This window comes from Heterodontus francisci, chromosome 6, assembly GCF_036365525.1.
Source record: "Heterodontus francisci isolate sHetFra1 chromosome 6, sHetFra1.hap1, whole genome shotgun sequence".
In the NCBI taxonomy this organism is placed as follows: domain Eukaryota; kingdom Metazoa; phylum Chordata; class Chondrichthyes; order Heterodontiformes; family Heterodontidae; genus Heterodontus; species Heterodontus francisci.
This window is the reverse complement of record NC_090376.1, coordinates 8,905,367-9,037,855: the sequence shown is the minus strand read 5'-3', so window position 1 is coordinate 9,037,855 and position 132,489 is coordinate 8,905,367. Positions and strand designations below refer to the sequence as shown.

The 132,489-nt window shown below is 44.5% G+C and overlaps 2 protein-coding genes across 4 annotated transcripts in view; both read left to right on the top strand.

Annotated features, from left to right (window-relative positions):
* Positions 1-28,837: 28,837 nt before the first annotated feature.
* On the top strand, positions 28,838-83,826 carry mogat2 (monoacylglycerol O-acyltransferase 2). The gene is made up of 6 exons (XM_068033080.1): positions 28,838-29,013; positions 34,808-34,986; positions 69,257-69,461; positions 75,570-75,744; positions 78,053-78,252; positions 82,054-83,826. The coding sequence occupies exons 1-6, from the start codon at positions 28,920-28,922 to the stop codon at positions 82,206-82,208; spliced, it is 1,008 nt and encodes a 335-aa protein (XP_067889181.1). The 5' UTR covers positions 28,838-28,919; the 3' UTR covers positions 82,209-83,826.
* Positions 83,827-107,682: 23,856 nt separating this feature from the next.
* Positions 107,683-132,489, top strand: part of dgat2 (diacylglycerol O-acyltransferase 2) — a 71,113-nt gene continuing 46,306 nt past the window's right edge. Inside the window, exons 1-4 of one of the 3 annotated variants that reach the window (XM_068033077.1) lie at positions 107,689-107,925; positions 118,399-118,610; positions 129,943-130,071; positions 131,195-131,302. In XM_068033077.1, the coding sequence (XP_067889178.1) occupies positions 118,517-118,610; positions 129,943-130,071; positions 131,195-131,302 (331 nt within the window). In that variant the 5' untranslated portion in view covers positions 107,689-107,925; positions 118,399-118,516. Of the gene's footprint in view, positions 107,926-118,398; positions 118,611-129,942; positions 130,072-131,194; positions 131,303-132,489 lie in introns of all 3 variants that reach the window. The other 2 variants (XM_068033079.1, XM_068033078.1) reach the window with 2 other exon arrangements.

Here is a 132,489-nt window from a genome sequence, read left to right as displayed (position 1 = left end):
TCCGACCCCAATTGAAGGGTATTTTTGTACTTTAACTGTTGAGCTGACTGAGGTTCACTAAGTCATTACCCAAACAGGAATCAAAACTACCTTAAGGGTGAGCCATGGCTTAGCGGGTAGCATGTTCACCTCTGAGTCAGAAGGTTGTGGGTTTGAGTTCCATTTTAGGAACTTGAGCACAAAATCTAGGCTGACACTCCAGTGCAGTATTGAGGGGGTGTTGCACTGCTGGAGGTGCCATCTTTTGGAGGAGATGTTAAACTGAGGCCCTCGCTGCTTTCTCAGGTGGATGTAAAAGATCCCGTGGCACTATTTCGAAGAAGAGCAGGGGAGTTATCCCTGATGATCTGGCCAATATTTATCCCTCAATCAACATCACAGTAACAGGGAATTTGCTGTGCACAAATTGGCTGCATTACAACAGTGAGTAGACTTCAAAAGTACTTTATTGGCAGGAAAGCACTTTGGAACGTCCTGACATTGTGAAAGGCGCTATAGAAATGCAAGACTTTCTCTTATTCTTTCTTTGTATGGCTTAGTGGGTGGTACTTTTTGTTATTGACCATCGGGGGGAGATGGGATTTAAAGAAGTAATACCCGAGAAAAAGACATTAAGAGTTAATGAGATATGTCTAAATTGAATTTGTTGACAGAGGGGCTGTTTGATTCTCAGTAAGGCACAATGAATTCAGCTCATGTTTGCTCAGTGGAAATGACTGTTTCTGAGGAAAAATGCTACATGAATGAAACATCACAGAAGTAATCAATTATTCAGACAGATTGATCCCTAGTTACAGCTATTCTTAAAGGGGCAGTGCACTGATTTTTTTTCTAAATCATTCAGACATCTCAGCACCTGCATGCATTTCTAAGATTATAAGAGCTGATTTTCTGGGTGTGAGGGCCTAGCCCACCACCAGTGCACAGCAGAAAATTGTGGAGAACAAGCACGCAATTTGCCAAAATGAACAGCTGTGGATTAGGCTCCGACATTGGGTGCGAAAATTAAGAAAATTACTGAAATATTTTTAGCTGTAATGAAGTCTCCAGTTTCCATAGATTTCCCCCTTGAAGAAGAAGAACTACAATAACAACTGACATTCATATAGCACCTTTAATGTAGTAAAACCTCCCAAGGCACGCCACAGGAGTGTTATCAAACAAAATTTGACACTAAGCCACGTAAGGAGAGATTAAGATAGGTAACCAAAAGCTTGTTCAAAGAGGCAGGTTTTAAGCAGCATCTTAAAGGAGGAGAGATAAAGGAACTGAAGACTAGGCAGCTGGAAACACAGCCTTATATAAACTACCATTTATACAATCTCTTTCACAGCCTCAGAACATCCCAAAGGATTTGCAACCAATGAATTACTTTTGAACTTCAGTCACTGATGTCAATTGTGCAAAGCAAGCTCCCACAAACAGAAAATGAGATAAATGATGATTGAGGGCTGAATGTTTTCCAGGACACCAGTAGAATTCACTGACCTGAAATGTTAACTCTACTTCTCTCTCCACAGATGCAGCCAGACCTGCTGAGTTTATCCAGCACTTTCTGTTTTTATTTCAGATTTCCAGCATCTGCAGTATTTTGCTTTTATTATAGTAGAATTCCTCTGCTATTCTTCGAATAATGCCACAAGATCATCTACGTTTGCCTGAAGAGGCAGACGGAGCTTGATTTAATGGCTCGTCCAAAAGACGGCAGTTTTGATGGTGCAACACCCCCTCAGTACTTTGCCCTTGTGTTTGCAGCACTGATTAACTTTTTCTTTATTTGTTCATGGGATGCGGGCATCGCTGGCTAGGCCAGCATTTGTTGCCCATCCTTAATAGCCCTTGAGAAGGTGGTGGTGAGCTGCCTTTTTGAACCACTACAGTCCTTGGGGTGTAGGTAGTCCCACAGTGCTGTTAGGAAGGGAGTTCTAGGATTTTGACCCAGCGATAGTGAAGGAATGGTGATATAGTTCCAAGTCAAGATGCTGTGTGGCTTGGAGGGGAGCTTGCAGGTGGTGGTGTTCCCATGCATCTTGTCCTTCTAGGTAGTGAAGGTCGTGGGTTTGGAAGGTGCTGTCATAGGACCCTTGGTGAGTTGCTGCAGTGCATCTTGTAGATCGAACACACTGCTGCCACTGTGGTGAAGGGAGTGAATATTGAAGGTGGTGGATATGGTGCCAATCAAGTGGGCTGCTTTGTCCTGGACAGTGTCAAGCTTCTCGAGTGTTGTTGGAGCTGCACCTATCCAGGCAAGTGGAGAGTATTCCATCACACGTGCTTTGTAAATGGTGGATAGGCATTGGGGAGTCAGGGGTGAGTTACTCGCTGCAGAATTCCCAGCCTCTGACCTGCTCTTGTAGCCACAGTATTTATGTGGCTGGTCCAGTTCAGTTTCTGGTCAATGGTAAGCCCCCAGGATGTTGATAGTGGGGGATTCAGCGATGGTAATGCCATTGAATATCAAGGGGAGATGATTAGATTCTCTCTTGTTTGAGATGGTCATTGCCTAGCAATGAATGTTACTTGCCACTTATCAACCCAAACTTAAATGTTGTCCAGGTCTTGCTGCATATGGACAATGACTTTTTCAGTATCTGAGGAGTTGTGAATTGTACTGAGCATTTTTCAATCATCAGTGAACATCCCCACTTCTGACCTTATGATGGAGGGAAGGTTATTAGCCATAGGCGTAGCTCAAGGTTTGATGCTGTCAGTGCACAACTCTTGGATCCTTATGGAAAAGCATTCTGTGGGAAAATGTGACTGTCTTCAAAAACAAAGAAAAAAGAAAGTATTCCCCAATTGGCTTAGTTCATCCTTAGAGCAGGCAACTTGGCCAGTGGCGTGGAGATGAAGTCCAGGAGTTAAGATACACCGCCCCTCCCCAGGCATCGAACGTAAGCCAGTGAGTCAGTTTTGTTGTTATTTCGCCCACCCACCCAAAATCAACTTGGGGTTTAAATTGACCCCTTACCTGAGTGTCAGCATCAAGCACTTTCAGGTCATGTTTATTACGATTAGGCACAGAGGTAAGTTCTCCCTACTTGGACCAATATTGCACGTGTGCTCTAAATAATACCCCCTACAGTTTCTGTGCCAAAGTTCAGAATATATTTTTTAATATATGTTTACTTTCAGGATATGGACATCACTGGCAAGGCCGCATTCATTGCCCAGCACAGGTTGTCCTGGATGTAACCGAGTGCTCTCACTCCAGAGACAAGTATACACTGGTGAGAGAATGGAGTCACATATAAACCAGACCACGGTAAGGACAGCAGGTTTTATTCCCTAAAGGATATTAGTGGACCAGTAGAGTTTTACAACAATCCAACAGTTTCAAGGTCACTTTTACTGATAGCAGTTTTAATTTCCAAACGGTGGGATGTGAATTCACATTCTTTCTTGGATTACTAATCCAGTAACATAACCACGACACTACTAGTCAATATGAACATAGGAAATAGAAGCAAGATTTGCCATTTGGCCCTTCAAACCTGCTTTGCCATTCAACAAGATCATGGTTGATCTTCTACCTCAACTCTACCTCTTCCCACACTATCCCTATATCCCTTAATTTCCTTAGTAGCCAAAGTCTATCTGTACTCAAGGACTGAGCATTGTTCCGACTGAAGTAGGAGGAGTGCACTGTTTTTTCTAGTTCCACTTCTCCACAGGTCACAAAATATATTTAAATGTTCACCCAGTTACCGATACGGTGAATCATAGACTCTACTCTTTATCCCAGAATAACCAGGTTTCTTTAATAAACAACAAAATTATCAGTTTATTATAAAACAAAACTTAACCAGTAACAAAGCAAAGCATTAACACACAGAGTGAAATATGAAAGTTCCCTTTTACCAAAACCCCTCACAAACAAACAAACACACACACACATGCACACATGCGCACACGCGCACACGCACACGCGCACACACACGTTAATCGGAAAAATAGAGATTTTCTCTTTAGAGCTCCGTTACAAAAAAAAGACAAAAAAGAATACTTTGGCCAAATATTTGCTAATTATTGAAGAAAAAAAGAGAAGATATGGAAATATGTCTGTTGTCCCTTTTTGGTTTGGCATCCCAAATATGCATAGACGGCTGTTACTGGGATATTTCTAGAACAGTTCTTTTCAGGCGACATTGAAGATCAGTTTGGCAGGCTTTCCAGGAGAAATGTGGCAACAGGAGTTTCTGGCAGGCCTTTCAAGAGGAGCATCATTTTCTCTATTTCTTACACTCACTTCTAAGAGCTTTTCAAAGAGATGGGAAAAGTCTGAGCTGGGGTTTTGTCCTTGGCAGGTTGATTGAAAACTCTTTCCAAAACACTCCACACCCCTACTTCTGTCCAAAGCAAAACCAAAACAATATCTCAAGAGTCAAGCCTCCTGACCCCTATAAATCTTGACCTGTCACTTCTTTGTAAACATCTCCCCCAAGTCAAAAAGTCCCCGCTGGGTATTTATCCGAAGACAGGTGACTTCCAATAAATGTTGTTTTCAAACAAGACTTCTCAGTGTCCTTTCAATGACCCCAGGTGAAAAAAAATCCATGGAATCCTTTTCAGTTTTCCCAAATAAAACAATGTCCATAATTCTAAAATACGAGTCCTCAAAAAAAATACTTAACAAAAAAATATAGAAGTACTGTCATATAACCGCATTCACAGCTCTGTGGGTTAGAGAATTCCAAAGTCACGACCCTCTGAGTAAAGAAATTTCTCCTCATCTCAGTCATAAATGGCCGACCCCTTATTCAGATCCTGTGACCCTGTGTTCTAGATTTCCCAGCCAGGGGAAGCATTTTTTCAGCACCTACCCTGTCAAGCCCCTTAAGGATTTTTTATGTTTCAATTCGATCACCTCTCATTCTCCTAAACTCCACAGAATATAGTCCTAGTCTACTCAATCTTTCCTCATAGGACAATCCCTTCATCCCAAGGACCAGTCCAGTGAAACTTTGTTGCAATCTCTCTACAGCAGGTATATCCTTCCTTACCACTAGTATTGACCAGGTAAAGGTGCTGTACAAATGGATCTTTTTTGGGGACTGAAGAGCAAATTGCCAAAACTCAAGTCACTGATACAGTGGAAACATAAATCAGGGGAGGTGTGTAATCTGGTGACCCAGATATCATGTGTTTTAGATTATCATCTAAAACCAAAATTGGTGACTGTAATGTAAATCTCACCTACAACCTTAGCAGTTCAAAAAGGGGGCTCAACACTGCCTTCTCAAGGGCCATAAGAGATGGTCAACAAATGCTGTCCTTGCCAACAATGCTCACATCCCATGAAAGAATAAAAAAAATTAAACAAGCTCCAACAAGGTGGCAGCTTAAAGGAGTGCCAGGTGTGTTTTTAAAAAAAAATAAATTTGGATGCATTTATTTCACAGTTTGCTCTCAGCTGGTAAGATGGTAAGGAGCTCAGCTATGTGCTTGGGAACATTTATCATTTAGTTTTAGTTCTCCTGTAAAGATCAAATATTGATCAGGTTAGCAAAAGAACAGACTGCAACAAATAAGTAATATGAGATTAATGTTAAATGAAAAGTTAGCCTGTCAGAGCTGTAGCAAGATCTGTTTAGGCAATGAGCAATGGCCAAACAGCTCTCCTCCCAAAAAATTACTAAGGAAGAATTACGTTTATAAAACACATTTTACAACCTTAGGATATCCCAAAATGCTTAACAGCCAATTAAGTATTTTTGATATATGGCTACTGTTGAAATATAGGAAACATTGTAGCCATTAATACAAGCACTACACCTGGGGAAAACCTGGGGAGGCGGTGGTGTAGTGGTATTGTCACTGGACTAGTAACTCAGAGACCCAGGGTATTGCTCTGGGGACATGGGTTTGAATCCCACCACAGCAAAAAGTGGAATTTGAATTCAGTTAATAAAAAAAGTCCGGGATTAAAAGCTGGTCTAAAAATGGCCATGAAATCATTGTTGATTGTTAAAAAATTCATCTGGCTCACTAATGTCCTTTAGTAGAAGGAAATCATCAGGCCTACGTGTGACTCCAGACCCACAGCAATATGGTTGACTCTGAAATGGCCCAGCAAGTCAGCCATGCAGTTATATCTAACTGCTACGAAGTCAATAAAGAATGAAATCGGACAGACCACCCAGCATTGACCTAGGCACCAGAAACAACAATGGCAAACCCAACCCTGTCAACCCTGCAAAGTCCTCCTTACTACTGGGGGCTTGTACCAAAGTTGGGAGAGCTGTCCCACAGACTAGTCAAGCAACAGCCTGACATAGTCATATTCACTGAATCATACCTTACAGACAATGTCCCAGACACTGCCATCACTATCCCTGGGTATGTCCTGTCCCACTGGCAGGACAGACCCAGCAGAGGTGGTGGCACAGTGGTATACAGTCGAGGGGGAGTTGCCCTGAGAGTCCTCAACATCAACTCCACACCCTGTGAAGTCTTATGGCATCAGGTCAAACATGGACAAGGATACCTCCTGCTGATTACCATCTACTGCCCCACTCAACCACCCCCCCTCCCCTTTCAGTTGATGAATCAGTACTCCTCCATGTTGAGAAGCACTGAGGGTGTCAAAGGTGCAGAATATATTCTGGGTGGGAGACTTCAATGTCCATCACCAACAGTGGCTCGATAGCACCATTGCTAGACTGGGTCTGCAGCAGGTGGTGAGAGGGAACAAGAGGGAAAAATATACTTGACCTTGTCCTCACCAATCTGCCCACTGCAGATACATCTGTCCATGACAGCATTGGTAGGAGTGACCACTGCACAGTTCTTGCAGAGACAAAGTCCCGTCTTCACATTGAGGATACCCTCCATCATGTTGTGTGGAACAGATCTAGCAATGCAAAACTGAGCAGTCATGAGGTGCTGTGGGCCATCAGCAGCAACAGAATTGAACTTAACCATAATCTGTAACCTCATGGCCTGGCAAATCCCCCACTCTACCATTATCATCAAGCTGGGAGACCAACCCTGGTTTAATGAAGAGTGCAGGAGAGCATGCCAGGAGCAGCACCAGGTAGACCTCAAAATGAGGTGTCAACCTGGTGAAGCTACAACCCAGGACTGCTTGCGTGCCAAGCAGCATGCAATAGACAGCGCTAAGCGATCCCACAATCAATGGATCAGATCTAAGCTCTGCAGTCCTGCCACATCTAGTCGTGAATGGTGGTGGACAAATAAACAACTAACTGGAAGAAGTAGCTACACAAATATCCCCATCCTCAATGATGGGGGAGCCCAGCACATCAGTGCAAAAGATAAGGCAGAAGCATTTGCAACAATCTTCAGCCAGAAGTGTCGAGTGGATGATCCATCTCGGCCTCCTCCTGAAGTCCCTAGCATCACAGATGCCAGTCTTCAGCCAATTCGATTCACTCCGTGTGACAGCAAGAAGTGACTGAAGGCACTGGATACTGCAGAAGCTATGGGCCCTAACAACATTCTGGCAATAGTACTGAAGACTTGTGCTCTGGAACTAGCGGCAGCCCTAACCAAGCTGTTACAGTACAACTACAACACTGGTATCTCCCCGCCAATGTGGAAAATTGCCCAGGAATGCCCTGTACAATAAAGCAGGACAAGTCAAACCTGGCCAATTACTGCCCCATCAGTCTACTCTCAATCATCAGTAAAGTGATTGAAGGTGTCGTCAACAGTGCTATCAAGCAGTAAAATAAAAGCAAAATACTGCGGATGCTGGAAATCTGAAATAAAAACAAGAAATGCTGGAACCACTCAGCAGGTCTGGCAGCATCTGTGAAAAGAGAAGCAGAGTTAACGTTTTGGGTCAGTGACCCTTCTTCGGAACTGACAAATATTAGAAAAGTCACAGGTTATAAGCAAGTGAGGTGGGGGTGGGGCAAGAGATAACAAAGCAGGTCTAGATTGGACCAGGCCACATAGCTGACCAAAAGGTCACGGAGCAGAGGCAAACAATATGTTAATGGTGTGTTGAAAGACAAAGCATTAGTACAGATTAGGTGTTAATACACTGAATATTGAACAGCAGCAAGTGCAAACCTGAAAAAAAAACAGTGGGTAAGCAAACTGAACAAACTAAGATGAAATGAAATAAATGCAAAAAAAAGATAGATAAAAAAAAGCAGCACTTGCTTAGCAATAACCTGCACAGTTTGGGTTCTGCCAGGGCCACTCAGCCCCTGACCTCATTACAGCCTTGGTTCAAACATGGATAGAAGAGCTGAACTCAAGAGGTGAGGTGAGAGTGACTGCCCTTGACATTAAGGCAGCATTTCACCAAGTATGGCATCAAACAGCCCTAGCAAAACTGAGGTCAATGGGAATCAGGGGGGAAACTCTCTGCTGGTTGGAGTCGTACCTATGGCAAAGGAAGATGGTTGTGGTTGTTGGAGGTCAATCATCTCAGCTTCAGGATATCACTGCAGGAGTTCCTCAGGGTAGTGTCCTAGGTCCAACCATCTTCAGCTGCTTCATCAATGACCTTCCCTCCATCATAAGGTCAGAAGTGGGGATGTTCTCTGATGATTGCACAATTGTTCAGCACCATTCTAGACGTCTGAGATACTGAAGTAGTCCATGTAGAAATGCAGCAAGACCTGGACAATATCCAGGTTGATGTCAGGAAGCACTTCTTCACACAAAGGGAACCAAGGCAGGTAAATGGAGTAATGGTACAGATCAGCCATGATCTAACTGAATAGTGGAACAGGCTCGAGGGGCTGAATGGCCTACTCATTTCCCTATGTCCCTATCTCCCTACATTCCTAAGCACTGATGTCCATGTATCATATGTCTGTTGTGGCTCAGCGGTCACACAATTGTTCAAATCCCACACCAGAGACTTGAGCACACAATCATGGCACTCTTCAAAGAAGAACAGGGAAGTTCTCCTAAGTGTTCTGGTCAAGATTTATTCTTCAACCAACAGCTAAAACAGATTATCTGAGTCATTATCACATTGCTGTTTGTGGGAGCTTGCTGTGCACAAATTGTCTGCCTTGTTTCCCACATTACAACAGTAACTACACTTCAAAAAGTACTTTATGGGCTGTCAAGCACTTTGGACTTCCTGGGGCTGTGAAAGGAGCCATACAATGTAATACATAGAGGGGTCTGTGCAGGTGGGGCAGGGTGGGGTGGGGTAGTGGGGGGGGGGGGGGGGTGGTTGGAGTTTAACCAGCAGTCTGAGCTAGTAAATTGTGCATTGAACTCAGTGTCTGTATATTCTGGGAGTGGGGGAAGGGGGTCTCCATTGTCTTGTCTCATGTTAAATAGCTTTTTAAATTCCCAAGCTCTCAAGGTAAATGGGATGCATATCTACAGGGAGACTGTGCACTGCATATCAGGCAAGCATAAAGCCTACTTAAGTGGATTTCTCAGTTCTTTGGTTTGGGGGCTCTTAAGCTCGTGTTTAGTCAGACTGCACTCGGGAGAATTCCAATGACCCTCATCACTCACACTGAACAGTCACCCCTAGCAACGTGTAGCAACCATTAGCTCCAAAAAAATCGCAGTTAATTATTTGTTTTCCATCTGGTATAGACTAGAATGGGGGAGGGGAGAAAAGGGGGGGGGGGTCAGGGAGGTTGCTTTTAGTTTCCCAAAACAGCTGTTTCTCATTCTTTACCTTTCTCTCTGCCTCTGTGCCCCCATGTGTATCTCTGCCTGCCTGCCTGTCTGTGTGTTTGTGTTGACTATGGTTGTCTATTTGAGTATCCACCTCTTTCTGTGCTTTTGTCTTTTTTGCTCTTTCTCTTTATTGTGTCTCATTTTTCTCTTCATCTCCCTCTCTCTTTCTCACTATTTTGTGTGTCTTCCTTACTATTTCATGTCCCCCTCTGACTGGCTTTCTCTGTTTTCTCTCCTTCCCCGTTTCACTCGTCGTTTGTGCCTCTATTTTCTTTGTATGTGCCTGTAGCATCTCTCTATCCACCTCTCCCTCTGTATGTCTCTTTGTCCACCTCTCCCTCTGTAAGTCTCTCTGTCCACCTCTCCCTCTGTAAGTCTCTCTGTCCACCTCTCCTTCTGTAAGTCTCTCTGTCCACCTCTCCCTCTGTATGTCTCTCTGTCCACCTCTCCCTCTGTATATATCTCTGTCCATCTCTCTCTGCTATCAGACAAAATTTGACCCCGAGCCACGCAAGGAGATATTAGGACAGGTGACCAAAAGTTTGCTCAAAGAGGTAGGTTTTAAGGTGCATCTTAAAGGAGGAGAGAGAGGTGGAGAGGAGGAAAGGTTTAGGTAGGGATTTCCAGAAGGTAGGACCTGGACAGCAGAAGGTACAGCTGCTATTGGTGGAGCAATTAAAATCAGGGATACGCAAAAGATCAAAATTGGAGGAATACAGAGATCTCGGAGGATCATGGGACTGGAGGAGATTACAGAGATAGGGAGAGGTGAGGCCATGATGAGCATTTTAAGATGTAGGCAACACTGGACTGCGAACAAATATTGGTTGGCAAGCACAGCGAACACTTTATCTTCTACAGGCTCTGTTTGTGTGTTTGTTTGTGTATATGGTTCGATTTTTCTTCATAATTTGTCAAACTGAAACAATAGTCTCCTGGGTCCTGAAAACTCCAATCAAATCCAATGCAGAAAATGGGGCTTCTTGTGACAGGGGCCCAACACTTCTTTCTTCTTTCTTTTGGGCCTCCTTACGGAGAATTGAAGAGACCAGTGATCCCTGGGTTACAGGAATCCACTTGAATCCTGTTCTCCCAACCTACAAATAAGAACACTCAGACACAGAACCTGTGGTTAGATTAGATTAGATTAGAGATACAGCACTGAAACAGGCCCTTCGGCCCACCGAGTCTGTGCCGAACATCAACCACCCATTTTTTATACTTTTATTTCTTTTGGGCCTCCTTATCTCGAGAGACAATGGATACGCGCCTGGAGGTGGTCAGTGGTTTGTGAAGCAGCGCCTGGAGTGGCTATAAAGGCCAATTCTGGAGTGACAGGCTCTTCCACAGGTGCTGCAGAGAAATTTGTTTGTTGGGGCTGTTGCACAGTTGGCTCTCCCCTTGCGCCTCTGTCTTTTTTCCTGCCAACTACTAAGTCTCTTCGACTCGCCACAATTTAGCCCTGTCTTTATGGCTGCCCGCCAGCTCTGGCGAATGCTGGCAACTGACTCCCACGACTTGTGATCAATGTCACACGATTTCATGTCGCGTTTGCAGACGTCTTTATAACGGAGACATGGACGGCCGGTGGGTCTGATACCAGTGGCGAGCTCGCTGTACAATGTGTCTTTGGGGATCCTGCCATCTTCCATGCGGCTCACATGGCCAAGCCATCTCAAGCGCCGCTGACTCAGTAGTGTGTATAAGCTGGGGGTGTTGGCCGCTTCAAGGACTTCTGTGTTGGAGATATAGTCCTGCCACCTGATGCCAAGTATTCTCCGAAGGCAGCGAAGATGGAATGAATTGAGACGTCGCTCTTGGCTGGCATACGTTGTCCAGGCCTCGCTGCCGTAGAGCAAGGTACTGAGGACACAGGCCTGGTACACTCGGACTTTTGTGTTCCGTGTCAGTGCGCCATTTTCCCACACTCTCTTGGCCAGTCTGGACATAGCAGTGGAAGCCTTACCCATGCGCTTGTTGATTTCTGCATCTAGAGACAGGTTACTGGTGATAGTTGAGCCTAGGTAGGTGAACTCTTGAACCACTTCCAGAGCGTGGTCGCCAATATTGATGGATGGAGCATTTCTGACATCCTGCCCCATGATGTTCGTTTTCTTGAGGCTGATGGTTAGGCCAAATTCATTGCAGGCAGACGCAAACCTGTCGATGAGACTCTGCAGGCATTCTTCAGTGTGAGATGTTAAAGCAGCATCGTCAGCAAAGAGGAGTTCTCTGATGAGGACTTTCCGTACTTTGGACTTCGCTCTTAGACGGGCAAGGTTGAACAACCTGCCCCCTGATCTTGTGTGGAGGAAAATTCCTTCTTCAGAGGATTTGAACGCATGTGAAAGCAGCAGGGAGAAGAAAATCCCAAAAAGTGTGGGTGCGAGAACACAGCCCTGTTTCACACCACTCAGGATAGGAAAGGGCTCTGATGAGGAGCCACCATGTTGAATTGTGCCTTTCATATTGTCATGGAATGAGGTGATGATACTTAGTAGCTTTGGTGGACATCCGATCTTTTCTAGTAGTCTGAAGAGACCACGTCTGCTGACGAGGTCAAAGGCTTTGGTGAGATCAATGAAAGCAATGTAGAGGGGCATCTGTTGTTCACGGCATTTCTCCTGTATCTGACGAAGGGAGAACAGCATGTCAATAGTCGATCTCTCTGCACGAAAGCCACACTGTGCCTCAGGGTAGACGCGCTCGGCCAGCTTCTGGAGCCTGTTCAGAGCGACTCGAGCAAAGACTTTCCCCACTATGCTGAGCAGGAAGATTCCACGGTAGTTGTTGCAGTCACCGCGGTCACCTTTGTTTTTATAGAGGGTGATGATGTTGGCATCGCGCATGTCCTGGGGTACTGCTCCCTCGTCCCAGCACAGGCATAGCAGTTCATGTAGTGCTGAGAGTATAGCAGGCTTGGCACTCTTGATTATTTCAGGGGTAATGCTGTCCTTCCCAGGGGCTTTTCCGCTGGCTAGGGAATCAATGGCATCACTGAGTTCCGATTTGGTTGGCTGTATGTCCAGCTCATCCATGACTGGTAGAGGCTGGGCTGCATTGAGGGCAGTCTCAGTGACAGCATTCTCCCTGGAGTACAGTTCTAGGTAGTGCTCAACCCAGCGGTCCATCTGTTTGCGTTGGTCAGTGATTATGTCCCCCGATTTAGATTTGAGGGGGGTGATCTTCTTGATGGTTGGCCCAAGAGCTCTCTTCATGCCATCATACATTCCTCTGATGTTTCCGGTGTCTGAGGCCAGCTGAATATGACTGCATAGGTGTTGCCAGTAGTCGTTTGCGCAACGCCTAGCTGTTCTTTGTGCAGTACTTCTGGCTGCTTTAAGTGCTGCGGATGTTAAATCGCTGGGGGCTTTCTTGGGGGCTAATCCTACACTAATCCCATATTCCCAACAAACATCCCCACCTGTCCCTATATTTCCCTACCACCGACCTATACTAGTGACAATTTATAATGGCCAATTTACCTATCAACCTGCAAGTCTTTTTGGCTTGTGGGAGGAAACCGGAGCACCCGGAGAAAACCCACGCAGACACAGGGAGAACTTGCAAACTCCACACAGGCAGTACCCGGAATCGAACCCGGGTCCCTGGAGCTGTGAGCCTGCGGTGCTAACCACTGCGCCACTGTGCCGCCCTTACTTGAGTTCACAGCGTTCCTGAATTAACATTCCACTCTATCATTATCCCTTCAGCATTTTGTTATCGTAAGACCATAAGGACATAGGAAACAGGAGCAGGAGAAGGCCACTGGCTCCTTGAACCTGCTCCCCATTAAATAAGATAATAGCTGATCTTTTACATCAACTCCACCTTCCAGTCCACTTCCCATATCCCTTGACTCCATTAGAATCTATCGATCTCTGACTTGAATATATTCAGTGACTGAGCATCCACAGCCCACTGCGGTAAAGTCATAGTCATGGAGTCATTTATGGCACAGAAAGAGGCCATTTGGTCCATTGAATCCATGCCAGCTCTCCCTGGAGCAATCCAGTCAGTCCCACTCCCCCACTTGATTCCCGTATCCTTACAAGTTTATTTCCTTCAAGTGCCCATCCAATTTCTTCTTGAAATTATTGATTGTCTCCGCATCCACCATTCTTGTGAAGAATTCCAAAGGTTTATAGTCCTTTGAGTGTTGGCATTTCTCTTCATATCAGTCCTAATTGGTCAACTCCTTATCCTGAGTGTGTTTATTGATTGTGTTTATTCTAATCTATGGCTTAAAATTGTACCCCCTGAATTATACAGTGGGTGGGCGGGGAGCGGGGGGGGGGTGGGGGGGGGGTCCTCTCTTGGTCTCCTGATGTTGCACTCTACTGGGAGATTAGCGGAGCCTCAGAATACTCCAGTAGGACATATTCCTGGAGATTTCATCACATGACCTCCAACCACCCCACCTTCAAAGTCCTGCCATTGGTCGACTGGCATGTCCATCGTCCCAGGGCTCCACCTTCCTAAGCCAATCGGAGATTCTTAGAGTCATAGAGTTCTACAGCACAGAAACAAGCCCTTCGGCCCATCATGTCTGTGCAGGCTATCAAGCACCTAACTATTCTAATCCCATTTTCCAGCTTGGACCGAAGCCTTGTATGCTATGGTGTTTCAAGTGCTCTTCATTAACCAATTGGATGATTCTTTACTGTGAATCAAACAGTCTTTCCCACAGCCAATACTTTTATAATGAGTAAACAAAAGTTTTCAAAGAAAATGTTTTGAAAAACATAGTTTATTTAATAGCCTCTTGGGAACCTCCTCTCAGCGAAGACAGAGATAAACGACAAGGTTCATCATCACCTCCAATGCGCCAGCTCAGCCTTTGGGTGACTGAGGGAAAGGGCATTGAGGATCAGGATCTCAAACCCAAGACTAAGATTATGGTTTACCAGGCAGCAGTGATCCCTGTGATCCTCTCTGCTTCGGAGACTTGGACAATCTACAGCAGGCACCTCAAAGCACTCGAGAAGTACCACCAGAGGTGCCTCTGCAAGATCCTCCAAACCCTGTGGCAAGAAAGGCAGTCCAACAGCGGCATACTCTCCCGAGCCAACATGCCCAGCATCGGGGCACTAATCACCCAAAACCAGCTCTGTTGGGCTGGACATGTTCACATGCCTGACACCAGATTCCCGAAGCAGCTGTTATACTCAGAACTTGGTCATGGGAGGAGACTCCCAGGAGGACAGCGAAATTGCTTTAGAGATATCTTCAACGCATCCGTGACGAGATCAAACATCCCGATCGACTCATTCGGGAAGGCATCGTGCACCTCGAGGGACTTTGTCAGGAACATGCGGAGGTGAAGTCGAGGCATCGGAGGGAGCTCACAAACCTCCAAACTACTCGTCTACCTGACTCTTCAAGCACCACCTGCCCCTCATGTGGCAGAGTCTGCAGATCACGCATTGCACTTATCAGCCATCTCAGAACCCATCGAACCAGAGTGGAAACAAGTCATCCCCAATCCCGAGGGACTGCCTAAGTAAGTAAGTAATGGTTTTTCCCTGGGTTTTGGTCCCAGCAGTGCCCTGTCACTCATCTGGAGACTCTGGGGAAATCCTGGAGGGTTGGCAATCCTAACCTCTGGGAAATGGTAGAGACATGCTGTAACTCGGCTGGCACCAGGTTTCTGTTGGCTCCCAACGGATTCTGCTGATCTCTCAGCTGTAACTCCAGCAGGAGACCAGGAAAATGTCAATGGATTGTTCCTGAAATTACATCATGTGATACCGTCACATGAATGCATAATACATTGGTCTGAAATTTAACTCCGCTGTTCTATTGAAGGCTATCTATCCTGTTTAATTTAACAAAATACGTGTTGACACTGCAGTGTCAGCCAATGATTTGGAGGTGGAGCCAACAAAGTCTATTTACACGGCAAACATTAAACGGATATAAAAGCAAAATACTGCAGATGCTGGAAATCTGAAATCTGAATATTAAACAGAGTCTATTTAAACAGCACACTGCAGCAAACGGTCCATTTACTCAGCAAACAGAGTCTATTTAAAAAGAGTCGCTACAAGCTATAGCAAACATCCTTGCATTTTATTCTCGGTGGCTAAACAGTGTCATTAGAAAAACTTGTCGGGCTGTGGACAAAAGTGTCGGGGAAGGGGACTAATTGGCAAGTTCTTTCAAAGGGCTAGCCCAAGAACAATGGGCCAAATGTCTCTTTCTAGTACAGTGGGGGTTCAACCATGGAGGTCAGTGTTCGCGTACGGCACAATTTCATGTCATTAAAATAAGACGTGAGCTGGCCTAGGCTCCTGAACACCAGCGATCCATGAAGCCAGAGTTTTCAGTCATTATACCAACCCCAGAATCTCCACTAAACGTAAGAATCCAACAAGCAGAATCTATGCTGTGGGAAATCCACAGAAGAATGAATATGGTAAGCAATTTATACCATAGGAGTTGGAAGAGGATTAAGAATGTATAGCATGGTGGGATTACCAGTGCCTTTTCAAATCCCTCCATGGTCTCGCCCCTCCCTATCTCTGTAATCTCCTCCAGCCCCACAAATCTCCGAGATATCTCTGCTCCTCTAATTCTGGCCTCTTGAACATCCCCCAATTTTAATTGCTCCACCATTGGTGTCTGTGCATTTAGCTGCCAAGGCTCTAAACTGCAGATTTCCCTCTCCATCTCTCTACCTTGCTTTCCTCCTTAAAATCTATATCTTTGACCAAGCTTTTGGACACCTTCTCTAATATCTCCTTATGTGGCTCGGCATAACATTTTGCTTTATAGTGCTCCTGTGAGGTTCCTTGGGACGTTTTATTACATTAAAGACGCTATACAAATGCAAGTTGCTGTTTTTATTATGGTCTCCTTCTGGTGCTACTTTGGATGTCCCGATGCCATGGAAGTTTCTATACAAATATAAATTCTTTCTTTATTAGGGAACGCACAACATTCATTTATTATCCCTCTCAAGCTTTTCCAAAACATATCAAGCATTTTTCAGCTTCTCGAGCTTTGTGGGTTGGCTCTTCATGCTTCCAATCCGCCCCTGACATCTCATTGTTGAATTATTCAATCTCATCTGTCCCTGCCAGTCAGCATTTGGCCTCTGGTTTTGTAGTATGGTATTTGTTTTGCAGTTTTTGTTAAACAGGATTCCCTGCTTTCCCCCATACAGCATGTTCTACATGTGCATTAGTAACACTTTAAAAGGCGTGAGACTGAGTTAAAATTCGCAGCTCCTTGCTTCAAGTAAGATGTCAAAATGATAATTCTGAAGGATGTTCTGAAGTGTGTTCCTGATACAATGCATTGCAATATTAAGGAAATAATTAATTCCCGAACTTCAGTCACAAAAGAACAAGTGACATTTCTACAGTGACAAGAAATCCTGGATATGCACATATCAGGTTAGTCAATGTATGCAAAGAAAAATGATGAATTATTCATACTTTAAAGGCTGGATTTTACTGGGCCCCCGATGTTGGGGGTTGTGGCGGGAATTGGAGGGGGAGGTGGGGCATGCCCGGAAAATGCCTCTGGGAGAGACCCGCCACAGGCCTTGATGCTGGGAAGGCCCGGCCCCCATGTTGCCAGCGGCGGTGAGGCCTCGTGGTGGGACCCCGCCGCTCGACGATGGGAGCAGGTTTTAAATGTGTTAATTAATTAAAATTACTGAATTAATGACTTAACTGCTCCCGCCGGCCGACCCGCTGGGATATTGAGGTAGGTTGCTGGGACTCCCGCACCTTCGGATCTCCGTTCGGAGATCCGAGGTGGAACACTGGTTGGGAGGGGGGAGCAGGTAAGTTTTCAGGGCGGGGGGGGGGGTGGTGGGTGGGTGCAGGGAGTGGGGTTAAACATTTTTGATGGTCTAGGGGGTAGTGGGAAGGGTTAAAGTTCATAGTTTATAAACTTTGAGGGGGGAGAAGGTCGGAATCACAAGGTACGTTTTTTTGGGGGGGCAGAGGCAATTAATAAATTGCTTGGTCATGGGGCGGGGGGAGAGAGGGGCTTATATCTTTTATTAAAGTTTTTACATTAAATTTATACTGCCTATAACTTTACAAATTCAAAGGAAGGGCTTGAAGCCCTTCATGTCATCGGTGTTGGGGGCAGGGGGGGTGGGGGGAGGGCGCGGTGCGCTCCAGCCATGTAGGTGAGCTCCCGTGTATAATATCCTGGCAGCTCTGCGGAATTAAACCCACATGTGCAGGCCGCCATCTTTTACAGCGGCGGCAAAATAAAATCCAGGCCTAGGTGTGCCATATTCACCAAAGTTTGAGGAATTTGCATTTATATAGCGCCTTTCATGACCACAGCACTTTACAGCCAGTGTCGTATTTTTGAAATGTAGTTACTGCTGTAACCAATGGCAGCTGTGCCTCCAGCTGCCTAGGCTCTAAACTCTGGAATTCCTTCACTAAACATCTCCATGTCTCTCCCCTCCTTTAAGCTGCCTCTTAAAATTTACCTCATTGACCAAGCCATTGGTCACCTACCCTAATATCTCTTTATATAGCTTGGTGTCAAATTCTGTTTGATAATCGCTCCTGTGAAGCTCCTTGAGGTATTTTGCTAGGTTAAAGGCTTTATCTCTGTCTTCACAAAGGAGAGGGTTGAGGCAGACATTGCAGTTAAAGAGGAGGAGTGTGAAATATTAGATACGATAAGCATAATGAGAGAGGAAGTATTAGAGGGTCTGCCATCCTTGAAAGTGGATAAGTCACCTGGGCCGGATGGATTGCATCCCAGGCTATAAAAGGAAGCTAGAGAGCAAATAACGGAAGCTCTGAGGAGAATCTTCAAATCCTTACTAGTTTCAGGCAAGGTAGTAGAGGATTGGAGGTCTGTGAACATTGTACCATTGTTTAAAAAGGGTGGGAGGGATAGGCTGAATAATTATAAGCCGGTCAGTCTGACCTCGGTAATGGGCAAATTATTAGAATCAATTCTGAGAGACAGGATAAAATGTCACTTAGAAAGGCACATATTAATCAGGGCTAATCAGCATGGATTTGTTAAGGGAAGGTTGTGGCTTACCAACTTAATTGAATTTTTTGAGGAAGTAACCAGGAGGATTGATGAGGGTAGTGTAGTGGATGTTGTCTACATGGATTTTAGTAAGGCATTTGACAAGGTCCCACATGGCAGACTGGTCAGAAAAGTAAAAGCCCATAGGATACAGGGGAATGTGGCAGATTGGATCCAAAACTGGCTCAGTGACAGGAAACAAAGAATAATGGTTGACAGATGATTTTGCAAATGGAAAGGGCTTTCCAGTGACGTTCCACAGGGCTCAGTGTTGGGTCCCCTTGCTGTTTGTGGTATATATTAATGATTTGGACTTAAATGTGGGAGGCATGACTGAGATATTTGCTGATGACACAAAAATTGGCCGTGTAGTTAATAGTGAAGAGGATAGCCATAGACTCCAAAAAGATATCAATGGTTTGGTTGAGTGGGCGGAAAAGTGGGAATTCAATCTGGAGAAGTGTGATTTTTTTTTTTGATTTTTGATTTAGAGATACAGCACTGAAACAGGCCCTTCGGCCCACTGAGTCTGTGCCGACCATTAACCACCCATTTATACTAATCCTACACTAATCCCATATTCCTACCACATCCTCACCTGTCCCTATATTCCCCTACCACCTACCTATACTAGGGGCAATTTATAATGGCCAGTTTACCTATTACCTGTGAGGTAACGCATTTGGGGAGGGCAAACAAAGCGAGGGAATACACAATAAATGGAAGGATATTGAGAGGGTAGAGGTCGTGAGAGACCTTGGAGTGCATGTCCACAGGTCCCTGAAGGTGGTAGGACAGGTAGACAGAGTGGTGAAGAAAGCATATGAAATGCTTTCCTTTATTGGCCAAGGTATAAAATAGAAAAGCAGGGATGTAATGCTGGGACTGTATAAAACACTGGTTAGGCCGCAGCTGGAGTATTGTGTACAGTTCTGGTCACCACATTACAGAAAGGACATAATTGCTCTAGAGAGAGTACAGAGGAGATTTACAAGAATGTTGCCAGGGCTGGAAAATTGCAGCTATGAAGAAAGATTGGATAGGCTAGGGTAGTTTTCCTTAGAACAGAGGAGGCTGAAGGGTGACTTAACTGATGTGTACAAAATTATAAGGCGCCTGCATAGAGTAGATAGGAAGGACCTATTTCCCCTAGCAGAGTGGTAAATTACTCGGGGGCACAGATTTAAGGTGATTGGTAGAAGGATTAGAGCGGACATGAGGAAAAACTTTTTCACCCAGAGGGTGGTGGGTGTCCGGTATTCACTGCCCAATCAGTGGTGGAGGCAGAAACCCTCAACTCATTTAAAAGGTAACTGGACCTGCACCTGATGTGCTGTAACCTGCAAGGCTACGGATCAGGTGCTGGAAGATGGGATTAGAATGGGCGGCTAGTCTTCATAGCCAGTGCAGACACGATGGGCTGAATGGCCTCTTTCTGTGTCGTAACTTTGCTATGGTTCTGTGATTCTAAAAATGGCCAGTGCCAAGAACTGACACACCAGCTGGTTTGCTACTCTTGGCTCATAGAGTTTGTTTAGTGTAGAGATACAGCACTGAAACAGGCCCTTCGGCCCACCGAGTCTGTGCCGACCATCAACCACCCATTTATATACTAATCCTACACTAATTCCATATTCCTACCACATCCCCACCACCTACCTATACTAGGGACAATTTATAATGGCCAATTTACCTATCAACCCGCAAGTCTTTGGCATGTGGGAGGAAACCCACGCAGACACAGGGAGAACTTGCAAACTCCACACAGGCAGTACCCAGAATTGAACCCGGGTTACTGGAGCTGTGAGGCTGCGGTGCTAACCACTGTGCCGCTGTGTCTTGTAAAGTGTTAAAGTAGCATTTCAGACATGTATATTCTAGTTTGCTTTCTAATTGCTTAAGGTACCCATTCTAATGCTGAAATGTGCAGAACCATTAAAAAGGTCTGTCTTCACTGTTTTTCTGAAGAAACTTCAAAATGTTGCTTTTTATTCTGCTGTAAGCATGCAAATGTAACCTTTCCAAATTTAAATTCATGTGTACAGCCACGTCTTTTTCTGGCCTGAAGTCAGGAGAAAAGAAAGCTTATTCCTATGACAGGGAAAGAAAGCTTTACATCATAAACATCAGGTTCTGGTGAAATTCTAAACAAGCATTCAAGCTGGCAGAAGGGAGGAAGAATGTCAGCATTACTGCTCGATTAATCCTTTTGCTGGCCTGTAAACAGCAAGGAATGCTATTTGAATGGTACCATTTGTGTCAGAAATGATCATCTTAAGATTTACATGAACAAAGAAACGTTGTACAGGTGGCTTGGATAGAAGAGGAGATGTAGGCAGAGTTTTTGACTACTTAAAAACAAAACGCAAGTTTGTTCGGATGGGGTGAACCCTTTAAATTACTTTCTGCTATTCCGCAGGGAGCTAGCTTAATCTCCATTAAAATGTATTCAGGATCTATAAAATCTCCAGAAACACATGGGCACTTTGTAAGTTGTAGAAATAAGAATACAAGCTGACTGACAGTGCTCTCCTTAACTGCAATTTCAATATTACAGGAATATACTTTATTCTAACATGTTAGCTGGAAATAAAAATAATGTTACTATTATTTGAATGTTACGCTAAGTCATAGGAACAAGAGTCGGGCATTCAGCCCATCGAGCCTGCCCCGCCATTCAATATGATCATGGCTGATCATCCACTTCAAAGTCAGATGATATCATACCAAAATAATTTAATCAGTCAAAATGTAAATGTTATACCAGGTCCGTATTGGATATTCAACCCTATGTGCCATTCATAAGTGATTCTGCGCTGATAGTAAATAGGGCAGGGTTGACAAAACGTTTGTATTAGATGGCGCATAGTTAAATAGCATGGAGCTTTAATTTAAGTCCATGTTTCTATTAATTTGCAGTGATTTCTTCTTTGCATGTGAAAATTTATGTTTGAACTTATTTCACCAACATCCTTGCATATTAGGCGCAGCATGTTTAAGAAACTACTACTGGGCAAGTTGTTCAATATTTAATGCGACTCGTACTAATGCCATAAAGATCCATTCAAAGAAACAGGGAATAAGGAGCAGGTCTCAGTGAGGATAGTGCTCCTTTTAAACATTCAATAAATTGCAATGAAAGAACAGAAGAATGGCTTTGTTTCCCACTGCATCTGAAAAATCAGATCGCAATGTCTATCTGGATATTTACCTGAAGAGAAAAAATTTGCATGTTATGGGGAAAAGGTGGGTGAGTGGGACGAGGTAAGATGCTATTGCAGAGAACCGGCATAGACATGACAGGCCGAATGGCCTCCTTCTGTGCTGTAACCATTCTCTTATTCTAAGGCGCTGGCTAAATGCGTATTTGTTGTTGTAGAAAAAGACGGCAGCCAAAGTGCGCACTGCAAGATCCCACAAACAACAATGTGATGATTAGATAATCTGTTTCTTGGTGAGGAATAAATATTAGGCAGGACACCAGGGGAGAACTCCCCTGCTCTTCTTTGGACTAGTACAGCACTCTCGCCATACTAGTACTGAAGTGGCAGCCGAGATTAACACAGGTCTCCATGTTCAAGTCTCTAGCGTGGGGCTTGGGAACCCATGACCTTTCAACTCCGTGATAAAAGTGCCACCCACTGAGCCTTGACTGACAGTCAACTGAAAAATAAACAGTCATTTTTGTAAGAATGGGGGAAAGAGAGATGGGGTGGGGGTGGGGGGAAGAGGCAGAGAATAGATACGCCAATTCCAGAGAGAGAAAGTCAATATGAACATACGAATTAGGAGCAGGAGTAGACCACTCGATCCTTCAAGCCTGCTCCGCCATTCAATAAGTTCCTGGCTGAACTGATTACTCCACATTTCCACCTACTCCCGATAACCTTCCACCCCCATGCTTATCAAGAATTTATCTACCTCTGCCTCAAAAATATTCAAAGACTCTGCTTCCACTGCCTTTTGAGGAAGAAAATTCCAAAGACTCACCACCCTCTGAGAAAAAATTTCTCCTCATTTCTGTCTTAAATGGGCGACCCCTTATTTTTAAACAGTGACCCCTCGTTCTAGATTCTCCCACAGTGAGAAACATCCTTTCCACATCCACCCTGTCAAGACCCCTCAGGATCTTATATGTTTCAATCAAGTTGCCTCTTACTCTTCTAAACTCCATGTTATGGGGATACAAGCCTAGCCTATTCAATCTTTCCTCATAAGACAGCCCGCCCATTCCAGGTATTAGTCTAGTAAATCTTCTCTGTACTGCCTCCAATGCATTTACATCCTTCCTTAAATAAGGAGACCAATACTGTACACAGTACTCCAGATGTGGTCTCACCAATGCCCTGTATAACTGAAGCATAACCTCTCTACTTTTGTATTCAATTCTCCTCTCAATAAATGATAACATTCTATTAGCTTTTCTAATTACGTGCTGTACCTGCATACTAACCTTTTGCGATTCATGCACTAGGACACCCAGATCCCTCTGTATCTCAGAGCTCCGCAATCTCTCACCATTTAGATAATATGATTCATTTTTATTCTTCCTGCCAAAGTGGACAATTTCACACTTTCCCACATTATACTCCATTTGCCGGGTCTTTGCCCACTCAACTTAATCTATCTATATCCCTTTGCAGCCCCCTTATGTCCTCTTCACAAGTTACTTTTCCTACCTTTCTTTGTGTCATCAGCAAATTTAATAACCATACCTTCAGTCCCTTCATTTAAGTCATTTCTATAAATTGTAAAAAGTTGAGGCCCCAGCACAGATCCCTGTGGCACACCACTTGTTACATCTTGCCAACCAGAAAATGACCCATTTATGCCTACTCTGTGTTTCCAGTTAATTAACCAATTTTCTATCCATGCCAATATGTTACCTCGTACACCATGAGCTTTTATTTTCTGCATTAACCTTTGATGTGGCACCTTATCAAATGCCTTCTGGAAATCTAAGTACAGTACATCCACCAGTTCCCCTTTTATCCACAGCACATGTAACTCCCTCAAATAACTACAATAAATTGGTTAAACATGATTTCCCTTTCACAAAACCATGTTGACTCTGCCTCATTACCTTGAATTTTTCTAAATGCTCTGCAATAACGTCTTTAGTACATTTTCCCTAAGATGGATGTTAAGCTAACTGGCCTGTAGTTTCTTGCTTTCTGTTTGCCTCCCTTTTTGTAGAAAGGAGTTACATTCGCTATTTTCCAATCTAACGGAACCTTCCCCAAATCTAGGGAATTTTGGAAAATTAAAATAACACATCAACTATCTCACTAGCCACTTCTTTTAAGACCCTAGGATGAAGTCCATCAGGACCCAAGGACTTGTCAGCCCACAGCTCCAACAATTTGTTCAGTACCACTTCCCTGGTGATTATAATTTTCTTGCGTTCATCCCTCCCTTCCATTTCCTGACTTACAGCTAATACTGGGATGTTATTTGTATCCTCAATAGTGAAGACTGATGCAAAATATTTGTTCAATTCACCTGCCATCTCCTTATTATCCATTATTAATTCCCCAGATTCACTTTCGATAGGACCAATGCTCACTTTGTTAACTTTTCTTTTTTAAATATCTATAGACACTCTTACTATCTGTCTTTATATTTCTAGCTAGCTTTCTCTCGTACTCTAATTTTACCTCCCTTATCAATCTTTTAGTCCTTCTTTGCTATTTTTTATATTCTGTCCAACCTACTGACCTGCCTTCCATCTTTGCGCAATTATAGGCTTTTTCTTTAAGTTTGATACTACCTTTAACTGTTTCAGTTCATACAGATGATGGGTCCCACTCTTGGAATTTTTCTTTCCTGTTGAAATGTATCTATTCTGTGTATTCTGAAATATCCCCTTAACTGTCTGCCACTGCATCCCTATTGTCCTATCCCTTAACCTGATTTGCCAGTTCACTTTAACTAGCTCTACTTTCATGCCCTCATAATTGCCCTTATTTCAGTTTAAAATACTAGTCTTGGACCCACTCTTCTGTCCCTCAAACTGAATATAAAATTCCATCATATTATGATCACTGCTACCTAGGGGCACCTTAACAAGAGGTCATTAATTAATCCTATCTTGTTGCACAATACCAGATCTAGTATAGCCTGCTCTCTGGTTGGCTCCAGAATATATTGTTCCAAGAAATTATCCCAAAAACATTCTATGTACTCCTCATCTAGGCTACCTCTGCCCATCTGATTTTTCCAGTTTATATGTAGGTTAAAATCCCCCATAATTGTCACTGTACTTTTCTTTCTTTATACCCCATCCTACAGTGTGGTTAATGTTAGGTGGCCTGTACACCGCTCCCACAAGTGACTTCTTGCCTTTATGATTTCTCATCTCTACCCAAACTGCTTCTACATCCTGGTCTCCTGAACGTAGGTCAACTTTCTCTATTGCACTAATACCATCATTAATTAACAGAGCTACCCCTCCACCTTTTCCTAGATTCCTGTCCTTCCTAAATGCCATGTATCCTTGAATATTCCCAATCTAAGTTGTCCTGCAGCCATGTCTCTGTAATGGCTATCAGATCATACTTATTTATTTCTATTTGCGCTCTCAGTTCATCTGTTTTGCTTCGAATACAGTACCTACCCTTTTGTAAGAGGTTATCTCCACCCCAGGAGAACAGGTCCCGCTCTCACTTGAAGGAATTCAGTGAATTGCCGTGCACCGCAAGAGCTGGCAGACTGTTCCAGAGGTTCACGATTCTCCAGGAAAAGAACCATCTCATGACATCTAACTTAAATCTGGTCTTACACAACATCAATTTTGACCTCTGATTTTTTTGCAGGAAATTGGTCTTTGTATTCACAAACCATCAATAGGGCGGCACAGTGGCACAGTGGTTAGCACCGCAGCCTCACAGCTCCAGGGACCCGGGTTCGATTCCTGGTACTGCCTGTGTGGAGTTTGCAAGTTCTCCCTGTGTCTGCGTGGGTTTTCTCCGGGTGCTCCGGTTTCCTCCCACAAGCCAAAAGACTTGCAGGTTGATGGGTAAATTGGCCATTATAAATTGTCACTAGTATAGGTAGGTGGTAGGGAAATATAGGAACAGGTGGGGATGTTTGGTAGGAATATGGGATTAGTGTAGGATTAGTATAAATGGGTGGTTGATGTTCGTCACAGACTCGGTGGGCCGAAGGGCCTGTTTCAGTGCTGTATCTCTAATCTAATCTAATCTAATCTAATCTAACCTAATATGGAATTCCCACTACATACAGACCATTATTAAAAAACATTTCAGTGGAATGAGTGTGTATGCAATCACTGCCATTTCATCTCATGGGTCAGGGACCAACTGCATTCCTGGGTGACTGAATGAATGTCTCTTTGCTAATCTAAATTGACGGCAACCCAAAATCCAGGCTGATACTTCAGTTCAGTACTGAGGGAGTGTTACCTTGTTGGAGGTGCCAGCTTTCAAGTTAAACGGTAAACCATGGTCCCATCTGCCACGACTCCCTCCCTTCAAATGACAATAATTTGCATTTGTATAGCGCCTTTAAGGTAGTAAAACATCCCAAGCTGCTTCACAGGAGCAATTATTCGACACTGAGTCACATAAGGAGATCAAAAGCTTGGCTAAAGAAGTAGGCTTTAAGGAGTGACTCAAAGGGAGGCGAGAGAGGTGGGAAGCTTTAGGGAGTCAAAGCATTGAACACAAGAACACAGGAACATGAGTCGGCCATTTAGTCCCTTGAGCCTGTTCCATCATCCAGGTGACCAGACAGTTAGTGGCTGTGGAATAACGTTTGTGGTGAGAATTCAAGATATTGGCTTTGGTCTTCCCAATATTTAATTGGAGGAAATTTCTGCTGATTCAGTACTGGATGTCAGACCAGCAGCGTGACAAATCAGAAACAGTGGCGCGATCGAGAGCAGTGATGGGTGAGGTAGAGCTGGGTGTTGTGTGGAACCTGGCGTTGTGTTTTTGGATGATGTCACTGAGGGATATAATGTTGATGAGAAACAGAAAGGGAACAAGGATCGATTGTTGGAAGACGTCAGAGGTAGCAGTGTCGGAGCCGGTGATTATGCCGGTGGTTATCCGTCTAGGAATGAAGAATGGAACCAGGCGAGGGCAGTCCTACTCAGCTGGACAACAGAGGAGAGGCATTAGAGGAGGATGTTCTGGTCAATCAGGTCAAGAAGGATAGTTTACTGTGATTACAGTCACTTGGGATGCCATTTGTGACTTTGATAGGGGCTGTTTCAATGCTAAGTAAAGAGCAGATACTTGATTGAAGGGATTCAAACTGGAGTTGTGGAAAAGGTGGGTACAGATTTGGGAAGCAACAACACGTTCAAGGACTTTGGAGAGGAAAGGGAGGTTGGAGATAGGGTGTTACTTTGCAAGGACAGAGGGGTCAAGATCAGGGTGTTGATGACAGAAGATTTGGAGATGGTGAGGACAGTACCCGAGGAGGAAAAACTGTAAACCAATATCCCCCACACGTTCTCCTTCTCCTTCCCGCTTTCTCCCCATTTCCCTCGTTAGAATCAAAGAATCATAGAATGGTTACAGCACGTGTCCATACTGACTTTCTGCAAGAGCAACTCAGTCCCACTCTCCCATTCTTTCCCCATAGCCCTGCAACTATTTTTCTTTCAGGTGCTTAACCAATTCCTTTTGGAAACCCATGATTGAATCTACCTCCACCACATTCCCAGGCAGTGCATTCCAGATCCTAACCACTCACTGCGTAAAAAAATTCTTCCTCATGTTGCCATTGCTTCTTTTGCCAATCACCTTAACTCGGTGTCCTCTGGTTCTTGACCCTTCCAACATGGGAGCAGTTTCTATCTACTCTGTCTAAACCCTTCATGATTTTGAACACCTCTATCAAATTCCTCTCAACCTTTCCACCTTCCATCCCTTTCTCTTTCCCCGCTTCCCCAGCCTTTGACATGCGAAATCACTTTAAATGGATTGTGCTGTGTGATAATCCAACATGTTTACTTTAAACTTTCTTACCTTTCTAACCTTTGTTAGAAATGTCATATATCAGGGGTATCTCAACTAGTGGTCCGCAGGGGTCTGCGAGAAGGTTTCAAGGGGCCAGCCAAAAATAACCAGCGCTAGTGTAGAATGGAGGCCTTGTGCAATCTGCCTACACTCCTCTCTCGCTAATGAGTTTTAAATCCAGGTTTGATCATCACGACCACTCAATTCAGCAACAGGAGCAACAAGGCTGCAACACATCACTGCACCCGTCACCTACTGTCCATTCCCCTTGCCCAAGCCTTGGTCTGGTGCCCAGCACCAAGATTCACATTAAGTAAATAAAGGTCTCCGTTATAAAGACGTCTGCAAACGCGACATGAAATCGTGTGACATTGATCACAAGTCGTGGGAGTCAGTTGCCAGCATTCGCCAGAGCTGGCAGGCAGCCATAAAGACAGGGCTAAATTGTGGCGAGTCGAAGAGACTTAGTAGTTGGCAGGAAAAAAGACAGAGGCGCAAGGGGAGAGCCAACTGTGCAACAGCCCCAACAAACAAATTTCTCTGCAGCACCTGTGGAAGAGCCTGTCACTCCAGAATTGGCCTTTATAGCCACTCCAGGCGCTGCTTCACAAAGCACTGACCACCTCCAGGCGCGTATCCATTGTCTCTCGAGACAAGGAGGCCCAAAAGAAAGAAGGAATAAAACAAAAAGAATCAATTTATATATTTAATTGTATAACTAATTTTTATAGATTAAAAAATACTGGTATTGTGTTACAGTGAGTCTGTGGAATTTTTATAACATTTGTGGGGGGGAAGGGGGGGGGGGGGGGACCTCAGAAGCAAAAAAGGTGAGAACTCCTGCTCTATATTATCACGATAGTCCAATATCACTCCCATAAGACTGCTCTTTACCTGAAGTAGATTGTATCAATCTTACAGGTCTGCATCTCTGCCTTGCAAACAGTCCCAACCATTACTTACAACTGTTGAAACAGCAACCAGAAAGTAACAGCTTAACGCACAAAACACCAACTGCCAAAATGACCATAAACCTTTCCAAGTGACACTTGATCTCTGTCGATGAGGGCAAGACAAACTCGATTAACCTTTGGCTCCTCTGTCTCTACATAACAATTAAAAACACATTATCTGTTATGGCTCTTTTGCAACACATAACAAGCCTTGTTTAAAGTGCACTGTGTGCGGGAAGACTTTGCACTCGGGTCTGACTCAATCTCACTGATTTCTCTCCTGGATCCCGTGCGTTGAAATAAACTTCTTGGGGGCGTCAGGATGCACATTGATTTTGCCCCTTTAAGGATCCCATTCCGTCGCCGTGTGCAGACAGCAGCTGTTTTACTGTGGGTCTTCTCCTTCCTTGCTCTTGGTAAGTGAGTCTTGACTTCTGCATCTCTCATCTTGCATTCAGCCTGGGGTTAACTGTGCACTCGGTGTTTGTAGCCTCTCATCTGGAAGCTGAAACTTTCTTTGGTGATTTCCTGAATTACAACTGCTGCTCATGTGTCGACAAACTCAAAAAGTAAAACCCGCTCCAGATCCACACAGAAGTGGAAGTGTGTCTACAGCCTTTAGACTGCGACATTCGTAAGGTTTGTAAATAAGCCAAACAAAACCCAGGCTTTCTGAAAGGCCACACCTCAGCAATAATGTACTTTAGTCACCTCCATACAATTAACAGCTGGCGGAAATCATGCTAAAAGGATCAGTCCCTGGTTTTGCCAATATTATATGGAAGTATGGCTATTTGCTAATAATCTACAATTTGAGAAAGACGTGCATTCCTATAGTGCCTTTCAAAGCGTCAGTGCGACCCAAAGCACTTTAAAGCCAATGAAGTGCTTTGTTGAAGTATCATCATGCCTCTAATGCAAGGAAACATGGCAACCAATTTATACACAGCAAGTGCCCACAAACAGCAATGATAACGGCCAGACTTATTAGGAGCATGCGACGCTAGTCACTGGGTTTCATGAACAGGAGTCAGAGGAGGCATTCTGGCCTCGAGCCTGCCCCAATATTATATTAGATCATGGCAGATCTGTGCCTTAAGTCCATTTACCCATCTTTGCTCCATAACCCTTGCTACAGTTTGATCCTTCAACCCAACAACAACTTGCAATTATCATAGAATGATAGAATGGTTACAGCACAGAAGGAGACCCCTGGAGAACCCCACTATAAACCTTCCTCCAGTCTGTAAAACAACCGTTTATCACTACTCTCTGTTTGCTGTCACTCAGCCAGTTTCATATCCTTGCTGCTACTGTCCCATTTATTCCATGGACTTTAACTTTCCTGACAAGCCTGTACTGTGGCACTTTATCAAACGCCATTAGGAAATCTGAAATAAAATAGAAAGTGCTGGAAATACTCAGCAGGTCTGGCAGCATCTGTGGAGAGAGAAACAGAGTTAACGTTACAGGTCTGTGAAAGGGTTCTGATGAAAGGTTATCGACCTGAAACGTTAACTCTGCTTCTCTCTCCACAGATGCTGCCAGACCTGCTGAGTATTTCCAGCGTTTTCTGTTTTTATTTCAGATTTCCAGCATCTGCAGCATTTTGCTTTTATATATGCCTTTTGGAAGTCCATGTACACCACATCAACTGCATTACCCTCATCAACCCTTTCTGTTACCTTGTCAAAAAAATCATACAAGTTAGTTAAACACAATTCGCCCTTCAGAAATCCATGCTGGCTTTCCTCAATTAATCCACATTTTGTCCCAAATTATCGTTTCTAAAAGCTTTCCCACCACCAAGGTTAAACTGACTGGTCTGTAGTTGCTGGGCTTGTCCTTACACCCTTTTTTGACCATTGGTGTAACACCTGCAATTCTCCAGTCCCAAGGCACTTTATAGGAGTGTTATCAAACTAAATTTGACACTGAGTCACATAAGCAGATATTAGGACAAATGATCAAAAGCTTGGTCAAACAGGTAGGCTTTAAGTATCATCTTAAAGGAGGGAAGAGAGGCAGAGAGGTTTAGGGAGGTAATTCCTGAGTTTAAGACCTAGACAACTGAAGGCACAGCCACCAGTGATGGAGGGAAGGAAACTGAGGGATGCTCAAGAGGGCAGAATTGGAGAGGTGCAGAAATCTCAGAGGGTTGTGGGGCTGGAGGAGGTTACAGAGATAGGGAGCGAGTGAGGTCATGGAAGGATTTGAAAACAAGGATGTGAGTTTTAAAATCGAAGTGTTGCTGGACCAGGAGCCAATTTAGGTCAGCGATCACAGGTCAACAGGACATAGTGTGAGTTAGGAGGCAGGCAGCAGAGTTTTAATTGAGTTGAAGTTTATGAAGAGTGGACAATGAGAGGCTGTCTAGGAGTGCATTGGAATAGTCAAGTCTAAAGGTAACAAAAGCATGCATGGGGGGTTCAGCTGAGACAGGGTTGTGGATGGGTGATGGAGCAGATATTTGGTCAGAAGCTCCGCTCAAAATTAAATGCACCAAGTTGCAAACTGTCTTGTTCAGCCTCAGGCAATGGATAACTTTGAATCCATGTTTAACCAATTTATTAACTTCTTTATTGGAGTTCTTTGAAGAAGTAACATGTGCTGTGGATAAAGGGAACTAGTGGATGTACTGTACTTAGATTTCCAGAAGGCAGTTGATAAGGTGCCACATCACAGGTTATTGCGGAAAATAAAAGCTTATGGTGTAGGGGTTAACATATTGGCATGGATAGGAGATTGGCTAGCTAACAGGAAACAGAGAGTAGGCATAAATGGGTCATTTTCTGGTTGGCAAGATGTAACGAGTGGTGTGCCACAGGGATCTTTGCTGGGGCCTCAACTTTTTACAATTTATATAAATGACTTAGATGAAGGAACCAAAGGTATGGTTGCTAAATTTGCTGGTGACACAAAAATAGGCAGTAAAATAAGTTGTGAAGAGAACATAAGAAGGCTGCAAAAGGATATAGATAGGTTAAGTGAGTGGGCAAAGACCTGGCAAATGGAGTATAATATGGGAAAGTGAGAAATTGTCCACTTTGGCAGGAAGAATAAAAAAGAAGCATATTATCTAAATGGTGAGAGATTGCGGCGCTCTGAGATGCAGAGGGATCTGGGTGTTCTAGTGTATGAATCACAAAAGGTTAGTATGCAGGCACAGCACGTTATTAGGAAAGCTAATAGAATGTTATCGTTTATTGAGAGGAGAATTGAAAACAAAAGTAGGGAGGTTGTGCTTCAGTTATACAGGGCATTGGTGAGACTACATCTGGAGTACTGTGTACAGTATTGGTCTCCTTATTTAAGGAAGGATGTAAATGCATTGGAGGCAGTTCAGAGAAGATTTACTAGACTAATACCTGGAATGGGTATTTTCTAAGGGTCTGTATCTCTTTACTTCCTGCCCATTCATGTATCTGTCTAGATACATCTTAAAAGACGCTATCGTCCCCGCGTCTACCACCTCTGCTGGCAACGCGTTCCAGGCACCCACCACCCTCTGCGTAAAGAACTTTCCACGCATATCCCCCCTAAACTTTTCCCCTCTCACTTTGAACTCGTGACCCCTAGTAATTGAAACCCCCACTCTGGGAAAAAGCCTCTTGCTATCCACCCTGTCTATACCTCTCATGATTTTGTACACCTCAATCAGGTCCCCCCTCAACCTCCGTCTTTCTAATGAAAATAATCCTAATCTACTCAACCTCTCTTCATAGCTAGCACCCTCCATACCAGGCAACATCCTGGTGAACCTCCTCTGCACCCTCTCCAAAGCATCCACATCCTTTTGGTAATGTGGCGACCAGAACTGCACGCAGTATTCCAAATGTGGCCGAACCAAAGTCCTATACAACTGTAACATGACCTGCCAACTCTTGTACTCAATACCCCGTCCGATGAAGGAAAGCATGCCGTATGCCTTCTTGACCACTCTATTGACCTGCGTTGCCACCTTCAGGGAACAATGGACCTGAACACCCAAATCTCTCTGTACATCAATTTTCCCCAGGACTTTTCCATTTACTGTATAGTTCACTCTTGAATTGGATCTTCCAAAATGCATCACCTCGCATTTGTCCTGATTGAACTCCATCTGCCATTTCTCTGCCCAACTCTCCAATCTATCTATATTCTGCTGTATTCTCTGACAATCCCCTTCACTATCTGCTACTCCACCAATCTTAGTGTCATCTGCAAACTTGCTAATCAGGCCACATATACTTTCCTCCAAATCATTTATGTATATCACAAACAACAGTGGTCCCAGCACGGATCCCTGTGGAACACCACTGGTCACACGTCTCCATTTTGAGAAACTCCCTTTCACTGCTACTCTCTGTCTCCTGTTGCCCAGCCAATTCTTTATCCATCTAGCTAGTGCACCCTGGACCCCATGCGCCTTCACTTTCTCCATCAGCCTACCATGGGGAACCTTATCAAACTCCTTACTGAAGTCCATGTACATGACATCTACAGCCCTTCCCTCATCAATCAACTTTGTCACTTCCTCAAAGAATTCTGTTAAGTTGGTAAGACATGAAACATATAAGATTCTGAGGGGTCTTGACAGGGTGGAAGTGGAAAGGATGTTTCCTCTTGTGGAAGAATCTAGAACTAGAAGTCACTAGGGGGCAGCACAGTGGCACAGTGGTTAGCATTGCAGCTTCACAGCTCCAGCAACCCAAGTTCAGTTCTGGGTACTGCCTGTGCGGAGTTTGCAAGTTCTCCCTGTGGCCTCATGGATTTCTGCCGGGTGCTCCGGTTTCCTCCCACAGCCAAAGACTTGCAGGTTGATCAGTAAATAGGCGATTGTAAATTGCCCCTAGTGTAGGTAGGTGGTAGGAGAATTGTGGGGATGTGGTAGGGAGTATGGGATTAATGTAGGATTAGTATAAATGGGTGGTTGATGGTTGGCACAGACTCAGTGGGCCAAAGGGCCTGTTTCAGTACTGTCTGACTCTATGACTATTTAAAAATAAGGGGTCACCCATTTAAGACAGAAATGAGCAGAAGTTTTTTTCTCTGATGGTCATGAATCTTTGGAATTCTCTTCCTCAAAAGGAGGTGGAAGCAGAGTCTTTGAATATTTTTAAAGCAGATGTAGATAGATTCTTGATAAGCAAGGGGGTGGAAAGTTATTGGGGGTAAGCAGGAATGTGGAGTTGAGGGATCCAATCAGATCAGGCACAATCTTATTGAATGGCACAGGAGGCTTGAGGGGCCGAGTAGCCTATTGTTCCTAATTCATATGTTTGTATTCCAGAGATGAAGGATATTGTTGATTTAAATACACACAGATTTTCTCTCAACGTAGAGTTCTGATACTTTGGTGATGATTTTGGAAGATGAGTCTCATATATCTTCAGGTTAAAACCCTGGAACCATTCAGCACTGTACTGAATAGTTGACTTGTTCGTACTTGTCTTGCCTCTTTTAGTAGGTTAGGGATTCAAGCCCCATTCTGGGTCTTGTGCACATCATCCAGGTGGACGCTTCCGTGCTGTGTTGGGGGAGTGCTGCATAGTTGGAGGTGTTAACTTTTGGATGAGATGCTAAAGCAAGATCCCTTCTTCCTGTTAAGGTAAATGTTAAAGATCCCATAGCACCATTGGAAGAAGAATCCTCCTCAAGTCCTGACTAACATTCCTCTCTCAACCAACAATATTAAAAGCGGATTAACTGGCCATTTGTGGGATCTTGCTGTGTGCAAATTAGTTCAGTAAATAACGGCAGTGAGTGCACTTTCAGAATAATTCTTTGGGAGTTTGATGTTTTGAGAGATTGTGAGGTCAAATTAAGCTGCTGAATAGTACAGCTTGTTACTTTTAATATAGTACATAGCATCAGTAACACACACGTGCTCACATGCATACACACAGTCATGTAAAAACACACGCTCACACGTACACTCATACGAGAGCACACACGCTCACACACTCACATGAACACACACATGCTCACATGCATACAAATGCTCACACACGTATGTATACACACACTCACAGATGCACACATGCCTTCCTGCAAGCAGTACTGTGGAGTGAGTTTCTGAAGGTTCTCTCCCAATACTGTTGCCATCTTATATATCAACAGTTTGCCACCCGAACATGAGCTGTGCCACAAAGATTTGCCGGTACGGGGGGTTAATTTCAGCGCCTATTTTGTAGATGTTACTGTCATGTTTCTTTCCTTACTCCACAGCTCAGTGCTGTGTCGTGCTCTCCATCATCCTCCTCTTCACTCGCTTCTGGTTCGTGCCCGTGCTGTACGTAACATGGTGGTACTGGGACCGCCACAAGCCCTACAGAGGAGGCCGCCGTTCTCGCTTCCTCCGCAGTTTAAGATTATGGAACCACTTTCGGGACTACTTTCCCATTCATGTGAGTATCAAGTGACCTCTTACTGGTATCTCAGGGGAAAACAGAGAGAGCATTGAATCTCAACTGTTCGGACTTGCAGTTGTGTTTTTGTTCTATTTCTCGTGGCTGTGAGACACCTTTTATTTATTGAGTTTGTTTTCTCCCAGCACGAGGTTACGTTAAAACTTTATAAATCACTTGCTAGGACTCAGCTGGAGTATTGTGTCCAATTCTGGGCACCACACTTGAAGAAAGATGTCAAGGCCTTGGAGAGGGTGCAGAGGAGATTTATTAGAATGGTACCAGAGTTGAGACTGGAAAAGTTGGGGATGTTCTCCTTAGAGCCAAGAAAGGGGAGATTTAATAGAGGTATTCAAAATTACAAAAGCTTTCAATAGAGTAAATAAGGAGAAACTGTTTCTGCTGGCAGGATGGTCAGTAACCAGAGGACACAGATTTAAAATAATTGGCCAAAGAACCAGAGAGGAGATGAGGAAAAATGACTTTTACGCAGTGAGTTGTTGTGATCTGGAACGCGCTGTCTGAAAGGGCAGTGGAAGCAGATTCAATAGTAACTTTCAAAAGGCAATTGGATAAATACTTGAAAAGAAAAACATTTGCAGGGCTATGGGGGATGAAGCAGGGGGAGTGGGAAAATTGGACAGCTCTGGATCGCAAGGGTGCGATTACAAGCAGGGATGGTGTCAGAGGAAAGGGAAAGGGTAGAAGGATCCGGGGTGGGGTGGGGACATTGGTTTTCAAGAGTTGTCGAAGCAATTTGGTGTTCTCTGCAAACTCAAATCGTTTGCATAAATAATGGACACAGTGGTCCCAGCATCAAACCCTGTGAAGCACCACTTCCCACCCTGTGCTGACACTAGCCTTTACATTAGCAGAATTTTAAAAACTGAATTCAAATTCTTAAACTGCAATGGGGGGATTTGAGCCACAGTTGTATTCATTAAAAGTCCAGCCCTCTGTAGTACTAGTCTGCAACATAAGAACCACCCCACAAAACCCACAGGTTGAGGGACCTTTAACCCTGTGTACAGCTTGACCCTGATCAGCACAAAAATCTCAATAAAAAAGCAACTGAAAAAAAAACTATTTTTTAAAAAACAATCAAAGAAACCGCAAGTAAAGATCAACAACTTTAGAGCAACTTTCAAAGCACGGGTAACTGTCAGCTTTAAATGGCTATAGCCTGGCCTCTGGTGGCAACACCTGCTCAATACAACTGGACTCTGTGGCATTTCTGATGATAAGAGAATCAGGGATGTTCCTCCCTGGTACTCCCTGAATTGAAGCATTAGAGACGGGCAGAATTAGTCAGGGAGACGTTCGTCTGGAAGATCTGCTGGTTGCGCCCCCCGCACCCCCCACTTCCTGATTTGGTGTCAGCTGTGGCTTGGTGGTGCTACTCTCAACTTTGAATCAAAGGGTTGTGAGTATGAAGCCCCACTCTGTATGAGCACAAAATCCAGGACCTGATGCACCCAGTGCCAGTACTGGGGGATGCTGCACTGCCAGAGGTGCCGTCTTTCAAATGAAACGTTAAATTGAGGCCTCGTCTTCCCTCTCAGGTGGCTGTAAAAGATCCCACGACATTGTTTTAAAGAAGAGCAGGGGAGTTCTCCCCGGTGTCTGGGCCAATATTTATGCCTCAATCAACATCACTAAAAACAGATTATCTGGTCATTATCAAATTGCTGTTTGTGGTAGCTTGCTGCGTGCAAATTGGCTGCCACCTTTCCTATGTTACATCAGTGACAGTACTTAATTGGCTGTAAAGCACTTTGAGATGTTCTGAAGTTGTGAAACGTGTTGCCGCTGCTTGTAGCTACTCCTACCAGGGGAGCTGCGGTCATGGTATGTCACGCTTGTCTATCTTGTGCCATCCTCACACATCCACTGTAGCTAGTCTGCATCTGCTCTGTGACGTCTGTCATCTAACTATGCCTAAGTCGACCCCTCTTTCTGCTGCCCTCCACTTTGCCCTCTAGAAGCGATCTCTGTAGCTTTTCAGCTGTGATCAAGTGGCTGAAATACTGACATTTTCTTTTCTGGATGTAACTTTTTAGAGTTCTTTTTGCTCTTGCAATTTCAAGGACCTCTTCTTTTGTCTTATGGTCCGTACAAGGAATTTTAAGCATACGTCTTAGCATCCACATTTCACAGGCCTCTATTTTCTTCTGCCGATCTTTACTTATTGTCCAGGTTTCTGAGGCTTACAAGAAAGTGGATAGAATGTAGCATCTCATGAGTTTTTTTCTTGTTAAAATCTTGAGCTTTCTTGTTGTTAACACATCTTCATCTTCACAAAATTACTTCTGGCTATCTCTAGCCTTCTTCTGACTTTGACATCTTATCTACCATCTTCTGTTATCATTTGTCCTAAATAGACAAACTTATCGTTTTTTTATTCGTTCATGGAATGTGGACATCGCTGCCTAGTCCAGCATTTATTTCCCATCCCTAATTGTCCTTGAGAAAGTGGTGGTGAGCTGCCTTCTTGAACTGCTGCAGTCCATACGATGCAGGGTACACCAACAGTGCTATTAGGAAGGGAGTTCCAGGATTCTGACCCAGCGACTGTGAAGGAACGGCGATATTGTTCCAACTAAGGATGGTGTGTGGCCTGGAGGGGAACTTGCAGGTGATGATGTTCCCATGCATCTGCTCTCCTTGTCCTTCTAGGTGGTGGAGGTCACGGGTTTGGAAGGTGCTGTCGAAGGAGCCATGGTGAGTTGCTGCAGTGCATCTTATAGATGGTACACACTGCTGCCACTGTGCTTCAGTGGTAAAGAGAGTGAATGTTGAAGGTGGTGGATAGGGTGCCAATCAAGCGGGTTGCTTTCTCCTGGATGGTGTCGAGCTTCTTGCGTTTTGTTGGAGCTGCATCCATCCAGGCAAGTGGAGAGTATTCCACCACACTTCTGACTTGTGCCTTGTAGATGGTGGACAGGCACTAGGGAGACAGGAGATGAGTTACTCGCCACAGAATTCCCAGCCTCTAACTTGCTCTTGTAGCTGCAGCGTTTATATGGCTGGTCCAGTTCTGTTTCTGGTCAATGGTAACCCCCAGGATATTGATAGTGGGGGATACAGTGATGGTAATGCCATTGAACATCAAGGGGAGATGGTTAGATTCTCTCTTGTTTGAGATGGTCATTGCCTGGCACTTGTGTACCGGGAATGTTACTTGCCACTTATCAGTCCAAGCCTGGATGTTGTCCAGGTCTTGCTGCATCTGAGGAGTTGCGAATGGTGCTGAACATTGTGCAATCATCAGTGAATGTTCCCACTTCTGATCTTATGATGGAAGAAGGGTCATTGATGAAGCAGCTGAAGATGGTTGGTCCTAGGACACTACCCTGAGGAACTCCTGCAGTGATGTACTGGGACTGATTGACCGGCAACAACCACAACCATCTTCCTTTGTGCTAGGTATGACTAAAACCACTGGAGTTCAGCTCTTTTGTCCATGTTTGGACCAAGGCTGTAATGAGGTCAGGAGCTGAGTGGCCCTGGCATAACACAAATGGAGCAGGTTACTGCTGAGCAAGTGCCACTTGATAGCACTGTCGATGACTCCTTCCACAAGAACACACAGAAACACAAGAAAGGGCGGCACAGTGGCGCAGTGGTTAGCACCGCAGCCTCACAGCTCCAGCGACCCGGGTTCAGTTCTGGGTACTGCCTGTGTGGAGTTTGCAAGTTCTCCCTGTGTCTGCGTGGGTTTCCTCCGGGTGCTGCGGTTTCCTCCCACATGCCAAAAAGACTTGCTGGTTGATAGGTCAATTGGCCATTATAAATTGCCCCTAGTGTAGGTAGGTGGTAGGGAAATATAGGGACAGGTGGGGATGTGGTAGGAATATGGGATTAGTGTAGGATTAGTATAAATGGGTGGTTGATGGTCGGCACAGACTCGGTGGGCCGAAGGGCCTGTTTCAATGCTGTATCTCTAAAACAAAAATAGAGCAGGAGTAGACCATATGGCTCATCAAGCTCATTCCGCCATTCAAAATGATCATTAACAACAACATCAAGAGCTAATGGCTAAGGGACTAAACCCGACAAAATCTGGAGTGGATTCCCATTAGGCGGTTGGTGTTTCCCTCAGGTTAGCACCTTCCAGCAACTCCTGCAACCGAATAGGCCCCAGTTGTATAGGATTTTGTCTTTCTCTAGACACCAGCCTATGAGGTCGAGAGAGGGGAGCAGATGTTAGGCAAGTGTGCACCTCCCTAAAACCATGCCTAGGCTAAAGGCCTGCTACCCAACCTGAACCTGACAGGACCTGACGACATGTGTCGGATCGGGCCCCTCTTCCAGGTCCGGCTTTCGGGCTCAGGTTGGGTCGGGCCAAGTCCGGGTCGTGCTTGGGTCGGACTGGACACACACGGTGAGTGCTCTGACCCAAATTTTTAATTCCTCTCCGGCCACGGGGGAGGTGCCAGAGGACTGGAGAACAGCTAATGTGGTCCCACTATTTGAGAAAGATTATAGAGATAAGCCAGGGAACTACAGACCCGTGAGTCTCACGTCAGTGGTAGGGAAACTATTGGAGAAAATTCTGAAGGAGAGAATCTATCTTCACTTGGAGAAGCAAAATTTGATTAGGAATAGTCAGCATGGCTTTGTCCGAGGGAGGTCATGCCAAACAATTTGGATTGAATTTTTTGAGCATGTGACCAGGTGTGTAGATGAGGGTAGTGCAGTTGATGTAGTTTACATGGATTTCAGCAAAGCCTTTGACAAGGTCCCACATGGGAGACTTATCAAGAAAGCAAATGCACATGGGATACAGGGTAACTTGATAAGGTGGATTCGAAATTGGCTTAGCTGTAGGAGACAGAGAGTGATGACAGATGGCTGTTTTAGTGACTGGAAGCCAGTGTCCAGTGGCGTACCACAGGGATCTGTGCTGGGTCCCCTATTGTTTGTCATTTATATAAACGACATAGATGACTATGTGGGGGGGTAGGATCAGTAAGTTCGTGGATGACACAAAGATTGGCCGAGTGGTTAACAGTGAGGTGGAGTGTCTTGGGTTACAGGAAGGTATAGACGGAATGGTCAAATGGGCAGAAAAGTGGCAGATGGAATTTAACCCTGAAAGTGTGAGGTGATACACTTTGGAAGGAGTAATGTGACACGGAAGTATTCAATGAATGGCCTAACACTGGGAAGTTCCGAGGAACAAAGTGACCTTGGCGTGTTTGTCCATAGATCTCTGAAGGCAGAAGGGCAGGTTAATAGGGTGGTGAAAAAGGCATATGGGACACTTGCCTTTATCAATCAAGGCATAGATTACAAAAGCAGGGAGGTCATGTTGGAGTTGTACAGAACTTTGGTAAGGCCAAAGCTGGAGTACTGTGTGCAATTCTGGTCGCCACATTATAGGAAGGATGTGATTGCATTGGAGGGGTGCAGAGGCGATTCACCAGGATGTCGCCTGGGATGGAACATTTAAGCTATGAAGAGAGGTTGGATATGCTTGGGTTGTTTTCGCTGGAGCAGAGAAGACTGAGGGGTGACCTGATCGAGGTGTACAAGATTATGAGGGGCATGGACAGGGTGGATAGGGAGCAGCTGTTCCCCTTAGTTGAAGGGTCAGTTACGAAGGGTCACAAGGTTAAGGTGAGGGGCGGGAGGTTTAAGGCGGATTTGAGGAAGAACTTTTTTACCCAGAGGGTGGTGACGGTCTGGAATGCCCTGCCTGGGAGGGTGATAGAGGCAGGTTCCCTCACATCCTTTAAAAAGTACCTGGATGAGCACTTGGCACGTCATAACATTCAAGGCTATGGGCCAAGTGCTGGCAAATGGGATTAGGTAGACAGGTCAGGTGTCTTTAATGCATCGGTGCAGACTCGATGGGCCGAAGGGCCTCTTCTGCACTGTATTGTTCTGTGATTCTGTGCTCTGCCGGTAAGTATTAAAAAATAAAAAATGTACCTGAGCTGGGAGTCCAGGACGAAGCTGAGTCTGTGCAGTGATGCAAGTGATGTCACTGTGACATCATCACACATGTGCTGCAGCTTCGTGGAGCTTCCCAATTGGAAGGTAAGTAAAGGGATGGTCGGGTCGGGCTCAGGGCGAAATTGGAGGGACTCAGGCTGGGTCATGCTCGGGTCCGCTGTGGATCGGTCGGGTTCCGGTCGGGTTCTTTTTCCCAACCTAAGCAGGCCTTTAGCCTAGGCTACTATTGCTGATTCTGCAAATAGCACTGTGTATTCAGCATGCTGCAGGTTTGTTATGTTCTTATGTCCAATATTTACACCTGGAAGTACATCTAATTCTCTGAATATTTGTTCTGTGTACAGATTGAATAATTTTGGCGACAGCGCACAGACTTGTCGTAGTCCTCTCTTCACTTGAGACATCTGATTGTCCATCTTCTAGCCTGATGCTCACTATTTGGTCCCAATACATGCTCTGGATAAATCTCACACCTTTACTGTCAATTCACATTTCAGCAACACGTCATATGTGCATACGAACATGCGAATTAGGAGCAGGAGCAGGCCACTCGGCCCTTCGAGCCTGCTCCGCCAATCAATAAATTCATGGCTGACCTGATTATTAGCTTTTGGTGATAAATATGATCGATCACTTTTTCATAATCTATAAAGCATCTGTAAATGTTCTTGTTTACTGCTAGATATTTATCCAAGCTCGTTCTTAGGTTCTTGGGCGGTGCAGTGGTTAGCACCACAGCCTCACAGTTCTAACAACCCAGGTTCAGCTCTGGGTACTGCCTGTGCAGAGTTTGCAAGTTCTCCCTGTGTCTGCGTGGGTTTTCGCCGGGTGCTCCAGTTTCCTCCCACATGCCAAAGACTTGCAGGTTGATAGGTAAATTGGTCATTGTAAATTGCCCCTAGTGTAGGTAGGTGGTATGAGAATTGATGGAAGGTGGGAATGTGAGAGGGAAATGGGATTAATGTACGATTAATATTATTGGGTGGTTGATGGTTGGCATGGACTCATTGGGCTGAAGGGCCGGTTTCAGTGCTGTATCTCTCTATCACTCTATAAATATTCTTTCTCTTGTTCCTACTCCAGGTCTAAATCCAGACTGTGTTACACAAATTTCTGCTTGAAATGTGTTATTATTTCTCTCCATTATGATTTTCAAGATCACTTTAATGGGATAACTCATTAAGCTAAACTGATTGCTCTCGTGTTTCTTCGGCATCTTAACAAATAATGAATGTCTCAAATCACTTGGAATATATCCTTTGGTATATCTTTGATCACACATTTCTGTTAGGCGCTATATAAATGCAATTTCTTTCTTCTACTGGGAGTGTTATTGGCAATTGAATACACCGACTCAAATAAGATAGAAAGATTTCCGGTGTTGTTTGCTGACCTCAGGATATCCAAAAACGCTTCTCAGCCAATTGTGACGACCAGGCGAGAAGGGGTCTAGGGGTTCCGTCTCAGCCTTTGCCTGGTTTAACCATAACATGGTTTAAATTTTAGAAACACCGTGATTTTAGTTCCCCCTCAGTGAATCCTTGTTCACTGCTCCAATTGTAAGGTAAAGAAATCAGGCAGGTTTCCTTAGATTTAAACAAGAAAGGTGGAAGTTTATTAATCTTAAACTCTAATCTGGTTAACGTCTATGAATATGTGACGTGACCACACTAGCATGCATTCAAGATAAACAAGCATGCAGATAGAGACAGAAAATGTAGAAAAGAATAAAGGGGAAAAGTTTGAGGCAATATCTGTTAGTTATTTACTGTCCTTTGAGTTCAATGTGAAGTCTTTGGTTGCCGGTATGTCCTGCAATTCGTTGGGGCCCAGTGCACGCTTCAACTTGTTTTGATGTCGGAGTCTTTTCTCTCTTGAGGTTTACGTATCTTCCGTGGGTCTGGCGGCTTGGGAGAAGGTGAGAGAGAGCCAGGAGAGAGGCTTCCTTGTTCCAGCTTCAATTGCCAACTGCCTTCTGAATTCAAACTGTCCTGTGGCTAGTTCAAAAAACCTGCACCGGCCAGTTAGTCATGTGACCAAAATAAAAACAAGAAATGCTGGAACCACTCAACAGGTCGGGCAGCATCTGTGGAAAGGGAAGCAGAGTTAACGTTTCGGTTCAGTGACCCTTCTTCGGAACTGACAAATATTAGAAAAGTCACAGGTTATAAGCAAGTGAGGTGGGGGTGGGGCAAGAGATAACAAAGGAGGTCTAGATTGGACCAGGCCACATAGCTGACCAAAAGGTCATGGAGCAAAGGCAAACAATATGTTAATGGTGTGTTGAAAGACAAAGCATTAGGACAGATTAGGTGTTAATACACTGAATACTGAACAGCAGAAAGTACAAACCTGAAAAAAACAGTGGGTAAGCAAACTGAACAAACTAAGATGAACTGAAATAAATGCAAAAAAAAAGATTGTAAAAAATGTAAAAACGAAAAAATAACTAAAAATGAAAGTAAAATGGGGGGCTGTCATGCTCTGAAATTATTGAACTCAATGTTCAGTCCGTCAGGCTGTAGTGTGCCTAATCGGTAGATGAGATGCTGTTCCTCGAGCTTGTGTTGATGTTCACTGGAACACTGCAGCAATTCCAGGACAGAGATGTGAGCATGAGAGCAGGGGGGAGTGTTGAAATGGCAAGCAACCAGAAGCTCAGGGTCCTGCTTGCGGACTGAGCGGAGATGTTCCGCAAAACGGTCACCCAGTCTGCGCTTGGTCTCCCCAATGTAGAGGAGACCACACTGTGAGCAGCGAATACAGTATACTACATTGAAAGAAGTACAAGTAAATCGCTGCTTCACCTGAAAGGAGTGTTTGGGGCTTGGGATAGTGAGGAGAGAGGAGGTAAATGGGCAGGTATTACACCTCCTGTGATTGCAAGGGAAGGTGCCATGGGACGGGGACGAGGTGGTGGGGGTAATGGAGGAGTGGACCAGGGTGTCGCGGAGGGAACGATTCCTTCGGAATGCTGACAGGGGAAGGGAGGGGAAGATGCGACTGGTAGTGGCATCATGCTGGAGGTGGCAGAAATGGCGGCCAGCCATGTGACCAGCTGGTTTAACCAGTCCTGGCTTTGTGGATTATATCATTTTAGCAGGCCTTGGAATGCACTTCCTTACACCTTCAAGGTCTGATGATCAAAATCCATTTGGGTTAATTGGAGTCCTTTGTTTCCACGTGCAGCATCTCTTAGTTTGCAAATATTCTTCCAGCCCAGTGTCTGGTGATCTTCAAACAAGTAATTTCTTCACTCCAGCAACAGTTTAAAATCAATGTTTTGATGGCACAATTAATATGCCTCATTCTTGGCATGTGGGGGTCTGCATGACACAATAAAGACATCATAGAATGATGCAGCATAGAAGGAGGCTATTCGGCCCATTGTGCATGTGCCAGCTCTTTGAAAGAGCTATCCAATTAGTCTCACTCCCCTGCTCTTACATCTTAGCCCTACGATATTTTCCCCTTCAAATATTTATCCAACTCCTTTTTGGTTAAAGTTACTATTGAATCTGCTTCCACCACCCTTTCAGGCAGTGCATTCCAGATCACAACTCACTGTATAAAGAACAATAGTCAAACACCGTGGGGGAATATGGCAGTCAATTTTCACACAGCAAGCTCCCAAAAGCAGCACTGAGATAATGGCTGTATAATCTATTTTAGTAATGTTGGTTAGGAGGTAAATATTGGTCAGAATTCAAGCAAACTATGTTCAACATTCCCAGGATTTACAGAAGTTCCCTTATTTCAGCCGAAAGATTGTCATTAGGAGTCCATGAAGTGGTACGGATAGGAAAGTAGTGATCTACCCAACGATGCAACGGGTCAATGCACCTCATGTTGGGGTACTGAGCCACTAAGGCTCAGGTCCAAATCTGGCTTGTGTCACATCGATGGGTTTTACATACAGCAATGTTCGAGAACCCGCACTTGACCTCAGCACCTGGGATCCCAACTGGAAAGCTTGGATGTCGGGTGGCAACGGAATTGAACTCAATGGTGAAACTCCATTGCTCAAGTAGCCTGCCAATAGTCGCTTCCCAATATCTCATCCAAGTGACTATGCTTCATGGCTGCCTGTGCCAGCACGCACAGACTTGCATTTATATATCGTCTTTTGTGACCTCAGGAAGCCCCGAAGTGCTTCACAGCCAATGAAGTACTTTTGAAGTGATAATGTGGGAAACGCAGCCGCAAATTTGTGAACCGCAAGATCCCACAAACAGCAATGTGATAATGGCCAGACCACCTCTTTTCATAGTGATGGTTGAGGCATTAATATTGAGCCAGGACACCAGGGAGCACTCCCCTGCTCTTCTTTGAAATAGTGCCATAGGATTTTCTACATCCACCTGTGAAGACGGACAGGGCCTCAGTTTAACGTCTCATCCAAAAAAAAGACAGCGTAGCACTCCCCTTGCTGTGTCAGCCTCGATTTTCTGCTCAATTCTCTGGAGTAGGACTCAAACCCACAACCTGACTCAGCAGGTGTGAGTGCTGTTCCCCGAGCACAACTGATTCACCTCAGCATATTTTGGAGTGAATGGAGGAAAATTGATGGGGGAGAAAGGGGTTAAAAGAAAAGGGTAATGCTAACTTCCGTTTTATCATTGTGGTGTAGTCCATGAATACATGAAATGACCTTGCATCTCTAGGCTTTTGTTTATTCGGGCTCTTGATTACGCTTACATCTGAATTGGTTGGGGGAAGCATTAAGTGGTTTCTCTGCAGGTCAGCACAGATCAAGGATCTGAAAACAAACTGAAGCAATTAGTGATGTATAAACTAAACAAAAACAGATTCAGGCCATCTGTGAGTAGCCACTTAAAATTTAAGAATTGTAACATGATGTGTGTCAGCGCTAAAAGTACATGCAATTACACAATACAGGCAACCAGAAAAAGCCCCTGGAGAAATTCCAACAAATACTGATATCTCCATCGCAACACACTGGAGAGAGTTTCAATGTTTGGGGATCTAAAACTGGGTCTGCTGTGGATCAGTTCTGATCTGTTGTTTATGGTCTTGGCCAGAAGGTATTGAAATAGCTAGGGGTCTCCTTGTGGTTTTAAAGGTAAATGCCCATCAGCTGTGTCTCAGTAGGCAGCATTCTTACCTCTCTGTCAGACCAGTTGTGGATTCAAGTCCCACTCCAGAGGCTTTAAGTGTGTAATCCTGGCTAACACTCCCTGTGCAATGCCAGAGGTCCCATCTTTTGGATGAGATGTTAAACTGAGCCTCCATCTGCTCTTTTAGGTGCATGTAAAAGATCCCATGGCACCATTTCAAAGAAGAACAGTATTTATCACTCAAACAGATTAACTGGTCATTATCCCATTGCTATTTGAGGGATCTTGCTGTGTGAGTTGACTGCTGTGTTTCCCTACATAACATCACAAGGGCTGTAGAGCTGAGGAGGTTACAGAGATAGGGAGGGGTGAGGCCTAGGGTGGGAAATGAATACAAGGATACATTTTAACATTGAGGCATACCTGGACTGGGAGCCAATGTAGGTCAGTGAGAACAATGGGTGATGGATGAACGGGACTTGGTGTGAGTTGGCTACGGGCAACAGAGTTTTGATGAACTCATGTTTATTTAGGGTGGAAGAGAGGAGAACAGCCAGGAAAGCATTGGGATAGTCGAGTCTCGAGGTAACTGAGACATGGATGAGAATTTCAGCAGTAAATGAGCTGAGGTAAGGGGATAGTTGGGCAATGTTATGGAAGTGGAAATAGGCAGTCTTGCTGATAGAGCAGGTGTGGCAGCTCATCTCTGAGTCAAGGTTGCATAGGTTCTCGTTCAGTCTCAAGGCGTTCCCAGGGAGAGGTTTGGAGTTAGTGACCAGGGAATGGACATTGTGGCCTGAATTCCTGCTCTTGTTCATTATTCAGTGATTTGTAGAATCTGCAGCACACAAGGAAGCCATTCAACCACGAGAAGTGGAAAACTAGCTTTGGTGTGGCATCATGATGTAATAACATCACAATATGGGATGGTGCAGGAGATCCAATTCACCGAGAACTCAATACTACAGAGAGCTGAGAGGAGTATAGAAAGTGGAGGGGTGAAATCAAAAAGGAAATTAGGAAGGCAAAGAGTGGGCATGAAAGAATATTGGCAAGCAAATTCAAGGTGAACCCAAAGATGTTTTATCAATACATTAAGAGCAAGAGGATGACTAAGGAGAGAGTAGGGCCCATAAAAGACCAAAAAGGTAACCTATGTGTAGAAGCGGAAGATGTTGGTATGGTTCTTAATGAATGCTTTGCGTCTATCTTCACAAAAGACAGGGGCAATGCAGATATTGTAGTTAAGGAGGAGGAGTGTGAAGCATTGGATGGTGATAAACATAGGGAGAGAGGAAGTATTAATGGGATTACCATCCTTGAAAGTTGATAAATCACCAGGGCAGGATGAAATGTACCCTCGGCTGCTGAAAGAAGCAAGAGAGGAAATAGCAGAAGGTCTGACCATCATCTTCCAGTCTTCACTGGATACAGTCCACCATCTACAAGGCACAAGTCAGGAGTGTGATGGAATACTCTCCACTTGCCTGGATGGGTGCAGCTCCAACAACATTCAAGAAGCTCAACACTATCCAGGGCGGCACAGTGGCGCAGTGGTTAGCACCGCAGCCTCACAACTCCAGCAACCTGGGTTTGGTTCTGGGTACTGCCTGTGCGGAGTTTGTAAGTTCTCCCTGTGACTGTGTGGGTTTCTGCCAGGAGCTCCAGTTTCCTCCCACAGCCAAAAACCTGCAGGTTGATAGGTAAATTGGCCATTGTAAATTGCCCCTAGTGTAGGTAGGTGGTAGGAGAATTGTGGGGATGTGGTAGGGAATATGGGATCAATGTAGGATTAGTATAAATGGGTGGTTGATGGTCAGCACAGACTCAGTGGGCCAACAGGCCTGTTTCAGTGCTGTATGACTCTATGACAAAGCAGCCTGCTTGATTGGCACCCCATCTACAAACATTCACTCCCTCCACCACTGACGCACAGTGGCAGCAGTGTGTACCATCTACAAGATGCAATGCACCAAGGCTCCTTCGACAGCATCTTCCAAACCCGTGACCTCTACCAAGTAGAAGGACAAGGGCAGCAAATACATGGGAACACCACCATCTGCAAGTTCCGCTCCAAATCACGCACCATCCTGACTTGGAACTATATCGCCATTCCTTCACTGTCGCTGGGTCAAAATCCTGGAACTCCCTTCCTAACAGCACTGTGGGTGTACCGATGCCACATGGATTGCAGCGGTTCAAGAAGGCAGCTCACCACCACCTTCTCAAGGGCAATTAGGGATGGGCAATAAATGCTGGCCTGGCCAGTGATCCCCGCATCCCATGAATGAATTTTTAAAAAAGGTGTGATGCTGGAGGACTGAAGAGCTGCTAACATTGTAGCTCTGTTTAAAAAGGGAGCGAGGGATAGACTGAATAATTACAGGCCAGTAAGTCTAACCTCAGTAGTGAGCAAATTATTGGAATGTATTCTGAGAGACAGGATAAACTGTCACTTAGAAAGGCACATGTTAATCAAGAATAGTCAGCATGGATTTGTTAAGGGAAAATCTTGTTTGACCGCTTGATCAAATTTTTTGAAGAAGTAACAAGGAAGATAGATGAGGGTAGTGCAGTTGATGTGGTCTACATGGATTTTAGCAAGGCTTTTGACAAGGTCCCACATGGCAGACTGGTTTAAAAAATAAAATCCCATCGGATCTAGGGAAATGCAGCAAGGTGGATGCAAAATTGGTTCAGTGGCAGGAAACAAAGGTTAATTATTGACAGCTGTTTTTGCGGCTGGAGAGCTGTTTCCAGTGGCGTTCCGCAGGGCTCAGTATTGGGTCCCTTGCTTTTTGTGGTATATATTAACGATTTGGACGTAACTGTAGGGGGCATGATCAAGAAGTTTGCGGACGACACAAAGATTGGCCGTGTGGTAGATAGCGAGGAGGATAGCTGTAGGCTGCAGGAAGATATTGATGGTCTGGTCAGATGGGCAGAAAAGTGGTAAATGGAATTCAACCTGGAGAAGTGTGAGGTGACGCATTTGGGGAGGTCAAACAAGGCAAAGGAATGCACGATTAATGGGAGACTACTGAGAGGTCTAGAGGAAGTGAGGGAACTTGGAGTGAATGTCCACTGATCCTTAAAGGTAGCAGGACAGGTTGATAAGGTGGTGAAGAAGGCAAATGGAATCCTTTTCTTTATTAGTCGAGGTATAGAATACAAGAGCGCTGTATAACTCATTGGTTAGGCCACAACTTGAGTACAGTGTGCAGTTCTGGTCACCTCATTACAGAAAGGATGTAATTGCACTAGAGAGGATACAGAGGAGAATTACGAGAATGTTGCCAGGACTGGAAAAATGTAGCTATGAGGAAAGATTGGATAGGCTGGGGTTGTTCACCTTGGAACAGAGAAGGCTGAGGGGAGATCTGATTGAAATGTACAAAATTTTGAGGGGCCTGGATAGAGTGGAGGTGAAAGGTCTATTCACCTTAGCAGAGTGGTCAGTGACAATGGGGCATAGATTTACAGTGATTGGGAGAAAGATTAGAGGGGAGGTGATGATGAACTTTTTCACCCAGAGGGTGGTGGGGGTCTGGAACCCACCGCTTGAAAGGATAGTTGAGGCAGAGACCCTCAACTCATTCAAAAGGAATTTGGATATGCACCTCAAGTGCCATAATCTGCAGGGCGACGGACCAAATGCTGGAAGGTGGGATTAGAATTGGTGGATCGTTTTTCAGCCAGCACAGAGACACGATGGGCCAAGTGGCCTCTTTTTGTGCCTTAAACTTTCTATGATTCTATAAGCTAACCTTGGGGAAGAATGTCTCTGAAATTGCATGGTGGTTTACCATTCTCCAGTCAGAAATATAATGATGGAGAACTAATGGAAATGCTGGGGGCTTCCTGACCCTAGTGGGGAAGGGAAGCTGTGGCATCATTCAATGGAACTGTTCATATGAAAAGTTGTTGTTCTAGCTGTAGTCCCAAAGGACCATAGGCTCTATCTCCATCAGAGAGAGAGAGTTGGTAATGTATAGCTTGAACATCACCACTCCTCAAGTGTGGGGCAAGGCAAGCAGGCAGGCCTCCACAAACTACCACAGCCAGTTACAGGGATCAAACACACACTGTTTGCGTATTTCTGCAACACACTCTAGCTAACTGATCCCCACTCTTGGGAAAAGTAAAGCAGAAAGATTGACATGGAATTGCAAAAATATTTATAGCACAGAAACAGGCCATTTGGCCCAACAGGTCTTTATGAGCCTCCTCCCATCCCTCGTCATCGAACTCTACCAGCATATCCCTCTATTCCTTTCTCCCTCATGTGTTAATCCAGCTTCTCCTTAAATGTATCTATACTATTTGCCACAACCACTCCATATGGTAGCAAATTCCACATTCTTGCCACTCCTTGTATAAAGAAGTTTCTCCTGAATTCCCTATTGGATTTATTGGTGACTATCTTATATTTGTAGCCCCTAGTTTTAGTCTTCCCACACAAATGGAAACATCTTCTCCACATCTACCCTATCAAAACCCATCATAATTTTAAAGAGCTCCATCAGGTCACTCCTCAGCCTTCTGTTTTCTAGAGGAAAGAGCCCTCGTCTGTTCCAGGAGTGTCAGTCTGGAATTTGTGCATAAGTCTCTGGAGTAGGATTTAGACTCCATGGCCTTGTGATTCAGAGGTGGGAGCGTTACCTACTGAACCATGGTTGCACAGTTTTTGTCTCCATATTACAAAAAGAAATCAAGGCACTGGAAAAGGTGCAAAAAAAGGTTTACAAGGATGGTTCCAGAACTGAGAGGTTATAACTATCAGGAAAGTCTGAAGGGTGGCGCAGTGGCTAGTATCACAGCTCCAGCGACCCGGGTTCGGTTATGAGCCCTGCCTGTGCGGAGTTTGCAAGTTCTCCCTGTGACCGTGTGGGTTTCCTCTGGGTGCTCCGGTTTCCTCCCACATGCCAAAGACTTGTGGGTTGATAGGTAAATTGTCCATTGTAAAAAAAAAATGCCCTGAGTGTAGGTAGGTGGTAGGAGAATTGAGGGAAGGTGGGGATGTGAGAGGGAAAAAATGGGATTAAGATAGGATTAGTATAAATGGGTGGTTGATGTCAGTGCGGACTTGGTGGGCTGAAGGACCTGTTTCGGCGTTGTATCTCTCTATGACTCTATTGTCTAACTCAGGTTCTCTACAAGTTGAATAAAACCTTTTTATTTTTCAGTTCTATATTTAATTTATATGGAATTAATATAACTTTTCACAACCTCAGGACTCACTTTACAGTAATACTTTTACTTTTATACTTTTACCCACACCAAACCACACCAAATGTATCATATCCAATGCCTTCAATTGACATTCATGGTGAAGTGTTGGAAAATATCCCTCACTTCCCATATCTTGGAACCTATCAATCCCAAAAAGCTCTCGTTGATGAAGAGGTGCACCACCAAATCCAATGTGTAAGCTCAGCCCATCGTAAATGACATACTCGAGTTTTCGAGAATCATGATATCAGACCCGACAATAAACTCAAACTCTATTGGGCTGTGGCTCTCCCCACGCTTCTCTATGGTGCTGAAGCTTGAACAACTTACAGATGTCATATTAAGGCCCCAGAACAACATCATCAACGCTGTATTAGAAGGATCTTACGAATCAAGTAGGAGGACAAAAGAACAAACATGAGTATCCTCCAAGACACAGACATTCAAAGTGCGGAGGCCATGATAATCTCACTGTCAAAGAGCCTGCAAGGCTAAGATAGGCTTCATAAACCATCTGCGAACCCACAGCCAACACTGAAATCTCACTTCCACCCAGCCATCCGCAAGGAAGAGTCATCCTCGACACAGGGGATTGCTGATGATGATGATGATTAGGACACAGCAACCGACTCCTGACAGTGCTCATTGAAGATTCAGTCTAATGGGGAAGGCAAAGATTAATAAAGCTGGCACTCAATAGAAGCTTTCAAATTACATATCTGAATTACTCACATTCAAGGTCATGTGTACCACATTCTGATGGGTTGCTCTGAAGAATGCTGGGTTTGGATTCACAGTACAGCCATTGCTCTGTTTTTATTCCACGGGATGAAGTTTAGGAGCTTGGCAGTCAATCTGGGGGGAGATTTGTTCCCCACAAAATGCTCCATGAATAGGATGATTGTGAAGTTTGTTTGCAATGCACTCATTTGAATTTCCAAGCATATCTGATTAGAAATTTGCCCTATTTTTTTACTGGAAAATAAACAAATCTGTCATTTTTTCTTCATAAATGTTAAAATGTTTAATTTTCATGGTGTGTTGTCCTCAACAATGTGCATTCATATTAGTTTTTAGTTTTTTAGTTTTAGAGATACAGCACTGAAACAGGCCCTTCGGCCCACCGAGTCTGTGCCGACCATCAACCACCCATATAGTGCCTTTACCATAGTAAAACATTTCAAGGCACTTCACAGTGGCATATGGGAAGAGAGGGCTGTCCTTTGAGGAGAGATTGAGTTAAATCAGCCTATATTCTCTGTAGTTTAGAAGAATAAGAAATGATCTCATTGAAAGGTATAAAATGTACATCTACAAGATGCACTGCAGCAACTCACCAAGGCTCTTTCAACAGCATCTTTCAAATCCATGAACTCTACCACCTAGAAGGACAAGGGTAGCAGATGCATGGCAACACCACTACCTGCAAGTTCCCCTCCAAGCCACACACCATCCTGACTTGGAACAAAATCACTGTTCCTTCACTATCACTGAGTCAAAATGGGCCGAAGGGCCTGTTTCTGTGCTATGATTCTATGACTCTAAAATCCTGGAAATCCCTTCCTAACAGCACTGTGGGTGTACCTACACCCAAGGGGCTGCAGAGGTTCAAGAAGACAGCTCACCACCACCTTCTCAAGGGCAATTAGGGATGGGCAATAAATGCTGTCCTAGCCAGCGATGCCCACATCCCATGAATGAATTTTTAAAAATTGTCGTTTGATAGTACAGAACTTGAAAATTGCTGAAAATAGAGACATGTTGTCAAAGCTTTTCGTCTGGCACTCATCAGGAAAAGAACAACTTATACTGCGTGTGAAGGGAGTGCTGATTGGTTGGCAAGTGAACTCTGATTGGTGGGGGCGTTGCGATGGAGAAAGAACAGTACCCAACCAGCCCGTGCTTGCAAAACTCAAAACACAGTGTCCAACATTAGACGTGATTCCGCGATTGGACAACATTTGTTAAATAATCCGCAGTGTGCTAAGAATTACGCTGACAACCAATTTAAGATTGTCAGTAGGGCTCACAGTGTGGCGCATTTGTGCATACTGGAAGCTACATATATTAATACACAGGGACCTGTTCTTTGCAGACAGAAAGTGTAAGTACACACATTGAGCCTATTTTGACCAATCAGAGTCAAAGCTGCTTGGTTTAAATTTCTGATAAAGCTTGGTAGTTAACTGTCAGTCACCGTAAACTGGTGCATTCTCCAAGGAAATGCCTCTATCAATCAGAGTTCACTTGCCAACCAATCAACACTCTCTTCTCATGCAGTATAAATTGTTGCTTTCCCTTCCATTGTTATTCTTGCAGATTGTCCTGATGAGTGCAAGATGAAAAGCTTTGACAACATGTCTCTATTTTCAGCAATTCTCAAAAAAAAATTCTTTGAGGGCTTAACAAGGTAGATTCTGAGAGGCTGTTTCCACTGACTGGACAGTCTGGAACTAGGGACTATAATCTCAGGATAAGGAGCCTGCCATTTAGGATTGAGATGAGGAGAAATGTCTTCATTCAGATGGCTATGAATCTTTGGAATTCTCTGCCCTCGAGGGCTGTGGATGCTCAGTCACTGAATATGTTCAAGATTCAGATCGACAGATTTTTTGGGCAGTAAGAGAATCAAGGGATGTGGCGATAGGGTGGAAAAGTGAAGTTGATATAGTTCAGCCATGATCTTATTGACTGTTAGAGCAGGCTTGAGGGACTGTGCAGACTACTCCTGCACCTATTTCTTATGTTCTTACGTAATCAGACAAAATTTGACACAGAGCCAAAGAAGGAAATGTTAGGACAGATGACCAAATGCTTGGTCAAAGAGGAAGGTTTTAAAGAGTGTCTTAAAGGAGGAAAGAGAGTTGAAGAGGCGAATAGGTTCGGGGAGGGAATTTCAGAGCTTAGGACCTGGACCATCCATGGTGGGCCAAAGAAAGTGGGTGATACATGAGAAGCCGGAGTTAGGAGTTATTGGAATAGCAGTAGGCCATTCAGCCCTTCCGCCTGCTCCCCCATTCAATGAGATCATGGCTGATCCGTATCAAGTTGGAGGAATGCAGTTTTTGGAGGGTTGTAGGGCTGGAGGAAGTCACAGAAATAGGGAGTGGCAAGGACATTGAATGATATGAACTTAAGAATGAGAATTTTAAAATCGAAGCACAGTTGGGACGGGAATAGGAGCTGGTGCGAGTTAGGATGCGGGCAGCAGAGTCTTGAATGAGCTCAAGTTTATGGAAGGTGGAAGACAGGAGGTCACCCAAGAGAGTGTTGGAATAGTTCTGTAAATGAGATAATCCTGGAATTTCCAGTGCCAAGCTTCACTTTGCGGGAGCGCAGAGTGGAGAATTGTGCACAGAGGTCAGCACGCTTAATCCTTCAGTGATTGATTTTAATAGCCAGCTCAATACTACTGCCAACTCTCACATCTCCACTTACGTCAAGCGAACAAAAGAAAAGGAATAAATATGAAAAGGAAGGAATTAGAAGAAAAGAAACAAGAATGATAAATGAAAAGAAGGAAGGAAAAGAAACAGAGGGAAGAAAGGGAGGGAAGGAGGGAGGATGGAAGGAAAGAATGGATGAAAAAGGGACAGGCACTCTACTCTCCTGATAAAGAGTAGAATGGACTTATACTGAAGACACTCTCTCCCCTCCTTTCGCCAATGTACTCACCTGGTTCTGAAGAGATTGGTATTTGTACTGTAAAGGGTTAACAGTCATTTAGTGTGCAGGGGTAATTTTCCACCAAAATTCTCACTTAATCAAACAAGAACATCCAAAAGGCATTTGCTACAGTGCCACACAACAGACTTGTGAGCAAAATTATAGTTCATGGAATAAATGGGACAGTAGCAACATGGATACGAAATTGGCTGAGTGACAGGAAACAGAGAGTAATGATTAATGGATGTTCTCCGGGCTGGAGGAAGGTTTGTAGTAGAGTTCCCCAGGGATCAGTGTCGGGATGCTTGCTGTTCCTGATATATATTAATGACCCAGACCTTGGTGTACAGAGCACAATTTCAAAATTTGCAGATGATATAAAACTTGGAACAATTGTGAACTGTGAGCAGGATAGTACAGAACTTCAAAAGGACATAGACAAGTTTGGAACAAGTGACAGATGAAGTTCAATGTGGAGAAATGTGAAGTCATTCATTTTGGTAGGAAGAACATGGAGAGACAATATAGCATAAAGGGTACAATTCTAAAGGGGGTGCAAGAGCAGAGGGACCTGGAAGGGTATATGTGAATAAGTCATTGAAGGTGGCAGGACAGGTTGAGAGAGAACAGTTAATAAAGCATACAGTATCCTGGGCTTTATTGATAGAGGCATAGAGTACAAGAGCAAGGAAATTATGTAGAACTTTTATAAGACACTAGTTCAGCCTCAGCTGAAGTATTGCATCCAATTCTGGGCCCCGCACTTTAGGAAAGATTGGAGAGTGCAGAAAAGATTCATGAGAATGGTTCCAGGGATGAGGAACTTCAGGTATGAAGACATTTAGGAGAAGTTGGGACTGTTTTCCTTGGAGAAGAGAATGCTGAGAGGAGATTTGATAGAGGTATTCAAAATCATGAGGGGTCTGGACAGAGTGGATAGGGAGAAACTGTTCCCACTCGTGAAAGGATCGGGAACAAGAGGGCACAGATTTAAAGTGATTGGCAAAGGAAGCAAAAGCGACACGAGGAAACACTTCTTCACGCAGCGGGTGGTTAGGATCTGGAATGCACTGCCTGAGAGTGTGGTGGAGGCAGGTTCAATCGAGACATTCAAAAGGAAATTAGACAGTTATATGAAAAGAAAGAACGTGCAGGGTTACAGGGAGAAGGTGGGGGAATGGCATTAGGTGAATTGCTCATTCGGAGAGCGGGTGCAGACATGATGGGCCGAATGGCCTCCTTCTGCACTGTATCAATTCTGTGATTCTGTGAAGAATGTTTCGGAGTGATACTGTTCCTGACACAGTGGGATTGATGCACATTGTTGAACGCTGGGTTGAGAGCCAGTCACAGTAAAGGACAAGAGACAATCATGAACTCAGATTTCGGTTTTTGAGTTTCCAAGCTTACTTATTTTTGGAGTCGATCTAAATGAATGTATCCCAATGGTACAATGGGTAAACATGTGGTCGAGTGTCGTACTGAGCCATACCAGCAGAGGCAGAAATTGTGGGTATGGTAATCTAATGGTTATGTTATGGACTAGAAATCCAGCAGCCTGAACTTGAGTTCAAACATGAGAGAATTTATGTTAAGCTTGCATAGAACCTTGGCTCGGCCACACTTGGAGAACTGTGACTAGTTCAGCTCTCCTGTTCTAAAACGGATTTAGAGGTACTGGAGATGGTGCAAAACAGATTTATTAGAATAATACCAGAACTGAGAGTATGTATCTATCTGGAAAGATTGAACAAGCAGGGACTCTTTTCTTTAGAAAAGAGAAGTCTGAGGGGGTCACCGGTTAGAGGTTTTCAAGATTATGAAAGGGTTTGATAGGGTAGACGTAGAGAAGATGTTTACACTTGCAGGTGAGACCAGAACTAAGAGCAATAAATGTAAACTACTCAGCATCTATGCTCCAACACTCTGCTCCCCACCTGAAGCTAAAGATCAGTTCTGCGAGGAACTCCATAACATCATTAGCAGCATCCCCAACAGCGAACACCTGTTCCTGCTGGGGGACTTTAATGCCAGGGTTGGGGCCGACCATGACTCATGGCCCTCCTGCTTTGGGCGCTATGGCGTTGGAAGGATGAATGAGAACGGGCAGAGACTGCTTGTGTTGTGTACCTATCATAACCTCTGCATCACCAACTCGTTCTTTCGCACTAAACCCTGTCACCAGGTTTCATGGAGGCACCCAAGATTGCGTCGTTGGCACCAGCTAGACCTCATTGTCACAAGGCGAACCGCTTTAAACAGTGTTCAAATCACACGCAGCTTCCACAGACTGCGACACCGACCACTCCCTGGTGTGCAGCAAGGTTAGACTCAGACCAAAGAAGTTGCATCATTCCAAGCAGAAGGGCCACCCGCGCATCAACACGAGCAGAATTTCTCACCCACAGCTGTTAGAAAAATTTCTAAATTCACTTATAACAGCCCTTCTAAACAATCCCACAGGGGATGCTGAGACCAAGTGGGCCCACATCAGAGACGCCATTTTTGAGTCAGCTTTGACCACCTACAGCAAAAGTGCGAAGAGAAATGCAGACTGGTTTCAATCTCATATTGAAGAGCTGGAACCTGTCATAGCTGCTAAGCGCATTGCACTGTTGAACTACAAGAAAGCCCCCAGCGATTTAACATCCACAGCACTTAAAGCAGCCAGAAGCACTGCACAAAGAACAGCCAGGCGCTGCGCAAACGACTACTGGCAACACCTATGCAGTCATATTCAGCTGGCCTCAGACACCGGAAACATCAGAGGAATGTATGATGGCATTAAGAGAGCTCTTGGGCCAACCATCAAGAAGATCACCCCCCTCAAATCTAAATCAGGGGACATAATCACTGACCAATGCAAGCAAATGGACCGCTGGGTTGAGCACTACCTAGAACTGTACTCCAGGGAGAATGTTGTCACTGAGACTGCCCTCAATGCAGCCCAGCCTCTACCAGTCATGGATGAGCTGGACGTACAGCCAACCAAATTGGAACTCATTGATGCCATTGATTCTCTAGCCAGCGGAAAAGCCCCTGGGAAGGACAGCATTACCCCTGAAATAATCAAGAGTGCCAAGCCTGCTATACTCTCAGCACTACATGAACTGCTATGCCTGTGCTGGGACGAGGGAGCAGTACCTCAGGACATGCGCAATGCCAATATCATCACCCTCTATAAAAACAAAGGTGACCGCAGTGACTGCAACAACTACCGTGGAATCTCCCTGCTCAGCATAGTGGGGAAAGTCTTTGCTCGAGTCGCTCTGATCAGGCTCCAGAAGCTGGCCGAGCGCGTCTACCCTGAGGCACAGTGTGGCTTTCGTGCAGAGAGATCGACCGTTGACATGCTGTTCTCCCTTCGTCAGATACAGGAGAAATGCCGTGAACAACAGATACCCCTCTACATTGCTTTCATTGATCTCACCAAAGCCTTTGACTTCGTCAGCAGACATGGTCTCTTCAGACTACTAGAAAAGATTGGATGCCCACCAAAGCTACTAAGTATCATCACCTCATTCCATGACAATATTAAAGGCACAATTCAACATGGTGGCTCCTCATCAGAGCCCTTTCCTATCCTGAGTGGCGTGAAACAGGGCTGTGTTCTCGCACCCACACTTTTTGGGATTTTCTTCTCCCTGCTGCTTTCACATGCGTTCAAGTCCTCTGAAGAAGGAATTTTCCTCCACACAAGATCAGAGGGCAGGTTGTTCAACCTTGCCCATCTAAGAGCGAAGTCCAAATACGGAAAGTCCTCATCAGGGAACTCCTCTTTGCCGATGATGCTGCTTTAACATCTCACACTGAAGAGTGCCTGCAGAGTCTCATCGACAGGTTTGCGGCTGCCTGCAATGAATTTGGCCTAACCACCAGCCTCAAGAAAACGAACATCATGGGGCAGGACGTCAGAAATGCTCCATCCATCAATATTGGCGACCACGCTCTGGAAGTGGTTCAAGAGTTCACCTACCTAGGCTCAACTATCACCAGTAACCTGTCTCTAGATGCAGAAATCAACAAGCGCATGGGAAAGGCTTCCACTGCTATGTCCAGACTGGCCAAGAGAGTGTAGGAAAATGGCGCACTGACAAGGAACACAAAAGTCCGAGTGTATCAGGCCTGTGTCCTCAGTACCTTGCTCTATGGCAGCGAGACCTGGACAACGTATGTCAGCCAAGCGCGATGTCTCAATTCATTCCATCTTCGCTGCCTCCGGAGAATACTTGGCATCAGGTGGCAGGACCGTTTCTCCAACACAGAAGTCCTCGAGGCGGCCAACATCCCCAGCTTATACACACTACTGAGTCAGCGGCGCCTGAGATGGCTTGGCCATGTGAGCCGCATGGAAGATGGCAGGATCCCCAAAGACACATTGTACAGCAAGCTTGCCACTGGTATCAGACCCACCAGCCGTCCATGTCTCCGCTTTAATGACGTCTGCAAACGCGACATGAAATCCTGTGACATTGATCACAAGTCGTGGGAGTCAGTTGCCAGCGTTCGCCAGAGCTGGCGGGCAGCCATAAAGGCGGGGCTAAAGTGTGGCGAGTTGAAGAGACTTAGTAGTTGGCAGGAAAAACGACAGAGGCGCAAGGGGAGAGCCAACTGTGTAACAGCCCCGACAAACAAATTTTTCTGCAGCACCTGTGGAAGAGCCTGTCACTCTAGAATTGGCCTTTATAGCCACTCCAGGCGCTGCTCCACACACCACTGACCACCTCCAGGCGCTTACCTATTGTCTCTCGAGATGAGGAGGCCAAAGAGAGTCACTAATAATTCCAATAGGGAATTTAGGAGAAACTTCTTTACCCAGAGCGTAGTGAGAATGTGGAACTTGCTACCATAGAGATTAGTTGAAGCGAATATTATAGATACCCTCAAAGGGAAGCTAGAAAAGCAAATGAGGGAGAAAGGAATTGAAGGATATCTTGATGCAGCTGGATGAAAAGGGTTGGAAGGAGGCTCAGGTGGCACATAAACACAGCCTGGACCTATTGGGCTGAATGGCCCGTTTCTATACTGTAATACTTTTGCAAAATCCTACAATGGCATTTTCAGAATTTGAGTTCAGTTCTTAAAAAGTCTGGAAATAAAAAGCTAGCCTCAGTGACGGTGACCATGAATCTGTCGGATTGTTGTAAAAACCCATTTGGTTCACTGATGTCCTTTAGGGAAGGAAATCTTCCGTCCTTACACAGTCTGGGCCAAATTTGGCAGTTATCGACCCGAGAAGGTAGTGACGCATTTGAGTAGCTTGGTAGGCCACTTCAGAAGGCAGTTATGAGTCAACCACTTTAGTGTGGGACTGGAGTCACATATAACACCAGACCGGGTAAGGACAGCAGGTTTTCTTCCCTAAAGGGACATTAGTGAACGAGTTGGGTTTTTATAACAATCCAACAGATTCATGGTCACTTTTACTGATGCCAGCTTTTTGTTCCATGTTTTAAAAAGTGAGTTCAAATTCTTAAACTGCCAGAGTGGGACCTGAACTTATGTTTTACCGGATTATTAGTCTGGGCCTCTGGGTTACTAGTCTAGTAACATAACCACTACACCCCCAGAAAAGAAAGTCTTGAATTGCCTTGGTGGGATCTGAACCCATGTGAGACAGAGTTCAGTCTCATAGAATGTTATATAAGCAAAATACTGCGGATGCTGGAAATCTGAAATAAAAACAAGAAACGTTGGAAATACTCAGCAGGTCTGGCAGCATCTGTGGAGGGAGAAGCAGAGTTGACGTTTCAGGTCAATGACCCTTCTTCAGAACTAATAAATATTAGAAATGTAAAATATTTTAAGCAAGTAAAACGGGGGTGGGGCAAGAGATAACAGAAAAGGTGTTGACAGGACAAGGTCACAGACTGGCTGACCAAAAGGTCAAGGAGCAAAGGCAAACAATATGTTAATGGTGCGCTGAAAGACAAAGCATTAGTACAGAGAGGGTGTTAATGGACTGAAAACTGAACAGCCACACGCTCATAGAAGAATGTTAATTCAGTAACATAGTCATAACGCTATTGTACCCTATAAGTACCATAACCACTATGCTTTAATATCCCAGAAGGTGCTAATATAATTATATAAATATTACGCGGCACACTTACATCAATGAGACACTCCCAACATCATTTTACTTGAAGTTACAGAATATGTATAGTACAGAAACAGGCCATTCAGCCCAACCATTGTTTATGCTCCATATGAGCCTCCTCCCATTCTTCTTCATCTAAACCTATCAGAGAAAGAATTTTTATTTTGGTTAGAGACTGGCCTGGATAGAAACTCCCCTCCGACTAGTGAATGGACAGTGTGCCCTGTTCCACCCCCGTGCTCCAAGCCAAAAGTCTTGAGTTATTCTGGAAATTGTGACTGGCTGCCAGTAAACAATGATCAGCTGGTATGGTGGGTTACTGCAAGTCAGGATCCAAATACAGTGTTTGGAGGTGAATAGTTTATATTTCAGAGCAATTCACATTATGACCTGGGAGAAGCAAAAGCTACAGAGAAAAGATAATGGGATTAGATTTCAGCCAGATTCCTCCAGACCATCCATTGTAACTTTGCAAGAAGATCCTGGAGAATTAACTCTTTAGGAACAATGGAACAGAAGGAGTCCATTCAACCCCTTGAGCTTGTTCCACTTTTCAATTAGATCATGGCTGATCTGTATCTTTACACAAGCACGTATGGGCAGCACAGTGGCGCAGTGGTTAGCACCGCAGCCTCACAGCTCCAGGGACCCAGGTTCGATTCTGGGTACTGCCTGTGTGGAGTTTGCAAGTTCTCCCTGTGTCTGTGTGGGTTTTCTCCAGGTGCTCTGGTTTCCTCCCACAGCCAAAGACTTGCAGGTTGATAGGTAAATTGGCCATTGTAAATTGTCCCTAGTGTAGGTAGGTGGTAGGGATTATGGGACTGCAGGGTTAGTATAGATGGGTGCTTGTTGGTCAGCACAAACTTGGTGGGCCAAAGGGCTTGTTTCAGTGCTGTATCTCTAAATAAATAAAAAACCCACCCACCTTGGTTCTGTTACCCTTACCTAATAAAAATCTATCAATCTCAGTCTTAAAAGCTCCAATTGACCCCCAGTGTCAACAGCTTTTTGGAAGAAGAGAGTTCCAAATTTCCACTACCCTTTGTGTGAAGAAATGCCTCTTGACATCACCCCTGAACAACCTCGTTCTAAATTTTCAGGTTCTGCCCCCTTGTTTTGGACTCCTTCACCAGAGGAAATAGTTTCTCTCCATCTACCCAATCAAATCCTTTAATCATCTTAAACACTTCAATTAATCCACCTCTTAACCTTCTATGCTCAAGGGAATAAAAGTCAAGTCTATGCAACACAGTTTAACCCTTTCAGATCTGGTATCATTCTGGTGAATCTGTGCTGCACCTCCTCCAAGGCTAATATATCCTTCCTGAGATGCAGTGCCCAGAACTGAACACTGTACTGCTGGTAGGCTCTAACCAGAGAACTGTCACATAACATTCTCCCCTCTCTGTTCCAGCCCCCCTGAGATAAAGTTCAATATTCTAATTCTTTAATGTGCACAGGTTGTCAAGGCTTTAGCTGTTAACAGAGTCATAAAGACCAGTTTCTTTCTCACTTATTCATGGGATATGGGCATCACTAACAAAGCCAGCATTTATTGCCCATCCCTAATTGCCCTTGAGAAGGTGGTGGTGAGCTGCCTTCTTGAACCGCTGAAGATTGTGTTGTGTAGGTACACCCACAGTGCTGTTAGGGAGGCAGTCCCAGGATGTTTGACTCAGCGACAGTGAAGGAATGGCCGATATATTTTCACATCCCAATGGTGTGTGACTTGGAGGGGAACTTGCAGGTGGTGATGTTCAATCCTTTGTCTGTGCTGCAGAGATGGCAACTGATGGAACTGGGTATGGAAGAGAAAGATATATCAGCTTTCACTAACTGGCACATAGTGTTGAAAGATGCGAGTGTGTGAATGTTCTCTTTGGGGTCTATCAGAATTAGTTGTGGTGGAGCAGCACACTGCCTGGAAATGAATGATAGTTATTTATAGAAGGTACAAACTTGTACTTATTATTACCTTCAAGCTTCAGTTATCCAATGGGCTCCTTGGTAGCCCATAGAGCTTCACTTTTCATCAGAGTCATTGGGCTGAATTTTCATGTTTGGGGCAATAAACAAAAGTCGGGACTGTTTACAGGTCCTGACCCCAGAAGCAGAACTGACTCACAGTTTTCACGGGGCCAACTCCTTAATTGGTAAGGCAGCAAATTAGTGCCTGCGAGGGTGGGAATGAAGGCAGGCCAGATTTCAGGGATAAAGAATAGAGTATATGATTGACCATATTGGGAACTGGGTAAACATTTAAATATATGGTGTGACCTGTGGACAAGTGTGACTAGAGAAAGACAGTGCACTCCTCCCGACTTGGTCATAACAACCTCCATCAAATCTCCCCTCAATCTCCTTTGCTCCAGGTAACAACCCCAGCTTCTGCAACCTAACAGTGGATCAAAAATCCCTCATCCCTGGAACCATTCTGGTAAATCTCCTCTGCACCCTCTCAAGGACCTCAATCCCAACTCATCCAACACACTGCCACCTGCATCCTATCCATCTCTGAATTCATCTTGCCATCAACCCTCTCCTTGTCAATATTCACAGGCTATCCACTGCCCAATACATCAAGATCAGTTGTAAATCCCTCCAACCAAATTTGCAACCCAACCTTCCTTTTATCTGCCCTCTGAAGTGGCCGACTAAACAACTCAGTAATGTTAAACCACCACCAAGAATCACCACATGGACTGCAGCATTGGAAGGAAAAAGTCTCGCCATGATTTTTGGAGGTTAACAGGAGCTAGATAATAAATGGCAGAGTTGCCAGCAGTGCCCAGATCCTAAAAATGAACGGCCCTACAACCTTTCCCAACCCCATATCCCAGACTGCACCTTCCAGAGAGGGGTTTAAAGGAGAAAGTTCAAAGCACAGATTTTTTTTTATTCAATCCTGGGATGTGGGTGTTGTTGGCCAGGCCAGCATTTATTGCCCATTCCTAATTGCCCTGGAGAAGGTGGTGGTGAGCTGCCTTCTTGAACCGCTGCAGTCCATGTGGGGTATGTACACCCACAGTGCTGTTAGGAAGGGAGTTCCAGGATTTTGACCCAGCGACAGTAAAGGAACGGCGATATAGTTCCAAGTCAGGATGGTGTGTGACTTGGAGGGGAACTTGCAGGTGGTGGTGTTCCCATGTATTTTCTGCCCTTGTCCTTCTAGTTGGTAGAGGTCACGGGTTTGATAGGTGCAGTTTAAGGAGCCTTGGTGCATTGCTGCAGTGCATCTTATAGATGGTACACACTGCTGCCACTGTGCATCAGTGGTGGAGGGAGTGAATGTTTGTGGATGGGGTGACAATCAAGCGGGCTGCTTTGTTCTGGATGGTGTCGAGCTTCTTGAATGTTGTTGGAGCTGAACCCATCCAGGAAAGTGGAGAGTATTCCATCACACTCCTGACTTGTTCTTTGTAGATAGTGGACAGGCTTTGGGGAGTCCGGAGCTGAGTTACTCACCTCAGGATTTCTAGCCTCTGACCTGCTCTTGTAGCCATGGTTTTTATATGGCTACTCCAATTCAGTTTCTGGTCAATGGTAGCCCCTAGGATGTTGATAGTGGGGGATTCAGCGATGGTAATGCCATTGAATGTCAAGGGGAGATGGTTAGATTCTCTATTGTTGGAGATGGTCATTGCCTGGCACTTGTGTGGCGCGAATATTACTTGCCACTTATCAGCCCAAGCCTGGATATTGTCCAGGTCTTGCTGCATTTCTACATTGACTGCTTCAGTATCTGAGGAGTCACGAATTGTGCTGAACATTGTGCAATCATCAGCGAACATCCCCACTTCTGACCTTATGATTGAAGGAAGGTCATTGATGAAGCAGCTGAAGATGGTTGGGCCTAGGACACTACCCTGAGGAACTCTGCAGTGATGTCCTGGAGCTCAGATGATTGACCTCCAACAACCACAACCATCTTCATTTGCGCTAGGTATGACTCCAACCAGTGGAGGGTTTTCCCCCTGATTCCCATTGACCTCAGGTTTGCTAGGGCTCCTTGATGCCATACTTGGTCAAATGCTGCCTTGATGTCAAGGGCAGTCACTCTCACCTCACATCTTGAGTTCAGTTTTGAACCAAAGCTGTAATGAGGTCAGGAGCTGAGTGGCCCTGGCGGAACCCAAACTGAGCATCACTGAGCAGGTTATTGCTCAGCATGTGCCACTTTATGGCACTGTTGATGACACCTTCCATCACTTTACTGATGATTGAGAGTAGGCTGGTGGGGCGGTAATTGGCCGGGTTGGCCTTGTCCTGCTTTTTGTATACAGGACATACCTGGGCAATTTTCCACATTGCAGGGTAGATGCCAGTGTTGTAGCTGTACTGGAACAGCTTGGCTAGGGGCATGGCAAGTTCTGGAGCACAGATCTTCAGTACTATTGCCGGAATATTGTCAGGGCCCATAGCCTTTGCAGTATCCAGTGCCTTCAGTTGTTTCTTGATGTCATGCGGAATGAATCGAATTGGCTGAAGTCTGGCATCTGTGATGCTGGGGACTTCAGGAGGAGGCCGAGAGGGATCATTAACTTGGCACTTCTGGCTGAAGATTGTTGCAAATGCTTCTGCCTTATCTTTCGTACTGATGTGCTGGGCTCCCCCATCATTGAGGATGGGGATATTTGTGGAGCCACCTCCTCCAGTTAGTTGTTTAATTGTCCACCACCATTCACGACTGGATGTGGCAGAACTGCAGAGCTTAGGTCTGATCCGTTGGTTATGGGATCGCTTAGCTCTGTCTATTGCATGCTGCTTACGCAGTTTGGCACGCAGATAGTCCTGTGCTGTAGCTTCACCAGGTTGACACCTCATTTTGAGGTATGCCTGGTGTTGCTCCTGGCATGCCCTCCTGCACTCTTATTTGAACCAGGGTTGGTCTCCTGGCTTGATGGTAATGGTAGAGAGGGGGATATGCTGGGCCATGAGGTTACAGATTGTGGTTGAGTACAATTCTGCTGCTGCTGATGGCCCACAGTGCCTCATGGATGCCCAGTTTTGCATTGCTAGATCTGTTCGAAATCTATCCCATTTAGCACGGTGGTAGTGCCACACAACACAAAGGAGGGTATCCTCAGTGTGAAGGCGGGACTTCATCTCCACAACGACTGTGCAGTGGTCACTCCTACTAATACTGTCATGGACAGATGCATCTGCGGCAGGCAGATTGGTGAGGACGAGGTCAAGTGTGTTTTTCCCTCTTGTTGGTTCCCTCACCACCTGCCGCATACCCATTCCATCAGATATGTCCTTTAGGACTCGGCCAGCTCGGTCAGTAGTGGTGCTACCGAGCCACTCTTGGTGATGGACATTGAAGTCCCCCACTCAGAGTACATTCTGTGCCCTTGCCACCCTCAGTTCTTCCTCCAAGTGCTGCTCAACATGGAGGAGTACTGGCTCATCAGCTGAGGGAGTGCAGTAGGTGGTAATCAGCAGGAGGTTTCCTTGTCCATGTTTGACCTGATGCCATGAGACTTCATGGGGTCCAGAGTCGATGTTGATGAGTCCCAGGGCATCTCCCTCCTACTGTATACCACTGTGCTGCCACCTCTGCTGGGTCTATCCTGCCGGTGGGACTGGACATACCCGGGGATGGTGATGGCAGTGTCTGGGACATTGTCTGTCAGGTATGATTCCGTGAGTATGACTATGTCAGGCTGTTGCTTGACTAGTCTGTGGGACAGCTGTCCCAACTTTGGCACAAGCCCCCAGATGTTAGTAAGGAGAACTTTGCAGGGTCGACCGGGCTGGGTGTGCCGTTGTCGTTTCCGGTGCCTAAGTCGATGCCAGGTGGTCCGTCCAGTTTCATTCCTTTTTATTGACTTTGTAGCGGTTAGATACAACTGAGTGGCTTGCTAGGCCATTTCAGAGGGCATGTAACCACATTGCTGTGGGTCTGGAGTCACATGTAGGCCAGACCAGGTAAGGACAGCAGATTTCCTTCCCTAAAGGACATTAGTGAACCAGATGGGTTTTTACAACAATTGACAATGGTTTCATGGCCATCATTAGACGAGCTTTTTAATTCCAGATTTATTAATTGAATTCAAATTCCACCTTCTGTTGTGGTGGGATTTGAAGCCATGTCCCCAGAGAAATACCCCAGGTCTCTGGGTTACTAGTCCAGTGACAATACCACTACGCCACTGCCTCCCCTGTCGGACACCTAACTGTTTTTTCACCACTGAGGGATATATCGGACATCAGCATTCCTATACTCTGGATCTTTCTCCATAAATCCCACCTTGCTTCCTCCTTACTGACCTTCAACGTGCACCCCACTCCCGGCCACCCACCTCACCTCCCAATCCTGGTCTCTTGACCACAGCTTTGCTCACTTTCCTGATCCCATCTCCATCTGCATCCATACCACCTCTCTGAGGGGCTTTGGATGATCATTATACTAAAGACATTACATACATGCAAGGTGCTGTTACATGTGCAAGACAAGAGGTGAGGAGATGGAGGAGGAAAAATGCACCTCAAAACCAAAATCAGTCCGTACTCAGTGGCGCAGTGGTTAGCACCGCAGCCTCACAGCTCCAGCGACCCGGGTTCAGTTCTGGGTACTGCCTGTGTGGAGTTTGCAAGTTCTCCCTGTGTCTGCGTGGGTTTCCTCCGGGCGCTCCGGTTTCCTCCCACATGCCAAAGACTTGCAGGTTGATAGGTAAATTGGCCATTAGCAATTGCCCCTAGTATATGTAGGTGGTAGGGAAATATAGCTACAGGTGGGGATGTGGTAGGAAATGGATTTAGTGTAGGATTAGTTTAAATGGGTGGTTGATGGTCGGCACAGACTCGGTTGTCCAAAGGGCCTGTTTCAGTGCTGTATCTCTAAACAATCCACCACCACCCTGCTCCCCGCCCCCAGTACTGCAGCGATGTTTGTTTATTTATTGAACAATTAATCTGTTAAAGATTAATTTGTTGTCTTTAAAATTGTGGCATCACACTCAATGTACATGGTCTGTTTGACACGACCTTCACTCGTCAAATCACTCCCGGATGTGTTTTTTTTCATCAAAAAAATCTTTGGTATTTATCTGGGATCTGAATGATCAAAATTATTTTTGGATATTCCCTATTTGGATGAGAATCCAGAGGTAGTAGTGAATGAAAAAACGGAAGGCTCCCATTTATACAGCGATTTTAAATTGGAACAGGAGGGGACCATTCAGCCCCTCGAGGCTGTTCCTACTCTGAGTTAGATCATGGCTGATCTTAACTCCATTTACTCAATTGGGTTCCGTAACCCTTAACAGCCCTTAAAAAAAAATCTATCAATTTTTGCTTTCTATCATCATTCCTTCTGTCATTTAGTTATTCCTTCCTTCCACCCGATACAGATGTTCCCTTTGGTTCTTTTCTCCTTTTTACGTTTTTCCCTGCCTCGATACTGGGCACAATAGTAAGTCATATACTTGGATCTAACCCATGCTGCATCCAACCTGAGTGCCCGAAATGTACAAAAAAAAAATCAATTTTTGTTATGCTGACCCTTTATAAAATACTGGTTAGGTCCCAACTGGAGTATTGTGGCTAATTCAGGGCACCACACTGTAAGGAGGAATGTTAAGGCCTTGGAGAGGATCCAGAGATGTACTAGCATGGTACCAGAGATGAGTAACTTCAGTTATGTGGTGAGACTGGAGAAGCTCGGATTGTTCTCCTTGGAGAAGAGAAGGTTTAGCGGAAAATTGATAGACGTGTTCAGCCTCGTGGGGGGTTTTGATAGAATGAATAAGGAGAAACTGTCTCCAGTGCTAGAAGTGTCAGTAATGGTCAGTGGTGGCTCACCACCACCTTGTTAAGGGCAGTTAGGGATTAGCAATAAATACAGGCCTTGCCAATGACGCTCACATCCCATGAACAAACAAAAAAAGACAGAGTACATAGATTTAAGGTAATTGGCAAAAAAAAAGAGTGGTGAAATGACGGAAAAAGTTATGCATCGTGTTATGATCTGGAATGCATTGTCTCAAAGAAGGTTGAAGCAAGTTCAATAACTTTTGAAATGAGGACAAGTTTGTAGGGCTATTGGGGTAAAAGCAGGGGAGTGGGACTAATTTGATAGCTCTACCAAAGAGCCAGCACGGGCATGATGGGCTGAATGGCCTCTTTCTGTGCTGTATCACTCTATGATTCAATTCTGGATTAGATCCCTCGACGCACACAGCTATTCAACTGAAATATGACTTGCTTTTACTGTGACCTTCTCTTGTAGCTCATCAAGACTGCAGACCTCGATCCAAAGAAGAATTATATCTTCGGTTTCCACCCTCATGGAATACTGGTTGCAGGAGCCTTTGCAAACTTCTGCACAGAGATGACTGGGTTTGGGGAAAAGTACCCCGGTTTGAAGCCTCACATGCTGATGCTGCCTCTCTGGTTCAGGATCCCGTTCTTCAGGGACTTTATCATGACTGCAGGTAAGTCATGTGCAGATCATGTATGCAAACAGCTTTGACAACAAGAACTTGCATTTGTATAGTGTTATTGATGTAGTAACTCATCCCAAGGTGCGTCACAGGGGCAATTAACAAACAGAATTTGGCACCTAGCCTCATAAGAGCTACTTGAGCCAGGTGACCAAAAGCTTGGTCGAATAGTTAGGTTTCAAGGAGCGGCTTAAAGGAGGAAAGAGGTGGCAAAAGTTAGGGAGGGCCGAGGCAGCTGAAGGTACAGCGACCAGTGGCAAAGTAATGTGCAGGAGTTTACAGAAATAGGGAGGGAAAGAACCTGGAGGGATTTGAAGTAAAGGATAAGAATTTTAAAATTGAGGTTTTGCTGGACTGATAGCCAATGTAGGTCAGCGAGCACAGAGGGTGATGGGAGAATGGGTCTTGTTACGAGTTAGGATCTGGGTAGCAGAATTTTGGATGAGCTCAAATTTATGACCATTTCACGATGCATAGGATTTGCTCCAAAATAGGTCATTGTGTGTCAGCCATGGTTCAGGAAGCAGCAATCTCACCTCTGTATCAGAATATTGTGCCACTCCAGAGACTTGAGCTCTCTACCGAGGCTGGCACTCCAATTCAGTGCTAAGGGAGCGCTGCACTTTCAGATGAGCTGCTAAACCAAGGCTCAGTCTGCCCTCTCAGGTAGATGTCAAAGATCCCACAGCACAATTCGAAGAAGAGCTGCAGCGTTCTCCTCAGTGTACTGGCTAATATTTATCCCTCAATCAACATTATTAAAAAACAGATTTTTGGTCATTATCACATTACAGTTTATGTGATCTTGCTTTGCACAAATTGGCTGCCGCATTTCCTACTTACAAGACCGACTACACTTCAAAGATACTAATTGACTGTGAAGTGCTTCGGGATGTCCCGAGTGTTGCAAGTTGTTATTGTAGTAGTTGTTGTTGTAGTGCAGCTAGGGCATTGTAGATAAAGTCTAGGAGTCTTGATTAGGTCAACTAAGAACTCTTTATTATTACTATTTACATTCTCCTGCAGCCTCCTTAGCTAGTATCCTTTGTGCTGCTACTCTCTTCTTCCAAAACCCATTACCATGTGACAATTACATCATCATCTCTACAGTGGGAGGGGTTACTGTCATTATCTCTAAGACTAACATTTACATGTCCTTATACTACATCTGCCCTCAAGTCTATCCAAATTTTCTTAAACATATATACATTCTTGACTTAACCTACTACCCTTTCTCCCCCCCCCCCCCCCCACCCCAAGTCTCGGACTTCACAGATTTAGTCTGTTCGGAGATTTCACGACTCTCCCCGATCTTGTTCTAGTCTGAGTGGGATGATCAGTAGTCTTCCTTGTAAGTCTGGATCGCTAACTTGCTTGATTTCTATTAAGGATTGTCGTATTCTGTTGGCTTTGAGTTTGTTCAACTTTAGCCGGGTCTTCCAAATAAATGATTGACTGTTGCTTCTGGGGAATAGGGATAATGTTTCTTTTATTTCGACATAGATTCCCTTCTGTTCTGTACACCACATATGATCTCTGGTACTTTTCATCTCTGTGGATTATAGTACCTTCCCTTTCTAAGTCATGTATCCATACTCTTTGGCCTTCATTCAGTTTCGGTAGGTCTCTGACACAAAATCTTTTATTGTAATTTGAGTTTGAGTATTGCTGAAAATAGAGACATGTTGTCAAAGCTTTTCATCTTGCACTCATCAGGACAATCCACAAGAATACCAATATAAGGGAAAACAATGTAAGGTATTCTTGTAGATTGTCCTGATGAGTGCAAGATGAAAAGCTTTGACAACATGTCTCTATTTTCAGCAATACTCAAGTTCTGTACTACCTAATGACAATTTTGAGTTTGTTGCCTTCTATAAGAGTTTTCCTGGTCTCTTACTCTCTCATAGTCCTGGACATTAAATCCTGGAAACAATTTTTTAAGCGGAACTGGAAGTTGCATTCTTATCTTCCTGCCTATCCGTATCTCTGCAGGTGATAATCCGCACATCAACGGTGTAGGTTGATAAATTAGAAGTGAGGTTGGAAGATCTTCATTCTTCTTCAATAAGGAATTTATGGTTCTTATACATCTTTTCGCTTCACCATTTGATTGTGGATACCGCGATGAAATTGTGAGATGTTGAAATTCCACTCTTGTCACGAACTGTGTGAGATATTTGTAAACTGTGGTCCGTCGTCTGACTATACTTAGTCAGGGATACCATGTGTCACAGAGATGTCTTGTAGGACTTATAAACGCTTCGGTTGTAGTTGAATATAATCTTCGCACTTCTATCCACCTTGAGAAGTAATCAATGATGATTATATAGGACTTTCCATTGATCATGAATAAATCCGTACCTAGATGTTGCCAAGGTCTGGTTGGGAATTGAGTAGTTAACAGAGGTTCGTGCTGTTCTGGTCTTTGTATTGCAGAGAACTGACAGGTCTAGATCAGATTTTCAATGTCTTTGGATATTCATGGCCACCACACTGATGTTTGTGCCCTTGCTCTGCACTTCATTATTCCCATGTGGCCTTGATATAAACATTCTAAGATCTCCGATCTCAGTGAACTAGGAATGACTAGTCTGTCATTATAAAGTAGCAAATTATCAATGATTGTGAAGTATTTTCAATATTCATAGAAAGTTTACATCGTTTTCCCAAAAGGACGTTCTTCTGGCCACCCTTGTGTACATTCATCGTTTTTTTGGGCTTGACAAATTTCTTGCAATTTCTGTATGTTTACACAGCAATTTTGTGCAGTATACTGTGAATATGACTATATTTCATGCACAAAATTCACACTTTGTTGTGTCAGATGGTCTGCCATTGCACTTGATAACGCATCAGCAGACGTTTGCCCCTTTCCATGGACATATACTGTCTCATATGTATATCTCATCAATCTTAACTGAAATCTTTGGATTCTTGGAGGCATTTTTGCGACCTCCTTTTCATCCAACAAAGATACCAAAGGTTTATGGTCTGTCTTGATGACTACTCTCAATCTGACAATATAATGGGAAATTTCTCACATGTCCATGTGATGGCAAGTGCTTCTTTGTCACTTACCTCATACCTTGTCTCTCTGTCAGACAAACCTCTAGATACATAGTGTATTGGCCTACGAGAACCAGCAGGTTGCTCCTGAAAAAGGACTGCCTCTAGCCCAGTTGAGAAGGCATCTGCCGCTATCGCTGTAGGTGGTGTGCCAAGATGTCCAGTGATATGAGCATATCTTTAATCTTCTGGAATCTTGTTCTTGGTGTAAACTCCAACACCACACTTGCTTTTTTCTGAGAAGTTGTCTTAGTGGTTTTGTTACCTGCGCTAAATGATGTAAAAACTTTGCTAATTGATTCACCATTCGCAGAATCTTTGGAGTTGCTGAACGGAAGTTGGAGTAGGGAATTCTGTAATGTCTCATGTTTTCTGTGGGTCTGCCATTATACCTTAACTGCTTACTACGTGTCCCAAGAAACAAACTGAAGTCTTGGAAAATTTGCACTTCTTGTTCAGAGTTAACTCCGTGTCTTGAAATCGTTGTAGAATTGCTCGAGCTCTTTGGTTGTGTTCCTCTACTGACTGCCCATGTATCAGATGTCATTCACGTGATAAATAACTCCTTTGAGCCCCTCTAAGATATTAGACATAGATCTTTGGAAGATCTCTGATGCGGAAGTTATTCCAAACGGTAACGGATTGAAACAAAACCTCCCGAAAGGTGTTATAAATGTGGTTAGTAATCTTGAGGTCTCATCTCAGGGTACTTGCCAAAACCTACTATTGGTGTCGAGTTTGGTAAAGATAGTGCTCTGAGACAGTTTCGTTAAGCTGTCATCTACAGTGGACATTGGGTGAATCTTGCACGCCATTGCTTTGTTAAGCTGCATTAAATCCACACAAATACATAGAGTTACATTTTGTTTTGGGACAGGAACCATGGCCGAACACCACTCCGTTGGTTGTGTAACCGGAAAAATGACTCCCCGTCTGGTCATCGCTTCCAACTGGTCTTGAATTTGGTTCATCAATGGTGAGGTATCTTTCTGGGTGTGAAGATACACACTGGCCTGGCATTGTCCTCAAGTGTGATTCTATACTCTGTCTTCAGTCTTCCGAGACTTGTGAAAATTTTTGGGTAGTCTGCTTGGAAGCGACCGTTTACCTATGGCTGTTTGTCTTTGTCAGTCTTCTTGATCGGATACAGGTCTAAGCAGGCTTTTCTACTTAGCAAGAGAAATTCTTGGTTTTGCAAGATGTATAAGGTTTCCATAATGTGTTTCCCTCTATATTGGAGAGTCGCTTGAAGCTTACCCTTCATTTTCAGTTGGGTCCCACCTGGACCACGCAACTGCGTGTCCACTGGTTTTATGCAATCTCTTATCAACCATGGCTCTTGGTCTGACAGATCTGTGACAATAACACCTGTGTCCAGCTTAAAATTCATTAGATGTCCATTTACATAGAAACCTTTAAGCAAAGAGGTCTTACTCTGGCACATTTTTCCATAATGGCCAGTCTTGTTACAGATGAAGCACTCAGCTTTACTAGTAGGACACTGTTTCCATCTATGGGTCTTCCTGGCTCCACAGCGCTGGCACGGTTTTCTGAGGTCATGCACCTTCTCACATGTGTGTGTCTTTTCCTCCACAGATTGCCTCTCCATCTTCGGTTTCAAGAACTGTACATGCATTGGATTTCTTCTAATCCAAGGCCAATCTTCAGCCTGCAGAATGGCTCTGTTTTGTCTTTGTACTTCCGCTTGTCGTACTATCTGAATTGCCTTCTCGAATGCAAGAGATCTGACAGAGATTCATCAACTGTGCTGACAACTATTCGGTGCCTTATCAGTTCCACCTTTAATTCTGCATATTCACATCCCTCTGCCAATCTGTACAGATCATTTACAAAAGTCTCTAAGGATTCACAATTCTCTGGAATCGCTTGGTAAATTTTGCTCTTTCCGGTATTTTGTTCCTGCGTAAATTGAAATATATGTTGAAGGCTTGTAGGACATCTTCAAATTTATCAGAAGCCTCATTTATCCCTTGCCGCACAATCACAACATCCGTGATTGAACTCATAGAATATAAAAGGGTATTTACTTGTTCTGTTTCAGATTTGGTATGGAGTTGGTCAGCAATCCTAAACAGTAGGAATCTTTTTCTCCATAAGGACCAAGTCTGTGCCTGCTTAGGTCCTTCCTGATCGTGGAAGCTATCAGACATTCCAAATTTCAAATCCATTCGGTTTCTTATGTTTTGTTAGGCTTTTGGCGGTATTCCCCTCTCTTTTAAATTGTACTGGCTTTAATGAAGATGTTTGCGTTCTTTCTGGGGTTTTCCCGCATTTTCCGACTGTTCCCACGATTTCTCTCCACAGTCTGATTGAGTAATGGCTGCTGTCTCCTCCTGACTCCCGAATTGCCTTTTTGCCCGAGATCGACCTCCCTTCCTGCTTTTTTTTTGACCCAGTGTGCTCTTAGCCAGGAATGGCCCCTTTGGAATTCTCTCACCCGGTTCTGGACCATTGCCCAACACTGAGACTCAGAACCCAATCGCTGGACCTGGATGTTTCATTACAGACCACGCTTCTGTGGTGCAGCCTGAACGTCTTCTTCAGCTGTGGAGCAGCTCTGATGCTTGTAGCAGTTCCCCGACAAGATCTGCCATTCTCCTGGCACTACTGCATGAGGTAAGGTGATTTTCAATACTTTCTGGTCGTTTTAACCAGTGCCACCATGTTGTGTGTTGCTGTTGTAGTGGCATAGCTAGGCCTTTGTAGATAAAGTCTAGGAGTCTAGATTAGGTCAACTAATAACTCTATAATATATACATTACTAATTACACTCTCCTCAAGCCTCCTTAGCTAGCATCCTTCATGCTGCTACTCTCTTCTTCCAAAACCCATTGCATCATCATCTCTACAGTGGGAGGGATTGCTCTCACTGCCTCCAACATTAACCCCTTACATGTCCTTATACTATACTGTGGTTGTGAAAGGCGCTATATAAATGCTTTCTGAAATCTCTCTGCTTCTCCGCAGTTTTTAACTTCTATGCAACTCACTGTGTTTTCTGTCATCTAGGTTTAGTGTCATCAGACAAGGAGAGTGCAAAGTATTTACTGAAGAGAGCAGAAGGTGGTAATGTCGCTGTCATTGCCATTGGAGGAGCTTCAGAAGCCCTTGACGCTAGGCCAGGGGCATTTACACTGCTGCTGAAGAACAGAAAAGGATTCGTCAAACTTGCTCTACAGTTTGGGTAAGGGATCCACCGCAGTAGCCACACCTTCACCAGACCGGGGCTCATTAGTTGGTGAAGTTGTGCATCTTAATTGGTTGGGAGCATTAGTTTCCTGTCAGCTGCGGTTCAGTGGGTAGCGCACTCACCTGTGAGTCAGAAGATTGTGAGTTCATATCCTACTGCAGAGGCTTGAGCAGAAAAATCTGGGCTGATTCTTCACTGCTGGCAGTGTTATCTTTGAGATGCAGCATTAACCTGAGGCCCTCTTCGATGTATGTACAAGATGCTATAGCTCTATTTCAAAGGGCAAAAAAGAAACATTTGCATTGATACAGTACCTTTCATGACCACAAGACATTTCTAAGGTGCTTTGCAACCAATGAAGCATTTTTGAAGTGTAGCTGCGATTGTAACATAAGAAACACAGCAGCTAATTTGTGCACTAGCAATAATCAGATAATCTGTTTTGTTATGTTGATTGGTGGACAAATATTGGCAAGGACACTGGGGCGGCACAGTGGCGCAGTGGTTAGCACCGCAGCCTCACAGCTCCAGCGACCCGGGTTCGATTCTGGGTACTGCCTGTGTGGAGTTTGCAAGTTCTCCCTGTGTCTGCGTGGGTTTCCTCCGGGTGCTCCGGTTTCCTCCCACATCCAAAGACTTGCTGGTTGATAGGTTAATTGGCCATTATAAATTGCCCCTAGTATAGGTAGGTGGTAGGGAAATATAGGGACAGGTGGGGATGTGGTAGGAATATGGGATTAGTGTAGGATTAGTATAAATGGGTGGTTGATGGTTGGCACAGACTTGGTGGGCCGAAGGGCCTGTTTCAGTGCTGTATCTCTAAACTAAACATAACTCCTCTGCTCTTCTTCAAAATAGTGCCAGGGGATCTGTTACATTCACCTGATAGGGCAGGCAGAGCCTTGGTTTAACACCTCATCCAAAGACAGCACCTTTGAGAGTGCAGCAGTCCCTCAGTACTGCACTGGAGTGTCAGCCTAGACTTTTGTGCTCAGGTCCTCCAGTGGGACTTGAACCCACAACCTTCTGACTAAGCAGTGAGAGTGCTACCTGAGGAGGAGAGTTCTCTTAAATAAGGACATAAGAACTAAGAGCAGGAGTAAGCAATTCAGCCCCTCAAGCCTGCTCCGCCATTCAATATGATCATGGCTGATCTCATCTCGGCCTGAACTCCACTTTCCTGCCCGTTCTCCATAACCCTTCAACCCATTACTAATTAAAAATCTGTCTATCTCCTCCTTAAATTTACTCAATGTCCCAGCATCCACCGCACTCTGGGGTAGTGAATTCAACAGACTCACGACCCTTTGAGAGAAGTAATTTCTCCTCATCTCTGTTTTAAATCTGCTGCCACTCATCCTAAAACTATGACCTCTTGTTCTAGATTGCCCCACCAGAGGAAACATCCTCTCTATGTCTACTTTGTCAATCCCCTTAATCATCTTATATACCTCTTCTAGCAATCTGGGGCCAATATTTATCCCTCAATCAACACCATTAAAACAGATTACCTGGTCATTATCACATTGCTGTTTATAGGAACTTGCTGTGTGCAAATTGGTTACCGTATTTCCTACATTACAACAGTGACTACACTTCAAATGTACTTCATTGGCTGTAAAGTACTTAGGGATAACCTGTGGTGGTGAAAGGAGCTATATAAATGCAGGTTGTTTCTTTCTTGGTAATACTGGTGACTTTCATTAACTGGCTTGAGCAGTTGGTAATGTTGATGACTTTGATCTTCACGTTACTATGGGATTATGTAGGTGCAAGTACCTCATTGGGCCCACCTCCAAGATATGTCTGCCCATGACGACCGGACACACAAGCAGGCCTCTCCCTCCGACCTCGTCCATCTTTCCCTTAGCTCCATGCGAAAGGCAGGCAATCTGGAAAAAATAATTCAGTATAAGATCTTTCTCTTTGGCACTTCAAGGCCACTTCACTGACTTTGATGGGTTTTAATACCTGGAATATTTATTTTCTTCCCCCAAATCCTGGCCAGGAAACACATGCACCAAAACTGGGTTTGATGATATTCATGGAGTCTGGAAACTAACAGCACAGAAGAAGGCCGTTTGGCCCATCGTGCATGTGCTGGCTCTTTGAAGGAGTAATCGTGCTTAGCCCCACACCTTTGCCTTCTGTCTGTAGCCCTGTAAATTTCTTACCCTCAAGTACCTGTCCAACTAACTTTTAGAATTATTTTTAAAGTAATTATTACTGTTAATAAAATTAAATACAGTAATCTGACCGAAAGATCCCTGTAAAAATTAAAAGCCTGGACCTTTTCTTCCAGGGCAGCCCTTGTTCCAGTATTTTCCTTCGGCGAGAATGAGGTGTTTGATCAGGTGAACAATCCCAAGGGTTCGATCTTAAGAAAGATCCAGGAACGTCTGCAAAGAATGATGGGAATATCACTTCCCCTTTTCCATGCCCGTGGCGTATTCCAGTATAGCTTTGGTCTCATCCCATACAGGAAGCCCATTCACACTGTGGGTAAGTAACACAATTGTCTTTGAAAGGATCTTATCCCATGCTTACATTGTGCATGACAAATTTAACCAGCCAAAGCAGAGGTTTCTCAATGAGTAAATTCAATGCCAATTCATGCCAACAAGCAGAAAATTTATTTTTGGGAGAATGGAGAAGATAAAATTGGGAATCACGAATAACTAGTTGACGTGTACAAAAAGCAATCAGAAAAGATAATGGAATGCTGACGTTCATTTCAAGAAGGCCAGAGTACAACGGGGGTGGAAATTATGCTCAAATTGTATAAAGCACTGGTCAGACCCTGATCTAGAGCAGCTGTCTTTTTGTGGGATATGTCGAACATTCCTTGTTCCAGTCCTAGTCAGGCCCCCTCCCCAACTCTTTTTCCGGGACATTGATGACTGTAATGGTGCCGTTTCCTGCTCCCACCCCGAACTGGAAAATTTTATCAAGTTTGCTTCTAATTTCCACCCTTCTCTCACCTTTACATGGTCCATTTCCGACACTTCCCTTCCCTTCCTCAACTTCTCTGTTTCCATCTCTGGGGATAGGCTGTCCACCAATATCCATTATAAGCCCACCGACTCTCACAGCTACCTCAACTACACTTCTTCACACCCTGCCTCCTGTAAGGACTCCATTCCAATCTTGCAGTTTCTCTGTCTCCATCACATCTGCTCTGATGTTGCAACCTTCCACAACAGCGCTTCTCATATGTCTTCCTTTTTCCTCGACCGATGATCCCCCCCACTGTGGTTGACAGGGCCTTCAACCGTGTGTGGCTCATTTCCCACACCTCTACCCTCACCCCTTCCTCTCCCTCCCAGAACCGCGACAGGATTCCCCTTGTCCTCACTTTTCACCCTACCAGCCTCCACATCCAGACGATTAGCCTCCGCCATTTCCGCCACCTCCAGCATGATGCCACTACCAAATGCATCTTCCCCTCCCCTCCCCTGTCAGTATTCCAAAGGGACCATTCCCTCCGCAACACCCTGGTCCACTCCTCCATTACAACCACCACCTTGTCCCCTTCCCAGGGCACCTTCCCATGCAATTGCAGGAGGTCGAATACCTGCTCTTTTACCTCCTCTCTCCTCACTATCTAAGGCTCCAAACACACCTTTCAGGTGAAGCAGCGATTTACTTGTACTTCTTTCAATGTAGTATACTGTACTCACTGCTCATAATGTGGTCGCCTCTACATTGGGGAGACCAAACGCAGTTTAGGTGATCGCTTTGCTGAACACCTCCAATCAGTCCAAAAGCGTGACCCCGAGCTTCCGGTTGCTTGCCATTTCAACACTCCCCCCCGCTCTCATGCCAACATTTCTGCCTTTGGTTTGCTGCAGTGTTCAAGTGAACATCAACGCAAGTTCAAGGAGCAGCACCTGATCTTTCAATTAGGCACCCTCCAGCCTTGCAGGCTGAACATTGAGTTCAATAACTTCAGAGCATGACTGGCCTTTTCTTAAATATTTTATCTTTTAAAGCATGTGCCTGCTTTTCATGTAGTCAGAGCTGCTCATTATTCCGCTATTAACCGTCTCTCTGGACTAATGCTTTGTCTTTCACCACAAGCATTAACAGGCTCTTTGCCTTCGTCCCAGGACATCTTTGTTATTTAATCTCCCTCTACCTTAGCAAACACCTTCCCTTTATTCTCTCCCCCACCCCCCTCCCCTTCACTTGCTTAAAACCTAATTCTTTTCTAACCTTTGCCAGTTCTGATAAAAGGTCACTGACCTGAAACGTTAACTCTGCTCCTCTCTCCACAGATGCTGCCAGACCTGCTGAGTATTTCCAGCACTCTTTGTTTTTGTTCTAGAGCAATTGTGTTCCGTACTGACCACTGGACCTCAGTAAGGATATATTGGTCTTAGAGGCAGTGCAGAGCAGATTTGCCAGTATGATACCAGGGCTCAAAGGGTTAAATTATGAGCATAGGTTACATAGACTAGGCTTGTACAATAATTCAATAATTTCAGAGCATGATGGTCCCCCTTTTTTATTTTTAGTTATTTTTTCTTTTTTATTTTATTGTAGTTTGTTTAGTTTGTTTCTGCTGTGCCAACCCACCGTTTTCTTCATGTTTGTGCTTGGGGCCAGGCTGTTCATTTTTCTGTCCATTCACACCCTCTCTGTACTAACGCTTTGTCTTTCAGCACACCATTAACATACTGTTTGCCTTTGCTCCATGAGCTTCTGGTCAGTTATTCTCTGTGACCTTGTCCTATCAACATCTCTTTTTTTTTTATCTCTTGCCCCACGCCTGCTTTATTTGCTTAAAACCTTTTACATTTCTAATATCTGCCAGTTTTGAAGAAGGGTCACTGACCTGAAACGTTAACTCTGCTTCGCTCTCCACAGATGCTGCCAGATCTGCTGAGTATTTCCAGCATTTCTTGTTCGTGTTGTAGGCTTGTACACCCTGGAGTTCGGGGTGATCCATGTGAGATTTTTAAGATGATTAAAGAGAGTAGTTAGAGAGTCTGTTTCCTCTGGTGAGCAAGTCCAGAACAAGAAGCCATAATCTTAAAATTAGAGCAAGGCCATTCAGGAATGAAGTGAGGAAGCACCTCTTCATAGACAGGATAGTAGAAATCTGGAACTCTCTGCCCCAAAAGGCTATTGAGATTTATATCAATCTACTAATATCAGGGGGCCCTTGGGCCTAGCTGTTCCAAAACAGGGTTCATCGCAAACCGATTTAAAGGCCCTCGAGTTGGACCCACGTGCCATATAGAAAGATATAAGTCCCGTATTGGGAACTGTGTGAAGTATTTGATTGCACATGCTACTTCTGAAGCAATGACCAGGAGGCACATAAGTAACCCAATGGAGTGCCCCCCAACCAAAGTTTTCCTTTATTTCCAAGAGGAGAAGGAGGGCTTGTGTTCTGCACCTTCCAAACTAGCATCGCTGAAAGTTGGAAACTCAACAGCAGGGAGGGTTAATTGATTTCACAGCCCAATACTACGGCATGTTACATCTTGATACCCTAGCCTGGCATGTCACAGTATCACTCGAACATTGCATTGCTCCTGCGGAAGGATATTACCAGAATGTTACCATGATGAAGGACTTGAGTTATGTGCAAAGACTAGAGAAGCTGTCATTGTTCTCCTGAGAGCAGAGGGGATTAAGAGGATCAAAAATAGAAAATTTCTTTTATTTATTTATTATTTTTATTTTTTATTTATTTATTTATTTAACTGAAACTTTACCTCTACTTTTCTCTCCACAGACGCTGCCTGACCTGCTGAGTATTTCCAGCATTTTCTATTTTTGTTTCAGATTTCCAGCATCCACAGTATTTTGCTTTTGTGCTCAGAGGATATTTGATAGAGGTGTTCAAATTAATCGACTGTTTTGATAGAGTAAATAAGAACAGACTGTTTCCAGTGGCAGGAAGGTCAGTAACCAGGGACACAGATTTAAGGTAATTGGCAAAAGAATCAGAGGGGAGATGAGGTGACTTTTTTTTTTAAACAGTGAGTTGTTGTGATCTGGAATGCACTGCCTGAAAGGGCAGTGTAAGCAGATTCAATAGTAACCTTCAAAAGGGAATTGGATAAATACTTAAAAGGAAAAAAATTACAAGGTTATGGGGAAAGACCAGGGTGTATTGGAGATAGGACCAATTGAATATCTCTACCAAAGAGTCAGCACAAGAACATTGGGCCAAATGGTCTCCTTCTGTGCTGTATTGTATAATTCTTACAATTCTATTTGGGCGAAGCCCTTTGTTTCATGTTGTGAAGCAAATAACAAATAAAAGATCCTTCTTCCTTTCAATTCTAGTTGGGAAACCAATAGATGTGGAGAAGAAAGAAAACCCAACAGAAGAGGAAATTAATGAAGTTCACCAGAAATACATCGAGGAACTTGGCAAACTCTTTGAAGAGCATAAAACAAAATACAAGGTGCCAGAGGACAAACACCTAACTTTTATCTGAGCCCTTCCTTTTAATTGCTTGTCGCACTCTTTCTCTCTCCCTCTCTCTCTCGGCTATTCAATCTTAATGAAGTGACTGACTTTGAATCGGTGTTGAATTGAACCAGCTGCTCAGTGGGACAGTTGGTGTTCCACAGAAAGGATCAAAAATGCCCAAATTGGGAAGCCGGGAGCAGAATAAATGCAAAGGCCAGTGTGATTCTGGCTTTCTTCCATTGGTGCTGCCACCTTGTTTAGCAACCGTTATGGCGGGAAATTTGTTGACACCGCTGCTGCTTCATCACAGTAACCATGGAGACACGTAAATGGTATTTTACCTATAGCTAGGACATCATTGCCGATTTCTTGTTGTGCGTTGATCATTACATTTTTTATTATTTTTTTTTTGATCATTCATTGTCATTATCATTTTATTTTTATAGCTGGAAATTGGAAATCATCCCTCAGCTGCCGACCTCCAATTTTAAGGCTATGACCCCATCAAAGAAAATAATTTCTCCCTATCCACCATACCAAATACTTTTAACATTTTAAGCACCTCGATCAGATCACGCCTCAATCGTCCACAGCCGAGGGAGCAAAAAACTAGGCTACGCAACCTGTCCTCACAAAGTTAACCCTTTTAGCCCTGTAACATTCTGATGAATCCGCACTGCGCCCCCTCCAAGGCCAATATATCCTTCCTGACGTGGATGGGATTGATAGGTCTGACCCCTCACTAGGAATGGGGACCAGGAACTCCTCAGAGGCAGTAGAATGATTTGCATGACTCGTCATAAAACATGCTTTGAGGCCATGTCCCCAACCACTAATGGGCCACACTCAGAGTGCTGGGTCCAATAGTTGGAGGTGAGGAGCCTAATGCGTGGTCTTCTGCACCCCATTCGTGGTAGGGATCTAAAACTTGGGCACGTGAACAAGGTCACCTATTGTCCCAAGTGTTAAAGTTTCCCCATCAGCTATGAAAAGATTTCTGCTTTCAATGCTCAAGGTGGCTAAATCCACCGGCAAGTACCAGCTTTCTTCTCACCAGGTCCAGATTTGGGAAGTCGAGGGGTTTGGTAACAGAGTGGTTACGTTACTGGTCTAGTAACCCAGAGGCCTTCATTAATAAGTTCATAATCGCACCAAGGCAACGGCAGAATTTAAAGCCAATTAGTTATATAAATCTGCCATCCTTACCATATCTGGCATACAGGTGACTCCAGACCAACATAACAATGATGTTGACTCTTAACTGCCCTTTGAAATAGCCTATCAAGCCACTGAGTTGCTTTCAAGAAGGCGGCTCACCACCAGTTTCTCAAGGGCAATTAAGGATCGGCAATAAATGCTGGCCTCGCCAGCAATGCTCACATCCCATGAACAAAAAGAATCCAGGTGGCAAATTTGATAAAAGAGGTGTCCCCACCATGAGGGTACTGAGTGATACATTAGTGTAGATTAGAACTTTTCCTTGCCTTTCATTTTGCTTTAGTCTGAGATGATACGTCCTTTTAGCTAAGCTCAATCAAAGTGACATCTGACGCGGTTCAGTCAAGGCCTTTCCTGGCCTTTACATCTCTGCAAACATGTTTCTTTTGAAAGATACAAAATAAAAATTTATTTTAATTTTTGAAGGAATGTAACGTACTTTTTTTTCCATTTCACAAGACTGTGTTTTAACAAAGATATTTCACTGGTGGAATCATGTAAATAAACATGAAAGAATGGAGACTGCTATTTTGCCTAAAAGCATACTTGCCCAATGTATCTAGCCAGCGAATAAATGATTGGACCTTTGGAAAGGAAAACTCAGCAAATGTTCGTGCTAGTGATCATTATTCAGAATGATCTTCTGGAAGTATACCTGTGTGGGCGTTAAGAGGAGTTAAGACGAAGCTTAACTGTTACCCTAACTATCAAAGAACTGTTGAAACACAGTTTCAGGGTTTAGCCAAGTGTTAGTTGTGGCTCAGTGATAGTGCTCTTACCTTTATATTAGCAAGGCTGTGTGTTCAAGTCTCACTCCAGTAATATTAAACAGAAAATCTAGACTGATGCTTGAAGTAAGAGAGTGCACTCAACCAGCAAGTGAAATGATCCATTTTGGTTGGAAGAATGTGGAGAGACAGTATAAAATATAGGATGCAATGCTAAAGGGGGCGCAGGAGCAAAGGGACCTGGGTGTATATATGTATAAAACATTGAAGGTAAAGGACAGTTTGAGAGAGCGGTTCAGTTTGAAGTCTTTGTGCAGGAGGAGTTTGAGGAAGAGCTTCTTTATGCAGCAGGTGGTAATGACTTGGAACTCGCTGCCCACAAGGCTGGTGGAAGCGGAGACAATCAATGATTTCAAAAGGGAATTGGATGACTATTTGATGGAAATAGACTTGCAGGGCTACAGGGATCTAGTGTGGGATTGGGACTGACTGAATTGCTCCGTGAAGAGCTGGCATGGACTTGATGGGCCGAATGGTGTCCTTCTGTGCCATAAATGACTCTATGACTCTAAAGCATGCAGCATCCTAGGCTTTATTAATAGGGACATAGAGTAGTGAGCCGCATGGAAGATGGCAGGATCCCCAAAGACACATTGTACAGCGAGCTCGCCACTGGTATCAGACCCACCGGCCGTCCATGTCTCCGTTATAAAGACGTCTGCAAACGCGACATGAAATCGTGTGACATTGATCACAAGTCGTGGGAGTCAGTTGCCAGCGTTCGCCAGAGCTGGCGGGCAGCCATAAAGACAGGGCTAAATTGTGGCGAGTCGAAGAGACTTAGTAGTTGGCAGGAAAAAAGACAGAGGCGCAAGGGGAGAGCCAACTGTGCAACAGCCCCAACAAACAAATTTCTCTGCAGCACCTGTGGAAGAGCCTGTCACTCCAGAATTGGCCTTTATAGCCACTCCAGGCGCTGCTTCACAAACCACTGACCACCTCCAGGCGCGTATCCATTGTCTCTCGAGATAAGGAGGCCCAAAAGAAAAGAGTACAAAAATAAGGAAGTTATGTTAAACTTATATAAAACATTGGTTCAGCCTCAACTGGAGTATTGTGTCCAATTCTGGGCACCACACTTTAGGAAAAATGTGAAGGCATTAGACAGAGTACAGAAAAGATTCACAAAAATTGTTCCAGAGAGGAGGAAATTCAGTCATATAGATAGATTGGAGGAGTTGGAACCGTTTTCTTGGAGAAGAGAAGGTTGACAGGAGATTTGATAGAGGTATTGAAAATCATGAGGGGTCTGAACAGAGCAGAGAGTGAAAACTGTTCCCATTCGTGGAAGGATTGAGAACAAGAGGACACATCCGCATGACGGCTCTGGAGCTGCGGATGGACTCACTTTGGAGCATCCGCGATGCTGAGGAGGTCGTGGATAGCACGTTTAGTGAATTGGTCACACCGCAGATTAGGATTGCTGAGGGAGAAAGGGAATGGGTGACCAAAAGGCAGAGAAAGAGCAGGAAGGCAGCGCAGGTGTCCCCTGCGGTCATCTCCCTCCACAACAGGTATACCGTTTTGGATACTGTTGAGGGAGATGGCTCACCAGGGGAAGGCAGCAGTAGCCAGGTTCATGGCACCGTGGCTGGCTCTGCTGTTCAGAAGGGCGGGAAAAAGAGTGGAAGGGCTATAGTCATAGGGGATTCGATTGTAAGGGGAGTAGATAGGCGGTTCTGTGGTCGAAAACGAGACTCCCGAATGGTATGTTGCCTCCCAGGTGCACGGGTCAGGGATGTCTCAGATCGGCTGCAGAACATTCTGAAAGGGGAGGGTGAACAGCCAGTTGTCGTTGTGCACATAGGCACCAATGATATAGGTAAAAAACAGGATGAGGTCCTACAAGCAGAATTTAGGGAGTTAGGAGCCAAGTTAAAAAGTAGGACCTCAGAGGTAGTAATCTCCGGATTGCTACCAGTGCCACGTGATAGTCAGAGTAGAAATTAAAGAATAGTCAGGATGAATGCGTGGCTTGAGAGATGGTGCAGGAGGGAGGGGTTCAGATTTTTGGGACATTGGGACCGGTTCTGGGGGAGGTGGGACTATTACAAATTGGACGGTCTACACCTGGGCCGGACTGGAACCAATGTCCTTGGGGGTGCTTTTGCTAACGCTGTTGGGGAGGGTTTAAACTAATGTGGCAGGGGGATGGGAACCAAATGAGGTCAGTGGAGAGTAAGGATGTAGTAACTAAAGCCTGTAAGGAACTAGATAATGAAGTCAGCGTGACTAAGGGAAAGAGTAGGCAGGGAGCAGATGATGAATGTAAAGGGACTGGTGGTCTGAGGTGTATTTGTTTTAATGCAAGAAGTGCAGTAGGTAAGGCAGATGAACTTAGGGCTTGGATTAGTACCTGGGAGTATGATGTTGTTGCTATTACTGAGACTTGGTTAAGGGAAGGGCATGATTGGCAACTAAATATCCCAGGATACCGATGCTTCAGGCGGGATAGAGAGGGAGGTAAAAGGGGTGGAGGAGTTGCATTACTGGTCAAAGAGGATATCACAGCTGTGCTGAAGGAAGGCACTATGGAGGACACGAGCTGTGAGGAAATATGGGCAGAACTCAGAAATAGGAAGGGTGCGGTAACAATGTTGGGGCTGTACTACAGGCCTCCCAACAGCGAGCGTGAGATAGAGGTACAAATATGTAAACAGATTATGGAAAGCTGTAGGAGCAACAGGGTGATGGTGATAGGAGATTTTAATTTTCCCAACATTGACTGGGATTCACTTAATGTTAGACGTCTAGATGGAGCAGAATTTGTAAGGAGCATCCAGGAGGGTTTTCTAGAGCAGTATGTAAATAGTCCAACTCGGGAAGGGGCCATACTGGACCTGGTGTTGGGGAATGAGCCCGGCCAGGTGGTTGAAGTTTCAGTAGGGGATTACTTTGGGAATAGTGATCACAATTCCGTAAGTTTTAGAATACTCATGGACAAAGACGAGAGTGGTCCTAAAGGAAGAGTGCTAAATTGGGGGAAGGCCAACTATACCAAAATTCGGCAGGAGCTGGGGAATGTAGATTGGGAGCAGCTGTTTGAAGGGAAATCCACATTTGATATGTGGGAGGCTTTTAAAGAGAGGTTGATTAGCGTGCAGGAGAGACATGTTCCTGTGAAAATGAGGGGTAGAAATGGCAAGATTAGGGAACCATGGATGACAGGTGAAATTGTGAGACTAGCTAAGAGGAAAAAGGAAGCATACATAAGGTCTAGGCAGCTGAAGAAAGACGAAGCTTTGAAAGAATATCGGGATTGTAGGACTAATCTGAAATGAGGAATTAAGAGGGCTAAAAGGGGTCATGAAATATCTTTAGCAAACAGGGTTAAGGAAAATCCCAAAGCCTTTTATTCATATATAAGGAGCAAGAGGGTAACTAGAGAAAGGATTGGCCCACTCAAGGACAAAGGAGGAAAGTTATGCGTGGAGTCAGAGAAAATGGGTGAGATTCTAAACGAGTACTTTGCATCGGTATTCACCGAGGAGAGGGACATGACGGATGTTGAGGTTAGAGACAGATGTTTGATTACTCTAGGTCAAGTCGGCATAAGGAGGGAGGAAGTGTTGGGTATTCTAAAAGGCATTAAGGTGGACAAGTCCCCAGGTCCGGATGGAATCTATCCCAGGTTACTGTGGGAAGCGAGAGAGGAAATAGTTGGGGCCTTAACAGATATCTTTGCAACATCCTTAAACACGGGTGAGGTCCCGGAGGACTGGAGAATTGCTAATGTTGTCCCCTTGTTTAAGAAGGGTAGCAGGGATAATCCAGGTAATTATAGACCGGTGAGCCTGACGTCAGTGGTAGGGAAGCTGCTGGAGAAGATACTGAGGGATAGGATCTATTCCCATCTGGAAGAAAATGGGCTTATCAGTGATAGGCAACATGGCTTTGTGCAGGGAAGGTCATGTCTTACCAACTTAATAGAATTATTTGAGGAAGTGACAAAGTTGATTGATGAGGGAAGGGCTGTAGATGTCATATACATGGACTTCAGTAAGGCGTTTGATAAGGTTCCCCATGGTAGGCTGATGGAGAAAGTGAAGGCGCATGGGGTCCAAGGTGTACTAGCTAGATGGATAAAGAACTGGCTGGGCAACAGGAGACAGAGAGTAGCAGTGGAAGGGAGTTTCTCAAAATGGAGACGTGTGACCAGTGGTGTTCCACAGGGATCCGTGCTGGGACCACTGTTGTTTGTGATATACATAAATGATTTGGAGGAAAGTATAGGTGGTCTGATTAGCAAGTTTGCAGCCGACACTAAGATTGGTGGAGTAGCAGATACCGAAGGGAATTGTCAGAGAATACAGCAGAATATAGATAGACTGGAGAGTTGGGCAGAGAAATGGCAGATGGAGTTCAATCAGGGCAAATGTGAGGTGATGCATTTTGGAAGATCCAATTCAAGAGTGAACTATACAGTAAATGGAAAAGTCCTGGGGAAAATTGATGTACAGAGAGATTTGGGTGTTCAGGTCCATTGTTCCCTGAAGGTGGCAACGCAGGTAAATAGAGTGGTCAAGAAGGCATACGGCATGCTTTCCTTCATCGGACGGGGTATTGAGTACAAGAGTTGGCAGGTCATGTTACAGTTGTATAGGACTTTGGTTCGGCCACATTTGGAATACTGCGTGCAGTTCTGGTCGCCACATTACCAAAAGGATGTGGATGCTTTGGAGAGGGTGCAGAGGAGGTTCACCAGGATGTTGCCTGGTATGGAGGGTGCTAGCTATGAAGAGAGGTTGAGCAGATTAGGATTATTTTCATTAGAAAGACGGAGGTTGAGGGGGGACCTGATTGAGGTGTACAAAATCATGAGAGGTATAGACAGAGTGGATAGCAAGAAGCTTTTTCCCAGAGTGGGGGATTCAATTACAAGGGGACACGAGTTCAAAGTGAAAGGGGAAAAGTTTAGGGGGGATATGCGTGGAAATTTCTTTACGCAGAGGGTGGTGGGTGCATGGAACGCTTTGCCAGCGGAGGTGGTAGACGCGGGCACGATAGCGTCTTTTAAGATGTATCTAGACAGATACATGAATGGGCAGGAAGTAAAGAGATACAGAACCTGAGAAAATAGGCGACAGGTTTAGATAGAGGATTTGGATCGGCGTAGGCTTGGAGGGCCGAAGGGCCTGTTCCTGTGCTGTAATTTTCTTTGTTCTTTGTTCTTTGTTCAGACTTAAGGTAATTGGCAAAAGAAGCAACGGTGACATGAGGAAAAACATTTTCACGCAGCGAGTGGTTAGGATCTGGAATGCACTGCCTGAGAGTGTGTGCTGGAGGCAGGTTCAATAGAGGCATTCAAGAGTGAATTGGATAATTATTTGAAATGGAAGAATGTGCAGGGCTATGGGGAGAAGGCAGGGGAATGGAACTAGGTAAATTGCTCTTTCGGAGAGCCAGCGTACACGTGACAGGCTGAATGACCTCCTTCTGTGCCATAACAATCCTGTGATTCTGTGAAAACTACTAAAAACAGATTATTTGGTCACTATCTGGAAGCTAGCTAAACACATGAGGGAGAGAGGAATGGAAGGTTATGCTGATATGGTTAGATGAAAAAGGGTAGGAGGAGGCTCTTGTCGAGCATAAACCATGGATCTGTTGGGCTGAATGGCCTGTTTCTGTGCTGTGCATTCAATGTAATTATCACATTGCTGTTTGTGGGAGCTTGCTGTTCACAAGTTGGCTGCAGTCTTCCCAATCGTGCAACAGTGACTACATTTCAAAAAATGTCCTTCCTTGATTGTAAAGCACTTTGGGACGTCTGAGACCATGAAAGATGCTGCATAGATACAATCTCTGTGCTTTATGCTTCAATGAAGGACTAATCTCAGAGAAAGGGAAAGAATGTTGATTGACCTGCCTCCAGATGAAGACATGTATGACACACACTCATACATAACAGATAAGTAACAAAACCACAAGCTTTTATCTCCTCTAAACCAAAGTCAGAAGTAAATGGAAGTCAGAGCTTAGTAACTGCTCATCCATCATGGAGGATCCTCTTCATATCACTCAAAGAGAAAGAGAGTTGTTATGGAGAAGCAGAAGGCTTTTGAAATAAAACCTGAAATGAACAAGAGCAAGTTCTGATGAAAGGTCACCAACCTGAAATGTTAAAGAACAAAGAACAAAGAACAGTACAGCACAGGAACAGGCCATTCGGCCCTCCATGCCTGCGCCGATCTTGATGCCTGCCTAAACTAAAACCTTCTGCACTTCCGGGGACCGTATCCCTCTATTGCCATCCTGTTCATGTATTTGTCAAGATGCCTCTTAAACATCGCTATCGTTCCTGCTTCCACCACCTCCCCCGGCAGCAAGTTCCAGGCACTCACCACCCTCTGTGTAAAGAAACTTGCCTCGCACATCCCCTCTAAACTTTGCCCCTCGCACCTTAAACCTATGTCCCCTAGTAACTGACTCTTCCACCCTGGGAAAAAGCTTCTGACTATCCACTCTGTCCATGCCGCTTATAACTTTGTAAACCTCTATCATGTCGCCCCTCCACCTCCGTCGTTCCAGTGAAAACAATCCGAGTTTATCCAACCTCTCCTCATAGCTAATGCCCTCCAGACCAGGCAACATCCTGGTAAGCCTCTTCTGTACCCTCTCCAAAGCCTCCACGTCCTTCTGGTAGTGCGGCGACCAGAATTGCACGCAATTAACTCTGTTTCTCTCTCCACGGGCACTGAGCATTTCCTGCGTTTTCGGTTTTTATTTCAGATTTCCAGCATCTGCAATATTTTGCTTTTGTGAGAGCAAGGAAGTCATGCTAAACCTTTATAAATTACTAGCTAGACTCCAGCTAGAGTATTGTGTCCATTTCTGGGCACTATACCTTAGAAGTCCTTGGAGAGGGTGCATGGTATTTATTTTGAAATCATTCTCAGGATGTGGGCATCGCTGGCAAGGCCAGCATTTATTGCCCAATCCTAATTGCCCTTGACCTGCTTCAGTCTGTGTGGTGTGGGCACACAAAAAAACAGGTACCAGTGATGATGGACTTCAGTTTTATGGAGAGACTAGAAAAGCTGGGATTGTTTTCCTTAGAGCAGATAAGGTTAAGGAGAGATTAATTAGAGCTGTCCACAATGATGTTGGGATTTGATAGAGTAGATAAGTAGAAACTTCCCATTGGCAGAATGGTCAGTAACCAGAGCACACAGATTTAAGACCATTGGCAAAAGAACCAGAGGGGAGTTGAGGAAAGATATTTTTACGGAGCATGTTGTTATGATCGAGGATGCACTGCCTAAAATGATGTGGAAGCAAATTCGATAGTAGCTTTCAAAATGGAATTAGATAGATGCTTGAAGGGTAAAAATTTCAGGGCTATGGGGAAAGAGCAGGGCAGTAGGACTAATTGGAGAGCTCTTTCAAAGAATTAACGCAGGCACGATGGGCTGAATACCCTCCTTCTGTGCTGTATCATTCCATTCAGAACAACAGAGAACTGCTGCAAAGACAGATTATGGTGCAGCATGCAAGTCAGGAGGGTCATTGGGAAGCTGGACTGGGATCAATTCCTTGTGCTCTTCTGCTATTTGACGAAAATGATCCTAAATCATTTTTTCTATTTAATCATGCCTGTCTTTAATCACTGACAAATCCAGTGCTCTTCAAGAGTGCATTCCCAGAGTCAGTAAACTGTGCTGATGCATAGAGTTATATAGAAGTTACAACATGAAAATAGGCCATTCAGCCCAACCAGTCCATGCTAGCAAATTGTTCTCTTCACATTACCTGTCCTGTTCCTAGATCCTCTTTCTCTTCATCCACCGTTCCAATCTAATCTTGAATGTTGACATAATCTTTGTCACAACCACTAACCCTGGAAATGAATTCCACAGTCTCACAACTGTCAGGCCCCAGAACGGATAATCACAGAATTGTTACAGTGCCGAAGGAGGCCATTCATGCTATCGTGTCTGCACTGGTTCTCCGAATGAGAAATTCGCCTAATGCCACTCCCCGCCCTTCTCCCTGTAACCCTGCACATTTTTTCTTTTCAGATAACAGTCTAATTTCCTTTTGAATGCCTCAATTGAATCTGCCTCCACCACACTCTCAGGCAGTGCATTCCAGATCCTAACCACTCTGCGTGAAAAAGTTTTTCCTCATGACATTTTTGCTTGTTTTGCCAATCACATTAAATCTGTTCCCCCTTGTTCTCGATCCTTTCATAAGTGGGAAGTTGTTCCCTATCTATTCTGCCCAGACCCCTCATGATTTTCAATACCTCTATCAAATCTCCTCTCAACCTTCTCTTCTCCAAGGAAAACAGTCCCAACTTCTCCAATCTATCTTCATAACTGAAATTCTTCATCCCTGGAACCATCCTTGCAAATCTTTTCTGTAGTCTCTCTAATGCCCTCACATCTTTCCTAAAGTGAGCTTCCCAGAACTGGATGCAATACTCCAGCTGAGGCCGAACTAGTGACTTATACAAGTTCAACGTAACCTCCTTTGCTCTTGTACTCTATTCCCCTATTAATAAAGCCAAGGATACTGTATGCTTTATTAACTTTTCTCTCAACCTGTCCTGCCACCTTCAATGACTTATGCACATATACACCCAGGTCCCTCTGGCCTGCACCCATTTTAGAATTGTAGATAATCCCAAACCCAACCAAGATATTGGGCCTCTGAACCCATTTGCATCAAACAGGAGAGCTGTAAATGCCTGCTGGGCCTTTCCAGGCAGTATCATGAGAGAGAATTACCAGGTTGGTGGGGAGGGCCGGGAGGTGGGGGGGGGGGGGGGGGTGGGGTGGTGGCGGGGGTGGGGGGGTGTTTGTTGGGTGGGGGGTAGTGATCGTGTCCTCACCTTCCACCTCTGCCAGCTTCCTAATTCAAAAGATCACCCTCTGCCATTTTCACCATCTCCAGTATGATCCCACCATCAAACACATCCTCACCTCCCCTCTCCTTTCAGCATTCCAAAGGGACCATTCTCTCCGTGACACTCTAGTCACTCATCAATCACCCCAACATGCCCTCTGCTTCCCATGGCAACTTCCCATGCAAGCACTGGAGATGCAACTCCTGCATTTTTACCTCATCCCTCCTCACCATCCAGGGCCCCAAACACTCCTTCCTGGAGGAACAGTGTACTTCTCCAGTACACTGAGGAGACCAAACACAGATTGGGTGACTGCTATTTTACTTTTTTTTTAAATTTGCCTATGGGATGTCAGCGTTGCTGGCAAGACCAGTATTTATTTCCCATCCTTAATTTCTCTCGAGCAGGTGATGGTGAGCCACCTTCATGAGCCATTGCTGTCCATGTGGTGTAGGTACACCCACAGTGCTGTTTTGGAGGGAGTTCCAGGATTCCAGGATTTTGATCCAGTGGCAGTGAAGGAATGGCGACATAGTTCCAAGTCAGGACGGTGTGCGCCTTTGTTCTTCTAGCTGGTAGAAGTTGCGGATTTGGAAGGCTTGGTGAGTTGCTGCAGTGCATCTTGTAGGTGATACACACTGCTGCCACTGTGTGAAACATAGAAAATAGGAGCAGGAGTAGGCCATTCGGCCCTTCGGGCCTGCTCTGCCATTCAAAAAATATCCTGGCTGATCATCTAATTCAGTGCCCTGTTCCCGCTTTCTCCCCATATTCCTTGATCCCTTTGGCATTAAGAACTATATCTATCTCCTTCTTGAATATATTTAATGATTTGGCCTCCACTGCCTTCTGTGATAGAGAATTCCACAGGTTCACCACCCTCTGAGTGAAGAAATTTCTCCTCATCTCGATTCTAAATGGCATACCCCGTATCCTGAGACTGTGCTGGTGGTGGAAGGAATGAATGTTTAAGGTGGTGGATAGGGTACCAATCAAGGGTGCTAATTTGTCCTGAATTGTGGAGAGATTCTTGAGCGTTGTTGGAGCTGTACTCATTCAGGCAAGTGGAGAATATTCCATGGTGGAAAGAGGCAAGTCACTCCAGCAAATACCCAGCCTCTGGCCTGCTCTTGTAGCCACAGTACTTATGTGACTGGTCCAGTTGAGTTTCTAGTTCTTTGCAGAACACCTCTGCAAGTATGACCCTGAGCTTCTGGTCATCTGTCATTTGAATTCTCTGTCCCACACCCACTTTGCCCTCCCTGTCCTTGGCCTCCTACATTGTTCCAGTGAAGCTCAATATCAGCTTGAGGAACAGCACTTCATCTTTTGAATAGGTACTTTACAGCCTTCCGGACTCAACATTGAGTTCAATAATTTCAGATCATAACCTCTGTCCCATGTTTTCTGGAGAGCTGTTGGAAACAATTCTGCTTTCTCATTTGCATCCAAACCTGACCAATCTTTGTTTCTTTATTTTTCCCATTACCATCGCCTTTTGCCTTGCACAATCATCATCCCTATTGTCATTTAATCTCTCCTGCCCTCCACCCCATCACAGACCTCCCCTTCTGTTCTTTCCTCTCCCCCACCCACCCCCCTTTCCCCACCTCTGTGTTTGCTTAAAATCTGTTACATCTATCTCTTCCCTTTTCCCAGTTTTGATGAAAGGTCATCGACCTGCAACGTTAACTCTGTTTCTCTCTCCACTGTTGCAGTCTGACCTGCTGCGTATTTCGAGCATTTTCTGTTCCTATTTCAGATTTCCAGCATCTGCAGTATTTTGCTTTTGTAACCTGTTTTAGTGATATTGATTTAGGGATAAATATTGGTTGGGAGATTACGAGCATTGAACTATTACCAATAAGGATAGATAACTCTCTGCAGCAAAGTGGAGGTGTGGTGTAGTGGTATTGTTGCTAGACTTCTTTCTTTTGGGCCTCCTTATCTCGAGAGACAATGGATACGCGCCTGGAGGTGGTCAGTGGTTTGTGAAGCAGCGCCTGGAGTGGCTATAAAGGCCAATTCTGGAATGACAGGCTCTTCCACAGGTGCTGCAGAGAAATTTGTTTGTTGGGGCTGTTGCACAGTTGGCTCTCCCCTTGCGCCTCTGTCTTTTTTCCTGCCAACTACTAAGTCTCTTCGACTCGCCACAATTTAGCCCTGTCTTTATGGCTGCCCGCCAGCTCTGGCGAATGCTGGCAACTGACTCCCACGACTTGTGATCAATGTCACACGATTTCATGTCGCGTTTGCAGACGTCTTTATAACGGAGACATGGACAGCCGGTGGGTCTGATACCAGTGGCGAGCTCGCTGTACAATGTGTCTTTGGGGATCCTGCCATCTTCCATGCGGCTCACATGGCCAAGCCATCTCAAGCGCCGCTGACTCAGTAGTGTGTATAAGCTGGGGGTGTTGGCCGCTTCAAGGACTTCTGTGTTGGAGATATAGTCCTGCCACCTGATGCCAAGTATTCTCCGAAGGCAGCGAAGATGGAATGAATTGAGACGTCGCTCTTGGCTGGCATACGTTGTCCAGGCCTCGCTGCCGTAGAGCAAGGTACTGAGGACACAGGCCTGATACACTCGGACTTTTGTGTTCCGTGTCAGTGCGCCATTTTCCCACACTCTCTTGGCCAGTCTGGACATAGCAGTGGAAGCCTTACCCATGCGCTTGTTGATTTCTGCATCTAGAGACAGGTTACTGGTGATAGTTGAGCCTAGGTAGGTGAACTCTTGACTAGACTTATACTAGACTAATACTAGACTAATACTAATTACTAGACTAATAATCCCAAAATCCCACCTTGGCAGATGGATTTGAATCTAATTGATAAAAATCTGGAACTAAAAAGCTAGTCTAATGGTGACCATGAAGTGATTGTTGTTTAAAACCCATCTAACTCACTAATGTCCTTTAGGGAAGGAAATCTGCTGTCCTTACCTGGTCTGGCCTACATGTGATTCCAGACCCACAGCAATGTGGCTGAATCAAATGCCCTTTAAAATGGATAGCAAGCCACTCAGTGATGGGCAATAAATGCTGGTCTGGCCAGTGACACCCACATCCCATAAATAAAATAAAAAGTAACAGCGAGGAAACGTTACTCACACAGGATGATCCAAGCATGTGGAACTAATCAGGAAGTAGCTTTATGGGTCTCAAATCTTGTGATTTGTTTTGCACTCAATGACCTTTATTTAAAACAGAAATCTAACAAGCCAGCTTTATAAGGATCAGGGTCTTTCCACGCCAATACTGGGTCAGGAGGAGAAAGGGGTGGAAATTAATATGTTCTGGTTAGGAACTTAACCACTGAATTTTCTTGGCAGTGAAAATATTTGTTTTCCTCCTTTGTTTGAAAAGGCAAAATCCCTGAACTAGGTCTGACGATCAAGGGTAATATGGTATAACAGGGATGGAGAGGTCGGAGCAAAATTCTCTGCTGTGTTTCCGCCACACAGAATGTTACATAGAATCTTACAGCGCCTAAGCAGGTCATTCAGTCCAACTGGTATGTGCCGAGGTTTATGCTCCATGTTTGCCTCCCCTCATCCCACTTCATTTCACCTTATCAGCATATACTATTGTATGTATGTCAACACACAAAGAGTGGTAAATGAGGTTGGTGAGCTGCAGGTGTAGGTAGCCACATGGGAATATGATGCAGTGGCGATGCTGGAGACCTGCTTAAAAAAGGGTACTGGGTACTAAATATTCCTGAATAAAAGGTGTTCAGGGAAGGTAGGGAAGGAGAGGAAGGAGGCGAAGTGGCAGTATTGATTAAGGATAATATTACAGTGCTGGAGAGTTAAGATGTCCTGGAGCGATCAAGGGCAGAATCTATTTGGTTAGAGTTAAAAACAATAGAGGTACCGTTACACTACCGGGTGCAGTCTATAGGCCACCAACTAGTGGAAAAGATCTAGTAGAGCATGTGCAGGAAATTACAGAGAGGTACAAAAACTATAGTGAAGTGATAAGGAGGACTTTAATTATCCTCATATAGACAGGGATAGTAATAGTGTAAAGGGCAGAGAGGGGGAAGAGTTTTTAAAGTGTGTTTAGGAGCAGTTTCTTAATCAATATCTTTCCAGTCCAACGAGGAAGGAGAAATGTTGGTTCTGATTCTGGGAATGAATCAAGTGGATCAAGTGTCAGTAGGGGAACATTTTGGGAACACTGATCATAGGATCATAAAGTTTAGATTAGGTATGTAAAAGCACATGGAACAATCCAGAGTAAAAGCGCATAATTGTAGGAGGGCCAACTTCAGGAGGTGAGAACGGATCTGTCCCAGAGAAATTGGAATGAAAGATTGGCAGGCAAAACTGTAACAGAATAATGGGCTGCCTTTAAATAGGAGATGGTTTGGGTACAGTGGGAGTACACTGGCATGAGGGGGAAAGGTAGGACAACTAAAGTTAGAGCTCCCTGGATGACAAAAGAGATGGAGAGTAAGATGGAGCAGTACGAGGGTGCATATGACAGATGACAGGTTGATAATACAATTGAGAATGAGGCTCAATATAGAAGGTTCAGAGGGGAAATGAAAAAGGAAATGAGAGGCAAACAGACAATATGAGAAGAGACTGGCAGCAAACATAAAAGTAATCCAAAAGTCTTCTATAAGCATATAAATAGTAAAAAGGTAGTAAGAGGAGAGGTGGAGCCGATTAAGGACCATAAAGGGCATTTACGTATGGAGGTAGAGGGCATGGCTGAGGTATTAAATTAGTACTTTGCATCTGTCTTTACTAAGGAAGAAGATGCTGCCAAAGTCATAGTGAAAAAGAAGGTAGCTGAGACATTGGATGGGCTAAAAAATGATAAAGTTGAAGTATTAGAAAAGCTGGTTGTACTTAAAGTTGATAAGTCACCAGGACCGGATCAGATACATCTGAGAAAACTAAGGGAAGTAAGGGCAGAAATTGTGGAGGCACTGGCCATAATCTTCCAATCCTCCTAGGACTGGAGAATTGCAAATGTTACAGCCTTGCTCAAATGAAACTGTAAGGATAAACCCAGCAGTCGGTTTAACCTCAGTGGTGGGAAAGCTTTTATAAACAATAATCCGGGGCAAAATTAATAGTCACTTAAACAGTGTGGATTAATTGAGGAAGGACAGCATTAATTTTTTTTAAAGGCAAATTATGTTTAGTTAACTTGATTGAGTTTTTTGATGAAGTAACAGAGAGGGCTGATGATGGTAATGCAGTTGATGTAGTGTATATGGACTTCCAAAAGGCATTTGATAAAGTGCCACATAATACGCTGGCCAACAAAGTTGAAGCCCATAGAATAAAAGGTGCAGTGGCTGCATGGATGCGAAATTGACTGAGTAAGAGGAAACAGAGAGTAGTGGTGAACGTTTGTTTCTTGGACTGGAGGAAGATATACAGTGGGGTTCCCCAGGGGTCAGTACTAGGGCCACTGCTTTTCTTAAAATATATTAATTACATAGACTTGGCTATACAGAGCACAATTTGCAGATGACACAAAACTTGGAGGTATTGTGAAGTGTGAGGAGGATAGTGATAGACTTCAGGAGAACGTTGACAGGCTGGTGGAATGGGTGGACATGTGGCAAATGAAATTTAATGCAGAGAAGTGTGAAGTGATACATTTTGGTAGGAACTATGAAGAGATGCAATATAAATTAAAGAGTACAATTCTAAAGGGGGTTCAGGAACAGAGGGGTATGTGCACAAACCATTGAAGGTGGCAGGGCAAGTAGAGAAAGTGGTTAAAACGGCATGTGGTATTCTGGGCTTTATAAATAGAGGCATAGAGTACAAAAGCAAGGAAGTTATGATGAACCTTTATAAAACACTGGTTTGGCCTCAATTAGAGTATTGTGAAGGTTTTAGAGAGGGTGCAGAAAAGATTTATGAGATTGGTTCCAGGGATGAGGGACTGCAGTTACATGGGTAGATTGGAGAGCTGGGTTGTTCTCCTTGGGGAAGAGAAGGCTGAGAGGAGATTTGATAGAGGTGTTCAAAATCATGAGGGGTCTGGACAGAATAGATAGCGAGAAATTGTTCCCATTTTCGGGAGGGTCGAGAAGCCGAGGACACCAATTTAAGGTGATTGGCAAAAGAACCAACAGTGACATGAATCAACACTTTTTATGCACTGCCTGATAGTGTGGTGGAGTCAGATACAATCAGGACTTTCAAAAGGCAGTTGGATAAGCACCTGAAGAGAAAAAAAATGACAAGGCTACGGAGAAAAGGTGATGGAGTGCGACTAGCTGAGTTGCTCTTGCAGACAGCTATCACAGATGCGATGGGCCAAATGGCCTCCTTCTGTGCTGTAACCACTCTATGATGCTATAGTGTTGGAAACACAGCAACCAATTTGTACACATCAAGCTTCTACAAGCAGCAATGTGACAATGACCGGATAATTTGTTTTTGTGCTGTTCATTGAGGAACATGAGAACCAGTTGCAACATGAGCGAAATGATTACCCAGCGAACCCAATTAGAAGTGAACTCCGGAAGTACTTTATCACAAACAAAGTCAAAGAAATGTGGAACTCTCTCCCCCAAAAGGTTGCGGATGCTGTGACAAAAATAAATAAAAGGAGATTTAATAAAAGGGGAAACACGGCCAAGTACAATCCCTACCCTTTCCCAGTGACCAGCAGAGGTCACTGGATAGTAATCAGAACTGTATTTGTGGCATCCTTAACTCGTTGCAGCTGCAGTCAGCTAATGCAGCACAGATCAGGTATCATGGTGTCACTTGATAAACTTGCTGAGCGAGCCCTGGTATTTTTTTTTTAAACTTTAACACTTATTTACATAACGGAGTAATATATCAGATTGGTTCAGCGGAAGCCTGATCGCCCCACAATCAGAAAGTTGTGAATGCCCAACTCCAGAAACTGAAACATGTAACATAGGTTAACACTTTCAGTGGAATTTGGAGGTAATCCTATAAAAAGTAAGGCTTGCATTTCTATAGCGCCTTTCACAAAATGGTAGCCCTGGGATCTTTTACATCCACCTGTGAAGGCAGGTGAGGCCTTGATTTAACATCTCATCTGAAAAAAGGCAACGTTGCTAGTGCACCATTCCCTCAGTACTCCAATGGAGTACCAGCCAGTGTTGGGTACTCAAGTTGCTGGAAGAGACTTGGAGTCCACAACCTGCTGATGCAGAGGCAAGAGAATGGCTCAGCGAACCATGGCTGACACTTGAGGAATCAGTAGCCCAGTGCAGATCAATGCTTCCAGGAAAGCTGGTGAATAAAATTGAGAGGCAAAAGTTTTTCGAGAAATATTTTTCAGATATGAGGAACAATCCTTTTAATAAAAATAAATGCAGTTCCACACAAATGGCACATTATTTATCATAAAGTGCGGTCTCTTTTATTTGGTTGTTGTTACATAGCAACAGGAGGAGGCCCCTCAAGCCAGCTCTGCCAATCCATTAGATCTTGGCTGATCTATACTTCAACTCCATCTACCTGTAGAGAAAGAAGCAGAGTTAACGTTTCAGGTCTGGGACCTTTCATCAGAATGGTTCTGAAGAAGGGTCACAGACTGAAACGTTAACTCTGCTTCTGTCTCCACAGATGCTGCCTGACCTGCTGAGTATTTCCAGCACTTACTGTTTTTATTTCAGATTTCCAGCATCTGCAGTATTTTGCTTTTATTATCCATCCACCTGTCTCAGTTCCACAACTTTTAATGTCCCTACCTATCAAAAATCTATCAAACTCAGTTTTCAATTGACAACAATTTTTGGGGGGGAGAGAGTTCCAGATTTCCATCACCCTTTGTGTGAAGAAGTGCTTCGTGACATCACCCTGAATGGTCTGGCTCTAATTTCAAGGTTATGTCTCCTTGTTCTGGATTCCCCTGACAAATCAGCTTTAACACTTCCATTAGAACACCCCTTATATATTGCACTGCACTGCAGTACCAGCCAGGATTGGGTACTGAAATATTTGGAGTGGGGATTGAACTGACAACCTTCCAAGAGACCACGGTTGACACCTAATGTACCAGTAACCCAGCACAGATCAATGTTTTCAGGAAAGAGGGTGGATAAAATTGAGAGGAAAAAGTTTTTCCAGAAGCTTTTTTAAAATATAAATATTAGGGTGAGCTGTGAGGAGGATGCAAAGAGGCTCCAACGTGATTTGGACAAGTTGGGTGAGTGGGCAAATGTATGGCAAATGAGGTACAATGTGGATAAATGTGAGGTTATCCACTTTGGTAGCAAAAACAGGAAGGCAGATTATTATCTGAACAGTTATAAACTGAGAGAGGGGTACTCTCGTACACAAGTCACTGAAGGTAAGCATGCAGGTGCAGCAAGCAGTTAGGAAGGCGAATGGTATGTTGGCCTTGATGGCAAGAGGATTTGAGTGCAGGAGCAAGGATGTCTTACTGCAGTTATACAGGGCCTTGGTGAGACCACATCTGGAGGTGTGCAGTTTTGGTCTCCTGATCTGAGGAAGGATGTTCTTGCCATGGAGGGAGTGCAAAGAAGATTTAATAGGCTGATTCCTGGGATGGCAGGATTGACTTATGAGGAGAGATTGGGTCGACTTTTTTTTTATTCTTTCATGGAATGTGGGCGTCGCAGGCCAGGCCAGCATTTATTGCCCATCCTTAATTGCCCTCGAACTGAGTGGCATTTCAAGGGCATGTAAGAGTTAACCACATTGCTGTGGATCTGGAGTCACATGTAGGCCAGACCAGGTAAGGACGGTAGATTTCCTTCCCTAAAGGACATTAGTGAACAGGATGGGTTTTTACAACAATTGACAATGGTTTCATGGCCATCATTAGACTAGCTTTAAATTCCAGATTTATTAATTGAATTCAAATTCCACCTTCTGCTGTGGTGGGATTCAAGAACAAAGAAAATTACAGCACAGGAACAGGCCCTTCGGCCCTCCAAGCCTGCGCCAATCCAGATCCTCTATCTAAACATGTCGCCTATTTTCTAAGGGTCTGCATCTCTTTGCTTCCTGCCCATTCATGTATCTGTCTAGATACATCTTAAAAGACGCTATCGTGTCCGCATCTACTACCTCCGATGGCAACGCGTTCCAGGCACCCACCACCCTCTGCGTAAAGAACTTTCCACGCATATCCCCCCTAAACTTTTCCCCTCTCACTTTGAACTCGTGTCCCCTAGTATTTGAATCCCCCACTCTGGGAAAAAGCTTCTTGCTATCCACCCTGTCTATACTTCTCATGATTTTGTACACCTCAATCAGGTCCCCCCTCAACCTCCGTCTTTCTAATGAAAATAATCCTAATCTACTCAACCTCTCTTCATAGCTAGCGCCCTCCATACCAGGCAACATCCTGGTGAACCTCCTCTGCACCCTCTCCAAAGCATCCACATCCTTTTGGTAATGTGGCGACCAGAACTGCACGCAGTATTCCAAAATGTGGCCGAACCAAAGTCCTATACAACTGTAACATGACCTGCCAACTCTTGTACTCAATACCCCGTCCGATGAAGGAAAGCATGCCGTATGCCTTCTTGACCACTCTATTTACCTGCGTTGCCACCTTCAGGGAACAATGGACCTGAACACCCAAATCTCTCTGTACATCAATTTTCCCCAGGACTTTTCCATTTACTGTATAGTTCACTCTTGAATTGGATCTTCCAAAATGCATCACCTCGCATTTACCCTGATTGAACTCCATCTGCCATTTCTCTGCCCAACTCTCCAATCTATCTATATTCTGCTGTATTCTCTGACAGTCCCCTTCACTATCTGCTACTCCACCAATCTTAGTGTCGTCTGCAAACTTGCTAATCAGACCACCTATACTTTCCTCCAAATCATTTATGTATATCACAAACAACAGTGGTCCCAGCACGGATCCCTGTGGAACACCACTGGTCACACGTCTCTATTTTGAGAAACTCCCTTCCACTGCTACTCTCTGTCTCCTGTTGCCCAGCCAGTTATTTATCCATCTGGCTAGTACACCCTGGATCCCATGCGACTTCACTTTCTCCATCAGCCTACAATGGGGAACCTTATCAAACGCCTTACTGAAGTCCATGTATATGACATCTACAGCCCTTCCCTCATCAATCAACTTTGTCACTTCCTCAAAGAATTCTATTAAGTTGGTAAGACATGACCTTCCCTGCACAAAACCATGTTGCCTATCACTGATAAGCCCATTTTCTTCCAAATGGGAATAGATCCTATCCCTCAGTATCTTCTCCAGCAGCTTCCCTACCACTGACGTCAGGCTCACCGGTCTATAATTACCTGGATTATCCCTGCTACCCTTCTTAAACAAGGGGACAACATTAGCAATTCTCCAGTCCTCCGGTACCTCACCCGTGTTTAAGGATGCTGCAAAGATATCTGTTAAGGCCCCAGCTATTTCCTCTCTCGCTTCCCTCAGTAACCTGGGATAGATCCCATCCGGACCTGGGGACTTGTCCACCTTAATGCCTTTTAGAATACCCAACACTTCCTCCCTCCTTATGCTAACTTGACCTAGAGTAATCAAACATCTATCCCTAACCTCAACATGCATAACGTCCCTCTCCTCGGTGAATACCGATGCAAAGTACTCGTTTAAAATCTCACCCATTTTCTCTGACTCCACGCATAACTTTCCTCCTTTGTCCTTGAGTGGGCCAATCCTTTCTCTAGTTACCCTCTTGCTCCTTATATATGAATAAAAGGCTTTGGGATTTTCCTTAACCCTGTTTGCTAAAGATATTTCATGACCCCTTTTAGCCCTCTTAATTCCTCATTTCAGATTGGTCCTACATTCCCGATATTCTTCCAAAGCTTCATCTTTCTTCAGCCGCCTAGACCTTATGTATGCTTCCTTTTTCCTCTTAGCTAGTCTCACAATTTCACCTGTCATCCATGGTTCCCTAATCTTGCCATTTCTATCCCTCATTTTCACAGGAACATGTCTCTCCTGCACGCTAATCAACCTCTCTTTAAAAGCTTCCCACATATCAAATGTGGATTTACCTTCAAACAGCTGCTCCCAATCTACATTCCCCAGCTCCTGCCGAATTTTGGTATAGTTGGCCTTCCCCCAATTTAGCACTCTTCCTTTGGGACCACTCTCGTCTTTGTCCATGAGTATTCTAAAACTTACGGAATTGTGATCACTATTCCCAAAGTAGTCCCCTACTGAAACTTCAACCACCTGGCCGGGCTCATTCCCCAACACCAGGTCCAGTATGGCCCCTTCCCGAGTTGGACTATTTACATACTGCTCTAGAAAACCCTCCTGGATGCTCCTCACAAATTCTGCTCCATCTAGACCTCCAACACTAAGCGAATCCCAGTCAATGTTGGGAAAATTAAAATCTCCTATCACCACCACGCTGTTGCTCCTACATCTTTCCATAATCTGTTTACATATTTGTACCTCTATCTCACGCTCGCTGTTGGGAGGCCTGTAGTACAGCCCCAACATTGTTACCGCACCCTTCCTATTTCTGAGTTCTGCCCATATTTCCTCACAGCTCGTGTCCTCCATAGTGCCTTCCTTCAGCACAGCTGTGATATCCTCTTTGACCAGTAATGCAACTCCTCCACCCCTTTTACCTCCCTCTCTATCCCGCCTGAAGCATCGATATCCTGGGATATTTAGTTGCCAATCATGCCCTTCCCTTAACCAAGTCTCAGTAATAGCAATAACTCGAACCCATGTCCCCAGAGCAATACCTGGGTCTCTGGGTTATTAGTCCAGTGACAATACCAGTACGCCACCGCCTCCCCAATAGGCCTATATTCACTAGAGTTTAGAAGAATGAGAGGGGATCTTATAGAAACCTATAAAATTCTAACAGGACTAGACAGCTAGATGCAGGGAGGATGTTCCTGATGGTTGGGGAGTCCAGAACCAGGGGTCACAGTCTCAGGATACAGGGTATACCATTTAGAACTGAGATGAGGAGAAATTTCTTCACTCAGAGGGTGGTGAACCTGTGGAATTCTCTACCGCAGAAGGCAGTGGAGGCCAAATCATTAAATATATTCAAGAAGGTGATCGATATATTTCTTAATGCCAAATGAGTCAACGGATATGGGGAGAAAGCGGGAACAGGGTACTGAATTAGACGATCTTTTTTGAATGGGGGAGCAGGCCCGAAGGGCCGAATGGCCTACTCCTGCTCCTATTTTCTATGTTTGTATGTTTTCTGGAGACAGTCTCCAGATGAGGTACTTCATCCTCAGACAATGCCCCCGGAGTAGGACCCAGTTCCTGAAACTCATCCTGAATGCTTGTGCAGGTTCAAATCAGGAGCTGCGTGACCCCAAGATGCTCTGCAGTTGGTCAATAAACTGGGCGGGGCTGTGCAGCACAGTGGGTTCCGATTGGTGGGAGAAATGTCAATCTATTGTTTTTTCTTATTCTTTCATGAGATGTGGGCCTTACTGGCTAGGTCAGCATTTATTGCCCATCCCTAATTGCCCTTGAGAAGGTGGTAGTGAGCTGCCTTCTTGAACCGCTGCAGTCCATGTGGGGTAGGTATACCCACAGTGCTGTTAGGAGGTGAGTTCCAGGTTTTTAACCCAGCGAATGAAGGAACGGCGATATAGTTCTGAGTCATGATGGTGTGTGGCTTGGAGGGAAACTTGCAGGTGGTGGTGTTCCAGTGCATCTGCTGCCCTTGTCCTTTTAGGTGGCAGAGGTCATGGGTTTGGAAGGTGCTAGCGAAGGAGCCTTGGTGCACTGCTGCAGTGCATCTTGTAGATGATATACACTGCTGTCACTCTGCACTGGTGATGGAGGGAGTGAATATTTAACCTGGTAGATGGGATGCCGATCAAGCGGGCTGCATTGTCCTGGATAATGTCAAGCTTCTTGAGTGTTGTTGGATCTGCACCCATCCAGGAAAATGGGGAGTATTCCATCACACTCCTGCCTTGTGCCTTGTAGATGGTGGACAGGCTTTGGGGAGTCAGGAGGTGAGTTCCGCACTGCAGAATTCCCAGCCTCTGATCTGCTCTTGTAGCCACAGTATATATATGGCTGGTCCAGTTAAGTTCTGGTCAATGGTAACCCCCTAGGATGTTGATGCTGGGGGGATTCAGCAATGGTAATACCATTGAATGTCAAGCAGAGATGGTTAGAATCTCTCTTGTTGGAGATGGTCATTGCCTGGCACTTGTGTGTCGCGAATGTTACTTGCCACTTATCAACCAGGTCTCGCTGCATGTGGACACGGACTGCTTCAGTATCTGAGGAGTTATAAATGGTGCTGAACATTGTGCAATCATCAGCAAACATCCCCACTTCTGACCTTATGATGATGGAAGGCCATTGATGAAGCAGCTGCAAATTGTTGGGCCTAGGACGTTACCCTGAGGAACACCTGCAGCAATGACCTAGGGCTGAGATGATTGGCCTCCAATAACCACAACCATCCTCCTTTGTGCTGGGTATGACTCCAACCAGCTTTAAACCAGTAGAAGGGGTGGACTCACTGAGGGACTTAAATATATGCAGAGATCGCAGTCTTGTGACTGCAGTGCATGTCCACCTTCCCACCCTGCCCCCCACTGAATCCCTGGTTAGTCCTCGGATTGTGCGTAGTTTTCCTGTGAAATGCTGTTGAAGAAAAAAATGGCCCTGGAGCCAAAATATCTGAGTATTGGGGTAATAACTTGGTAACCAGACTACTGAGTGGCAGCTGGGGCTGGTCCGTGTAGATGTCCTAGAAGCTGGATTAGAGCGTGCTCCAAGGCCTCAGATGGTATTGGGTGAGTGTTGGGCTGTGTACCCTGGAAACTGTTTAAAAAATAGGCACACTCTGAAGCAACCATTCAAATAAAAACCTTGCTCATGGCTCATCTGCTTACAGCTGTGACTCAGTGGGTAGTATTCTCACTCTGCGTCAGAAGGTTGTGGGTTCAAATCCCACTACCAAAACTTGGGAACAAAAATCTAGGCTGACAACTCAGTTGCAGTACTGAGTTGTAATGCTGTTGTCTTTCAGATAAGTTGCTAAACTGAGGTCCTATCTATCCTCTTGACTGGATATAAAAGATCCCTGACACTATTTTTTGAAGAGTAGGGGAGTTTTCCCTGGTGTCCTAGCCAGTAATTATCCCTTGATCAACATCACAAAAACAGATTGTTTGTGGGAGTTTTCTGTGTGCAAATTAGCCGCTACATTATGCAGTGAATGTACTTCATTGGCTGTAATGCACTTGGAGAAGTCCTGCAGTCATGAAAGGTGCTGTAGCAATGCAAATCTTTCTATTTAAAACCCAAATGCAGTGGTGGTGCAAGATTGATAGCTGTAGTCCCTCTTTGTTGCTGTTGATTTGACAATGTGATCCTGTTGGAGTGAATAAACCATGAGAGGAGCCCCTTGAGTTGCACCATGCACATGCCACAACTTCTCCAGCCCAGATGCAACCCATTCTAAAGAGACCAAAGGCAGAGGGGGGGGCGGGGCTTTGGGACGGTACCATTCAACCCCTATCAAGAGGGAGGAACGATAGGAAGTGCAACTCCCCAGTTGCATTTATATTCGCGTGCATTGCAAAACACCCTTAAACATTTTGTTGATTCTCCAAGAAATATCAGCATATCCTTTAAGTACATCTATATTTGAGACTGGTAGCAATTGCTATTGATTTGAGTTGTAGGGCAGGCTACAGAATCCCCTCCTCTGCTCCAGGAGAATGGTTTCCCCCAACTATTAAAGGGCCGGCTCGTGCACTCAGTTGGTCTTTCATTCACTTTTTTAAAAAAAAATTCTTCCGCTTGTTTCTTTTAAGTGTCGCATTTAAACGTGGGAACCTACCTGGCTCTTAATTTAATTCGGAGGGCAGAAAGTCAAGACATACACAAAAGTAATGAAGACCATTATTGCAGCCCATTCAGGCATCTTAAGAGGTAAGTGCAGATCTTTGCAATGTACCTTTGTTTTCTTTTTCTCTCTCCTCTCCCTTTTTTTATTTGTCTTTTTAAGTGATTTTTTTTTCTCTTTGCAAATGATGTTTCAGTGGCTTACATTCAAATGTGTGGGGTAATTTTACTCCTCTGCTGCTGCTGCAAGGTTGGGTTAAGTGCTTCCTAAGGTGCACTAACACTGGGGGTAAGTGGGCGCAACAGTACTGTAAGTTGCTGGATGAAATCCCAAGTTAGATCCTGATGTGACTTTGGAAGGGGAGTGGTATGGATTTTTAAGTGTGCAGATGCTGGATTTCTTGGATGCTTTATAAACTTGACCCAGAGAGGATTTTAATAGACAGCGAGTACGCATAATCCTATCTCTGCTCTCCACACATAGCTTACTGTTTGGAAGTGGAGCACTTGTTTGGAGCACTATTGGATTCGACTGTCCTAATAGAAGCAAGCCTGGCTGCACATAGTTACTGTACCTACTAAAGATTGCCTCTCCCTCCTTCCTTCCTTCAATTTTGTGCCTGTTGTTAAAATGCCTGTAGTCTGTTTTTGCATTCCGATTGTAAGAATGTCTTGGCTCAGTGGCCACTTCTGAGTTCGAGAAGGTTTCTGCGTCCAAATCCTACTGAAGAAAGAGACTTGTGCACAAAATGCAGGCTGACACTTCCAGTGCGGCACTGAGGGAGTGCTGCGCTGTCAGAGGTGCCGTTTTACCTCGTTAAATTTCGAGGTCCGTTTGACATCTCCGCCCGGATGCAAGTGATCCCACGGCACAATTTTGAAGACGAGCAGGGGAGTATACCCCGGTCAATATTTATCCCTAGACCAATAATATGAAAGCAGATCATCACATTTTTGCTGTTTGTGAGGCCCTGTTGTGTGTAAATTGACCGTGCTTCCTACATTACAACAGCGACTGCACTTCAAAAGAACTTAATTGGCTGTAAAGTGCTTTGGGACATGAAAGTCACTGTACCACTGCAAGTCTTATAGATATAGGGCGGCGCAGTGGTTAGCACTGCAGCCTCACAGCTCCAGCGACCCGGGTTCAATTCTGGGTACTGCCTGTGCGGAGTTTGCAAGTTCTCCCTGTGTTTGCGTGGGTTTCCTCCGGGTGCTCCGGTTTCCTCCCACATGCCAAAGACTTGCAGGTTGATAGGTAAATTGGCCATTAGCAATTGCCCCTAGTGTAGGTAGGTGGTAGGGAAATATAGGGACAGGTGGGGATGTGGTAGGAATATGGAATTAGTGTAGGATTAGTATAAATGGGTGGTTGATGGTCGGCACAGACTCGGTGGGCCGAAGGGCCTGTTTCAGTGCTGTATCTCTTTAAAAAAAAAATTAAGCCATTCAAGTTATTTTGCAGTTTGATTGAAAAAAAAAATTACATTTTAACTGTTTATTTCATCCCTCCCCGTCCCAGCTCAAAGGTATTATGTGATGAGTGAGAGAGTCGGTTTTGTTTTTCATATCAGTTAGTGAAGTTAACTTCTGAAACTTGACTGTATGTGGTAGTGATCTTGCTCCAATAGATGTTTCGTATATGCCTGACTGTGGCCCCATGGCTTATTTAGTCCAGTGGCACCGTTCTACTTCAAAGTAGGTACAAGTGTCTCTTTGTGAACTCCAAGGTAAATTATTTTATTATTGACTTGTTTAATGGGCCAGTAATGGAAGTTTTATGGCCTTGATAATGACCAGGGCCATTTGTTTTCCAGTTTTGTGGGATATGGGTAGTGTTCCAGAATGGGATTTCCAAAGCACCATGGAAAGTCCCATATTCCCACGTAATAAAAAAAAACTCTTGTTCAGTTTGTATATTTAGCAGTTGCTTTTACTACTAGGCAAGATCACACTTTATTTCTTTGTATTTTACAGGGTACCAGCCATGGCTCAGTGGGTAGTGTTTTTGCCTCTGAGTCAGAAGATTGTGGGGTTCAAGTCCCACTCCGGAGACTTGAGCCCCACAATCTAGACTGACACTCCCAGTGCCAGTACTGAGCGCGGTGCTAGCTTTCAGATGAGACCCAGAGGCCCTGTCTGAACCATAGAAAAGTTATGGCACAGAAAGAGGTCATTCAGCCCATTGTGTCTACGCTGGCTGAAAAAACTAGCTGCCCAATCTAATCCACCACCCCCTGCCCCCTTCCAGCAACTGGTCTGTAGCCTTGCAGTATACAGTCTGCCCCCATTTTAAAAAAAAAACATCCAACAGCGACTATTTTGAAGAAGGGCTGTTTGTGGGAACTTGCTATTTGTAAATTGAATGCTGTATTTCCTACATTGTGAAATACATTGAAAAGTACTTCACTGGCTGAGGTCATGAATGGTATTCTATAAATATATTGTGTAAATATATTTGTCCTTTCCTTTTCTTTTTGTTTTAATGGGAAATGTGATCCTAAGAAACATTAGTTTACAAAATCAAAGCTAATAAAAGTACCTTTGACTTATTCAGGTCCTGTGGCTCTGTTGCTTAATAGTGATTTTTTTTTAGCATTTATTAAAGAGACATGTTTTTTTGGAAGGAAGGGGCTAAGGAACATAGAAAGCAGCAACATGAGACACAGTGTAACTTGTGCTCCGCTACTAAGCAGAGCTTGGCTCCCCAGTTCATAAGATCATAAGAACTAGGAGCAGGAGTAGGCCGTCCGGCCCCTCGAGCCTGCTCCGCCACTCAATAAGATCATGGCTGATCTTTTCGTGGACTCAGATCCACTTACCCGCGCTCCCACCGTATCCCTTAATTCCTTTATTGTTCAAAAAGATATCTACCTTAGCTTTAAAAACGTTTACTGAAGAAGCGTCAACTACTTCACTGGGCAAGAAATTCTATAGATTAACAACCCTTTGGGTGAAGAAGTTCCTTCTTAATTCAGTCCTAAATCTACTCCCACTGATCTTGAGGCTATGCCCTCTTGTCCTAGCTTCACCTGCCAGTGGAAACGTCCTCTCTACTTGTATCTTATCTGTTCCCTTCATAATTTTATATGTTTCTATAAGATCCCCCCTCATTCTTTCTGAATTCCAATTAATATAATCCCAATCTACTTATTCTCTCCTCATAAACCAACCCCCTCAACTCCAGAATCAACCTAGTGAACCTCCTCTGCACCCCCTCCAGTGCCAGTACATCCTTTCTCAAGTAAGGAGACCAAAACTGCACACAGTACTCCAGGTGCGGCCTCACCAGTACCTTATACAGCTGCAACATAACCTCTCTGCTTTTAAACTCAATCCCTTTAGCAATGAAGGACAAAATTACATTTGCCTTCCTAATTACTTGCTGTACCTGCAGACCAACCTTCTGCGATTCATGCAGAATGGCGAGTGGGCTGACTGATGCACTGATTAACATAGGCTCAGTACATCGGATGTTGTGCTCACAGTCGACCAGTGTCTTCGTTGTAGGGAAGTTAAGTCATGTGGGTGAAGGCAAAAGTTGCTTCTGTAAAAGATTCCATGATATGAGGAAAAAGAAACAGGACAAGATAACTTGCCAAGCCATTCCCCCTTATAAATCAAAAGGCAGGCGGAGGGGGCAAAATTCCTCAAGGAGAGCAATCTGCTTTGGGCAAGCAGTTTGCACCTATCCCACAGTATCGCATACCTGTTCTTCGAATACAAGGTTATAATCATCATCATCCCAGTTTTGCTGAGTAGTTTTCCAATTTATTTAAAGATTTGCATTTATATATTGCCTTTCATGACCTCAGGACATGCCAAAGTGCTTTACAGCCATGAAGTACTTGAAGTGTAGTCACTATATGTAGGACATGCAGCAGCCAATTTGTGCACAGTAAGCTCCCACAAACAGCAATGTGATAATGACCAGATAAGCTGTTTTAGTGATGATTGCGAGATAAATATTGGCCAGGACACCAGGAAGAACTCCTCTGCACTTCTTCGAAATAGTGCCAGGGGTTCTTTTATGTTCACCTGAGGACAGACCTGTTTAATGACCCATGGAAAAGATGGCACCTCTGACAGTGCAGCACTCCCTCAGTACTGCACTGGAGTGTCATCCTAGATTTTTGTGCTCAAGTCTCTGGAGTGGGACTTGAACTGACAACCTTCCGACTCAGGTCTGGGTGTTACCCACTGAGCCACAGCTGACACTGTGTAAAACATTTATTCAGTATCTTTCATCTCATGTACTTGGTTATTGTCAATTCTGCTCCACGGTTTACTCTTAATCAGGGAGAGGAGGAAAGTGAGATCAGATAGGAAGATAATGCTTTCTTTTAAATATTGTAGTAGGGGGAAGAGGTCTGCTCGAAGGAGGAGAGACTTGAAATTCTTCTGTCGCTGTTGCCAATGGCAATATGCACTGTTCCCCATTGGCTGTGCATTGGCAGCAACTTAAAATACAAGAAACTGAGCATCATTGAGATGAAAATGAGTGCAGCTCCAATGACACTCGAGAAATTCAACACAATCCAGGACAAAGCAGCCCGCTTGATTGGCACCCCATCCACCACTGCCAACATTCACTCCCTCCACCATTGGAGCACAATGGCTGCAGTGTGTATGATCTACAAGATGAACTGCAGCAACTCACCAAGGCTCCTTTGACAGTACCTTCCAAACCCGTGACCTCTACCACTTAAAAGAACAAGGGCACTAGGCATGTGGGAACAGCATCACCTCCAAGTCCCCTTCCAGTCACACCCAATCCTGACTTGGCGATATATCTCCGCTCCTTCATTGTCACTGGGTCAAAATCATGGAACACTCTAACAAGACTGTGGATGTACCTTCACCACTCAGACTGCAATGGTTCTGGAAGTTGGATCCCCACCACCTTCCCACGGGAAATTAAGGATGGGTAATAAATGCTGGTCTTGCCGGTGATACCCACGTTCCATGAATGAATAAAAAATGTTGCTCTACAAATTTATCTGAGGCTTTCTGTTGACAGAAATTCGGGCATTAATCCTCTGCTTTTGTACCCTCCTCAAAACACCTCCCACCCGCTCCAAGACTGAGTCATTTAAATCCCACTGTGGTACAATGGCACTGTGACGTGCAATGCTGCAAATGGAAACATTTAAGGTCGAGGAAGAAAGCTTCTGCAATTGTGCTAAGGTGTTATCCATGGGTTAGTTGGCGTGTCCCTGTGTCTCTTCTGAGTCAGAAGGTTGGGGGTTCAAACCCAGAGACTTAAACCTGTAATCTAGGCTGTCACTCCGATGCAATACTTGAGGGAGTGTTGTACTGCCGGAGGTGTCGTCTTTCAGCTGAGATATTAAACTGCGGCTCAGTCTGTCGTCCGGTGCATGTGAAAGATCCAAAGGTATTATTTTGAAGACGGGAAATTCTCCCCTGTGTTCTGCACAGTATTTATCCCTCAACCAACATCACTTAAGAAAAAAATAAATATCTGCTCATTGTCACATTGCTGTTTGTGGGAGCTTGCTGTGCACAAATTGGTTGCTGTGTTTCCCGCATTACAACAAAGACTACACTTCAAAAGCACAACATCAGCTGTAAAGTGCTTTGGGGCATCCTGAGGTAATGGAAGGTGCTATGCAAATGCAAATTCTTTTGGTCTTTCAATTCTTTTCTTGTGCTTACTGCAATAAGGAAATCCTTGTAGAATTGACTGAATTCTACTGTATGGGGTTTTCTAATGCACCCAAAGTGAAAAGAATGTGTTCCCAGGCCAACTCCCTACGTGATATCTGAAGAGGTCAAAGGACTGTAGCAAGGACATTCTCTCCAGATACTAACACAATAAGACCAATGCAAACAAAAAAAGCCCATCTATTGTTTAAAGCTGCTTTTGTGGTGTTATGTCCACCTACTCTCTTCAACCTTTGCTCCTCATCCCAAACAAGCTGAGACTAAAACTGCAAACGCTTTGTTAAAGTCAACTGAGATGGATGGAAGATTTGCAATTTGGGACCAGGATGACTGAATAGTCTAGGGTAGACACTCCAAATCTCTCCTCTAAGACGCTGCTTAAAATCTACCTCTCTGAGCAAGCATTTGGTCACAATGGATGGTAGGACCCTAGGATGTTAAGAAGGTCAGAGGGACCTTGGTGTGCTTGTCCATAGATCACTGAGGGCAGTGGCACGGGTAGTTGAGAAGGTATATGGGATACTTGCCTTTCTTGGCCGAAGCATGGAATGTAGGAGCAGGGAGGTTATGAGGGAGCTGGGTAGAATGCTGGTTGGGCTGCAGCTCAGGTACTGTGCGCAGTTCTGGCTGCCATGCTGTAGGAGGGATGTGATTACGCTGGAGAGGGTGCAGAGGAGATTTGCTGGGATGTTGCTTGGGCTGGAGCATTTCAGCTGTGAGGGGAGACTGGGTGGGCTGGGGTTGTTCTCCTTGGAGCAGAGGAGGCTGAGGGGGTACATGATTAAGGTATACAAAATTGAGTGGCATAGATGGGGTAGATAAGAAGAAACTTTTTCCCTTTAGCGGAGGTGTCCGTGACCGGGCGGCATAGATTTAGGGTGAGGGGCGGGAGGTTTGGAGGGGATTTGAGGAGAAATTTTTTCACACAGAGGGTAGTTGGAGTCTGGAGCACACTGCCTAGGGGGGTAGTTGAGGCAGGAACCCTCACAACATTTAAGAAGTATTTAGATGAGCACTTGAAACACTGTGGCATACAAGGCTATGGGCCAAATGCTGGAAAATGGGAGTAGAATAGATAGGTGCTTGATGGCTGGCATGGACACAATGGGCCGAAGGGCCTGTTTCTGCGCTGTATAACTCCGACTCTATGACTTGTCCTAATGACCCCTCCCTTCGCTCAGTGTCTGATTAGGCTCCTGTGATGTTTTACTCTGTTAAACGTGCTATATAAATACAAGTTGTACTAGGTCGAACTTGCATTGAAACTAGAATTCTTTCCCATTTTTTTATTTTCATGAGTAGTTCCATGTTTAATGGCTTCTCTATCCTGTGATGGGATTATGAATTTAGGTGGAAGAGGAGTTGGTTCATGACACAAGGCGCAATGGACTTGTCACTTCTGCAACTGTACTGAGGGCTGCAAGTAATCAAGGCCAAGTTGCGTTAGGTTGGGAATGTGCAATGGCAGTGTTTGTGTTTTGGTGCAGTTCCAAAACCATGAATATGCCAACAGATTCGGCAAAGTCCTCACCTCTCTCTTTAATTAAAAAAAAAAATCCTTGGTAGTGGAGAGGGACAGAAATTGGGATATTGAAGGGGCACTTACTTTTGTAAAAATATTGGCTTTTGTTTTTTTTTGCTCATATGTAGTGTGCAACTGATTTTGGTATTGTGTTCTGACAGGATTTCCATGTGTGTTTTGAGACTCTTTGCCTTCCTGCTGTGCTGTATGATTCTTTCAGCTCACCGCACCTGTGGCAGTTCACTGAAAGAGCTACCAAATAATTCCATTTTTTCCCCCCCCACCCCCCCCCCCCCAGCTGTTTCCCCTTAGCCCTGCAAATGTTCCCTTTTCAAGTATTTATCCAATTCCCTTTTGAAAGTTACTATTGAACCTGTTTCTTCCATTCCTTCAGGCAGTGAATTCTGGATCACAACAACTTTATCCCTCTTAAGTTATAATTTGAGTGAGTGTAGAATTGTGATTAAATTCTATCCAGATAATTTTGACAGAGTGCTTTCTCTTATAATTTACACCTTACATCTTGCATTAATATAGCGCCTTTCACAACCTTCGAGCATCTCAAACAATTTATAGCCAATGAACTACTTTTGAAGTGTAATTTCTATCATAATGCAGGAAACATGGCAGCCAATTTGCACAGCAAGATCCCACAAACAGCAGTGAGATAATGACCAGATAATTTGTGGTGTTGGTTAAGGGATAAACATTGGACCAGGAGACTAGGGTGAACTCCCCTGCTCTTCTTCGAAATAACGGAAGGTTGATGAAGGGAAAGTGATGGATGTTGTCTATCTGGATTTTAAGAAAACATTTGACAAAGTACCACATAAAAAGCTGGTTAACCAAATTGAGGCTGATGAAATAGGAGGGTCAGTGTCAGCTTGGATAAAAAAATTGGCTTAAAGATAGAAAACAGAAAGTGGTGGTAAGTGGTTGCTTTTCAGACTGGAGGATGGTGGACACTGGTGTTCACCAGAGGTGAGGGTGTAGCAGACTGTGAGGAAGGTACCAACCAACAGCAGCCAGAGACAGATAGGCTGGCGGAATGGGCTGACAAGTGGCAGATGGAAATTTAATATACAGAAGTATGAGGTGATGCATTTTGACAGAAGGGATAGAGAGAATCAATATAGACATAATGGCACAGTTCTAAAGAGTGTGCAGGGGACAGAGGGACCTGGAATTCATGTGCGTACAACTTTGAAGGTGACGGGCCATATTCAGAGAGTAGTTAACAAAGCATATGGGATCTTGGGTTTCATAAATAGAGGTATTGAGTACAAAAGCGACATTATGCTTAAACTTTAAAGCTCTGGTTAGGCCACAGCTAATGTATTGCATCCAGTTCTGGTCACCAGGCTTCAGGAAGGATATGAGGGTCCTTGAGAGTGTGCGGAGGAGATTTGCCTGAATGGTTCCAGGGATGAGGGATTTTAGCTACAAGGTTAGGTTGGAGAAGCCGAGCTTGTTCTGCTGGAGCAAAGGAGATTGAGAGGAGATTTGATGGAAGTATACAAGATTATGACTGGTTTAGATAAGGTAGACAAAAGCTGTCTCCATTAGCTGATGGTGCAAGGACTAGGGCACACAGGTTTAAGGTTTTGGGCAAACAATGCAGGTGTGGGGGTGGGGTGCTGGCATGAGCAAGAACTTTTTTTATGTAGTGAGTGGTAATGACCTAGAACTCGTCCCCTTGTGATAGTGGTGGAAGCAGAGACAATCTATGATTTCAAAAGGAAATTGGATGGTCATTTGAAGGAACTAAACTTGCAGGGCTATGGGGTACAGTGGGGAAATGGGACTGACTGGATTGCTCTACTGAGAGTCGGCATGGACTTGATGGGCCAAATGGCCTCCTTCTGAATTATAATAATGAACCTGATTCTATGACTTCACCTGAGAGGGCAGACAGGACCTTAGTTTAACGTCTCATCTGAAAGACGGCACCTCCAAAAGTGTAGGGTCCCCTCAGGTTTTTGTGCTAAAGTCACTGGAGTGCAACTTGAACCCACAACCTTCTGACCACCACTGCCTGCCTCATGGCTAGCACTCAAGAATGATAGAATCAATGCTTTGTATTCAGTCCTGATACAATGGCAACAAGAAGAATAAAATAATTTTGTTTCTTTGTACAGTGCTTTGTGTTGAGACAATAACTTTTTTTTTGGGGGGGGTCACCTTTTAATGAAAGAACTGAAGAAGCATCTGCAAAATTTAATCCTGTTTGCTTTGGGGGTTTTTTTTTACAAAGAAAGGGAGCGTATTCTGTCCGTTAGTTGCAGTGTTGTGACTGTGGGAGTATCACCCATGGAATGTGTGGTCGGGATTGAATAATGTTGATCGTGATGTTGGAGATTCTGGGGCTCTTACAATAGCCCGTGGAAGTGTTTAGACCCGTTGTTTACAGCAGTTTGTGAGAGTTTGTGGTTGTCAACTTTGTCAATAATTAGTTGAGCATTTTTTCCCCAAGCTTGTGCTTTGAAATAATATGGCAAACAGTGGGGCTGAATTTAATGAGCCTACCACTAGTCCTGGCAGCAGGCCCGGAAGTGGGCAGCGTTACATGTGCGGCCATGCCACTGCGATTACACGGCGGGCAGCCATGTAGCATAATGAAGGCACTGGTCACCCCTAATCACGTGGCAGGAGCGGGAGGCAAGACAGCGATTACGAGGTCAGCTGACAGCGGATCAGGTGCTGGCATCATCTTTAAAAGCCTGGTAGACCAGCCGTGCAGTCAATAGAAGCTCTGTGTACTGTCAAACTTTACAGCACTCTTTCCTACACCACCCAAACCCCCTAGGAAAAGTGGACATGATGGCTGAGGGTAGACCAAGGGTGGCCTCATGCTTCACTGCAGATTCCCCTCCAGGCTGCAAGGCAAAGGCGGGAGGTTCGCTTTCCCAGCGATGGCAAGAAGAGGTCCTCCCGCCTGACCAAACAAGCCTGGGTGGAGATCGCTGAGGAGGTCGCCGGCGGTGGGGTCACCTGACTCAATTGGGTCCAGTGCAGGAAGAGGGTCAATGACCACCTGCGTTCAGCCAATGTGAGTTGTTTGTTCCAATGCTCTTTTTGGGGTTTGCATATGACTTCAAGGCAAGTGGTGTGATTTGGTGAGGGTACCACTACCAGCGTGATGGCAGTGAGGTTATAACCTCATCATGACAGATGCATGGCTGCATCTGGGCCACACGCCACCTTCATTCATATCTCACCCCCCAGTAAATGCCACGACAGCGTGTATCATCACGATGTGTATCAGATCTCAGTTGGGGATGGGGCCTGTAGTAGCAGAGCTGTCATGGTGATACTTATGCCAATTTATAATTTCTCCAACCTCTCTCTTCCAGGAGAAAAGGGCGCATAACATGAGAGAAGTGGCTAGGACTGGTGGAGGGGTCCCTGACATTCGTCCTCTAAGCCAGATCGAGAAAGAGGCTTTAGAACTGGTGGGGAGCCAGGGTGGACATGCAGTATCTGACAGGGAGGCTGGAGTCCCTGCGCAAGACAGTGGTTATTGCGATTCATCGAAATATTCATGAATTATGGAGAACTACCGCAGGCACGTTTGGCATTATGGAATATATGTAGCCTAACCCACACTCGTTGCTGTTCTCTCATGCAGGTTATTGTGTGCAGGAGACTGCAGCCACAGGAAGAGGACCACTCACAGGATGCACCGTCCTGCACCTTCCTCCAGCGCAGATACTTTCACCTCGGTGGGTAATTAATCAGCATTAGAATCAGTGTCACAAGCTGGTGAGAGCACTGCACATGCACCAGAGCAACTGGCTGAGGCTGAGACAGCTGAGGCCTCTGACAGTCAGAAGACTGTGGTTGGCCTGGCCCATGCTGAGCCTCTGGTCTTAACAACACAGGACATGCTGGAGTTTCAGGGAACGATTAAGCAACATCTGCCAGAGGCCATGCACAGCCATGAGAAGAAGATGGAGTCCATCCATGCCTCGGGTGCTGCCATGTCCCAGGCATACGCGCACACGGCTTCCTCCATCGAGAGGTTGGTCACCCTCATGGAGAGCCACACCATCCATCGCCTTGGCCATGAGCTTGACGCAGAGAGATTCCAGCAAGCCTTGAAAGGGAGGAGAAGAGGCTGGCCTCCACAGATGGGAGCTCCCCTTGGGGTACTCGGTGTGTGGACACCGGCTCCTCAGGTCCCCTGCCCATAGGCAGGAAACCCTCAGACAGCCTGGGCACTCCAGGCCTCGGGGCCCAGAGGATGGCTGCTGAAGTCATCTCAGGCCAAGGGCGTCCTGATCAGTAGCCTGCCTCCAACACAGCTGTTAGCACAGCGGTCACACCATGTAGGAGTACCTGCAAACGTATTAAGAAAAGCATCTAGCACTTGGGGATTCACGGCATTGCAAATTTGTTCATTGGAATTTAATTAAATGTTCTTTTGTGCCAATCAGTAGCCATCATTGTGTGAAACCATGCCTTAATTGAGCTTCTGAATTCCACCCTGCCCCTTAGTGCAGTGTGACGACAGCTCTCGTTATCATGGCAATGTGACTGCAGATCTCATTAACCAATGTTCTCCCATGGGCACTAGCACACATTGCAGCTGGTCGGATTCAGGAAAGACGGATGGAAAGGAGGTGGCTGAAAGCAGGTCATTGAGGTTGTTTCTTGCCTCCTTTGTGCGTTGCTTGACATGTCTGGCCTCCGTTTCTGTGTTCTCATCATCCATTGCTGCTTACTCCTGTCTCTTCTGTGCGTCCTCCTCATTGGATGATGATTGACGCTCATGCATATCCTCCTCCTGTAAGGTCTCCTGCCTCTGCAGTACTAGATTGTACAGAGCATAGCAGACCACCATGATGCACGAGACCCTCGCTGGGGCATACTGCAGGGATCCACTAGATAGATCAAGGCAGTGGAACCTCCTAAACCCTTGCAGAGCCCTTGAAACACACACGCAACCCCCTTGCAGAGTTCGCATCAACAGAGGAACAATAGCCTCCGAACTCCCCCACCACTTCCCCTATGCTGCAATGGTCAGGATACCTCCCTGTCGTGGCATTGAGGTCTCTCTCCTTGGTGCCACCAGCTTTTAACGGTCGCAAGAGGAGGCGGTGGCGTAGTGGTAATGTCGCTGGGCTAGTAATCCAGAGGTCCAGGCTACTGCCCTGGGGACACTGGTTCAAATCCCAACACAGCAGCTGGTGGAATTTAAATTCAATTAATAGAAGTCTGGAATTGGTTACTTTCATGGTTACTGAGACTATCATCGGTTGTCTTAAAAAAAAAAGTGACCTGTTAATACTGGGTCTTTCTGTCAGTGTGTTAGAAGCCAGTTTTCCGAGTATTGATCTGCTTTCCGTACAGCTGGATATTGGTGAGTATGCATGGTATATGTGGATATTAGTGCTTATGTCATTGCACCAGCATCTCCTGCGGTCTTGAGTTCAAATCCTTCCACAGTAAATTGTCAAAGTAAATTTACGTAGAATTTCCTTTTTCAGCAGTCTATTTGTCCCAATAGGTCTATGCTAGTCTTTATGCTTTACACAAGCTTCCTTCTACCACATCTAATCCTATCTGCATGCTATTCTACCACTTTCGTAATGTGTTTATCTAGCGTTCCCTTTAAGGGCATCTATGCTATTTGCTTCCACTAGTTCATATGGTGCAAGTTTCACATTCTAACCATCTCTGGGTAAAGAACATCCTCCTAAATAATTTTTTGCGACCAGGTGAGGAAGGGGTCTCGGGCTCCCCTCTTGCCCCTTTCCTGGTTTGGCAATAACAGGGTTTATCTTTTCAAACATTGTTTTTAGCTTAACACCTCGGGGAGTCTTTGCTCACTGCTCTCTAATTGTAATTGCAAAATGAACCAACCAGACCGGTTTTCTTAGGTTTAAACAAGAAAGATGTAAGTTTATTAGCCTTATCACTCTAATTCAGTTAAAATTACTAAAATATGCGACGCAACCACGCTAGCATGCATACGAGACAAACACACAGACAAGTAGATAGAGGGGGAGAAAGAATTAAGGGGGTGGTTTGGAGTAGTAAATGGAATTCAGTTACTGGGTGGAAATAGCCTTGATAAAAGCTGAAGTCTTGGAGTTCTCACTGGACCCAGTGCACAATTTCCAACTTGCTTCTCTAGTACCAGAAGGCTGAAGAAGTGCTCTGTCTTGAGGCTTAAGCTGCTGCCGTGGGTCTCTGGGACTTTGCAAGAGAGAGGGGGAGAGACCTTCCTTCTCTTTTGTCTTCAAATTACAGACTGCCCAAATCTTTTCTGTGAGGCACAATTCAAACAGTTCCCAGTCTGGCCAGCAGGTAAGTCATGTGACCATCTTTTTGTTTGAAATAGCAACTTCTGCGAGGGTTGTTGATCCTCAAAGTTCGCCAGTCATATTCAGTGGGGTGTGGTGCTCTGGCTCTTACACATACAAAGGTTGATTATTATGATTGCCCAGACCAGTTTTGTTAATTGAATCAGTGAGCACTCCCACTTTCTCTCTCTTTAACTGTCTCTCAGAATGCAAATGTGCAGCCATGCTTCAGCTGTCCAACTCTGGTCTTTTTTAAACATGTTCTGTGCAATGTCCAGCAAAAGGGTTCAAGTGGTGGACTATCTGACGAAATTAATATGTTTCTATTTGGCAGGTGTGGTTTCCGTCACAAATTTGTTAGTGACCGTTATATCTATAGTCCCTAGTTCTGGTCGTCTTCTCTACATCTACCCTATCAAAACCCTTCATAATTTTGAATTTCTATCAGGCCACCCTTCAGTTGTCTTTTTTTCTGGGGAAAAGACCCTAAGCCTGTTCAGCCTATCCTGATGGTTCTAACCTCTTAGTTCTGGTATCATCTCATAAATCATTTGTGCACTTTCTCCAGTGCCTCTTTATCCTTTTTGTAATATGGGAACCAGAACTGCGCACAGTACTTCAAGCGTCTGCCCAAGGTTCTACCAAGGGTCAGCAACATGTCTGTACACAGATACCAGTGTGTGTGGTAAACAAAAATTTAGGTCTGTGGTAATTTATTCAAAAAAAAATACAACTTGCAACTGCTGAAAAAGACAGGATTTATTGGTGTGCATATCGCACTGCAGATGGACTAGATTTGGTTTCTGCTTCTCCCTGTAAACTGACCATGAAGCCAAGATTGTATACTAGTTATGTTTACTGTAGAATCTTGATACTGAACCAAAGAAGCTTTGTTATCCAATCAAAGTGTTAGCTACGTTCAGTTTTTTCACTTTATTTTTCTTACCCATGGGGGGGGAAAACCATGGCATCGAATTTGGAAAAAAGATTGTTCAATCCAACTTGGGAAGGGGAATATTTCATTTTCAAAAGACCCAGAGATTGTTTTATGGAGTGAGCAAGATGTAGCCAAGTAACGAAATAGCTCAAGTCAACTGTTGCTCGCAACCGTGAATCTGCGGCAGCGAAGTGCATTCAAAAACAGTTAAAATAAGTTGAACTTATTATTAGCTTGCTAGATAACTAGGTCAGCTAGCTAGCCGCTTTTTCCAGTGTGGAAAATTATTTTCTATTTTACTGACTTGACAGTTACTTCATCCTGTTTGTTATCGCAGTATGGTTTAGTTCATGCTAATGCAATATTAGCACATCGTGTAGCTAGCACTGTTCTCCCAACAAAAGTAATTCGCATTGGCATTGCATACTGTTTTGCTTGCTAACTAACTAATACAGTTGTGCCGCTCTCCATTGATTGTATGTTTAGCTACTTTATAGGGAGAAATGTGTTTTAAATCGGACTGTTTTGATGGCATTGGGTTGGCTATACACCTTTTACATACAGATTAATTGACCCCACGTCCGTGGCGGAGTTCAAGAATTTTGAGAGTAGTCCGTTGTGCAACATGTTGGTGCCGATACCTGGGTTCTATGCAATTTTATCAAGACTTCCCTGCTTTCCAATTCTATTTCTCTAGAAATGAATACCATTTTTTTATGGCATTAACTTGTTTTACATGCAAAAGCCATTTTGTTGTAAAAACACAACTGCTTCACTTGAGGCGTGACTCCAGTCCTTTACTGACCTCTGAGGATGTCTGGCTAACTGTCCAGTTGTGAAGAAGGCCCATTGCCAACATACCCAGCCTAACCCTGATCTGGGGTTAATAAATGAGCCTTGTCAGCAATACCTACACCCTTGGAACAATTTTTGTTTTCACTGAAACTGGATTTAACAGGATCTGACTTATAAAGCTCACAAAAAAAAGACCCAATCATGTGATTTCATCTTGAGCAAACTTCATAAGTCCACTCTTTATATTTAATTAAAATAGAACTTTACAGCAATTTTTGTTTGTTTAAAAAAAATCAGGGACAGAAATGGATAACAAGTGTTTACTTATCAAAACTCAACCTGTATTATTCCAGGACTCTAGCAGAATCTTGTCAAACTATTACAGCTGTAACTTGCCCTCTGGCCTGGGGAAATCTTGGGTTGAGTTGGGGCCAGATCTGATTATTTGGCTATAGTTTCATCATAGATTTACAGCAAAGACACAGGTCATTCAATTCACCAGGTCTGTGCTGGTGTTAATACTCCACACAAGCCTCCTCCCATCTTACACTGTCAACATATCCTTTTATTCCTTTCTCATTCATGTACTTGTCCAACCTACCTTTAAATGCATCTGTGCTACTTGCCTCAACTATTCCTTGTGGCAGCAAGTTCCACATTCTAACCACTCTCTGGGTAAAGAGGTTTAATCTGAATTCCTTATTGGATTTATTAGTGACTATCTGGTATTCATAGTCCCTCAGGTGGAAGCATCTTCATGTCTGACCACCAAACTCTTCATAATTTTGAAGACCACTATCAGGAGGCTTGGCGAGTTGTTGCAGTGCATCTTGTAGATGGTACACCCTACCACCACGGTGTGCTGGTGGTGGAGGGAGTGAATGTTTAAGGTGGTGAATGGGGTGCAAATCAAGCTTTGTCCTGGATGGTCTCGAGCTTCTTGAGTGTTTTTTGAAGCCGCACTCATCCAGGCAATTGGAGAGTATTCCATTACATGAGGAGTCAGGAGGTGAGTTACTTGCTGCAGAATTCCCAGCCTCTGACCTGCTCTTGTAGCCACAATATTTATATGCCTAGTCCAGTTTGTTTCTGGTCAATGGTGACCCCAGGATGTTAATGATGGGGGAATTCAATGCTAGTAATGCTGTTGAATGTCAAGGGGGGATGATCATTGCCTGGCTCTTGAATAGTGCAAATGTTACTTGCCACTTTTCAGGCCAAGCCTGAATGTTGTCCAGGTCTTGCTGTATGTGGGCATGGACTGCTTCAGTATCTGAGGAGTTGCAAATAGTACTGAACACTGTGCAATCATCAGTGACCATCCTCACTTCTGACCATATGATGGACGGAAGGTCATTGAAGCTGCTGAAGATGATTAGGCCTAGGACACTACCCTGGGGAATGCCTGCTGTGATATCCTGGGGCTTAGACTTGGCAGGTGCAAGTCTAAGTGGGGTAGAGGAACAAAGGGATCTCTGAATACAAATACACCAATCACTCAAGTTACAAGCTAAGCACTGGGCTTTATTTCTAGAGGATAGAATTGAGAAGTAGGGAGGTTATGCTAAACCTGTATCGAACCTTGGTTAGACCACACTTAAAGTACTGTGTGCAGTTCTGGTCACCATATTATAGAAAGGATATAGAGGCATTAGAGAGGGTGCAAAGAAGATTTGCAAGGATGATACCAGTAATGTGTGGGTATACATATCAGGATTACCAGGGGGCACAGATTTAAGTGATTGGTGGAAGGATTAGAGGGGATGTGAGGAAAATCTTTTTCACCCAGAGGGTGGTGGGTGTCTGGAATTCACTGCCAGGAATGGTGGTGGAGGCAGAAACCCTCAATTCTTTTAAAAGGTACCTGGACCTGCACCTGACGTGCTATAACCTGCAAGGCTATGGACCAGGTACTGGAAAGTGGAATTAGATGGGGCGGCTAGTTTTTTTTCAGCTGGCACGGACATGATGGGCTGAATAGCCTCCTTCTGTGCTGTAATTTTTCTATGGTTCTAGGAAACGATTGGCAGGCCAGATCTCTTTTTTTTTCTCTTGGAGGAGGAACAAAGAAGGCTATGGGTTGACCTTATATAGGCCTTTAAAATTATTAAAGGCTCTGATAGAGTGGATCTAGAGAGAATGTCGTCTTTTGTTGGGAAGAGCATAAACCAGAGGCCATCAATATAAGATATTCACCAAGAAATAAAATGGGGAATTTGGATAAAACTTCTTAACCCATAGAGTGGTGAGAATGTGGAACTCGCTACCACAGGGAGTGGTTGAAGTGAATACTATAGATGTATTTAAGGGGAAACTAGATAAGCAAATGACGGAGAGGGTCATGATCGATTTAGATGAGGAAAGATGGGAGGTGGCTCGAATGGAGCATAAATGCCAGCAGGACTGGTTGGACTGAATGGCCTGTATCTGTGGCACATATCCTATGTAAAATCTAGTTAAGAGTTCAAACCTGCATTATGTCTCCTCAGGGCACTGATGCCCCTTTTCTAGAAAAATGATTTAGTTGCAAAATGCATAAGATTTTCAGAGTGATGGTCAAAGAGCAGGGAAATGGGGCTAATGTAATGGCTCCTTCAAAGAGCCAGCACAAGCACAATGGGCCAAATGGACTCTTTTTTTTTTCTACAAGCCTGCATTCCTCTTGTTCATTCCTGATTTTTCTATCACTCCAACATTAGTGGCAATGTCTTCTACTGCCTAGCCCCAAATCTCTCAAAAACCAAATCTCTAGAAATTCCTCCCTAAACCTCTCCACCCCTCTCCTATGATAAGACACTCCTTTAACAACTATTTCTTCACCTGTCCTAATATCTCCTATGTGGCTCGCTGGTAAAAATTTATCTGGCCACTCCAGTGAAGAGTTTTTGAACATCTTACTAAAGACGCTATATAAATGCAAGTTTGGTTATAACTACTACGACATATTTTTTGTAAATGTATAGCTTGGGTTATTCTGTTGTAGTGATTGTCCTGGTTAAAGCCATCAAAACATGCACTTGTAACTCTGGTCTTTGATTTTTGAATCGTGCTTTGTAACCATGGTAATGCTTTGCTACCATTCCATGTGACAGCTGATGCAATCTTAAATGTTGACATGACCCTGATTATTTCACACTATATATGCTCCCAGTGTCTGTGCCGTCGCTGAGCAGGTTTGAAATTAAAGTTGACTGTACAAAATCATTTACTGTGGTATCTGAATATTAGCCAAATAATGGGCAGCATCCTCTTCAGTGACTAGCTCAAGCTTATAGAATTATTTTTAAGAAAAAAAAAAGTAGTTATCATTCTACATAGAATCATGGACTGATACAAAAGGAGCTCATCGTGTCTGCATCAGCTGTTTGGTAGAGATATCCACTTAATCCTACACTCTCTGCTCCTTCCCCATAGCCCTTTAAATGTCTTTCCCTTCAAGTATTTATTGAATTCTCTTTTGGATGTTAGTTTTGAATCATCTTTCACCACCCATTCAGGGCATATACACCCATACAAATTATTTGCAACTTTGAATGAACCCCAGTTGTTCTCCTTAGAGAAGTATGAGGGGCCTGGACAGAGTAGACGGGGGAAAAAATGTTCCTGTTGGTGGTAGAATCACAAACCAGATGATGCCGATTTATGGTGACTGGGAAAAGAACCAAAGGCAACATGAGGAAGAATTTTTTACGTAGCAAGTGGTTAGGATCTGTAATAATCTGCCTGAGAGTGTGGTGGAGGCTGATGCAATCTTGGCTTTCAAAAGGGAATTGGATAAGTACCTGAAGAGAGAATTTTCAGGGCTATGGGGCAAGACAGGGGAGTTGTTCTTGCAGACAGCTGGCACAGGCTCAACAGGTCAAATGGCCTCCTTTTGTGTAGTCACCATTCTATGATTCTATAAATCTTGACCCACCACAAGAATCAGATTCAGTTGTGGGGGTTTGTTGGAGGGGTGGTGGTCGGGGGCGGTGGGAGGGGTTTGTGATCAACTTTTACTGTGGTGCCATTTACCAATTTTGCTCTGCTAGACAGCAGAGTTGAGGTCCACTGTCATTATGCCATCCGTCAAGCCCTTTAAAATGTAATGCAACATTTAGTTTTCTAAATGTTTTTCGGACCTTTTCACGAGCTTTCTTTCCAACTCAAGGCTGTTGACTGACTTGCTAATTCTTCAAAAATGCATATTATGTCTACCGCTGTTGTTTAGTCCTCATCGGAAGCAGCACAGTCCCTTGTCAACACATTGCACATTTGAATGTTGTATTTAAATGAGGGGAAACAATTGTAAGATAATTGGCAGAACCAAAGGGGAGATGAGGATAATTTGGTTTTTCTTTAGCCACTGAGTTATGATCTGGAATGTACTATCTGAAAGGGTGGTGGAAGTAGATTCACAGTAACTTTCCAAAGGCTATGGGATAAATCTTGGAAAGGAAAATGATTTCAGATTCTATGGGGAAAGAGCAGGGGGAGTGGGACTAATTGGACAGCTCTTTCAAAGAGCTTGCATAGGTACAATGGGCTGAATGGCCTCCCTCTGTACTGTTCAATCCTGAGTAATTTAAGGAGCGATCTGAAGAGGTGTCTAAAATGATACAGGATATCAAAATGATGAACATTACCAGGATAAATGAGAAATCTAGAACAAGGGGATATAAACTTAGAACATGAACTCAAACTGGTTAAAAGTTAATCTCGTGTAAAATTTCACACCAAGGACCACGACAATTTGAAATCTATTGCACCAGATGGATATTGATATAGCAAAGACAATTAACTTGTTTATAAGGCAAGGGATAACTTGGGAAATGGAGAGGGTATGGAGAAAACTAAGGGAAATTGCAAACTGACAGACTCGATGGGTCTACTTCTGCTGCAGCTTTTGCATTGGCTCTGTGGCAGTCAAAAAAATTCCTAGGAGAGAGAGCTCTTCGTAGGCTGAAAACTTGCAGTATCTTGCTCTCAACAAAGGTTTTTTTTTTAAAGCAGTCAGCTTTTTATTAAAGCGCAGTAAGGCTGTGGCTGTATTTCCAAAATGTTAGAGAAAAACTTGCATTTATACAATGCCTTTCATGATTCAGGATATCTCCAAGCCCCTTTGGCTCTATCACCAATTAAGCACCTTTTGAAGTGTAGTCACTGTTGTAATGTAGGAAACGCAGCAGCCAATTTGTGCACAGCAAGCTCCCACAAACAGCAATGTGGTAATGACCAGATAATCTCTGTTAGTAATGGTTCTCATAGAATGATACAGCACAGAAAGGTGCCATTTGGCCCATTGTGTCTATGCCAGCCTTTTGAAAGTGCTGTAATCTGCAAGGCTATGGACCAGATGCTGGAAGGTGAGATTAGATTTGGCGGCTAGTTTTTTTTCAGCTGGCACGGATGCGATAGGCTGAATGGCCTCCTTCTGTGCCATAAGCTTTCTATGGTTCTTTCCAATTAATTCCACTGCCAGTACTCTGCATAGCACGTTTAAATGCCTTTCTCTTCAAGGAGAACTCACCCCTGCTTTTCTTCAAAAGATGGGATCTATTGGGTCAGCCAAGAGTGCAAACACAGTCTTAGTTTAATATCTCATCTGAGAGATGGCATCTCCAACAGTACAGCATTTCCTCAGTACTGCACTGGGAGTGTCGGCCTTGATTTTGTGCTCAAGTCTCTGGAGTGGGGCTTGAAGTCACAAGCTTGTGATTCAGAGGTGAGTGTGCTCCCCACTGAGCCACAACTGACAACCTGATATTGCCAGAGTTCGAGAGGACAAGAAGTTGAGAGAGGTCTTGCATAAATGGACCATGTATTTAAGTGATGTTGGTAATTTACCAAATCTGATGCTATTGCTGTAATTGTAATCCTTTTTCACTCACTCTCGCCCTCACTCTCACATTGCAAGGCAATGAGAGTGGGAAGTTTCTGGAAGAAGGTCCAGTATCTGCTTGTTTGTTCAGAATGGATTAACTTGCTTTGGGGGAGGAGGGAATGTCTTTGTTCAAATAAAAGGAATCTGTCAAATGTGAAAAGTCTTAACTTTGTATTTGTGGTAGATTTTTGATATCAAGAATAAACTCTTAAAAGTCACTTCAGTATGGGTTTTAGATGTCATATTTACGTTGTGAGACCATTGGATATACTTGTGCAAGACTGAACGCAGTGACTCAATTGATCAGTCACCTTTTGTTTACAAAAGGTCAGTGACTCAGAACGGAACACGTAGCTTCAGCACTCTGCACTACGCTCTATTCCAAGACAGTTGCCACCATGCTGTTGGACTACTTGTCTGACCTTAAGTTAAGAATGAGCCAGAATTGCTGGCTTTCATCAAGGTTTAGTTCAAACATTATCCTGCACAGACCAGCTGCTGCTGAAGCTCTCACTTGTGCCTTTATTACCTCGAAACTCCGCTCTTTCCATGCTCTCCTGGCCAGTTTCCCACCCTCCATAAACTTTAGCTTATCCAAAACTCTGCTGCCCATATCCTAACTTGCAGCAACTCCTATCCACCCATCAACTCCCTGCTCGCTCACCTACATTGGCTCCCAGTCTGGAGAGCATTGGAGAGTTCTGCAGTGCATCTTGTAGATGATGCACACTGCAATTATTGTGCATCAGTGGCGAGGTGTGTACATTGGCTGCTGCATTTCCTACATTTCAACAGTGACTACAATTCGTAACACTTCATTAGCTGTAAAGCACTTTGGGACTTACTGTGGTCATGAAAAGTGCTATAGAAATACAAGTCTGTCTTTCTTTCACTGAGCAAAGCAATTGCTTGCCAAAATGCCAAGTGCAATTTCAAAATGAACCCATACGTGTAAAAATGATGGACTTACTATTTTTGTCTCATTCTTTTCTAGGAACTGGTGCAAGCATTCTCTCTGCCTTGAGTCACCTATCATCTCTCCCTTGGTTAGCGAGGTCCAAGATAGAACGACACTTGCAGATGATCTCAGTCTATCAGTGGGTTATAACTTTTTTAATTATGGGTAAGGTAATTCTTTCTAACAATCTTAAAGGTTTTCACTTTTTTAGTTGAAAACTGCTGGGTGTTCATCCAAGAATGGGCTGTTTATTCTAAGCAGTTGGGCAATTGAAGTGCCGACAAGGTTTCTGTGCAGGTTAAAAGGATGATGTCAACAGAGATTCCTCTGGATGTTTTGTTTGGCTACCTATTTGGATAATTTTTTATTATTTTAAATGGTTGATGGGAACATAAGAATAGGAATGGCCATTCAGCTCCGTAAACCTGTTCGGTCATTCATTTAGATTATTGCTGATCTGTATCTTTTAACTCTAACTATCTGCCTTGGTTTCATAATCCTTAAATACCTTTGCCTAACAAAAACAGAGTCCATAATGAGAAGACCCAAATACTTTTGTTCCTTGATATCCCTATCTTGGATCTGAGGTTCACAAGCCTTGTCGATGGTTCCTAGTTAGTTTAGCATTAATTAACAGTCTCTTGCCAGTTTTCAGGATGGCTAATATCCCCAGAGAACAGGGGATAGTTTTTTCCAAGGGAAGGGAATAATATCACCACATGGGGGTGAGGTAGCTTGATTGTTACTGGACGGGTGATTCAGAGGCCTGGACTAATCCAGAGATGTGAATTCAGATTCCACCATGGTAACTGGGAATTTAAATTCAGTTAAATAATTCTAGAATTGCAAAGCTAGTCTCAGTAATGGTGACCATATAACTACCGGATTGTTTAAAAAAAAAAATTAATTCATCTGGTTCAATTATGTCCTTTTTAGGGAAGGAAAAGTGCTGCCCTTGCCTGGTCTGGCCTACATGTTACTCCATGGCAATGTTGATTCATAATTGCCCTCTGAAATGGCCAACAAGACACTCACCACCACCTTCTCAAGCATAGAGATGGGCAATAAATAATGGCCTTGCCTTTGACATCTTCATCCTGTGAATGAATATTTTTTTTTTTTTAAAAAAGCAAAGCTGCATTTATTGCAGGGATGGGGTTACTTGATGGTGACTCTAAGTTGCAAAAGTGGAAGAATGTTCCAATCATCACTATTGCAGTATTTCTTTGGCTTGATTTTTGGACAATTCATCTCCTTGAGCTTGACTGCTTCTGTTTTCACATTCTAGGGATTACGTGCAGCATAGTCATGCTTTACATCTTCTTCACTAAATTCTGGCCGATTGCAGCTTTATACTTTTCCTGGCTAGTCATCGACTGGAGTACGCCAAAGCAAGGTTAGAAACTCGGGCAATGAGTGGACCTGGTCGATTTGGGATGGGAGGCAGTCAGGGTTCTAACAGGTGACCTCATGCATGTTGGTGGGTTTTTTCCCTGGAGAGAAATGTATCTCCTTTATTTGGCAACTTCACCACCAGAGTAAAGCTGTAGTACAAGCCATCTGCTTGATCAACAGCCTGTCCGCTAGCTTAAATATCCAGTCCCCCTGGCATCAGCACAATGTGTCTGCAGTGTATACCATCTACAAGATGCACTGCAGCAATTCACCAAGGCTCCTTCGACAGCACCTCCCAAACCTAAAGCCTCCATCACTTAGGGTAGGTGCAGTAGTTGCTTGGGAACACCACCACCGGCAGGTTCCCCTCCAAGTCATGCACCATGCTGACTAGGAAATATATCACCATTCCTTCACTGGTTCAAAATCCTGGAACTCCCTCCCTAACAGCACTGTGGGACCACCTTCACCACACAGATTACAGTAGTTCAAGAAGGCACCTCACCAGGGCGGCACAGTGGCGCAGTGGTTAGCACCGCAGCCTCATAGCTCCAGCGACCCAGGTTCAGTTCTGGGTACTGCCTGTGCGGAGTTTGCAAGTTCTCCCTATGACCGCATGGGTTTCCGCCGGGTGCTCCGGTTTCCTCCCACAGTCAAAGACTTGCAGGTTGATAGGTAAATTGGCCATTGTAAATTGCCCCTAGTGTAGGTAGGTGGTAGGAGAATGGTGGGGATGTGGTAGGGAATATGGGATTAATGTAGGCTTAGTATAAATGGGTGGTTATTGGTCGGCACAGACTCGGTAGGCCGAAGGGCCTGTTTCAGTGCAGTATCTCTGACTTCTATGACCGCCACATTCTCAAAGACATTTGGGGATGGGCAATGAATGATGGCCTTGCCAGCAATGCCCACACCCTAAGAATTAATTTTTAGAAAAACTTTGTGGCGCGGATTTTTTTCTCAATGAAAGAGGTAGCATTTTCTACGCTCATCTCCCTCATGATTCAATATAAGAATAGACAAAATAGGAGCGGAATTGGCCATTTGGCCCTTCAAGCCTACTCTACCATTCAGCAAGATCATGGCTGATCTTCTATCTCAACTCCACCTTCTCACACGATCCCAATATTTCTTAATTCCATTAGTACCCAGAATTCTATCAACCTATATGGTGAATGTAGTCAGTGA

Bases quoted from the DNA above. Each gene is read 5' to 3' on its own strand.
- mogat2 (XM_068033080.1), top strand. From the start codon at position 28,920: ATGCACATTGATTTTGCCCCTTTAAGGATCCCATTCCGTCGCCGTGTG. The intron at 75,745-78,052 runs GTAAGGGATCCA...CTTTTCTTCCAG, and splicing joins AAACTTGCTCTACAGTTTGG to GGCAGCCCTTGTTCCAGTAT. The intron at 78,253-82,053 runs GTAAGTAACACA...TTTCAATTCTAG, and splicing joins GAAGCCCATTCACACTGTGG to TTGGGAAACCAATAGATGTG.